This window comes from Coloeus monedula, assembly GCF_965178545.1.
Source record: "Coloeus monedula genome assembly, chromosome: 6".
Classification (NCBI taxonomy): Eukaryota; Metazoa; Chordata; class Aves; order Passeriformes; family Corvidae; genus Coloeus; species Coloeus monedula.
The window spans coordinates 46,026,242-46,170,420 of record NC_138786.1 but is presented as its reverse complement, the minus strand read 5'-3'; the positions used below and the strand labels follow the sequence as shown (position 1 = coordinate 46,170,420).

Below are 144,179 nucleotides of genomic sequence, written 5' to 3'. Positions count from 1 at the left end.
TCTACCACTTGGGGGTGAGAAGGTAGAGAATCAGAAGTGAAGTTGAACCTGGGAAGGAGAGAGATGTGGTGTGAAGGTGTTTTTAAGATTTGGGTTTGCTTCTCATTATTCCATTTTGATATGTTTGATAATAAATCAGACTAATTTCCCAAAGTTGAGGCCATTTTGCCTGTGATGGTAATTAGCTAGCTATCTCCATCTGTGCCTATCTCAACCCTTGAACCTTTCCTTATATTTTCTTTCCCCTATTCAGCTGTGAAGGGATTTGATAGAATGGCTTGGTGGGCACCTGGTGTCCAGCCAGGGTCAACCCACCATAGCAAGAGTGTTAAAAAATGTTGCACCAAGTATACAAATGTAACATCCAGTGCAGAAACAGGGAATATAGGTAGTAAGTTTTTCACTGTATCTAATATTGCTCTGGATTTAGCAAAGAAGAAATAGTGGCAGACAAAACAAAAAGTATGTTAATAATTTAAATAATTATTAAATTTCATATTTTCTGTTTGCAAATGAAAAATGGTTTACCTACTGCTGTTTTCTCCAAGATATTTGTCATACAGCTTTCAATATGAATAACCTCTTCTTATGCAGTGTTGTCTAGACATAAACTTTCTCATTTCTGCTTTTAGAACAAGTCTTCACCTCCTGTACATTCAAAAGCTATGACCCATATTCTGCATATCTTTTCATAAGGGTAACACTGCTAGCATTACAAGTAATACCATTCTGTTGGGCTGCTCTAGGGGCTGAACCTGCTGTGAGTCTGAAGCAGAATACCACAGGCAAGGGAAAACTGTGACCGACAGCAACTCTGGCTTCTACCTAAATGAGGTCAGCTCACACCCTTGGTACTTTTAGACAAAGCAAATCTAGTTTAATGAGGAACTATGAGCTGAATTAACCAAAGAGCAAGTCAATTTTATTTCTAAAAGCAATGATAATTGATGAATTTTTATATGGATAAATAGAGGTACTTTGTGTAAGTGGATAATATCATTTCTTGTGTCTGTATGAGTTCTATGAAATTGTTTTCACAGAAATAATATTAGTAAGGCTAATTTTAGACAAATTTTCCACTAGTTTTGCTTGCTTGAATAGATTTATGAAAAGGGTCCATCTGAGGGAAGAAGGTTATTCTTTTTAACAAGCAGTAAAAGTGCCATTCGTGGTTTTAAGGTGACTGATGAATGAGGGCTAGGAAAATAAAGACTGAAGTATGACACTTTGCATAGTAGTATGTTTGTGGTATAATTAACAACCTGAAAATGCCTTCTTCACAATAGAAACGAGGTGTACAAATTCCTAGCCAGGAAATTGTTGTGGTGCTGCCTGTTATTTTGACAGGACTCTGATATTCTTCTTAAACATTCTCTTTTGGTTCCTGGAACACAATGCATTTCACATTTCTTTTTACTTTCTTTGGGAAATAAATAAAAGCTAAAAACTAGGATTTGTGAAGGTTCAAAACACCAGAAAGAAAAAAAAGACAAAGGCTACCACGAGCTAAAATTGTGGAGACTTTGTTTGTTCCATGACCTTCTAAGGAATAATCCTTTTATTTCAGTCCTTCATGCTGGCAATATTTTTCTCTGCCAGAATAATTAGTAGCACATACTGTAATAAAAGCTCAGTTATTTCCCTCAGAAACAAGACAAGTTATTTGCCTTCATTAAATGTCACAAAATTTTATCACATTATCAAAGACAGTTACCATTAGTTCTATCACCTTATCTGACATAACAGAAAATTCTTCTTACAATAAACAAATGAAGTAAAATCAGAAGTCCATTAAAGTATTAATAATGTTATAAAGTGTTATTTAATTTGCATTTTTTTCCAACTCTGAATAATGAGATTTGTTGCTTGTGGATTAACAGGTTGGGCAAATAATCTATTATTTAGTGTAATTAATCCTTCCTATCCATCTGCCCCAAATCATAAAAGTTCCTTAAAATCTATTTCATTTCAGCAGATTTTTGTTTTCCCTCCTCTAGAAGCATGCTTTGAAGACTAGATTTGTGCTGCTTACTCACTCTCTGCTGTCCTCCTTGTGTCTCTGGGGAAGTAGGAGCACAAAGTGTGGAAGTAACTATGATTCTCATAAGGTCTTAGCTGCTAGCTGAGTTACCACTTTGAGGCTGTCACAGCATGTATCTGCTAAATATCCTTTCCTGAGTAACACAAGAGCCTCCTCCATGCTCTGTCCTAGTTCAAAGCATGATGCTGTCACAGTTGCTTCTGACCCTATCACCCAGTTTCACCAGTCTGTCTCATGGTTGTGGGTCTTCAGGACATTAACTGAATTTTCTGCCCAGCAGAAAATAAAGCAATTGTTATAGTGTGACCAGAGAACTGGTCTGCCATGGGAGGTATCACAACTCCCAGGACCTCCCAGGTTACATTGCAATTATTGTGTGATACTCCTGTCAGTGGCTGCAAACGCTGGCCCTGAGGAATTTTTTTTGCAAGGTATCCCTACTGAAATTGTTCTCACCATGATGGCATTTGGTCTCGCAGGTGCAGCCAGTCCACAGGTGGGGCCATGTAGACATCCTCCCTACTGAGTTTGTGAACTCTAAAACACTGGAAAAAATTCTCATCTTGAACTTCACCATCAGCAGACTTTTTTGAAATTGCTGAATTTACATGGGGAATATTTTCTCCTCCAATAACACTGCTCTTGGGTCTATAATAATGGATAAAATTGAATTATGCCTTTAAGATCACCTTTGGAGAGCCTTACTGAGCCAGAGCCACCCAAGGAGGCATCATCTCCTGACATCACCGTCACAACACCAACAGGGAGGTTGGGGCAGCCTGCCTCAGGGCTCCTGCATCGTAATTGGCACATTTGAAAATGCAGATATTCTGTCTGGCTTCAAATTATTTTCTGCATATAAGCTAGAAAAATTGTGGTTGTTTAGGAAGTTTAATCTATGAATTGTTTAAGACAACCTTCAGGCTCTTGCAAATACAAAACTTCTTTAAGTCATCAAAAATTTAAATAAATGAATGATTTAGAATCCCAGTCCTAATATATGAGAAGCTCTATGGAAAGTTTGAGAAAATTAATTAAAAATCTCATAACAGGTAGATAAGTTTGGGATAACTTTCCTTGCTACGTTTTCAATACTCAGCTCAAAAAAGAAACACTTGGAAACAGGACTACATCAAGTGACAGGATATAGCATCACCATTCCATATAAAATGGGATATAACACACATTAAAAAAAAAAAAAAAATTTGAAAGTAGAGAAAAAAGCACATGGGTAAGATGGGATTTTCAAAAGCACGAAGTGTAGGTCTCTGATTGCCCTGAAATCAATAGTGAAACATTCAGTGACTTCTACAGTAGTAGATCAAGTACAATGTTGTTCACATTTTTAACTCCTACTCATAGGTTACTTTTATATATCTGAGAATATAGAAACATACTATGGTAATGAATATTCAGTTACTCCAGAATATTCTTAGCTTTCATTTCAAAAGTATATGAGTACCTATGGCTATGAAATGTGTGCTGCTTCCAATCTATTTTCCTCATGCTTGATAGCACCAGTCTGTAATTGAGCTGGTGGGCAAACTGATGATTGAACCCATTCAAATACCTGAGGTGCTTTTTAATAAATTTCTCTTCTGCTTGAAAAATGCACTTTAAAAAAAAATGTTTCTAAGTTTAAAATCCTTCAAAATCTTTTAGGTGTAAATACCCTTGAATTACACAATGATTTTCTAGTGCAGACAGGCAGCCAGATATGCTTACATATCCCTTCCTGACAAAACTATAATGACTTTCCAAGTACAAAAAACTCATTTAAAGTAGTAATTATAAAAGAACTGCCACAAAACACATAATCAAACACTACAGATGAGTCCATGTAGATCTGTACATTTTCAACTGCATCGCCTGCAGCATGAAAAACTGTCTACAGGATGCTTATTGACATAGCTGCAGGTCAGCTTTAATAATAATAATACCTTCCACAGTGTAATTGTTCAAAATGTGTTAGTTAATTACATGTGTAGTGGTTTGGTTTTTGAATCAAACCACTACAACGTGGTATGGACATGATTCTAGATAGGGGCCTTGAGAATGTACTTTTAATTATATTGAATGGCAATCTGAGATTTAACAGAGAAAAATCAGACACTATGTAGTCTGGATATGATTTAAGGTAGTCACCTTAAAAGGGAAGTACCACCAGAAGAATGAAGATGCTTTTCAGGAAAAAAAGTGAATGATGGAGGGATATCTTCTGCCTCCATGCAACAGACATGATGTAAAAATATATTGCACATTCTATCCAACATGCCTGTGCAATAAACTTGCATTATACCAAGTCAATTAATCACATGTGAGAATAATTTATCTTATCATATGAAATACAGAAATAAATTAGCAGGAGGACAAACCATTGTAGTTCCAGCTTATAACTGTGGAATATGGGTCACAAAAGCAATCACATCCTGGGCAGAGAAAATTACAGTCATAAATAATAATCCGTTCAGTGCCCTTCAGCCAGGAAATACAGAAGTCTCAGAAAATGTCAATAAATTAATTGAGTTTGAACAAAAACAGGGTGAAATTTCAACAGAAAACTGGAGTCAAAATTAGACAGGATCTAATTATATGGTTTTAATGTGAATGTTATTCTGATTAATTACAGTGTAAGAAATGCTAAACACATAGTATCAACTATAATATCCTTCTGAAACTATATTTCTGATTGAGAAGTTAAAGAGAAAACAAGGAGAAATTTAATGAAAAGGAAAAAAGACTGACAGAAATCAAAATAGAACAAAAGAATTATTGCATTGGTCTAGACTGACACTGCACCTATACTATTATCCTGTCCCTAAAGAATTCATAGGCTAATCCTTTGTTTTTCTCAGATCCAATTTTGGAGTGTAGAAGGTTAACACTACACAGAAAACGAGGCCTTTATATGCCAATGAAAAGGTGCATAGGCAGAGCATTAGGACAAGCTAGACATGCGGTTTGGTCAATACCCAACAAAATAATCAGATTTTACTTTTTTGTCTCACTCATTCTTTTGTAATAAATAATAAGGTCCACTAGAAAAATTATTTTAAGACCTTTTTACTTTCCTGTAAAGGATTTTTTCTAAATGTGATAGCACACTGAAAAAGGTTTACACTCTTATAAATACACTAGAAATATATGAAAATCATAGATTTTATTTTACTATTAAATATGACATAAAGAAATTTTAAAAAGACCAAAACAAACCAGATACAAGCTCACTCTCTGTGGGTTTAATTGATCTTAATCGCATCAATGTAAAATTTGCAATATAATCACATGAATTTACTGTGCTATGCTATTTTCACAGATCTCTTTAATCAATGAAAATTTGCATTTATAAAATATTGACTATGAGAAGACTGAAAAGATCTATGTTCAGCTAAAAGCACATCAAATTATTTGATATTTAGAATCCAACTGATATCAATAGTTAACAAAGTATTTTAGTAATGTACTCTCTTGTTACTACGCTGTGTTGATAAGGCAAGAAAACATTTACTTCATGTATTATTTTTGCAAAATTAGGCAACATTTTTAAAAATTAAATCTGCTATTCATAGTAGTCGTTCTGGTTGTATCTTCCCCACACTTCAGATTGAATCACAATCACTTTTTTTTAATGTAAGAGATTACTTTTTAAAGTCTTGTTCAAAAATTATGTAGTGTAGTTTACCACTGTATGGTTGTTGTGTTTCACTGATAGATGAGGTACTTCCTGTTTATCAATTTGGTAAACGTTTTGAGAAAAAGGGTGTTGAAAAAAGATACTATTGATATACTTAGTTTTAAAGGCCATGTAATGCAGTGTCATAAAGTCATATATATTTGAGGTGAATAGCTATTAGGTCATCTGGTTTAGTTCAGCCACAAATAACTCAAATGAGTTTTGCATTATTTGTATTGGGCCCTCTGGGAAATTTTTCCACAGACATAAATTTCAATTATAGTAATTGTATCCTGATACTCAGACTAAATTTTCCTTCACTCAATTTCACCTCACTCTTGTCTCCTATGTTCTCGGATCTAACCAAGGTTGTTAATGTCATTTTGTAAAATAATAACCACTTAATTATCTTTTTCTTCTTTATTACCGAAAGACAAAGGTAAGACTGGAACCCTTCTTAGTAAGGAAAAATGAATTAAGAAAGGCATATAACCAATGCAACAAAGACCTCTGTAACTGTTTTGAAAAGAGGTGATAAACCTCATGAAACACTAAGCAAACAGAGTGCAATTAGGCAATATTAATAGGAAGGGGTTCTAGTTAAGTTTTGTTGAGTCAGTGACAGCCATCTGAAGGGCAAATATACTTCTACTTAATTTTTCTTCATTTGCATGTCACTGATTACTAGACCTTGATCTGTATTTCCAGAAGCCAGCTATGAAGACGTTAGAACATGAGGAATGAGAACGTATCCATATTTTTTCTATTTTCCAATCATTGTTTAATAAGACTGCTTGCAGCTAAAGCATTTTTCTGTGCATCTTAGGTAAACCATCATGATTTTCTAACTTAACTGTTGCTTAATTTGTTACTTAATTCAGTTAAGTAGTCCCTTTGAGGTTAATGACCATATTTTCAGAAAAGCTCAGGTCTCACAAGCATCAACATGAATTGTCTAGATTTTTCAAACTATTCAATGAGACAAAGTTTGCAATTATCTTCAGTGAAACTTGAAGCTTTTAATACCCATACTTTAACAACAATTTTTAAAATCATGCTGTTTTTTACACTAACGATTTAGATTATTTTCTGTTTCCTATTGTTTTCATATATCTGTGCAAAAGCACAAAAATTAGTCCTGAATTCTGAGTTTTGTTCCCTTTTTCAAGTATGATATAACTGTACTAAACAAAATCTAACTCTTTATTGAGTCTTTAGTTTTAACTTTATGCATTATTATATCTTTAATTTTGTTTGTGTTGTTATGGCTTGTATTCAATCAAGGCTAAAACAGCTCTGTCTAGTTGAATGTAAGCTCTTTTTAACTTCAATTCATCTAATACCAGCTACTACTGCAGTTTCCTAAATATGCTTCTTTCCGTAATGCTCAGCATGTATTAAATTAGTATTTATAACAGTGACCCAAAGGAAGCATCAAGAGCTGGCACAGACAAAAGTCCATCTCAGGATGCACCTGATCCTAATTATGTTATTTTATATCAAATAAAGGAATTTGATAAGACTGGATCCAAGTCCTGACACGGCTCATTTGTCTCACATGATTTTTTGCACAATGCTTCTTTTTAAAAATCAGTTGTGGCTAATTATAATTTAGGAAACAGAGACAATGGTTTTTAGATTTAAAGAAATAAAGCATTTGGCTGATAAATTTCAGTGTCTGCTCACTGTGAACTTTGTGCTGATCTGTCAATTTTTTATTCTACAGGCTTTTCTTTAAGCCAAATGATTTTAGGTAATAAAGCAACAAAAGATTAAACAACCCTGATCAAGATTGGGTAGTGAAAGGGCTTGGATTCAGATAGTTCATCGTCAGTGAAGCCGAAGTTTTACTGTGATGTAACACTGAAACAAAACACAACATCTTCATGACACAAATGTCACTAAGTAGTTACAAGAAATGTCATCTAAATCAAAATGCTCAGGGGTCTCACAGACATAGAATCTGGGATTTGTTTTTTACCAAATCCCCTGTGCAGCACAGATGTCAAAACAGGGGTTTGCTGGGGAACATGCACAGCAAAACATGTAAACTGTGTTTACAGATGCAGATCCTTCAGAACTGTGTTTGGCCAGGAGAGATTCTCCAAGTCACTGTAATTTCGGGGAGAAGGTGGGGGGGGGTGGGAGGGGCAGAAATTCGGTGTAATTTGTCATACTTCACCTGCTTAATTATTTTCTCTTTCTAAATGAGAAAAATACTTATCCTAGCATCTTGTATAACACTGTGATTTTATCTAAGTGTAGCGCAGCTCAGGTGACTTAGATTCCCAATTTACAACCTGACCATTGAAAAATCCTTTCACTTGAGTCTAAGCCTTGATCTAAGCCTGTACTATGTATGTATGTATGGTTTTCTTATCTACAAATAGATGCTGTATTATTTGAGCTGAGACACCAAAGATAGTCAGAAAATTAAGAAAGCCACATCATTCCCTTGGCTACTTTTTGTAAAAGAACCTAGGATGCTGTATGGCTTTCTAAACAAAGATGAACATTGAACATATATGTTCTTGCAGAAAGTATCTTCAAGGGACTGAAAGTATTCTATTATTTGGTATTATATGGTATTATAATACTATTCTGTAAACTAGCTAAATCCTTTAAACTAGTTGAATAACATTATTGTAAATTTTTTTAGGTGAGGAAGCTGAGAAAGTGATAAGCAGATTATAGGCTCATGTTTTCTTGTAAAAAAATCACAGACTTCAGATTGCAGAGAATGTGTATATTGTGGCCACACTCCCTTTATTAGATGGGGGATAGGTTTGAAATCCCCATGAAAGTTACATTTTTCCCATCATTCACAGATTCTCCCTAGTTTTCTGTACATTAATGCAAACAAGGTCTTAAAATCAGAATCAAAGTGCACATGAGAAGCAGAAGATATCTGACAAATTAAATCTACTGTGTATTTATTTGACCTTGGCAGTAACTCTGGCCATTAGAGTGACTTAAATTTCAAGGCAAAAGTAATATGCCTTGACTATTATAGCTATGGATGCATAAAGGGTTAACTTAGAAATGTAGGAAATTGTGTCAATCCTTCATTGTGATGTTAAATAATACAGCAGAATAGAATCAATAAATATCAATATATTATAATGCACTTTTATAGTGAAATCATTCATTTTTCTTCTAGCAGGGACAGTTTCATTTTGGCAAGACAGTCAAGAATCTGCAGAAGAATATATGAAAAAGATAACCACTCAAGGCAGTGACACTTTATTATTTTCCTCCCTCACCTAACTTAGTGTATTTGCACACAAGATTTGTCTGTATCTTTTGGCATTGCTCAAATCCCAGGATATTTTGTGTAGTGACTTTGAGCAGATGCCCTCTAGTGGTTACATTTTCAATACAAAATGGATATCATTTGCTCCTCAGAATGGAGTATTTACTTAAGAAATAAAGAGATGAAAAGAGCACTCTCTGTTTTAGTTTGCCCCTGTATCAGCAAAGGGAAATAACCTTGGGTTTCTCTGCTCTCTGACAAGTTAATTTCATTCCTTCTTTTATCGATTTAAGTATAACACTATGAGGCTTCATGGTCTCTTGGCCATATTTTGGACAGGCATGAAAAAATTTCATCTCCTGAAATAGATGTACAATCACCTTTTGGCCTATTTTCAATTAAAATATACTTTTGTCCTAATTTCCTGCAATGTCAATGCAGAATGGATTGAATATAAATTATTGCAGAAATATTTTCTGCAGCTGGAGCAAAGGACATTCAACCGGGATTTTGCTCCCAGGTCTTTAACTGAGCTTCAACTTTGACTAGACAGTTGCACATTGCATGCCCCAGTATGAAATAGGTATAATAATGATTGCTTCCCTTAAGCATTTAGCCAAGCATTAAATATGTATTTGCTAATTTTTTTAAGTTTGAGCAGCAAAAAGCACAGAGAGATCCACACCACTCCCTACAGTGCCTGTTCAGAAATTAGTCTTAATGAAGAAATATAATCAGGGACATTTTCGGGATACATATTTTCCTGAAATTCTCAGATGATCTTATCTATCTCTACTACATACATAGGCAACTGGTTCCTTTCTTACCAGGGCTGACAGAAATTATTTCGTCATTCAACAATGCCTAAGACATTGAGAGAGAAATTTTCTATCTTTGGCTAACATATTAAAAAAATTATGATGTTTAAACAAATATCCACAGGGCATTGGAATGACCAATGCTCCCCAAATCCTCAATGCCCTGCAGGTACTGAAGGGTAGCTTGATTAAAATAATTTTTCACTTACTGCAGGGAAAATGTTACACACGTTTTCACTTAGAGAAGTCTACATGTAACAAACAATTGCTTACCTTGGATATCTTGTTTCCATGTGAAAATAATGTGCAAACTCCAAATTCACAATTACGGATGGTCCAGAGATATTGTAAGTCAGAGATCAGTTATTTGTCTATTTATAAATTTTGAGGAGAAGAAATAAATATATGGGGGAATAGAAGGTAGGAATGAAATATTGTGATTGGAATGGAACCAAAAATGTCACTGAGACCTGGTTGTACAGGGAAAACAACAACAACAAAAAAAAGATGACTCAGCCTCTTTTCTGGGAAAGTAGCCTTGGTATAGGTTAAACAATAAAAAAAGCAACCAACCAACCAAAAAAAAACCAAAAAAACACCAAAAACCTCATGAAGCTATGCTTCTTTTAAAAATGCAATACCTATTTTTGGAATAATCATTTCTGAATTTTAATATTGGCCATCCTGTTGGTATGTTCATATGTTTGTTTGACCTGGAACTTCATGCATTCTGAATGAATTTTATTTGCCGGTTGATTGGCGAATAAATATGTTTATGTACCAAACTGAGGAACCAAAGGGAATTACTATTACTACAATGCTAAGTGATTCTTTGCTATCTGCTATTATGAGTAAAAAAACTTAGTCATTAAAGAGATAAACTCAATTCCACTTTGAAATCTCTTCTATTCTTCTGTTCTTCTGCACCAGAATTGTTTACAGCTGCAAGATTTCAGAAAAAAAGGAGAAGGCTAGCCATGGTGATGTCATGTGAGTCTATACACAAAGTATTCAGCAAATATATGAAGACAGATAATTTTGCACTAGCAAACACAAAGGACTAGGTATGAGCTGACATAAAGAACTTTGTATGTGGGCATTGTTAAACTATCTTCCCTGCACTTGTCCCAGATGTTAATACTATCTTAACATGTACCAGTGAGCAAATGGCCAATGTTAAGACTGGCCATTAGGTTAAGCTGTCTGTACTTTTTCTTCATCCATGAGGGATACAAAATTTTGGGGAATGTATCAGATATATTTTCAGTCAAGAAGGAGATGAACTCAAGAAACATCTAGGTGTGGGACAAGTTTTAGCCACCATAGGTAAATCTGTTTGATGTTGTAGTGGGTTAACCTTGGTTGGATGACAGGTACCCACCAAGCCACTCTATGAGTTCCCTTCTGTGAGAGACTGGAAGGCTCTTTTTTGCTGGCTCAAAACACTTCAGGTGTGTGTGTGAGGGAAGGGGCAGGTCAGGCCTTGCCCTGGTGAGGCCATGCCCTGCCCCACACACCCCAACTGGGCCTGTACCCCCGCCCCGCAGTGGCCACCAATCACACTGGAGGCAATGCTCCACACCCCATCACTGCAGACTCAGTTTAGCCCCTGAGTGGCCAGATGGCCAGAAGTCCCACCTCAGGGCAGGGCCCAAGAAAGCCAAAAGGTACTTAAACAAGGACAGAAGGCAAATATAGGTCTTGAGTCTACCTCCCCTTGAAGTTTCTATCAGCTGAATACTGCTGGAACCCCGGAGTGGTAGCTATATTTGTTTTCTATATCTCTTCTTCTAATTCCCTGTTCTCAGGGTTTTGTGTAACTTAAAATTGAATTGACTTGGAATTTGCTAAATTAATTCTTTGAGAAGTGTTGTATGTTGATTGAAAGCTTCTCTAAACTTTTGTCAAAGTTCTCTGATTTTCTGAAGTTGCCAGTAAAGTTTTCTGTTGTTTTGACCTCTTGAGAATATCTTGTTGGTATTTCTCCCTAACTCAGAGTACATAAAAAACCCCAGTAAGTTATTTAAGAGGCTTGTTGAGCCAGTTTTTGGGGACTTACACCTTCACAGCTGGACAGGGGACAGAAAATAAGATGGAAAACAACTCCTAGTTTGAGATAAGACAGTTTATTAAAGCAAAAGCAATTATATTGCCCTGAATGGTAGAAAGTACTCTTCCCTGTTTTATAGTTGTCTGAAGGGTATTCTGCAAATTTCTGTGTTCTGTAATCTTCAGATTTTTACAGTCTGAATTTTACAGTCTACATTTTATTCTTCATGTCCATCAGATTCCTGAAGAACATAAATCAGCATGAAAACTATTTCCATCATAGCAGACCTGCATTACAAAAGCTAGTTCACATTAATTGTGCAATAAAATGAGATTGTTCTTTATGTTTTTATGAAATGTTGGAGTTGACCTCTGCTTTATGAGGTAGTATAGAAGGTAAATAGAGAAGGATCAGAGAAAGCCATCATATGTCATCTCCATGAGCATTTAGGCAGCTGCTGTGAGCCAATACCAGTCCAGAAGCCATGTGAAATGAATATGTTGCTAAGCCTACTCTAATAAGGGTAAGAGGCTATAGAAATGACATGCAACCTATGCTCTTTCCACACATGAGTCAAGCCATTTCTATGATGGCTTAAAGGCCTCCAAACAGACAAGACTAACACATAGAACCTGTCACTTTGACAAACTTCTTCTTAGACCCATTCTATCCATGGGTTTTGTTCCCCCTCTTAATCCAACCCTAACATTTTTCTCTGGGAAAACATTGGTTCTGCCTCTCTTAGGTTTAGGGTTAGGGCTTGGGTGAGAGGCAGAAAGTCAATAGCTCCAATTGGAAGGAAGGCAGGGGCTTCCAAAGGTCATTTCCTTTTGCAGTCAATCCAACCTTTTGGCACTCTCCAGCTCTGATCCAGCTGGAGCTCTAGACTTTCTATTGTTTTCAACAGTAGCCCTACTTTTAACGTTAAGCCTAATCCGAGAACTAAAGGTAGAGCAGTTTTTATTGGCTGTTCCAGGCTCTTACCAAATTGACCTTTGTGTGGAGGAAGAAGATGAATGGGCAGGACAGGTCTCACTGAGGCTTGGTGACAGGTGTCTCTGCCCATGCTCTGCAAGGGAAGCCAAGGTCCAGCATTTGGGATCTTAATGCAGGTGCTTAACAATAGGATGCTTGACTGAGTAGTTTGGAGGTAGATAAGCCTGTTACTGGAATGCAGGTATACAGGGCCCTTGTGAATTTACTCCCTGATGAGACAACATTATTCATGTCACATAAGCCACCTGAATTATCTTTGTGCAACCACTGCTGCCATTCCTCACATTGAAAACCATGGCTAAGATTCAGAAGTGTGGCTTTAAAAATGAGATATTCACAGTTTCATTATGTACTCTGAAGTACCCCCTTTCTAACAGGTTCTTAATATATTAAGTCTTTAACTCTGTCAGGTATCCTTTTAAGCTACATTTCTTACTTTTTGGTTTTTTTTATTTTTGGTCTTTTTTTTAAATATAAAAGCACATTTCTTTTTAATCATAATTATTCCAAATTTATGACAAAATTATTCCTTGAAAAAGTAAATATGTTTTTATACCAGTCTTGTAAATATGGTTCATTTAAGAATTGTGGAATAAAGCTCTAACTGGGTAGATCAGTTTTGCTATTGCATGAGAAATGTACCAAGTCATTCTACTATGGAGATGCACCTGGAAAAATAAACCATAAACTAATTGCATACCTTACAGGTCAGCATACATAAAAATCAACATATGCGTTATTAAGCCCATAGAGAAAATAGTGATATTTTCAGGTGTTGTTAATATCAAATAAGCTAAAATGCATAAACATTGCATCTTATCAGAACGACCATTCTTGTCCCCCATTGATGCCTTTTCCTGGTCTTAAAATCAAGAGTCAAACACGGTTAGAAGGGGAAAAGGGATTTTACCTTGGTATTTATTTTAAGGATCCTTAGGTACACACGTCCAGGTCATGTGCATCAAAATGCACCCCAAAAGATTATAGGTTTTACTAATTAGCATATCTATCAAGGATTCCCCAATGAGAGGCTCGAGTGAGCCCCCCTCCCCAAGGAACCTTCCCCTGGATGGTTCTATCTTGGTTTACAGAATGTGTTCTGGAGAGGACCTTAGGGTCTGGGGCACACTGATCCCTAGCTACGAAGCTTCTAAAATGTTTAGTCTCTCAGCTTGACAAACAAGTCCAAGAATGTAGGCAAAAAAGCACTGAGAATACAGAAGTTGTAAAAAAGGTATAACAGGGGTATAAAAGAAAAGGCAAAAATCTTCATGGCATCATCACAACAGAAGAAGGACCTTCAGAACTTAATGAGGCTACCTTGCAATATGAATTATGAGGTGATAAAGAAAAGGTACTTCATAAATTTCACTAATTACAGTTGCTCACTGTGTGTCCTTCAATGTTTCATGAAAATAATACTTTTTTTTCCAGGGCTATTATGAAGTTTCTCTTATTCCCAAAAAGAGTTATGAGTTTTGGGAAAGTTTTCAGTTCTTTCCATTGGTCTTTTTTCTCACTTGTCATCATGAAAGTATTGATAGAAGACATTAATATGGCAGTAGTATGGGAAATGGCAGAAGCATTGTCAGTACCTGTGTGTTAAGAAACTCAAAATTGCTGATTATTACCTTTACTAAAATTAATCTCCTCCTTTTCCTACTGCCTTGAAAATTTCAGGTCTACTTGCCCATTTTTTTGCCATTTCTTTTAAACTGTAATGGAAATAAGCTGTTAGCCATAAATGGATGATTTCACTTATTGTTGATTCAGAGTAGGTGTCTTATACACTTAATCTGTGAGTAGTCTTAGATGTCAAAATATGAGGTCTTTAGATATAGAAAAGATTTCCAAAGAAACATAATCCTGAAACACATTGGCCCTGATTCTTGTTTACGTAAAGACCTCTTTATAAATTCTGGCAGCACAAAGGAACCCTAAACTGTATTTAAGTAAAATTTATGCCCACTCTAAGATTTTTTTATGCTGCCAGAAGTGTGTAAAAGAAAATCAGGTCCATTATATGTGAGGTAATTTTTTTTCTTTCAACTGTTGCATTGTACATATGAAAAGGCATTTCTTTGTTACTTCTACAATGCCAACAACACAAATTTAGAGGTAAAAAGGAAACTAATTGGTAGAGTTAAAGAGGAGAGAAAAGTTAGAATTATTCTGTTTTAAAAATAATTTTAAAATAGGTTAATTTTATGAAAAGCAATCAATTAAAAATTCTTTTCTTGATTTTTCTTTTATTCTGAGAAGCTGTGATGAGGCATGCTAAATATCAGAAAGGTTGGGTTTAGACCAGGTTTCAAAATAGATTGACTTAAACGTGGATTGCAGAAAATCAAGCCTGTGATCCTTCTTAACCATAGAGCAGTCATAGCTGTTTCACAATGATAAAATAAAAAACAGAGTCATCTTAAACACCATGTGTAGGATGGTTCTTCACTTCAGTTGAAGAAAATGTGTTATGGAGGCAAATTTTTAAGAGTTCTTTTAGATTGACCATGAAAAGGCATTCTTGAAACTATGTTGAAGGGACACATCCACTGAATTGTTTTAAAACTATAGTACCTCTGGCCTTAAGAGTTAATTGCAGGCAAAAAATGACATTTCTGTTTGATTACAGCCCAGTTCCTGGGCAAGTTGAATGCAGCCCAAGTTCAAGCATTCGTATTGTCTCCTTGAATGTCCTTTCTGTAGTCCGCTTACCTGCAGTTCTGGCCTTGGCCTTGCTCCATTTTAAATTTGTTTTTCCTTGCATTTATGCCAAGATTCCAATGGATTCCTGCCTTTCCCTGTGCAGTAAAACCCTCTTATTTTTGTTCCCAGTGGAACATGAAAGTAGAGAAAACAGAAGACAGCTTACACCTTTAAGGAGTTACTTTTTTTTTTCTGCATTAATTTGTCACTAAATGCATTATGTTCCAAGTCCCTATTGACATGAAATTTCCCTGTTTGAATTCTATAGGAACTGAAAATCTTCAGTACTTCTTGGCGGCATTCTCATATTTTGGGATTACTTCAGTGAACTCCACGAGCATTGGCAGTAAAACAATGCATACTGTTGGTAACCATGATTTGTACCCCTGTTGGAAAGAACTCAAAACCCTGACTCTGCCCTTTCTCCCTTTTTATCCACTCTTCCTGTCTTAATTTTTGCTTTCCCCTGATCACTCATTACTCCAAAGAACCCGTACATAGCTAACAGACAGTCTGCTCTAGCAAAAATTGTTTCAGGACAACTAGTTGCTCATGAACCTCAGCCCAATTTGAACAAAAATCAAAGTTTTCTCCAGTCTCTTAAGGGGACAACACAGTTTCCTGGATTCAGGTATAATGAAACAGTATCTGGGCCTTTTAACCTGTTGGTGGTTTTTGTTCATCTATTTCATCAATCAAGACACAGTAAAACTTAGATTCTTAAACATATTGTTCTTCTTGGATTTTTTTCTGATGCTCTTATTAAAGGTCTCACAACGCTGAGTGAAAAATAGGTGCTGCCTATTACCATGAAAGGAACATGGAAACTTTGCCTCGTAACATAAATTATCTTTATCTTCACAGACACACAGAGATAAAAATGCTGAAATATCTTGGAGGAAAGCCAAATGGCAGTGTGAGGTGGAACAAAATGATTAATAGTTAGACAAAGAGCAAAATATTCAGATATAGTTATAAAAATGAGGTAGCTTTATATGTACATGGAAATCAAATATCTAAAATTCAGAATCTTCTTCCTCTATGAGATTTTTCTATGCTTTTCTTAATAAGTCTATTTTGTTCCCATCTCTCTTTGATCATTTGTACAACATATGTCTTTACTCTGCTTGACTTCTGTATATGTCTCTAGTTTGTTGGACTTCATGCCATTTTAATTACCGATTTGATAATAACTTAAAAGACATATAACATGTAATTCACAGATGAGTGGATAGTTCTCAGATGCTGATTAAAAGTTTACAAGCCATATCCACTATTGCAATTCTCCCACTATCTGACAGAACTGATGAAAACCTAGGACTGAGTGGCTGGAACCTGGCTTCCCATGGCGCTTTAATATGGCTTGCAAAGTCTCTGAAACTTAGTGAAATGCTTTAGATAATCTGATACTGCTCTTATTATACCTTTTTCTAGAAGTGCAATGCCCTGATAAACTTCCTTATACTTTAGGTTTATTTTTTTGGAAATCATTCAGCAAAACATGTTTAGCTTATTAAATATTACATAAGCAGGATTTCTGTACATATGAATTATGGCTGATGGGTGGAAGTGGTATTTTTATAGTTGACCAGATGAAAACTTTTCCTTAGGATGCTTAACCCTTTTTTCCCCTGTGCATTTCACAATGCTTGTCTGAATGCTTTTCTATAATTCTCATTTTTGCATGGGCAAAACTGAGTCACATATTAATATAATCCACTGGTCTCTCAGTCCCTTGAGATCTTCAGAGATCTGCTCATTGGTACACTGTAGTGCTAAGCACATCTCAGGGCAGAAGTGAGACACAGCTGCAGAGAGAACTAATAGATTCATTCAGATTAAGAAGCACGAAGGAATGGTGACATGTTGATTACCAAAGTGGGTGGAACCACTGATAGTGTCAGCATGATTTTAAAGTTTCACCTTTCTTAGAGCAATAGGTGAACTCAGCCAAAATCACACCATAGTTTTGTCAGGTTACCTTGCCACAGGGTGTTTGTTCTGATACTAAAGCTGAATCATTGTCACTTTAAAGAAACAGTTTTTCTTCCTTGAAAATATGTATAGGGGAAAGTATAGCAAAATTTCTTCCTTGCAATTAGAGGACAATAAAGAGAGTATGAAATTACTTTATGGAACTACACAAGGCTTGACGTGTAAAGGTAAAATAATAAGGATGTTATCTGAATTAAATAGAACTGGATAGAGAGACCATATAGCAGTTTAGGCCCTAAGTCCCTCACTGTTTTTTGCACCTACATCTAGGCTAGCTCTCTGCCTGCCAGTCTTGCATACATAGGTAGCAGTTCCAGAAGGGAGGGCCTGGGAATTCAGGAAGGCAGGAGATGGATGAGGAGAGGTCTTCTGCATGTAGGATCAAGGTTGCTAATCTGGCTTGCTGTCCAAACTGCTGAAACTGTGATGGATTCAGAGCTCTTTCAGCATGCTTTTGAAGACCTGAATGCTAATTAGCTCCTTCTACAAATGCACAGTTTTACTGAGGTAAAGATCTTTTGTGATGTTGAGCAGAACCAGAAATCAGATCCCCTATGACAATGTTTATATATTTCCTACAAGGCTCGTTTCCCCTTTTAAAATGTACATCTCATATGCCTTGATGTATGACATCACAGACCTCCATAAACATCTTTTACTATAGTCCAGGTGTAGTCATTCACCTGAGTCAATAGATCTAAAACAATTAATTTAAATAAATCTATAAATCTTGAACAGCTGCAGCTTTTGGAGAAAAGAAATGCTTTATGAACACAGATCTATTGTCACCCCCCGCACAGTCACATTTTCACCTGCACACATAAACACTCAGACACTCATCGTATATGACTCTGTAGCCATTCTCAATAGCATTCATTCCACTTTAAACCACCTGTCAAAACAGCCATTTAATTAGGTTAAGCTGTCTGGCTTTGTGAAAAGGTTTTACTGTACTCTGTTGTCTTTGCAATAAAATTAATAGTTTGACCAACTTCTGAGGGGACAGGTTTTTGCACTTGTGAAAGTCAAATTAAAGCCACCTTTGCCAAACAGAATAATAATAATTAAAAAAAAATAAAATCTTGATGTCTGAAACTTTGAAAGCAACACTTCATTTATAATCTTTTTCTAGTGCCAAAGTACAAATTATGTAACGAAATGGAACTGCAGCTGCAAAGAAACCAAGACTGTAACATAGAGCGCATGCTACCTTTGCAGTTCTTGGGGCAGTTGCAAGACAATGAAGCTATCAAAGGACTTGTACTTTACTCTTCCCAACCTATTTGCTCTCCAGTTCACTGAGGAAGAGGGAGTCTCTTCACTTTACTGTCATTTCTCTTACACCTAAGTAAGTCTTATTCCTGTGACTATCAAGGTAACTTTGTGCTGGCCTTGAGAATCACAAGCTCCCTGAATACCTATTTAGCTGAGAACTGAAAATAGTCTCATGATACTGATCTGTCAGAATAGTCTTTTTTGTCAATGGACAACACTCAAACAAAGTGGATGTCTAAGCAAAAAGGAGCATTGTTAGGTGTTGTTAGAGATCTCGGTAATTTCTAAGGAACACAGGCTCCTGCCTACAGAGGCTGATTTCAGTGGGAGTAAAAAATGTCCAGATTCCCATCATTGCTTCTATTTTGATTTGCCTGGGGTTTTTTCAGGCTTTTGAGGCTCTAAAATATAATTCAAGAAAAGCTTCCATTATTATGGTAATTAATACTGGTGTCACTAGCTAATACAAATGACAGTACTATGTTGAAGGTCTATTGGTATGCAGGACAGGTTCTTTAAATTTATAAAAAAAATAATATCCCTGAGGCTCTTACAATATAATTAAGACACAGTTATGAAGGAGATGATCAATTAAAATTTACCTGACAAGGCATATGCAGGTTTTAAAATTTTATTTTAGCTTTGAAATAACTGGTTATTTATAAACCTTGGCTACTAAGATTTTGGCCAATTTGTTTATTTGTATTGTAACTGCAGGGTATGTAGTTTATTTTACCTATATGAAAGCTCCTTCAGTACACTAAAAATCAAAAAAAGGAAATGAGCAAGAAAAAATGTTTAACAATTATAATTATTAATTAACATTTTATCTTCTGCTAGTTATCCAGGGTTGGGATTTTTTACCTTTTCCTAAGAAAAAAATCTTGTTTTAACTCTTTATTTGGTTTTCCTGCTCACAGAAGAGTGGGCCACTTGGGATAAGATGAAATAACTAGGTTTTACCAATAACATTTCAAAAATACACTGCCCTCAAATAACCAAGTCTGTACACAGACTATCCTAAGGTGCACTTATCCTACAGTCACAACAATATATGACTCAGGTGAAATTTCAAATATGCCTAAAAAGCTTAATATATGAAAGTGTAACTTCTATTCCAGTTTCAGTAAGTATTGTCCATCTTCTATGCAGCTGTGAAATAAACTACTTCTGTTCATACTTCTCCTTATTCTCTAGATGCACTTTCTCAGGCTCACAGTATAAGCTGAATTGGAGCGGGACCCACAAGGATCATCAGGTCTAACTCCCAGCCCTGCACAGCACCATTGCCAAAAAGTCACAACATATGCAACATATGACAACAATTGTCCAAATGCTTCTTGAAAACCCTCAGGCTGGTGTCGTGACCATTTCCCTCACTGAGACTCTGTATTTATTTATTTTTTTTTTAATATAAGCCAGCCCCAATCAGCAGTCTGCAATCTACCTTCCAAAGTCAACAGAAACTGGTTTTGAACTAGCCACCAAGCCACCTATTTATTCTTTTTTTCTAAAACCTAACATGCAACATATTTTATTTCTGCTAGCTTTTCATCCAAGCTTCTTTCTCTTTATTTTTTCTCTGCTCTTGCTGTTTTCTGTAAATCTGCATGAGATCAGTGAAGTAGGTCTTTATTTTCCAGGCTCATGTTACACTTCCATGTGTGGCTTTCTTAAAGCCTTTCTGTCTCTCCGATGTTGCTCTAGTTTAGCAGAAGCTGTGGTTTACCAGGAATGTTCCCTGGAATGTGCAACCGGTAGCAACTACAGTTTCCATAAACCTAGTAGTTCTTTTTCCGATAACCAGAAAATTTCATGCAAATAATTATATATTTTTCTGCATAATTGTTCTTAGCCGATACCAATTCTCTGGATTCAAGTGGAGCTTTTCTGCACCAAGTAGATCTCATTGCTTTTAAGCCTTTACTTGCTTGCTTTCTTTGTTGTACAATGGCTGAACCATTTCTTCTTTGCAAAATATTTTTTGTAGATTGCTATAGTGAGGTTTTCTAGTTTGTTTCTAAGATTTTAACTTTATTCAGTTTGATACAGTACCTAATAAGTACATAAAAAAAAAAATTACACTCCCCCTCCTGCTGCTAAACATATACTGCTGCAGTTTTCCTTTGTGCCGGGTCTGTTGGTCATACAGCTACAGGGCAAGATGGTTTGGTCAGCTGATTTGACAGCAAGTACCAAAAATGTTCTGGCACTTCTGTGCAGAAACATGTTCTCAGTGGCTTTGGTTCCTGTAAGTCTTTCTAAATTTTCACAAAAATCTGCATACCTTTTGTGTCAAAGAGTTTTTTCAGTAGATTTCCTGCAGATTTTCCTGCAGCATCATTTCCTGACAGGACAATGAAGGTGTCAGCTGTGGTTCTGCTGGTCCTGACCTGTCAGCATGACATATACTGAAAATACTGGCCACAGTGGAGATGTCATTCAGCTGGTCACCCTTTCTGCCTTTTCTTTAGTATTACTGTGTGCAGCACCCAAGATTTCAGACCAAGACCCTCAAATTGTTAAATATATTTGCAAATAGCGTGGGTTCACAGAGAGTTTTTGGACTCACATTCGTAGGTCATATATCTCTTTTTTACTCACAAAGTCAGAAAAAACCAGCTAAACTTCTATTTATTTGCTACTCTTTTGGTGCACCCTGGTTTCAAAGGAAGCAATGTATTTCTAACATTGTCTTACATAAAAGGTTTAATAAGTCCATTTCGCATTTAGATAAATGTTGGCTTGTGGTTAGATTACTCTCAGAAACCGAGAGCTGTGCTGGAAAAATAAACAAGACATGGATTTGTTAGGATGCTTTTCTAATATACTCTGTTCTCAGCAGCTCAACTCATGGCACAGAGAATGTCCAAGAAGTCATGTCCTGGGGCATTTACTGTTCTGGGTTCTGATGGGGTCAATGCAATACTTACCTAACGGTGCATGAATCTAAGTTAGCAGTTAGATTTAATATAGCTGAATTTATGAGAGCAAGCAATTTAGCCTGTGCCTGAGCTACAGACTGAAGCTCATTTTCCTTGCATTCCCTCTTCGCTTGCCCAAACAATCAGCCCAGTGGTGCATAACTTCTTTCATTTTGTAAAAATTCTGTGCTGGGTGGTATGATAACTCAATATCTTATTCTCATGGTTTTCTTATATCTTGGCAGCTGTGACACTACTGCTGCTAAAGTTTTCATTTTGTACTGGATTGTGGTGTGATTGTTATGCTCGTTCTTCATCAAAAGCATAATGGATGGGAACTGTAATTGCACAGAGTTAAAAGGGGTTAATTTGACACGCAATCTTCTCTGCAGGTCATCTGCTTGGCTGTACAATCCAGTGACACTGCAAAAACACATCACCTCAGTAAAAATGTGATCTCTCTATATAACATACAAAGCACACTGGCATAATTTTGACAGTGCACTATGCTAAGCCATTATTAGTGTCACGCATAAATTTATATAAATATTTATGTAAGTCCTGAATACATTTTGTAAAATGTTGTATTACCCCCGTGAAACAAAAAAGGTTTGCTTTCAGAGCATATGTGTATTTTTTAATCCAGTAAATGCAATTAAAAAAAAATGTAACCTGCATATGTCTAAGTGTGCATATGAAAAAAATGGGCGAAGAAAGAGAGAGAGAGAGAATTCCTATTAATTTGTTTGATTATCTGCAGATTCCATTCTCTCTCACATTTCCTTCATGTCATTTTCTTTTTATAGCTTTGCAGGAAAACAATGATCAGTGTCTGAAAATCATAAGGCCCGGAGCAAGCACTAGGCACAATTCTATTTGCATTTATATATACACCCATGTAGCTGCTGCTGCTACTCCATTCAGCCTTTAAAGGCTCCGTGTATTGATGATTCTCAAGTGTTGTAACTGATGGCAGAGACAGATGCCAACAATTGTTATCTCAGGGCACTAAGTTTCACGCTGCAAAAGCAGCTGACATTAATCGACCTTTTGTGGCAACCCCGTGAGTGAACAGCTCTGCAGTGAGAGTCGAAAAACTCAGATTCTGACTGAAGTTATACACTAAAATAAACTTCCATCTTCAGTGTCTCTCAGAAAAAAAGATATCTAATGATGCTTAAGGGTTGGGGTGACTTTAAGAGAAAAAATAGTTCCTGTTTTTAGTTGTACAAGAATGTCTATTTATTAAGGTTAGAAACAATGCTACATATGTTTCCTTGGGAAAGGAGGGATGGGATAGATTTCTCTATGCGTAAGGGTAAGCAACTGAGTTGTTTGTTTCTTCACATATTCATTGTCCCACCTGACAGCCAACATGATGAAAAAGGTACAGATAATATCCACAATATCTGCACATACAACGTTGCTCAAGACAATGGATGTATACAGAGGACAAGACTATACCCTCTATTTATGTTAAAAAGGCTGTTAAATATAGTCACAAAAACTCTAGTTTTGCTCAATAATTTTACACTAGTGCAATTTAACTACTCACTGCACTCTTCTACTGTTTCATAATCTTCAGAGGGACAAAGTAAGCTGATGATCCTGTGTTTATCACATTTTCAACCATGTGTTCTCATGAAAGTGCCCATCTCTGTTTGGTAGCACATCTACAGAAAGGATTTGAACCAAAGTATTCACATTGACAAAGTTTTGTTGATGCAAATTTCATTGATACAAATAAAGTCTTAGTTACTTAAGACAGTTTGTTACATCTAAGGAAAAAATCGGTTAATGGGCATTTCACAATGCACTTTAAAATATTTTGAAATAAAAAATACTGAACACAGCATTACATATGCTGTATTTTTTTTTCTTGAATAAATAATGAAATAAACAATAATTCTTTTCAGGAAGCCCTGCTTGTTTCACCATGTGCTCGATTTTATGTTAGCAGGATTTAGTATATGCATTAACAGGGAGATACAACTCATAATAGCAGCCAGCGTGATTTTACACACTTCCTTTAAAGCTATACTTTCTCAATATTTTACAAATTATGATTAAAGCTCATGGCCTCATTGGGTTTATAATAAAGTACTGCCTATCTATCATAAAGATTAACAGAATTATGTTTTAGAGAAGAGTCTGCTTTCTCAGGCCCTGCTGTAAATAAGACATGCCAAGATAGCTTTGAAGAAATCTTTCAACAATCCTATTTTTTTCCTCTCCTGTTCTGCGCTTGGTGGCTATTGTATTAGAGATGCAACCAAAGGTTAATAAAGCAATTCCTAAATCTGCAGTCTATTATCTGGCTGTAGAAATGGTGCAGCTCCTTAAAAGTACATAGAAAGGGGTTGTGTTGAATGAAAGTAAAGGGACACAGTCAGCCTGATATCTAACCAGTTACTAAATGTGAGCTAAAAGTGGTTCTACAGTCATTTAAAAAAGCCTGCCTGCTTCCTAGAATTTGCAGGGGGATTATTTGTAGGTAAATCACGCATTTCTGGCTGATTTCTGTCAGGTCGTAATCCCAAGTTTTTTCTACTTTGATTGCTTTGAGTTTCAAAGATCTTAGATATGGAAGCTTTCCTTCCCTACAGAGAATAACCATTCTGTACAGACTCGCACAAGCTTTAATAGAGTAAAAAGATTCTTTGTGTGCTTCTCCCAAGCTGCAAACACACATAAAGAACTGCTACTATCTGGCTGCAGGTGAGTACTGTGCTTGGAAGAATAAGGAAAACATAAAAAGTGTGCAAAAGTGTTTCCTGTTCTGTTTACCTGTCAGAAAAACACTGCAGGGCTGGTCCCTGACAATACAAATATGATACTCTTCATTAGTGGTGTTGTGCATAAAGAGACACATTACACCTGTCTGAATAGGAAAGATGAGCTCCTAGATTAAGGGGAAAATTCCCAACTAATTTATGGGTTTTGGAGTGGTACTGTAAGGAAAGCAAAAGACCCTAAAAATATTCCATGGAAGTAAAGTTAGGGTTACAAAGAAAATCATTATTTAGCACAGTTTTCTAATGCTCAGGTGGGAGTGATGCAGAGAAAACGTAATTCTCACTGAAGTCTTCAATATGCTGGATCTCCTGGGAATTTCAAATTTTTTCAAGGTTTGTCTTATGTAACAACTGGAAAATGTGTAAAAAAGATAATTACTCAGTAAAAGACTGTTAAAGGTTAAAATGGGATTAAGACATTTGGGAGAGTAAATCTTAGAGATTATTTTTATTTTTCAGGTGCCAGGGCAAATTTACTTAGTACTCCTTTCAGTCCTGAGTCCACATGTCATTTATGAAGATGATGAAGCGAACTGGGCTGAGGATGGAGCCTTGCCCAGCCCCACTAGTGACTGGTTGCCAGCCTGATGTCACCCCATGTACTATAACTCTTTGTGCCCAACCTGTGAGCCACTGTATAATACAATTATCCAGCTGTGTGCTGGACATTTGGTCCAGAAGGATACTGTGAGAGACAGTATCAAGGTAGAAAAGGTCTAAAAAAGCAGAGGGTCAGAATAAAAGTAAAATTAAAGCTCTCATCACTTGTATATGAGAAGGATTACAAAACAATATTATGAAAATTCCTGGACTTTGTGTGCAATATGCAGAAATAATTGAGCCTCAGCAGTAGAATGTTGTCACGAATGCACAAAGGTCCATGTCATGTTCCTGGATGTCTGTCTATGGTGTGCATCATATCACAGTGCATCTTTCCACATCCTCCTGCAATGTAGAAATCCTGGTATTATGTATTAATGGAGAATAATAATAATATTTCTCACCTGGACTTAAAAGAGAGCATCTAGCTTTGTATTTGTGTGAGCCTTATTTCCAGGCTCCAGTAGAGTTGCAAAGCTCTTCAGAGCCAGGGATAATGGCACAGTGTGACATTTAAGAAAACTCTGTACCATGCTTACTTGTAGCCTGAATGGCCAGAGACTAGTCTTTATGCCATTTGCACTTTCTGAGTCACTTTTTTCTGCCTTTGAAACCAGTGTCCATAAAATGAAAGATTAATGAGGTCATCTACAGCCATCCCTCACACAAATAGCATACATCTCCTCATCACCCTGCCTCTACAGAAATCAACAAAATTCACAAATCACTGTGATATCACAGGTTGTGCAGGGTCACTCCCCCAAACCTGTCTATCCTAAAACTCATGTGCCGGCACAAACTAAGGTGTCCTGGTAAGTTTTTAGAACACATCTTTCACTGCAGCCACAACAGATTAACAAAATAATTACTTTAAGGAAACTAGGTTTCCAAAATTATTTTCTTACCTTTTTTTCCTGAAAAATGATACAAAAATTAATTTCTATATTGGGAATTAAAGGAGGTTTTGTAGAATAAATAGAGAGAAAGAGAGAAGAAGGGGGAGAGGGAAAAGGAAGGAAGGAGGAAGGAAGGAAGGAAGGAAAGGAAGGATAGAACAAAGAAGAAAGAAGGAATAGGAGCCATCTAACTTGCATCTGCACACAAAATACATTCTCTAGAGTGCAGGAAACTGAACACTACATACCTAGTGAACTCATGTATTAAGTGATTTATGTTAAAGAAAAAGTTTTATCCCACTCTATATTTTCATAAACTGTTTATTTTGGTTACACAGGAAACTACAAATCTGCGACTGATAACTGATATTGCGCCTTTTTCCATAATCAACTATTTAACTAAAAACCATCTGGTAACCTTCCATATGCAATCAGTCAGTTCATTTTTCAGATTTTCATTTCAAATTGTTTTTAATGATCTCCAAAAGGCCCTTGCTATAGCAGAAAGGAAATCCATGTCCCATTGTTTCTTGCTGCATAAAACTAAATCCTGTGCTTCTTCCTCCTTCCTTTGGGAATTCCTGTGGTGCAGTACAAAGCATGCATTAAAAGAGAGATGTTTTAATGGATCATTAACTCTCTTACTGGAGGCTTCAGCCAAGGAAATATTTTGCTGTGGTCACTGGTAAGCACAAAAGATATTAATGGATATGACACGCATACTTTTATATCCAAATTATTCTATGCTTCTACAAAGTCCAATGCAGAGAAGCTTAAACTGAGAAGCTTGAAAGGGACAAATATAAGAGGCTTGATATTTAGAGCTTTTGCTTTTGTCAAGGACAGCAGGAAGCTCAAGTTCCAGTCTTAATTCAGGCCATAAAAGAGACTTTGGATCCTCTCTGGTTACCAGGTGTTCTACAGTAACTGTTCTATGGTTTTTTGTGGGTGCTTGCCCTCTTTCTCCCCGTTCTTTAAAAACTGAGCAAATAAAAATTGTCCTAATGATTAATTTGCAATATTCCAAAACAGTTATTTCCATACAAGAGTAAAGCCTTATCTCATCAACTACTAACTATATGAATCTCTTCATTAGCGCCCACACTGGCTCATTGTCATCACTGAACTGAGGTAGAGAAAGGTAGAGAAATACCATATTTAGCATACCAGACATGAGGCTAGCTGGTGCAACTTGATTGAAAGTATTTAGGAAGGAACAGGAGTCAAAAACATCTGGAATCAATGTCCAGAGAGCTAATTATCAGGGATGTTCTTGACAAACGATAACTCTAGCTAAAACAAAGTAGGGGATTAAAATGATCCTGTTTGTTTGTTCATTTGTTTCTAAACAGAATTTTTAGGTATTTTGTATACTGAGTGCAGAAAGTGAACTCAGAAGTTCTTGGCAAGTCTGCGGTGTTTTGTCTTCTTTCTTCCTCACATATGCTTCTTTGCCCTGTTTGAAGGAATCACTTTGACATACTGAATCAAACAAAGGTCCATACATAGCATTTCTAGGCAAAACAGACAAGAGAAGGGAGGAGGGGAGACAATAATAAATAGAAAACCAGCCTAAATCTGAGAGTATTTGAAACCTTATTTCTCTCTCTGCATGTACATGAGACAAACAAAAAGCAAATATAAAGAAGGGAGAGTAGTGAGAAAACAGACTGCCAATTTGTAAGTTAGGAGACTTGATATTAGAGTAGAATGAAAGTAATGATAAAATTTTGGGTGGGGCAGTCTTACCATTACAGACTCACTTCTCTTTCATCTCAAGTCCTGCTATAAAACCGAGTTAAATGGATTTTGGAAATTGTAAAGCTGATTGGTAAAGTTGAATTGGTTTTGGGAAAATGAATACTGTGGCTATTGCTGCTCACTTTCATTCTCCCATATTCTGTCTTGATCATTCACTGAATCTGTATTTGGGATGCAATAAAAACATTTCTCAGCTAGCATGACATTATATTTTTTACCACTGTTTGACATTTTCATGGCCTGTGATCACAGTAGAACTTTCTCCCCAAAGTGATATCATCTCCACATGATTAAACTAGACTTGAAAATCAAGGTTAGGAAGAAAACAAGCTAAACATACATGACCATAGCCTTGTATCAGGAAGGAAGGTGACCTGAGACTGAGAAGCAAGGGGAACGGGTGGAAGAGGAAAAAGTTCCCAACTGGAGTATAAATGACCTCGTTCATGTTCTTTTAAATAGTTTGTGTGACCTCTAGTGGCCTTTGCTGCCTGCAGTGTCCCTGTGACTAATTTTTGGAAGCCATCTGGACCTACTGATGCAGCAGCATATTCACACGGATATTAGGTACTTCTAGATTTCTGTTGTGGAAGCACAAGTCAGACAGGGGTTAGGGATAGATATATCCACACTTTTTCCTTAAATAAACAAAGAGGAAAATATTTCTAATTGGAATAAACATGTCAACTTCCCTTTTCTCCCCAGAGAAACTCTCCCAAGATAGAATCACAGAATGGTTGAAGTTGGCTTACTCCCACCCCCTGTTCAAAACAGAGTCATCTAGGACAGGTTGTTCAGGTCTGTGCCCAGTCGGATTTTGAATTATCTCAAAGAATATCTCCACAACCTCTCTGGACAATCTCTTCCACTGTTCAGCCACACTCATAGGAAAAAAAAACTGTCTCTTTTTTTAAATTTTTTTTTTAATGCTTTTGTTTTAATGTTTTTTGTATTTTGGTTTATAACAGTTGCTTCTTGTTCTCTCACTGGATTCCACTGACAAGACCTAATGCATATTTTTGTTAAAGAATGTGAAGAACATGTGATACATACAGGAGAGACAGATTAAAATAAGACATTTAAAAACTACACACACACATATTTTTGCAGAGTGGATTTTTCTTCCTTTCTTTCTTTTACCCCAGAAATTTCCAGGGCCTCTGAGCTATAGCACACTCTACACAGTTCTCACTCTGTGCTTTGTTTGACTTGGCTATGTATTTGCTCCCTCCTCCTCTCTGCTCCTTCTGGATGTTCCCAGCTTGCCCTTTTTATTCGATCCCTGCTGACCTGTCACGTTCTCTGTGGCATCCCTCACTTCCACAAACATTCCAGCTCAGGAAAAGGCATAAACTCACCCTCAATCTCCAAAAGGGAGATAGAATTTTGCAGAAAAGATCATTCAAACAGGTGATATTCTCTGCTTTTTAGTCATATTTATTAATGGATCACAATATAAATAGCGTACTGTAGAAGAAGAACAAATAAACTGGATACCTTCCATCATTGCTGGATGTGCTGAATATTATGTATAGATGATAAACAGTACTGCTAGTTTTCCAGTATACTGGTGTGCTTAGATTAAGATGGGATTTTTCCCCAAACTCCCAGTGAAAAAGGTGCATTAATCCAAATGAGAACAGTTTCTTTTACAGGGTTAGTATTGCATTATGCTGTGAGCTGCAGATGGTGGGAGTACTTGTATAGTAAGATATAAACAGACAGATGAGGTAATGAAGGTATTCGCTGCTTGTCCTAGAATCATTTTATGTTATAATTTAGATGTTCATAGATTTATCTTTGTTGTTCTTTTTGCACGGCATATCACTGTCTTTTCCCTACTTTAGAGAAAAGGAATTGAGTCAAAGACAACAATAAGGATCATTAAACATTATCACATCAATACCTTATGCACACTAATTCTAGATTACATACTACAGTAATGGTTTGAATCGCTTGGCTAAACCAACATAAGAAATATGTAAGAGAAGCAGAATGATGTTCCAGCAATTTTAACTTATTGTTGTTTGTTCTGTGTTTTTTTAACCACAATGTCTGCCTCTGTTAATGAAAAAATTAGATATATCACCCCCCGATATATCACCATGTCACCAACCTTGATTAACTTTAAATAATGAGAATGACAGTGAGAATAGTATCACATTAAGACACCATCAGAAAAGCTTAGGTGAATTTGACTTTCTCATATGTATGAGCAGGAGAATTTTCTGATTCTAACAGCATATCTGAAAGTAGGAAGCCTTTTGCAATCAGAGAAACATTATATTAAAACAATCAAAGAAAGAAAGAAAAAAACAACCCAACATAACATTCATCCTAATCATCAAAATATATTTCAAGTCATCAGACTTTGATCTAGCCTGGACATTTTTCAACCTCAAGGAATATTTGTTTTGACCTTTTTGACCTTTTGATTTAATAATTTAACAGTACAATTGAATTCTAATACTCAGGTATGTCTAGAGAGATGGCAGGTGCTGAGCTGGTATTGCTCAGGCTGAGCAGATTTCATTTTTCTGGGAAGAAGAAGCTGATATTTCTTCCTAGTTATCTCTATACTGTGTTGCAATTAACTAAACATGGAAAATACACACACCTAGTTTTGTGGGTTTTAGGGATTCTTTCTTCCTAGAGAAAAAGCTGACTCCTCACCTCTTTGTGAGAGATAACATAAAACGTACTGCTAACACAGAGTTTTTATTTCTGCTCAGCTATAAAGATGGTTTATAAATGCTATCTTTGCCATAAGGTAAGCAAAGATAATAGACCTGATTTATACACAGCATATGGGCCTTTGTTTCCAATTTATTTCCTATTTTGTTTCTTGGATTTGCCTAAGGCCGATGTTCTGTTTGTATAGGACTTAATCCAAAAATGAATCCTAAAAACATCTCTTTGAAATGTGCATTGCCTTTTTTATTAACAAAGTGTAATTTAGACATCTGCTAAAGTGTCCCCCAATATAACAGTATGAAAGACAAAACTAATGCAGCTCTAGCCAGTTATCGTGTTAATTCTACATTGCGAAAGTTTAGCATCTGCATTTAATGGAAATATGTTATTAGTGAAAATACATGGTTTAAAAACAGCTTTTGAAATTTAATCATTTATCTAGAGCAAAATTCTGTTACTATATAAGCATTAAGCATGAGGTTTGGATCATGATGGGTGTTTTAAATTGTATTTTTTTCAGACAAAAGAATAAAGTTTTAATTACTATAGTTCAAAGAAAACAACAATATAGCTTAGTGGGTCTAATTCCAGCCTAATGTCTGTGAGGCTTGCCAACATCCAAACCTTTGATTCCAAAACCTTCATCGGGCTGTTTGTAGCCCTGGAAAAAAAAAAACAAACTCTCTCCACAAGGAGTCTGTGTTTTTGGAAGTTAGAGTATAATCTCCTATGAGACTGCTCTACTTTAAAGAACGGAATTAGATCTTATTTTCTGTATCAAAGAACTTTGGAATATGGATCAGCATTTTCAGATGGATTAATTTCTGTCTTGGGTTTAAGTCCTAACATGACCAGCAAAAACTCAGTAATAGCTCTTTTCTTACTGTTACTGTTTGCTACTGCACCTACAACAACAGTCTCAGATGCTACAATCATGGCCCATGTGGTTGTCTGATATTGCATCTCTAATAGAAGGTAAAACTGAGTGATGATAACAGATGATGCATCCACTTGAGTCTTCTCTCAGACTAAAAGAAAATGGGTTAGATTAAACTATTTTCAAGATTATTCTTTATTAAAGCAGCTTTATCTTTGAAATGGACAAAATAAATTAATGGAATCTGTCGGAGAGTTCAGTTCCAGAGTTTTGTTTTCTTTATGAAACTTTAGTTTTACTAAAGTCCATTAGTGCTTAATATAAAATTTCTTTGTGAGAAATTCTCATTGACTTCCAAGGGATGAGGACTTCAGCCTAACATTTTATAGTGTCATAATTTGCCAGAAAAATGAAAATTGCCTTTTTTTTTTTTTTCACTGCAAAATAAGCTAACTGCTTGCTTGCACACTTCCTATTTGGAACTGCTCCAGAAACTGAAGCCAGAATGCAGACTGTGATTTATAGTTCTTGCCACAAATGAGACAACACATCTCCAAAACTATACTTTTTCCCTCTTCTGATCAGGAGAGCTTGAATGACAACCCCATCTACCAAGACTATAGAAATATTAGAAAGTTCTTACCTCTTATAAATAAAGAGTCTGTTTATATACTTTGCCTGGGGTAAATTTTGCCCTTTTGTTTTTACGTGCTGGGTGACTAAATAAAATAAAATCCAGAGCTCGGTTCTGAAGGAAAAAAAAAATTCTCAGAATCTTTAAAACTTTCATTGTAACTACTTCTACAAAACAGTGAGTGAAAAACAGAATGTCATTTTCCATGCCCATTTCTAGTGAGTGCTATAAAGAAGCCGTATTCCATTAACTCATTAGGAGATTTAAAAAGAGACAGCTGAAGGTGCACAGGGTGCTCACATCCCATCTGGTCACTGTCTCCAGAGACAGGAGTGCCACTCTGGTACACATTTCTTGCAGGTAGCTCACAGAAAGGGGCTACAAAGTTTTGCTAAATGTGTAGTTGTAAATATTATCTGATTCTATGTGGTTCCAGTCCCCTCAGATGTAAAAGGTAGTGTTCGGGTAGAGTTCTCAATATTCAGGTAAGCCGTCAAAATACTCTGAGATATTTACAGTCATTTTAAAAGCCATGACCTCAGGTACCCATGAAAGGACATTAATGTAGAAAAAAAATTAATGAAGATTCCTCTTGTCATCATATGCATGCTGTAGGACCTGTAAGTCATATTAAAATAAGACTGGAAGCTGGGAGGGACTCACAAGGATCATAAAGTCCAACTCTTATGTAAATGACCCCTACAGGGATTAACGTCACAGCCTGCGTGTTTTTAGCACCATGCTCTAACCAACTGAGCTAATCTCACAGTCATTCTTACATGGATTCCATTTCACATACCTTGAAACTACAAAGTGGAAAAGAAGAATTTGAGGGTAGTAGAACAATCAATTTAATTTCATTTAGTTTGAATAGATCAGCAAGCAAATCAGATTTATAAGCACATGGGGAAAACCTGATGATGAATATTGGCCAACTTTGACATCAAGGACAAACAGTAACAAGTCAGTCTCATTTCTATGCTATGAAGCAGTATAGTTTGTTTTCTGAGAAACTCTTGTCTCACATGGCATTTTCATGAATAAATTAGGGACATATAATGGAACCATTCTACGTGAGGTGCAAAACTAGTTCCATGCTCAGAGTCATTGACAACTGAAAGACAGGATGCCATTCAGAGGGACCTGGACAGGCTCAAGAAGTGGATGCCTAGGAATCTCATGTAGTTTAATCAGACCAAGTGCAAGGTACTGCACCTGGATTGGGGCAACCCCCAGTATCAGCACAAACTGGGGGATGATGAGATTACAAACAGCCCTGCCAAAAAGGATTTGAGTGTGCTGGTGAATGAGAAGCTGGACATGATCCAGCAATGTATGCTCACAGCCCAGAAAGCCAATTGTGTGCTGGGCTGCATCCAAATCAACACAGCCAGCAGGGCAAGGGAGGGGATTCTGCCCCTCTATTCTGCCCACATGAGACTCCACCTCTAGTACTGCATCCTGAACACAGGAAGGATATTGACCTGTTCGACCAAGACCAGGGAAGGGTCATCAACTTGATCAGAGGGATGGAGCACTTCTGCTATGAGGAAAGGTTGAGAGAATTGGGATTGTTCAGCCTGGAAAAGAGAAGGCTTCAGGGTGACCTAACTGCGGCCTTCCAGTACCTGAAGAAAACTTGCAGAAAAGATGGGGCAAGACTATTTACAAGAGCATGTATTGATAGGACAAGGGGAAATTGGTTTAAATTGAAGGAGAGTGGGGCTAGATTTTAGGAAAATATTTTTTACTGTGAGGGTGGTGAGGCATTGAAATACATTGTCAAGAGAAGTGGTGGATGCCCCATCCCTGGAGGTGTTCAAGGCCAGGCTGAATGGGGCTCTGAGCAACCTGGGATAGTGGAAGGTGTCCCTGCCCACAGCAGGGGAGCTGGAATAGGATTACTTTTAAGGCCCCTCCAACCCAAACCATTCTGTGATTCTATGATTCTGTGAACTTACAAAGCACGAAGACAAGTGAAGTGACAGAATGGGATATATCCATATTCATTTTCAGGACACATAGACAAGAATATAGTTTAGAAGATTAAGAACATGTGAGCTCAGAATTACTTAAATATCACAGAACATTTTTGACCTGAGCATCAAACTGAGTTTTTAAAATAAACAGATAAAATTAACATTAATAAATAGCCAAGCCATGCAATATTAACTTATGAGTCCTACAGAGACTCAGAAATTAAATTTCTGAAAGGTAGTAGAAAATCTAATAATTTTGAAAGACACTTCACATAAGTAAATACAAATAATTTTAAAAGTGCTTCTAGGGACTAACACAGCTAAGGACAAACATGTCTGACTTTCATGCTGGAAAACAAAGTATAAAAATAAATAGAATTAATATAGAATATAATGTACATGGGAAGGTCAGTATAAATAAATGAAATTTTGTGTCTCACAGAGTCACCAGAAGTCTTTCAAGGACCACTTAACACATGGATAAAACATGAGGAGAGAATGCTATCACAAGCTGAGCAGCAATCAATTTTTTGATGCTGTGTTGTGAAAAGGACAATGCCAAACTTGAGCAACAACTGTAAGAGCAACATAACTCTGATTTCCTTAGCACTGGCTGCATCTCAATATCATACATAGTTTTGTTGTAATGCAATCCAAAGGAAAATAAATCAAACAAGCTGCTTGGACAGATTCATCAGGAAAGAAAAGATCTTAGAAGCATGAACAGCAATGATTGAAAAATCTGGCCTTGCTTAGTCAAGACATGACAGAGGTTAGAAAAAGTAGTAGTTCTTGCAGTCAAAGAGGTCATGTAGAAACAAGTAATAACTGTTATTTCATTGTTCATGTCCAGGGCTAGTAGGATAATTAATAATTAAGTTTCAGCAAGGGCTGGAACAAGGTGTTGGGGAATGCTAACCATGCCTCAGGACATGGTATTTATCACTAAATATAAAGCACTGGATGGATACCTCTCTGGAATGTCATCACATAGAAGAGAGGGAATGATTACACGACTTAGAATATACTTCCCAGACTAATTTTCTATGATTCAATAATTATATCCACACATTAAAATTATGTTTCAGGAATTTTAGTCTAAGAACTTAACCTCAATAATTTTAGAATAGTTCAGTTATGATTTTAAATCTTATATTTCCAACAAAATATGTCTGTTTTCTCACTGAAAAGTGCAGATCCAGCGCTTGTCGAGGGTTGCTACAGTATTCTTCAAAGATTAGTTTGGACAACCTTTATCCCAAGCCATCATCATTTCAAAGTGTTGATTAATGTCATGCCTGGTCTCAGTTAAGAGCTGGTAATGAATGACAGGCATTTTTTCCAACTATAACCTTGAATTAGGTATGTTTTTTAAATTGCAAGTTGGTTTCAAATTTAAGGCTTTTTATGTGGAGATGTTTTACATTGGAATGCACACATTTGGTAAGCAAATGGGGAAGAGAGCTTTACTTTACTATGAAAAGAATTCAAGACGTGTAAACAGTCAATTGTAGAACAGGTGACTTTTCATTTCCAAAGAAGCTAAAAAACCCCAAGCAATACTGCAGTTTAGTAGAAAAAATGTGAAAGATATCTCTAGATACTTACAGGTGAACAAGCTCTGGGGAAAGAAAATTATTTTGGAAGGAAAGATTTGTGGAATCCCAAAATATTATGTGCTTGAATAGTTCCTAGGAGAAGATTTACACTAACAAAATCAAAACAAAAAAGCGAAGTTCAGTGTGACTTAGAAATAACATAATATTTTCCAGGAAGAAGCCCTCAAAAAGTAATTATGCTCTAAAATAGAGACCCATCTTGATTGAGAGAGTCTTCAGTAGAATATTAGCAATAGATAGAAAAATCTGATGTTAGCATAATTCAATAGTGTTCATTTTCACCTGTCCTTTACAAGGGTCTATAACATTGTTGTATATTTAGAGGTGTAAGTAGTTTTTATTTGCATTTTACCTTAATCTGGCTCAGATTGTGGACATTAAAATACATAGAGTTAACAGAAAGCTATTTTAAATCAACAGATGTGATGATCCTTGAAATTGAATTTTTATCAAGTTCATATCTTCCCTAAATATTGATGCAAGAAATTCGAAAGCTAAAAATCTATTCTTTAAGCTGCATGGATAAGAGGCTATATCAGGAGATTAAGAAAGAAAAAAAGAAAGATTTTTTCAGTAGTAACAGTGTGTCACTATAGTGAGCAGGACAACTAAGACCTGAAGGTCCCAAAGGAATTGTTTGAGTGCTGCAGCCAAGGTGTTTTCTGTTCCTACTGCCCGATCACTTGAATCTTAGTCTATTAAACAAACATGAATAAGAGTTTTGAAGGTACTGTCAAGGAGAGATGCTCACATTGCTGAAAAGGCAAGAGAAAAAGCAGAAGGTTCACCCAGTGTGTTTTTGCAGGATAAGATAAAACAGGGAATTTGCAAAATAAAAAATCCTCTGAGTGACTAAGGTATCCTTTACCCAAGAGAATGGTCACACCCAGAGCCATAGCTGCACAGAGAGAAAAATCTGGTTGCTTTTGATGACAGCTAAACAAGACATAATATGTCTGTTGAGAATATAGATATAGACTATAGGGCTGTCAGGGACAATAAAAAGCTAGAACAGACAAAAGCTCTTATAGTCCAGGAATACATCATGAGGAATTGGAAGTGCTGTGAGGACAATCCAATTGGAGGAGTTGGCTGGGGAAAACCAAAAAAATTATCTTCGAGTAAAAAGTGTGAGGAGACTCTCACGAGTGGGAGATACTCCTTATTTGCACACACACTGACTGAAATTATGACCTTTCTTCCATCTTAAACACTGAACTGCTTAAACCAGAGAAATTGTGGATGACAACACAAATAGAGATGCTACTGCCAGCAAGCCAGGAATAGGTAGGGACTACGATCCACTCACTGACACAAATACTGGAAAGTCAGAGTAGTTATGCTATGGAGATCAAAGACCATAGCGCAGCCTTGAGGAGGGAGGTAATGCACCAGCACACACCACAAGAAGATTTTATGTGTCAGAAAAGAAAGTCTAGGTAGATCTTGTCTTAATGTGCCATTGCAGGCATAAAACAGAGATGGCTCATGGAAAATTGTTTCTGTACAGAGAGGTATTACAAAGATGAGAGGCTTTGTCAGAGACAGACCTATAGATTCTTAGACACACCAATTTATTTTACAGTTAGAACATTTTGATACTCATTTAAAAAATTATTATACTTCATGCTAGCAGGCATGGCGAAGTAAGCACTGCTGCAGCTTCTGTAACCAGACTCCAAATCTGAAAATAATATTTGCTTCCAGGAAAGCTCCACTAAGCTACTCTCTCAGATGGTTCAGCTGGCATTTTGATGGTCTCCATCATCATTATGAGTACCCTTATGAATCAGGCTAGATGGAGAAAAATACTGTCTCTAATCTTAGTAAGAAATTTTGCTACCTAATATCTTCAAGCAAGTTCTTTGCCCTTTCAGATAGCAATGGAAAAAACCAATTTTTATGGTCTATTAAAGAATTATAAAATGATGACATTTGTCTCTTATTTTATCCAGAAATAAATTATGTAATAGACATTTTCATTAAAAGTGCTTAAGGCTAAATTGAAATATATGCAACCAAAAAGATTGCAATGGCAGTATTTGCTCCTCGCTACTACAAGGTACTTCAGGAATCTGTGTGGTTCATGAGTTTATACACCCATACAGAGAGATAAAATATAAATCTTAAGATCTCAGTGGACACTTCTTGTGAAGCAGCACTAGATTAAATGAGGACCTTCACACACTGAGTGTTATGTGGTGATTTAAAATGCATGTTACATTTGACATAATAATATATGACCAAAGGCCAAAGGGCCTGGAAAATGTCATGCAGCCAGAATTGTTTCAAGAATTCTTTTGAAGTGGAGGTCTTAGTCCTACCTTACTTTAAGGTACTTACTTAAAACTACTTTAAGATGCAAAGTTCTTGAGAGAGAAGCCTTTGAGGAAATGAAGAGGTTAATGAATCTACTTACCATGACAGGAAGTGACACAGTCAGGCTTTCCAACAAGCAATGCACAACAATAATTTGAAAGTCTATTAGAGAAGTAAAGAGGTTATAAACATGGTTTGTAGGAAAGAAGAGGCATCCCAAAGCCCTCTTCTGTGAGATACTCACCAACAATGAAAAAAGGCTCTTTCAAGAACATAATTCTACTCTGGGAGGTGTCTCTTTCTACCAGGGCACATTTTGCATAATCAGTAGAAAAATGTTTCTAATAAAATTGCAGGCTATGATGAAGATTCTATCAGACGAAGTTGCTGCCAGTAATATGAAGTCAGGGAATTTAAACATTAAAAATAAAGACTGAGGCAAAATTATGTAGTCTTTGAGACACAGCAAGAATATTTTGAAAATGCATTTTCCATATGACTTGGCAATGGCTGAGAAGAATGGCAGCTTTTCATCTATTTTCTTTTTTCAAGACAAATAATCTGGTGGTAACTTTCAACTGATTCACCCATGTCAACTAAACTTTCATTGGGTTTGATAAGTTTACATTGTCAGCCTGTGCTCAAAATGTTCAAATCTTCATTCACCAAAGACAGTTTTGAAGATCAAGATATTGTCTCCTTGTCTGTCCAGTGCCAAATTTATGGTTCAGAATCCAGCTAGAGAGATGCTGTGTTTATCATTGTAGCAGTCATTTACAGAAGTAGCGACAAAGAATACATAGAACTGAATGCAGTCTTTGAAAAACTAGAACTTGGTTGTTAGAAGAACATCTGATGCATTCATAGTTAATCACTTGGGCCACCAGACCAAATGTCTTTCTAGTCCCCAGGCAAAAGGCACAGTGGATTGGGAAAAAATATGAAAAGCAAAAATCAACGACTAAGAAAATTCTTTGGACTGTGAAACCATGCTCAGGAGAGTGAATATTGGAGGCATGACATAGGAGCCTACTCTTGTTACTAATTGTCTTTTTAGAACTTTACTACAAAAATATTTTCTGTCAAAATAAATATGATATTCACCTTACTTAACTGTAGGAACCAATAAAGCTGTGAAAGTAGGACACTGAAGTAAGGCCAGAATCAAAAGATGTTGTTGTTGGATTGATTTTTTTAAAAAAAATATTTCTTAGATATTTCTGCGTATTGATATAAATTAAAAGTTTCAGCATTCCCTTTAATTTAAGATGCATCAAAGTGCTGAAATTCATATATGTCCTTTGAGATCAGAATTTACTTTTTCTCCACATTTCTAGGCTTTCCTTCAGTGAAATGAGTTTTGATTTAAAAGAAAACCAGTATTGTATTCTCTTCTGAAAATTGTTTGGGTTTATAATTCTTTTGATTTTATCATCAGTGGCATAACTGGCTATATTGTGTTTTGCCATCTTTTAAAATTAGAACCAAACAAAAGTATATAATTAATATAATTCTATTTTTTTCAAATTTAAAATTGTACAAAATGGCTTGAAAATCTGTCTAATTACCAAATATTCCACAACAAAAGAAAAAAAAGTTCAGACAAAATATATATTTTTAAAATTTTTATTATTTTTATAATAAAGCTTGATATTTGATGTCTTGATTCATAGCTTTTTTAATTTATAAAGTTGGTAATGTTTCACTGAATCAGCCCATTCCATCCCAGATCAAGGTGCTCCAAGCCTCCTAATGTGCTATGGCAAATATACAATTTTGTTCCTTAGAAATTCTAAAAATTTAACATAGTTATTTGTTTTTACTTCATTAAAAATGCTTCTATTATTTTCAAGTTTAACTGAATTAGAAAACAAAAAAGTAAACATATTCTGAAGTGCAGAAAATGGGCTTGCATTCAATGCTGTATTATACCATATAGTATAATAAACAAACTCAGAGTAAAGCCTCAAATCAAACCTCTATTGAGAGGCCCCTCAACACACAGGTTAATTAAAATCTATGTTTAAATCTTACCATTTGGGACACATCTGTTTAGCTTAACTTATGCCAAATTACAGGCTATAAAATTTCTTTGCAAAGACTTCTTTTTAAATGCAAAGAAGCTTTCACAAATGCTGTCCATTCACTAATGTTTTAACACAAGAACGAAGTGATGCACTGGGTTAATTACATCCTCTTTTCTGCTTTTATTCTTCTTATCCTTTCTGGTTTTAAAATTTTCAGACTCTGTCCCTAAGTGAGGCTTATGCAATCACCCTGATTTTTCTAATATGTGGCACTGCTGTAAACACAGCTCTAAATGTAATTTGTTTGATTTTCTAGCTCTTTTATCATAGCAATACCCTGTTATTCCCTACTCAGCTGGTCTAGTGTAATTTCTGAGATGATTTTCTTGCAGCATCACTTAACCATTTCTGATTGTTTTATGTAGAACACAAATATTTTATGTCCCCTGTCTGCATGTCAGATTGTCAGTCACACCTGTTTGTGTTGTTTTGTTTTGTTTGCCTGCTTTTAATGTTTTTGGTTGTTTTTAAGGAAGTAGTAAAATAAGAGGTATCACAATCAGCCAGATGCTTGAAAATGTGTGAAAAATGGTGGCAAGGTAGATTACAAAGACTGTAAATGCCCATTCTCAGGGAAAGCTGGATAAAACTCAACCAGTTGGTCAGTCCACAGACCTGCACTGGCTTATCACTACTTTTTCTCAGTCACTGATGGCAGCTTTTGGCTACTAACCAGCTAGACTCATATTTAAATGGTGGTAAATAACATGGAAAGACCTAGAAGAGCTGTTTAAGCACAACAGAGATATTACACTAGAGGTGACACTGAACTAAATGTAGGGACAAAGTGGAAGTGGACATGGAAAAAGAGGGGAGAAAAGAGTGGAGAAGAATATGGGACATAGTAAATAAATTCATACCACGTCGGTTTCATCATTTGTTCACGTAAGGATTTTATTGTGAAGGAAGAACCCTGTCTGGGAACTTGTGCTTTTCAGCAAGTCACGGTATGTTTTGGGGAAAAATTCTGTTATAGGTTCACTTAAAGATTCTACAGAATTAGATTTAATTAAAAGAAGTGACAAAACAAATGGGAAAGGGAATAAATAGGAGTAAGAAGAAAAACAGATACAGACTTGTAGTACTTCTCTATACTTGGAGTACTACGTGTTCTACTTATAAACTGTGTAAACAGTAAGCGTAGGGGAAATTTTGAAAGCATCAAAAAGAAAAAAACTGTTAATAAACAGACTTTTTCTTTAGGAAAAACAAAACAGCTAAAGTAGCTAACATTTAGACTCAGAAACATGGTTGAGGAATACTTAAGACCAAGCAAAGCTTAAGAAAATAAACCATGAAAAAATTTTGCCAGGTAAACTGACAAAGTTATCTAATGTTGTTTATAGCTGTATTTGGATGGATGGGAAAGGCACAGAAGTGTGACTGAAACACATTCTTCCACTAGCTAAAAACAAAATTCTGCCAGCTTAAATGAACTACTTTTGTGTCATATCTGGGATGGAAAAACATTGTGGCATTCAAGAATAAAAGAAAAAAGACATACGTAGGACATCCAGCTGAGCAATGATCAGAAGGAAAGAAGAGTATTCAGGAGTTTGTTTTTGCTATATTAAAAACCTGTTTTGAAAACAACTTCAAATTGTTTCATTTGATCATTTGAGGAATGTAAGCAACACCAGTAGGTTTTTCAATCAATTTATATTGGCTTTTCTTTTCTTTAGCTTTTTTTTTCAAAATTAAATATACAGATATTTACAGCTGAAGTACAGATATGCCTTCAGTTATATTAGCTCTAACAAAATTATAGAGGTTTATTCATTTCAGCACTATCTATGCAGCGATGTTTTATTTAACAGCCAAAAACTGACAATGCGTAGCAATAATGAAATCAAAATGTTTTCTTTTGAGACTGGGTTTTCCTCCTTTAAGAGAGGAAGTTTTTCTATTTTTCTAAAGGTAAGTTGATTTAACCATCTGATAACCTTTAATTAAATTAAAACAAAACCTATCATCCTATTACAAATTTAAAAATGCATCAAGTAGACACATTATTCTGTAAGACAGACAAGATATAATCAGATGTTCACAAAACAAGAAAGAGGTAATGGAAAGATTGTCTTTCAAAAAACAAGAAAAAAAGAAATCAGGACATTTCGGGAAGCCTAATAAGGATTCTATTTAAGTAATAAAAATATGGAAGGTACCCTATACAATAGACTAAAACATCTCTTTTGAATATGATGTTCCTTTAATATCTGTCTAGTAATGCATTTAACTTTAAACCAGATTTCTGATCCTTATCTCTTTAGATGAGCAAGCAATCGGCAGCTAACATACAACCACATAAATGTATGCTTCTTAGGGAAGTATTGAGTGATCTGGAATATACAACCACTTCAGATTAAACAACAATTCCCTACATTTTTAACTTAGAGAGCAATATCTCAATATGAGACTTAATTAATCAATTACTTTAAATGTTGGTAAGATTAATGATTCAGAATCTGTTCAGACAAGAAAAATAAGCCAGAGGAAGAGAATAAGACTTTAGGAAGGTCTTATAAGAAGTGTAATCTCATTAGAGAAGCCAACCATCACACCGAGAAGGATAGTGTCTTCTAAAGTGGAATTGACAGCTTGTAAAGACTTCTCAGAAACAGATTTTCACTACGTTAAGGTTGCAGAATCACTGCAGAAAATATTACTTACTTTGTCATGGGTTCCCAGAGCACATTGCCTTTCAAAAGGATTTGTTTAGACTAAATCATAAACCTTAAATTGTAATGCTGTAGTAGTGGAAAACAAAAACCAACTTTTTTAAACCACTTTTGTGTTTTTAAACACTTTAAGCAACTTTGTAGGTACTCCTACAGCTAAGATAATGCTTTCTAATCTTTAGTAGATTTCTTTCTTACTCTAAACTAGGGTACAGAGCATGTACAGGGACTTTATTACAGCATTTTTAACATGTGCACTATGTGTCCTAGGCTGTAGCTCAGCATTACAGTATTTTCATTGCTAGAAATAGGCCACAGGCTTTGTAGTGAGTTTATGAGGCCTCAGGACTATGGTTTGTCAAACTTACTTTGTACGACGTTTTCTTGATCTGCCTGCAACTTTGCTTTGACCTAGTTTAGCTGTAACAGTATTTTTCTCTCATAACTGGATAACCATATTTAATTGGTTTTAATATGTCTTGTCTTCTTGTGATATAACCATTTTAATATATGGTTGTAAAAAGTAGTTGTTCTATATAAAATGAGATCTTTCTGACTCTAATATAATGACAACATGTAGAGAGTTACAGGACTAGTGTGTTGGCAGAGTGCTTGAGAAGAGAAAGCAATGGAAGCAGTATAGAGGAATAGTGGTGTGGGATAAGAGCTGAGTCACAGCCTGCCATCAGAGATCCCATGTCTATTAACAACTCATCAACAGCTAGTTAAAGACATGCAGACCTGAACAAAATTGGGGTTTGGGAGTATGACAAGTGCATCACATGTAGTAAATTTGAATATACTGTGGACTTGCACAGCAATGAAGAAGAAACAGTGTGTAAAAGACCATTTAAAGAAGAAATAAATATTACCCCATCAGATCCTAAAGTGAAGAAGGAAACAAAAATTTCATCATAATCTTCCCTGTGAAATCATTTGGGTGCTAGTGATTTACCACATGGTACCATAACAGCTGTAAGGATACCAAAGGACAGTGAAAGGTACAACAAAACCTTTAGCAGCTAGGGAATGTGTGGTACACTTCTAACTGTATTGCTATTGAGGATTGTTCTGCTTTTTTAAAAATTTGGTTTGGTTTGGGTTTTTTTTAAATAATGGTGGTATCCTTTCTTTATGCTTCTTATTTTCTTAATTTTCTGTTATAGTCAGATGTTGTCTAGCTCTCTGATTAAACTTTTCAGAAATACTAATAATGAACTCCAGGCTTTACATACAATCATTGTTTCCTTTTTTACCTATAATGTTTTTAAGCAGAAGTGTGGATATCGTGATGATATAATTCTAGTGTATTTTGTATATTGTTATTGAATTCCTGTGGAGTCCATATATTAGGGAAAACTCTCAAAATAGTAAAGCAGTTTCTTATCTTATACTGAAATGCCTCTAGGTAAATCTACTGCTTTTCAGCACAGCTGCATATTGTGAAATAAAAATGCCTAGCTTTTACCCCGTGCTTATCTCCACGTTTGTAAAGGATGTATAATTTTTCCCATTATAGGCAAGAATCAACAGGTATGCGGACTCAGGATCATTAGCATTTTGGTGTCAGAATTTGTATTTTCTATGCACTAGATGACACTGAAGGTTAGAAATTTATATGTGGATCTACAGAAGAAATCATAACTGACATAGATGGCCTCCTACGTAAATTATTCTAATCTGACAGTGGTATTATAAGGTTTTTTGGTTAAAAATATATACTTCAGGATTCATTCCAAAACTTGAAACTGTTAGAATAATTCACTATGAAGAAGACTGTAGCAGGATCCACAGATTATTCCAGTCCTTTTAAATTCCCATACAATTTACATTTTGTTAATCTTTTTTATAAAAAGACACATCCAAATACTCTTTAAGGATGTGGATACCCTATTAAAAATATTAATATAAATTCTTATATAATATGCAAAACTAGAACCTTTAGCATTAACTTTGAATTTGCCATAAGTTACAAAAGCTTTCAGTTTTGTCAGTTTAATTTATGGTTCTAATACTTTTTCAAGAATGTAGCGCATGTAGCTGGTGAAAGGAAACTGGAAAATACGGAGCTAACACTCACAGAGCAGATCCCAGCCCCCTCTGTGCCATTCATGATCAACAGGCTCATAAAGATGCTAGAGGTCATTCAGCAGGGATCTATTTGCTGGTGCACGTGTGCTGGATTGAATGTTGCAGAAGCACATGGCAGGTAACGTGATGCTGAGGACAGGTGTCAGGCACGATGACTGTCCAGCACACTGCTGTCATCCTCCCCTTTGCAGCACCTGCTGAGGGCTCTGTGACAGCTGTGCAGGTGACACTGCGTGGCAAACTGCTTGTGGGTCACCATCAGAGAACTGAAAGGATCTGTCCTAATTTGTCTCCTCCCTCTTGCCCGGCTGCCCTGAGAAAAACCTGCACATGTCAAAATATGGCTTATACTTCAAGTGATTGGCTCCAGCCAGGGTGGTCAAGTAGGAAAAACAAAAGGAAAAAACGTGGAAGCAAATCCAACAGAGCATTACCAAAGAACTGTCAGGGCTGGAAGCAGTTAAAACACCAGAATATTTAGCATGGCTATTAGATCTTTCTGAAGGATAGCTTCTGAAACACAATTTTTGAATAATTATGAGAAATATCCTGATCATAAAGTTTTGAAGGTCACAGTGTTCATTAGAAAATACAACTGTATTTTACAGCAAGAGGAAATTCTAACCTGAGGAAGTTCAAAACTCTGCATTAAGCTAATGCTGTTAGTGTTTTACTCAACTTTGTTATTTGCTATAGTTATTTCCCTTGTCCTTCATCAGCTATCTAAATCTAAATTGAAATGAGTACATGTCATCTTTTAGAATTAATGCAGAGAAAGCATTCATCTGACAGTGAATTTCTTTACTACTTCAAATTAACATCAGTCTTTCAAACACTGATAAATTTTTTCTCCTGATCAAACTGTTTGCTGGATTATTGGGGCTTTCATATTTCTCTAAACAATTTGTCTTCTATAGCAAGGTGGAAGAATGTCTACTGTGATATTTTGTTTTAACTGACAAGCATGCAGCTTTCCAAATTTGCTGCAACTTAGCAGCAAATTAGTTCCTTTGGGTCAGAAAATGGAAAAAGTAAATTCAAAATTAAAAGAAATAAATAGTTGGAAAATGCATGAAACAAAGAATTTTTCTCAACCCAGGCAAAAATTTAATGGTGTACTAATTTAGTCACTTAAAATAAGCAGCAACCCTAACTGAATCCCACAAATTGAGAAAAAATAGAAGAAATTTTTGCATCTTTATATTTACCACAATATACCCTAGGTCTGAACCCTAGGTCTCTTATATTTTGGCCCATATTTATTTGAAAGACATTTTTTATCGGCAGAATTTCTATCTTTCAAATCCATCTCTCTGTCTCCACCCCTGCTCCAAACACTAAAACAGCTTTGAAGTTCACAGTAGCCTGTTCCTGGAACTTCGTAAACTAGAAAGAGCTTCAATACATGTATCAGTTCATTTACTATTGCTCCAAAATGAAACACTGAAAGAAAACACAGCAAATTTCTAAGTTTTCTTGTAATAGCACACTGGCTGTGTGGCTCATCTCAGATAATGACTTGAGGAGGATGAATGGCAATGAACACTGTCCATTTGGGCTGCTGCACACAAATGTTTTGGTCATGTATAACATGAGCTCATTTTGAGGCATTTCACAAAAATCCTGTATAAAAAAAATCAGGTTCTTCATGAAGCCGAAGGTGAAGAGTGAGTTAAAAGGCCGTTCCTATTGATGCCAGAAGATTGAGGATTCGAGTCCCTTCATGGTCGCCAGCAACTGATGCCTTTTTCTGGTCTTAAAATCAAGAGGCATACATGGTTAGAAGGGGAAAAGGGATTTTACCTTGGTATTTATTTTTAAGGATCCTTAGGTGCACACGTCCAGGTCATATGCATCGAGATGCACCCCGCCGAGTCTCTCTCTGTCCCCTCTGTCTCTGTGTCTCTCTCCCTCCCCCCAACACTGGGTATAACATTATAGGTTTTACTAATTAGCATATCTATCAAGGATTCCCCAATGAGAGGCTCAAGTGAGCCCCCCCCTGCCCAAGGAACCTTCCCCTGGATGGTTCTATCTTAGTTTATAGAATGTGTTCTGGAGAGGACCTTGGGGTCTGGGGCACACTGATCCCTAGCTACGAAGCTTCTAAAATGTTTAGTCTCTCAGCTTGACAAACAAGTCCAAGAATGTAGGCAAAAAGCACTAGGAATACAGAAGTTGTAAAAGGTATAACAGGGGTATAAAAGAAAAGGCAAAAATCTTCATGGCATCACTATGACAAGGAAAAACTGTCAAGTACAGGGAAAGAAATGTAGACCACAGAGAAAAAAATTACATAGAATGTCAACTGTAATGCAAATGATGTAGAAATATCTGAATTGTTCCCTTCTTGTTCATACTGGGTTTCAGCATCATACTGCCTTTTCCCTCATTGTCCTCTGTCTACACTTTATTTAGTGACCACACAGAACAGTCCTGCTGTAAACTGATTCCTCAAATGTGCTTTGTGCATTCCAAAGTGTATTCCAAAAGGCACACACTATCTACTTCCAGGAGATGTGATAATCTTCTCTGTAATTTTCAGATTTTAGTGCATAGGCTGTCAAAGCACATACATTATTGAAAACATACCCATTACCAATACTGACATTACAGTTCTTCAAAAAACATTCATGCTATTCTATATCTTTACCGTCTTGTACAAGCTCAGGTGGAACTGAATTGATGCATAAAACCAGAGCAAAAGATCCGTAATGGACTCAATGTAGATCAATCCATATTTATACTACAGATATGCATACTATATTTGTATATTTGAGTATTTTAATATACATAAACATAAACCATTTAAATACAGTATGATTGTGCATACTATTATGTGTGTGTGTGTCTTATATATGTGTAAAATGGTGATAAACCAATAGTGCAGTGGACAGATGTATTTTAATATACATAAACATAAACCATATAAATACAGTATGATTGTGCATACTATTATGTGTGTGTCTTATATATGTGTAAAATGGTGATAAAACAATAGTGCAGTGGACAGATACAGAGTAAATTACTACTAGAGCAGACCAAAAATGCAGGCAATGAGAAAAGAGCTTTGTTTTCCTTGTTTTAATCTTAAATGTAAACACTTAGATAACCATATGAGGCATCAAGCAGCAATCTGTCCTTTAAACCAGTCATTCTAGAGAAGGTTGATGTGACATAGAAGAAATGAGGCAAAAGCAATGGAAATTGTGAGATTGGTGTGTTTGGATTTTTCATAGACTGGATATAAACTGAATTGATATCACAGTAGAAGATCATTACTTCATGGCAAATGTTTCACTGAATTGGCAGTATTTCTGTAGCTTAGCTTTACTGGGTAATCATCACGGCTTGAAGGTATAATTGTTTTGTAGAAACCTTTTCCTTATGTTGTGACAAATAAGCAATAGTACAAACTGCTTAGTTTTAGTTTTTAAGAAAATTAATTTGACAAGAAATAAGGGAGAAAAGGAATAGACATCTAAACTAGTGTCTGATCTGATGGCTAACATAATGATCACATCTGCTGTGGATTGGAATTTTGCCTGCAAGGACCTTACTAATATTTGCCTTGATTAAAGGAGAGTTGTCGAAAATGTGACCTTTCAAATGCACCTTGTTGTGCTTCTTGAACATTGTCGTGTAGCTGGCACTCCCGAACTTACACAAAAGAGAAATTAAAGACTGGCAAAACAAAGTAAAACCCAGATCCTTCCTGGCTTTTATGGGCATGGGTTTTGCCTTTTGACACAAGCCCTCCAAGAGCATGAACCTCAGTGAAGATACCTTAGTAGGGTCCTGGACAAACCAAAGGTCCCATATAATGATGCAGAACACCTGTAATTTGCTGCATCCCTCATGGTATGATTCAGCTCTACTTCTGCCAGCTTCCATAGTCATCAATGCCATGACTGCAGGTATTTTCCTTCTGTTCTGGACAGCTTGTTTCTTGAGGGAGATCTCTGTGAAGTAGCTGTCTTTCCTCCTTGATCACTACAAAAAGGAATCTGATACCTAAGGAAGAAGAAACCTTTGTTCCCTTCTCTTTGTGCAGGTACTAATAATAATCTGTAAAACTGAGCCTATGAACCCAAAGTTCCTATAACCACAAACCTGAGTTTACTCAGTGTTTCCAGCTCAAATTCCCAGCATGACTATTGTAACTAAAGGTTGAAAAATAATTCAACTAAAAATTGATATCAAAATTCTTTAAGATAATTTTTGTTAACTCAGTATTCTTAAATTTTTTTTCTGTTAGAAAGAATACAGTCTTACCACTGCTGTAATTACAGCAGAAAATAGTTAATATTTGCTCTACTTCAAATTTGCTCCATTTTGTAAAGTTAAATTATAAAAAGGAAAGCCAAAACAAAATCAGAAAGCTCTACACATACACTTGCTACTTGTTTCTCATGAAAGCAAGTACTGCACATAAAGTAGACTATTCCTCAAAATCTTCATGGTTGATAAAATAAATCTGTGCGTGCAAAAGCTTCCAATAAACATCATGAAAAAAAAAAAGAAAACACTGGCTTCAAAACTGATCTGCAATGAAGATGTAAGTAAAAAGCCATCTAAACTCCTTTCTTGTGAACTGGAAATAGAATATATGCTCACTAGGGATGGGAAATATGAAAAGCTTCAATACTTTTATGAACTATTTTTTTTTAATTGCATAAAGTACTTAACTGCATACTATTGTAATAACTATTACGATATGGCATATCTCCCCTTACATTTCCACTTATTTTTCTAAGTAATATATCTTTGATAACTCATACGTGCTTTTTGTCAGGTGTAGTGTTTTCTTGAAAATTAAATAATTTTCGTGCCTTGCTTCTGCAGTCCTCACTTGCAAACACATGCCAGTGCCCTGCTTTCCTTTCTTTCCTTTCTTCTTTCCTTTCTCTTTCCTTTTTTTTTTACTACAGCTAAATCTTTGAGCTAACACTATGCACTTTCTGTAACTACTCATTTAAAGAGATTACAGACATTTATGAAGAGTTAAATATTTTGGAATATTGCACATGTGTTGGAAGTGGATTTCATCTGAAGAGTCTGAAAACTGTAAAGGAATTTTAAAATTATATCACAAATATATATGTGTATAGCATATGCATATGTATTTTATCATGTCCATAAAATGTCATTAAAAAGGAATATCTCTATGTTCTGTCCATCATTATTGCTGCATTTCATCTTCACAGAACAAAATCTGCCTTTCCATCATCACAAGCTGGTATTTTTGAAGTAGGAAAATTATATTATTCCATGTTTGGACACATTGTTCCAGTAATCATCAGAAAGAATTTGATTTATCTATGTGGTCACCTGTTCAAAGTTTATAGGAGTGGAACTATTGATTTCACTGAAGAAATACACCATTTTTTCACAGAATCTTTCTGGCAACTGTGCTTTACCAGAATTGTTTTGTCCCGCTTAGTGCTAGTAATTTAGCACGGAGGCTTCTTGCCTAGAGGGTGTTAAAGCTGTAAACACTCATGGATATCTGAGTTGGATTTTTGCATAATAATTTATATACTGTCTTAATTCTTCAGGGCATTCTATGCTTAGTAAAACAGGATAGTGTTATCAACATGACTTTTGTTCTTCAGCCAAATCCTTTCTATGTGGAGAAGGTAAATAATAGACACACTGAACAAAGTCAAGTCTCTCATTTGGTATAAGATGCCCCCACCAAAATGTAACTATTCTATAAACTCTTAATATTCATACATGCATTTTTTTTCAGTCACAACATAGCCATAATATGGAGTTATAAGCAAAAAAGCATGTGTTTATGTGAAAAAGAAGGTTCTTGCTATGCTCAGTGTCCCATTTGTGCTTTAAATGTCCTTATCTTCCATGGCTTTATATTGACCAGTGTTGCTCAGTACATACTTATCTCCCCCATCATTTTCTGTACAGTCTATTTCACAGCTTTCCCAGCTTTTCATAAGAGATGTAGGCCTACTGCCTTACTCAGTTGATGTACTTTATTTGGAGATACATCGTGTGACGTTACACCATGTGTCATATTGCATGCGTTTACTAATTGTTCTGTTATATATTATTGTGATTTATAGCTGAAATCAGTGGGGTCAGGATTTCACCATTAAAAATGTATTAATTTGTTTTAGAAATGAAAATTATTGCTAAAAATTCACCAAGTCTCTCTCTCTCTGTGTAATGGAAGTATTTTAGTGAATTTTAGTTTCTGCCTTTGTTGACAGCGGCATTTCAAGCAGAATTTTAATTTAAATATTTGTTTCATACTTTAATGGTGGAATGCAGTTTCTCCATGTGGTTCCATAACTCCACTTCAATGGAAGAACTCTTTTTAAAGTGAAATATTAAAAATTTTTGACTGAACAATAATGACAAATACTCCTCCATGTGCTTTCTTCGGGAGATCCTTGTAGCTAAATCCTCTGTACACCAGAAATTTATACACAATTGCACATGTGTATGAACAACTCCGGATAATTGAGCTTAAAAGTATTAAAAATAAAGTTTTATCTTTACTACAATAAATAACTTTGGGTTATTAAAAGATTACCTGATTAAGTCAGTCATTGTCAACTCTTTGTGACAGAAAATATTGTCAATTGAAAATGATCATGCCTTCATTGTCAGAAATACATAACTGATGGCAAGTATTTGTCATTTTCATTTTCTATATTGTCCACCTTCCTGTGGTAAGGCAAGTAGGTTCAGTTACCAGGGTCTCAGGTGGTTCAGTAGAAACATCAAATGAGGGGAAGCATATTACAGGGGGAAAAGGGCAGGACTAGGTGGACTAGGACCAGCCCCCAGTAATTTTACATTATTTTCGGGGGTTAAGAAAGAGAGTAAGATAATTTGTTGAGGAACTGTGACACTCAGCAATATTAAATTTCTATGCTTTGAAATAACATAAGTAGCAACATTCAATATCTCACTTTCTGGTAAAGCAAAAAATTAGTTCTTGTATATGGAAGTAGAAGAGGGTTAATTTCCATTTCTAAGTAGCCAAAGCATCTCTTTATATATAGAGTATATATTACCATATATGTTATGTATAAGATTTGCTTTATACAAAAATTTATTAAGGCTTATGTATGAATGTTGTGCATTCTGAAAATTCAAGAACAATTTTGAAGGGAGAATTGGAAAAAAAATCATATTTCATGTCAAGCAAACAGATTAAATAGATAATAATAGTTAAAAGACAGGTTCATTATTGTCATGGATGAATGTCAAATGCATTTATCAAATGGCTATGCATATAATGAGTCACAGCTTCCACATATATATATTTGTTATAGACATGTGTAGCTCCTTAAGTGTACCTATTGATTGCAAACACTGGAGTACAATCTGTTCTCATTTTACATTGATTTTCTATATGCATATCAGAAAGAGATAACCTTTTAAAGATAAGATTATATCTGAGAAACTGAGGTAACAAATTATTTAACTCTTCGAGAGACAGATGATACTTGTCTTTTAGAAACTGAAGAGAGGATTGAACAGACGGTAGAAATCTGAAAATATCTCCATGAATGAAAGTACAAAAGATTGATAATTTTTGTCCCTTTCAGATACCCACATCCTTATTTTAATTAACTTGCTCATATAAATACAGCAAGATTGTTGTATTTTTTTAAATAACTCTTTACTGAATATGTCAACAAGATAATATATAGTGTATAGTGAGGTTTTGAAGTTAACAATGCGTGCAACATGGCAGATTGCAGAAAACAGATAACGCAGACTTCAAACCATCTATTTTTCCATGTTAAAGATAGAAAGTATACCAAACACAGAACAGAATCAAGTGTGCATATCTCAGTTAAAATCAATTTTATGAAAGATCATCTTCAGATATTTGGGACCAACTCATGATAACAATTTTTTTAGTAGCTTATCTGTTTCTGAAAGGATCAGAATTCAGCTCTCATGAGGCACAATTCCACAGAGCCCCAGTGTAATAAAAGGTTGCCAAATCTCTTCTGTGCTAGTTTTCCATATGGACTACTAGCCAGTGTCCTTTTAAAGAGCAAAATATTCTCTACTGTACAAAAGTTTAATGCCAAATGCTTCAATATTGCCTGTAGTATCATCTGGAATACAAAGTGCCCTGTTCAATAGAGTTCAGGGAAGGAGTGACCATCAGCTTCCTAGGATTATCTCTGTGTTTAGAAGAGAGCATCAGGCAGGATTTGATGAGGTTCAGAGCCAGTAACTTTTGGTTTTGGCACTCACTTCTGTTTTGTTTTTCCACTGAGCTGTAAAGATAAGTCATGTGTAAAACCATTATTCTCATGTTCTAAAGAAAAACTTTAATCTCCATGTTAAATTTAAGGTGAGGAAGTACTATAAATGTAGAATTCAATGGGAATTAACCACTTTACTGTCAAAAGCTGAGACTGAACTTTCACTTCAATGTCATTAGTAAAGTGCCTTATGTAGACCCTTAAAACAATAATATCAATATGCATAAAGTTTTTTTGTTTGCAAAATTGAAATCAATAAATTTTTCAGACTCAGAAAATTTCTCTCATGAAAAAAGAAAATGATTGAGAGAAAAAAATATACTTTAGTAGCAAATAGCATATGTCATTTCATTTGTCTGTTTTACATGACATTCACTGTAGTCCTTTATTGGCTTACAGGGAAAACTGCTAATATCTTTTCAGTTCAAAGTAGATTATTCCCTAAATATTCTTATAAAGAAATTCAGTAATAATGTTCCAATAAGAACCTGTTAACACAAAGTCCATGCATTAATCGGGTGTTCGTTTCTGCCAGCAAGCCACATGCAAGGAACACTTGTTAAAGTGACAGAATCCATGAAAGTAAGGACCTGTTTGTAAATAAATACATCTTCAGAAGGAAAGCAAGCACTGGGAACAGCAGTGTCGTGATATTTCTTTAATGCAATTTCGCTTAAACTCTTGTTTTATTCTATTCACCAATCTTTCTGCACATCTATGGTAACTATTAGCTGTATACAATGGAAGATGGGTGAGATTTTGTCTGAAAACAAATAATTTCTCCCTGGATCCAATGAACTTGATCAAATCAGGACTTAAAAGCGAACATTTTGGGTGAGTTGTATATACACATATTTGGCATTTCTGCTCTATAGCCTTTACTTATTATATGTGGTCAGACATTTGTCCTATGTGAAGATCACCCAGTTTTTACAAAGCCCAAGGAAAAAGCTACTAATCTTAAACTTTACACTGTCAAAAGATCATTGTCCATTTTTAACTCTGACTTTTTCTTAATACTTTACCTAGTGAAATTTGCTCATTATGTATTTATCTAGGAGGGACCTGAAATGAAATCTCAGATGTTTGTGTGACTGGCACTTTGAGAAGTCCCAAATTCTGTTGTAGGTTGAAATACATTAACTGTTTTGGAGCTAAGGAACAATTAGAATTTGGAGAAACATTCTTCAAATGAAACATATTCAGTCGACTACACCTCTGAATTTTTTAGGTAATATTCCCAGCTCTATCCACAAATTTTTGTATAAGGGACTTGCTGTGCTTTTTTTCAGAAGAGTCTTTATAGTAAAGAAACTTTTGACAGTATCCCATAAAAATAGATATATTTTTCTTCATACTGAAAACAAACATAAACTATGCCATCTTTAATATCATGGTGGTTTTTAGGTAAGTGAGCAATAGTCTACATATTATATATATATATATATATATATATATAATATATATATATATATATGTATATGTATATTTCACCATTCAAGATCAAAATGAACAGTTTGTGAATGCCTTCTGTTTTGACCCTATTAGATAAGCAATCAGATTTGTTGTCATCAGGTTGGACTTGTGGATCACTCACCTGTAGTACAGGCCAAACTCCCTGAATAAGTCAATTGCTACAAATAAGGTGCCTATGGTATACTGAGGTCTAGAACAGAAGATTCCTCCTGCATCAGTCATTGAATTAAAAAATACTAGTACACATGTAGTTTCAAAGGAGGCCTTTTGAAATTAAACGTACAACCAGCTATTTCCTTGAAATTAAATACTATGTCCACACCCAATGGGAATCTCTGGCTCTGCTTAACTTCAAGAAAACTCCAGCATGCAATAGAAGCATGCAGAAGCACAACTATTTGCTGATTGTCTTTTGAGCTGTGACACCTACAATATGTTAAGCAAAACAAAACAAAACAAAGCAACAAAAAACCATCAAAACTAAAAGCCAAAGCCCAAAAGTATTGATCTCATCATCATCTTCAGTAAATAGATCACAGAAAAAAACCCTCACTTTGGCATAGACATTTCTACCTAGAATTATGCCATTTGAAATCATATGATAAACTTTTAATCAGCAAAATTTTAGTGACTTAACTATTCTAGTAGTCAAACAGGTTGCTTAGAATACCTGCTATAGCTGAAGAAAATAGCACATACGTAGGATATAGAGCGGAATTTAAAAACATGATTTTAAAAGATGTTGGTGGGAGGATGTGGTTCCTTATAAAATGGTTGTACTTTGCCATCAATCATAACTGGGTTCATTTTGTCGTTGCAGAAAATGAGTGCTATCATGTGATCTGAATTGAAGGAATACATGCTTATAGACTGCTGAGTTTCAAGAATGGGCTGAGTGAAATGAGCAAAAGAAAGGACTAAAACACTCTCTTGCAGCATAAGGAGCTTCATAAAGTGAAAAGTCTAAGCATTCCACCGTGAAAGTGCTTCGGCCTTTACTTCAAATCCACATGCAGCAACTTCCTGTCTATCCCTAAGTGGTCACTGTAAAATGTTCTCCCTTCAGTTCCCTACTACCTCAGGGAAGTTTTGTCTCTATTTTTTTTTTCTGTTGTTTTTTTTTTTTTTTTCCAATGTGATGTGAACTTTAGTTTGTTCCCAAGCGCAGGAGAAAATTAGCTACATTAAAAAGCAAACTGAAAAAACCCAAAGAATTAGACTCCACCACTGAGCTGGCAAGAATGCCACCATTCTTGACAGTCATTGAGTTCAGGCTGGCTGAACCATTACATAATTTTGAGAGCTGCATTATGGTTTTAATGCAAGCATGATGTTTTGTGTCGTGCATGTAAAGCTCAAGGACTGAGAAGGTATTGCAGCTAAAGATTCTGAGGGTATAAAAAAGCAAATTCTAAACCCACCTACTGCTTGTGAAGCAGAAATCATTATGGAAAACTTGAAAATGCTTTAGGTAAAAGAAGGGTAATTCAGAGGGACACAATGTACTTGTGTTCTCAAAATTTCTCAGTCAATCAAATGCTTAACTAATGTTAGTCTCTGTATGCTTTAATTGGGGAGGAAAAAAAGCAAAACAAACAAACAAAACCCACCAGAATCTGTACATGATGTTCACCACTTAAAATATTTCAGTTCATAATAGCTCTGGTGATCTTTTCAGGACTAAATAAATTTTTATAATATGTTTCTTGTTTGTTTTCTCTTTTTTTCTTTTTTTTTCCTATTTCTCCACGCTGAACAGAACTCAGACCCTTAAGTCAAACAAAGCTTGAACCATACAAACTAATAGTAAAACCTTTCCATTGTCATTATATGTTGCACCATGTTTTCAGCAATACACACTTTTAGATTTGAAATTGTACTTGAATACTGCAGAGCTGGGAGCACTCAGAATTTCCCTCATTCTGGCTTTACCAGAACACGCTGTGTCAACAAATGCTTCTCTATTAAAAAGAGGTGCAACTTAATGACAGCTCTCTGTCACATTATGTTACATAACGTTCACCTCCCACTGAGAAGATAGAATGGTCAGAGAATGCCCAAAGCTTCTTAATTATAAGTAAAAGCAGGAACAGTTTCTAAGATAAAGTATCTAGTATTGGGGGACATTTTCAGAGCAACTTTTTCAAATAGAAATCAAGGTCACTTTGAGTTTGACACTGAGCTCCTTCTATGTTTCCTGTTCCAAGTAGATTGAGAGAAAACTGATCAAAAAAGAAAGTAGCGTTTTTGGCAGCACTCAGAACTCCAGCTTTCAGTTGGAGGTGAGAAATGCAGAACTGACAAATAGGAATGGATGTATTTCCAATTGTTTGAAGCTCAACAGCAGTTGCTGGGTTCAAGTCACAAGGGTTGTACCCATTTTATCTGAATTGCTTTTGTCTGTTCCTAGTGACCCTGTTTTAATATGCACTTATTTTCCTGTATTCCAGGACACGTAGAAACTTAACATCCCTCAGACAGCTTCGACAGCAAAGTGGTTAATGTTTGAAGAATGAGTCATTCTTTCCTTTGCCATGACATTGGGTTCTTATTGTACAACCCTGTACAGTACTCAGCAATATTTTTTAAAGATTTAAAAAGCAAAGAGTTACAAAACCATTTGCAATTAACTTGAAATAGAAAAGATAGCACTTTTTTTAAATCCCATTATATAGTACACCGTATAAATTACAGAGTATTCAAATGCATAAATGCATCTGTTTAACATTTATCAAATGTAATTTTTTTCATTGTTGTTGGGGGGCTTATTTTTTCTAGAGTTTTTTTCTCCTTGTCCTGGAAACCCCCATCTTCCCTCACTATCACGTATGACAGTGCTCCAGGTCTGAGACATTGCTGTTGCAGTATCGCATGTTGTTGGGGATGTGGCAGTCTGTGTAGTTAATGCCCCCGTTTGGGGTATAAATGGGCTGCAGTCTGAAATCTCCTTTAAGGAGCTGATCATTATTTAAGGAGACAATCTGGAAGCTGGTTTCCGTCATCTCCAGGATGGAGTTGTCCTTCTTGGTCCCTGCCTCACAGTAGTCATCTTTCCGACGGCCGCGGTTGTATTTCCACTTCTGGGAGGTGTAACGACCTTTTTTGTGCATATGCCAGCAAAAAATGCTGAGCAAGACCACAAGGACAAATATCACTGCACCCCCAATCAACCCTGCCAGCAGAAATGGGGAGCCTAGGTTCTGAGAAGTTGTCTGCTCATGGCTGGAAGGGATGTTGCTGCCATTCAAAAAGGAAGCCTTGGTTGTGGCTTCTGAACAGACAGTGTCTTCTCCAGTTTGGTAATTGTTATAAGTATCCAGTGGAACCAAACAAATCCGATAAGTGGATTTGGGCTCCAGATTTACCAAGCTTGATTGCTGCTTCTCACCACTGATTATTCGTTCATGAACAATTCCTCCCACCAGACTATGGCCCATTTTAACCCATGTGAGTTTATATGCCATCACGCTAAAAAGTGACATCCAGTTGACTTGGATGCAAGTGTCATTGACGAAATGGATGGAGAGCTGAATCCATTCAGACAAAGGAGGTGTCACCCTTTCTCTGTCCTCTCTGACAGGCACAGTGGGGAGTGTGGCTATGATGGGAGTGAGAGGATTATATTTATTACTTGAGGGGGGAAATGATGAGCTGGGAACTAATGTAGTTGGCATGGTTGTAGCTGGGACTGGGGTGATGATTAGTGGCAGACCAGGGGTGGTGGTGGGGCATGACAACATATTCATGTTGAGCTCCCTGACTGCCATACCTCGGACCTGCTCTGGTCCCTGGCACATAAAACCCCGTACATTGATGGAAGCAGGAATAAATTTGAGCCATTCAGTGACCCACTTAATGCTGCAGTCACATAACCAAGGATTATTCCTTACAGTGAGTTGTCTCAGATTATGGAGATTATCAAATACTCCCTTTGCCAACATCCGAAGTTGATTGTTGGAAATATCAAGACGTTCCAGTTTGTGGAGGTTTGAAAAGGCTGTAAGTGGTATATGGGTTATCTGGTTGTCCTGCAAATAAAGTCTTAGCAGATGTGTACCTGGAAGATCGGGAGGAGGGTAAGTCAGTGAATTCCGAACTATTGAGAATTCCTTGAGCTTGGAGAGGTGGCTAAAGGTGCCTTCAGCTATGCCTTTATTAGTAAGGAGATTGCCATCCACGATCAGGCGCTCCAGACTTGTAAGATTCTGGAAGGCCAGGTCTGAAATGACAGCAATTCGGTTTTCATCTACTCGAAGTTCTTGTAAGTCCAGCGGAAGGCCTACTGGCACACTGCTTAAGTGATTCTTGGACAAGAACAGAAGCTTGAGGCTGATGGCTTCCTGGAACGCCCCATCCTCAACGCCAACAGTGGAGATGGAGTTGTCATCCAGGTGCAGTTCTTCCAGCTTCAAAAGCTGAGCAAGAGCAGCACGTGAAATGGTCTGAATGTTGTTTTCCTGCAGGTGGAGAACCCTGACATTCTTGGGCAGGTTCATGGGGAATTCATCCAATTGGTTGCCATACAGGTAGACTGTGTGCACAGACTGGACATTGTGCAACTCTGCAGGAAATCCAGCATTATTAATTTGGTTATTATGGAGGTAGAGGACGGTTACACCCTCTGGTATCCCAAGAGGCACTGAGGTCAAGCTTCGTTCATTACAGTAGACAAAGTTTCGGTCACAGCGGCACACTTTTGGGCAGGCCAAAATTTTGGAGACCTGTATGTAGAGCCCCAGGGAAACAATAAGCCATGATTTCATGAGAAGAGCCCAATCTGTGGGCCACATTTTAGTCCACGAACCCATTTCTAATTTAAAGAAATAAAGTACCAAATTGTTTAACAACTGATTACAATAATAAAGCACAGGTAACAAAATCTCAGGTCGTTAAATTGGCTTCTATTTATGTCCAGTGTTCAGGCCAGAGTTAAAGTCCTGGAGGCTAAGCATAAACCAATCCTTTTCTAATTGGCCTACCTCCTACTTTTGAAAAGGAAAACACAGTCTTATTAGCCTGGGTTACAAAGTTTGTCGCCTTCCTCCATGTGTGCTGAAGGAATCAGTAGCCATGTCTTTGCAGATGAATAACAGGTTACTTTACAGCTACCAAAAGTCTCTGTGCCTGGAGGGATATTTCACTGAAGTCTGTTGGTGTCTGTCAGCTTTCTGAAGTCAGCAAAGTCCTCATATCAGCTATCTGCCAGTTCTGGCCTGCCTGTAAAAGGAAAGAGAAAAGAAAATCTGAATAGCATGGAAAGTTTAATAGGGAAGAACAAGCCCATCAGAAGACTATTCTAAGGCTGATGGATTTCTGGGGGAAAAAGGGACAAAAAAGCATTAATATTAAATATTATCTTAATATTACTGTTAAATAATCTTGAAATAGATTTGATGCAAAGTCGTTGCAATGACTGAAGGACTTGCAGTGACTTCACTGAAGGTCAGATCTATCACTTTCATTTGCATACTCTACCTTCTCTTTGTCCTCTCACAGTCTGTTTAAAATTCTAAAACTAAAAACAGCCCAAAACCTAAACTATTTAACTGAAATTTTTTGCTCAGGTAATTATTTTTCTTTTTCAGAGCCACTAACTTCAATGAGTGCTATTCCCTGATACCTGACAGAGTAGACTCTGGGCTGTATTATTTAATCACACTCTATGGTTTTTTTCATTTCCTACCAGACTCTGGTATATTCTGCTTCTATTTCTGTAATACCATTTCATATATTGTCCAAATTAATGCACACTGCCAGATTATTGTACCTCAGTTTAGTGAATTAGAGGCTTATGAGGAGAGTCTTTTATGGTATGCATGGTAGTCCACAAATGTAAGATATCCTGCTGTAAGACATTTATTTGCTAAACCTATCATCTTGTTATTGGTTCTGATGTGAACTGTGCTGTCAATAGATTTCAGAACTTGCTTTACACTAAATGAAACAGGCTCGCATCTGCTACATTATTGTTTTAGGAGATCAGCTCAAACTATGACAGTTTTTCAGAACATTTCCTTTGAAACCATAAAGGTTAGATACGTCTTTTAATTTTGCTGCACAGTTATCTGTGAATGGCTACAGAAACAATTCAGTCTGTAAGCATGCTTTTTATGCTCCCAGCTACTATTTATTATTCAGATCTATAACCAAATATTCCCGCTCTCTAAAGCATGCAATGAAAGGTACTGTGTTGTTTGATGTTTTCTTGTCTTACGCTGTTTCCAATGATTAAAAAAAAAACAACCCTGCATTATACATAGTTGGACCTAATGAAGGACATAAACCTTGGCAAGTACAAAGCATGTGCAGATCTTAGGGTTTTCAACTGCAGTGACATAAGCACAGTAATTTTCCAGGTTTTGTTTATTCAGATCGTAACTCATTGGCTGGGATTTCAAGAAAATACAGTTTTAGTGAACAAAAGTATTCTGTTTCAAAATGGTGCTCACTTATCTATTTATGTATTTATTATTATTATTATATTTATATTTATTTTTATTTAAGCAATTTAAAACCATCCAGGTCATTAAGAAAGAAATTTGCTTTGGTTGTACACAGAACCTTGTTCTTCTGATATTTTGTGCAGTTTATAACATGTCCCAAATGCTACTTTTGGGAATCCCATGGACTGGCAGTATAGAAAGCATCCTTAGGAGTCAAACTCTTATAACCCTTCAACCTTGCACTTTCAGATTACTGTATTTATTTAGAGCATCATCAGGTATCAGCCACAAGGTTCAAACAGCTGGAGATAAAAAGTCAGACCCTGAAAAATCCTGTTAATCATTATGACTTCAAATCTTAAAGATATGTCATACTGTAATACAGTACAAATGCAAATGTAATACTGTAATACAGCCTATGCAGTGTATTGTCCTTTTATAGAAGCAGTTAGATTAAGTACCCGGCTGTTCATGGTTTTCTCTCTCACAGGCATATTTCAGTCAAGAGTGATTTCTTTTCAATTATGGCAGATGACGTGATACTGTAGAGAAACTCTTAACAGGATTACATTCTAACATGAGCCTAAGTGTGACAGTTTATCCGCCTTTAATATGGCCTGGCTCCCATCTAGATCATAGTGCTCTGATCCATCATGACACTCTCCTTTTAAAATGAGAATGGATATGCAGAGCCTCCTCTGAGATGCTTGGGACCACACAGGGTAATAACAGTTGTTCTGTCACTTTTCCATCATCATCAGAGAGAGACAGCCTGTACCTCCTAACAGAGCCAATACCCTGCACTAAGCTCGCTTCCGATTGTAAGTCCAGTTACTGATTCCGTTTTATTTCACTCCTGGGTGTAATAGAAAGCCCAGCTGAGAACATGCAGCCACAGGCAGCTGCAGTTCCTGGTTTGCAGGGAATCTCCTAAGAAGGGACTGTCATATTAAAACTGATTTATGCATTCACCTCATTCTAGTACTCTGGCCAGTGCACCTCTCACCTAAGTAAATGTGGCACCCAAATTAAAGATTTCAGTACCAATTCAAACAAATTGAGTCAAGCACACAGCACTTCTCATTAGATACTATAGGAAAAAGAGCTTTGATTGCATAGTCACTTAACTAGATTCTGGAGCTTCTCTCCTTTTCTTGTTACATGGATTTTACTATTAGAAATCTGTTAAAATTTTCCTAATGATTTCTTCCCTTGTAATGGTAAGAAAGGCAGTCCTTTTACTGGTGCAAATATCCTAAACTCTAGATATCAGTCCTTAATACACTGATACAATAAAAATCAGTACAGTTTATATGTACAACGGACTACTTTTGATTGTACTAAGCAAGAGCACGAGGACATATCTAACTAGATATTTATGACTTCAGGGTTGACTGTGGTGTGGCAGAAGTAAAGAAGGAGGAAGCAAAGATAAAACTGAATGTACTTAAATAACTTATTTGGGAAAGGTTTTACTTCAGTAGTCTTTTACTACTGCTTAATAATAACTTTTAGTAGGACTCACAGTTGGTGTATTTTTCAGCAAATCTCAGGGACCCTAATGCAAAAGTGAGTTCTGTCTCTGTGTCAGAAATCTCTACCCCAAAGACATTAAAAAGATTGAAGAGTTGGAAACCTGCTTGATTAAAAAAAAGAAACTATGTGAAGGAAAACCATCATCTCTACATTCCAAAAGGCTGGAAAAGCATAAGCAGCTTTTCCTTTAGCAAACTGCCAAAACTGAAGGCAGGTAAAGTCACTTAGCTTCCCCCCCCAACTCCTGTCATGCTGGCTTCCTAAAGCAAGTTCTCTGCTTTCAGTATGTCTGCAAGTAATGAACTGAGTGTCTCCGCAAATTTACTGGTTGTTTGCAGAAGTAGAAATTTGGAAGTGAAGGAATTAAGGGCAGTCCTTTGCTATTGTGATTGTAAATTTTGGCAGTAGACTCACAAGCTATTGGTGTCAGTAACTTTCCTTATTTGAAGTCAGAAATAAACCAATCTAGGAAGAGAAAAAGGCAAGTGTCACAATTAACTTAAAATTAAAGAAATCAACAAGCAAATACCTCAATAATAACACATCTGTCCATGACCAATTTGGTTATTTTTTCTCTTTCCTCCCCTGTACACTTGATTGCTATTATTTCTCACTATATCCTCCTTAGACACAAGTTATATCTTCCAAGTGTGTAAGACATTTCCTGCCTTACTGCAGCCAGGGTATTAAATCCCATTAGGATTTAAGGAATGATAAAATGAGGTTGAGAAAAGCACTTTGAAGATGAGAAAATATCATGTGTTTTAGGTGGTCAGGTCTGAAAATTTGGCTTAGTAGTTCCTGCAATCAATGGAAATATTTCTTTTCATAACTTAGGAGGCATTTCTGATCAACATTTTTGTCCCACTGTCTTTTTTCAAACCTGCCTTCTTTAAATTCCCTTTTGGCATAACTGATGCTAGCTGGATAAGAAAAATTCTGGCTTTGTGCACTGGATAAAAGATAAGGTGTTTTGATTAAAGATATTTAAAAGCTAAAACATATGTCTACAATTTGGGAATGTTGAAGGTTTTTTGTTAGTCGCACCTTTACAGGTCAGAATCACCCATTCAACTGCCAGCTCTTGTCACTCTGCTGTGCATAGTCATGAAATAAATATATTACTGAAAATGTTGTTCAATTATAAATTTGTGATATTTAGGGGAAAAAAAATTAATTCACTAGCAGTCTACTTATGGAACTTTTTTCCACCTCACTGACTGGTATACTGTCTCAGTGGTTCTGCCTATGGTGTCTAAAGAATCTCCAAAGCTGCCCTCAGAACCATCCTTCCCAATTTCCATTCTGCAGCCTTCCAAACATGCAGTCAAAGTCCCTGTGGCTACCTGAGAACCTAGCAATATTCAGGGAAGATAATAGAGAATAAAGGGAAAAGATAGCACATGGAGCCAATCCTGCATATGAATACTTACAGACCTGTGTTAGAATCACAGAGTTTTGAAGTGCTCCTAAAGCTAGGTTGTCTCTCTTCATTAGTCTAACCATGGTTAACATTAAGGCTATAAATTTTTTCAGAGAGAATAACATTAAGAATATTTGGCTATTCTTTCCTTCAAGGAATACTGAAAATAATAAAAAATAGGTCATAGTAATCCAAGGCTTTTTTTTTTTTTCTCTGATAGTTTAACCACTCACCACCACTTTTCCTAGCAGTTCATCCATTTATCTGGACCTGAGTGTCATGCAACTTAAATTGAAAGGCAAGAAAAACCAGAACCAAATGATCATACCTATTCTTTTCACTATTACTAGTCAGTGACTCTTATTTATCACTAAACCATTTGGCATAAATTTTCTTGGCTTAACTGCAGACCAAGGTTATAATCAAGTCATAATCTTACTCTACATAATTATAACATACAGTAAGTACAAGGCTATTATGTCTGGAATTGAATGACAAACAGAAAACAAATCTAATTCCATTCCTATGAAATCCAGAATAGAGTTCCTTGTGCTTAAGAAAAATGTCCTTGTATTTCTATCAACTGGTAACAAGAAAAATTACAGAATAATACCTGACAAATCCCTTTTTTCCATATACATAGAGTTCATATCTACACATAAATGAAAATCCTAGTGCTTCGGTTTTGGTTTTTTTTGTTTTGTTTTGGTTTGGTTTGGGTTGGGTTGGGTTTTTTTAAGTGATTAGGAGCCTTGGGTGATAGTTTACTGTATATATTTCTCTGTGAGTTACTTGGGTTTGAACTTTGTGTTCAAATTTTAATATGAGCCTATAATCTCTGCATCAAAGTCACAGGGAAAATGACCCAAAGGAATCAAAATGCTTTTATAGGAAGCCCTTTTGCATGCCTTCTATACTGGTTCCTTCATAGTTGTGGGTGTGTATTATGTAAGAAGAAGAGGCAAGGAGGAAGAAAAACAGGTGAAGTAAAAGAGATAAAGAGGAAGAAACCATCCTTGGCACCCTCTTGTAAAGTGAGTAGTGATGGCAGGATAATGATCAGTAGCTAGTATAGGAAGGAAACTTTAAGTGTCTCTGTACACTCTTACAGACACAGTGAAGTCTATATGAGCCTATTTTGGCAGAGAAGGGCATTAAAGTCTTTGCAATATTGTTAGCAAAATGATTCAGCAAATGTATACAACTGAACTCTTGTGCTTTTTTCCACTCTGATCAGGATATCTCTGGTTTTACCTCTCAATTTGAATTTATAATTATTCTCAAAACCTCAGATCAGGCTGCCTGAGGATGCAAGTGAAATTGATTTGTATCTGCCTTGGTGGAGACAGGAGAAAATTTAGAGAGTGGTACATCTTGCAACAATGGATGTAAAGACATAATATGCCATCCTTCTCCTTCTTGTTCTTTTGTAATCTTCTGGTCCTCTGAGCCTTTTCTCTCTTTCTAGCTACATTCCTGCAAATTATTATGTGGACACATTGCCCAGAAGGACACAGGCTTCAGGAAATCCCCTTTTAAAAGGCATGCTATTATAATGAACAAGAGCTTTGTCTTTGGCAATTTGGGTAGTGTACAGGTTCTATTGGACTCTCATACAGCCCAATTCCTGACTGCCAGGAGGGGGAGCTAAGCCAGCAGGAAACTTTCTCTCCCCCGAATAAACAAATAAACAGATAAATAAACGGGGGACTTCTTTTCTTCCCACTTTGTCTGTCCACATACACATGCACACACTTCTTCCTTGAAGCTGTCTGTGACTGCTGACTTGTTCAATGGCGTCTCTGTTACCTACCTGACAAACTGAGTTGTATAGGACTTTGTTACTGGGAAAATCAATGTTCATGAATTCTTATAAAAACATTATTCCCAGCTTCATGGTTCAAGATTTTTTAACTTGTAGGTTGCTACAGATGTGAAATTACTTCATAGGCATGAGGAGACATGGAAGAAGAAGGGAGAGAAAAGAGAAAAAAGAATGGAAAAAAGTTTTTGGGGAAAAAAAACTCAGAACAGATTTTTTTTCTTGTGCAGATTAACAGGAACCAGTAACAGGTCAGGAGAGAGAACCTACTACAAGACATAAACACTAGAGCACTTTTGTACTCCAGGAAGCAGGGCTGAAATAGCTACAAGATCAATAGCATTAATGTCTCAGGTGGGGCCATGAATTCAAGGCTGCCAGTCATCCTGTCAGGCACCATGCTGTGCCACACAACCTGCTCAGCTCCTCAGACTCCTCCATAAAGGCGTATTGAAGTGCCAAAGTTCAGGTGTGGAGACTACCTAGACTAATGTTATCTTCATTCCTGTGTTTAACAGTTACTGATTTGTAACAGAAGGAAGTTATTCTCAAAATTTGATGTTGCAACTCCACCAGACTGTGAAAATTAACAAACCTCAGCACCTAGAAACATCTGCATTTCCAGTTTGTGGCAAAAAAAAAAAATGTCCTTGCTCGTGCACACATCGGTAAATATAAATTTTGTCATTAAATATTCTTAAGAATAAGACTACTTTCTAACAATAAAACCCATAAATGAAATACTGTAGAACATCTATTAGAAAATATATCCATCCAAATTCATCTTTTGATTTTTCATGCCATCCAGTCTGATCTGAATGACTGTCTGAATTAATTAATCTTGCATGGACCCATTTTCATTCATAATTTCATCTTAGGAGTTCTAGAAATGGAAAACTGCCACTAAGAATGTCCTGCCTGTGGAGTCCTGAATACTAATGTAGGAAACAGCCTAACCTAGTATTTCAACTAATTGTAGCTGAGTAAAAGTTAATGAGTATGCACACAGCAAATTAAAAAGCAAAATCTTTAATTGCTTGTGCATGAGCAGACAGGACTCCCTCACAGAACACAAGGGAGAAGAAAAGGTGCAGATCTTCAGGTTTTTAGCCAATGTGAACTTCTGAGTTGGGTAGTACTTCAAGGCAGCCCAAAGTCATTGATAGCCCAAGCATCTTTTTATAAGGAAATATCCCTGCTTTCGTTATAAAATTGCTGATTATTGAAAGTTTACTCCAGATGGTGACCATCATGATATTTTCACTCCAGTGGGCAAAGAGGAACAGATGATCACCTCCAGGACTCATATTAAATGGAGTATTGCACCCACTAGCAAAGGGATATTGGTGTCTTTATTAACCTTGCCCCAAGGCCTACTCTAATTTTTCACCAGTCTAATGCTGCAGTGTTCAAAACTTAACAAATTTCTCAAACAGTGAGAATGGTCTGTTTAGTATGGCAGTAAATTAATTTCCTGGTCTTTCATCCCCGAAAGCTGTTCTCATATCTTAGGTGAAATAATTTTGATGGATCTCTTCTAGGACTCCATAAATTCATCAATGTACCATGTGATGATGCGAAGCTGGATTGAGAAAGTTGGAAATGGCAGATGAAAAGAATCTCACATGAGAGGCTATCTGGAACATTTCAACAAAATACATTTTCATTAAAATATATTATTTCACTGAAGCCAAAAACTTGCATGTAGATTTGTCAGTTTTGATAATGTTTTCAATAGGAAATGTGCCTGAGGTCCAATGTTTTCTTATCCTTTGTGACCAGAGACAAAGAGAGAAAAATGGATAGGGGAAGAATAAAAAATTGACTTTTTTACCCAAAAAATGTAAGTTTTGACACATTTCCATTTCATAAAAGTGTTTGTAAAATAGTGTTTACATTCCACAATTTAAAACCATGAAAATTGTTTTGGAATTATGTGCCTCAGGACAGCTGCACTTAACACAGTGAAAGAAATAGAAAGACAATCTTCCTTTGCCTTCTTGACCGTTTTCCAGAGGACTTACAGATTTCCTTGACAGAAGTGGACATAACTGTTTGAGAAAAACTAATAATAATAAATTAATTTCAAATAATTCCCCTTTTGGAACACATACATTTTGTACTGTGGTTAGCATAATGCATTTTGTGTTAAGAAAAAATGATGGCAACCTGCTGTTTCTTTGCAAGCAAATTGGTCCCTACCTATAAATTATTCTACAATGTGAAGCAAACAGTTTGCTTTTATCTAGAGATATGTGGGCAGCCTGGCAAAACGTCTGTGGAGAATTTGAAAAAGCTGCTTTTAGTGACCTAAGTGGCTAAACACTGCTTCTTTGGAGACAACATTTTGACACATTTTAAATGTGTTGCATGCTGCTACATCATTGATGAGATCCTGTACGGCGTCACATTACCTTGTGGGGTATCGTTCATTTAGGATCTTAGGGAAATGAGCGTAGGCTGTCATATTCTTGTCTTCCATATTTGTAGCATATGGCTTGGAGAGAAAATATGGCACGAGCTGCCCCTCAATTTCTTAGGCACCTCGATATAAATAAAGTTGAAAGTGTCATCATACATTCCTCTTTCCAACAAAGGCAGATGGAGATCTCTCCTTCCTATTTTAATATTACTTAGCATGCTCCTCCTTCACAGCTCTAAGAACTACTCCATAAACACTGCTAAAGAGCTATCAAGAAAGATTAATAAAGTTGCTTTCACTCCTAACTGCTTCAGAGAACCTGTCACGTATGGTGTAGTCACTTATGGGGCCAGTGAACAAAAGCTTTGCCCCAGATACAGAACAAATCTTGCTTATATGACACATTCTGTTATGGGCAAAAAGAAGGTTATCAAACAAAATTCTTACATCATCAGATAGCCAGTTAACAGAAAAGGGGAAAGTTATTAAAATAATAGATGAAGAATGTATGGCTGAGCCTCTGAAATCCCTATTCAGCTAAATAGCTGAATTATTTATCAGCTGTACAATATCTCAGCATCAACAGTGCCTGAAAAGAACCTGGGGATCTGGATTTGTTATCTTTTCCCAGGGATCCAATTACACTTTTCTGTATGCACAGGTGGAGAAAGTGCAATAATCTCACTGCTCCAGATACGACACAGAGCACTTCATACAGGAAACAACTTATGTTCCCACATATCATCAGAATAAAAAAAAAAAAAAGAAAGAAAATCAGTAATATGAAACACTAAAGATATAGCTACAACTGTAGCTATCTTATAGCAGTAGAAAAACATTCATACACTATTTAACTGGACACCAGTAAAACCAGTGTTTTTTCTGAGTACAGAGAGGAGAGAAACACCAGAGGCAGTAGGAGAGAAGAGTTTACCAATGATACAGACCATTAACAGGTTTTTTTACCTCACTTACTTTTGTTTGGTTCTGCCATTTGTTTTTTGTTAATTGTCATTCAAGATTCCAGTAACTCTATAATAATAACTATTTTCAGTGAGGGAGTCCTGTTGTCTCTTTTTAGTATTGCTGGTCAAGCACATATCCTAAGAATGTATACATATGAGGATTAAAAGGATTGAAGAAAATATGATAAGTTTAAAGAATTTCTTTGCAGCAATGGGGATGTGAATCCTCCCCAGGTCTTGATTCTGACAGAGAGAAAACTTTTTGGCATTTTGCTCTGGTTTGATTCTTCTTTAGTGAAAGGGTACACTACTACTTTTCTCCAAGAGCCGTTCAGATCTCCCATTTAACCTTAAAAGTTCTTTGAGAAAAGAAGGCTGCATGGTATAGAATTTAACATGGGGCAGCTTCAGTTTTAGATACAAATAGAAATAAGAGCAAGCTAGAAATAGTAAATAGACATTTCTAACCCAGTTATTCTCAGCTGTGGAATTAAAACCACAAGAATCTCATGAGAACTCTTAAGAGATCACAAAATAATACATACAGGTAGTGTTAGCCAGCAAGAGGACTGTTCCTGCAGGATGAAGGAGTACCATTTATGTTTAAACACTGACTGCAACAGTTCACATCAACCAAGAAACTACTATCTGCCTTTAATTTCTGACAGCAGCTCAGTTCCCTGGGGGACAAGAGACAGAGCAGAAGATTAAATGGTGTTTACATCTGCAGTTATAATTCAAGTCACTTTTCAGTCTTCCTTGTTTCCTTGAAGGAGCAGAGATGCTGCCAAGACAGAAGGTGCTCAAAGACAAAGCAGAGCCAAATAGACATCATTTCCAGAAGCTGGAAATGTGTTGCTCCAGCCAATTTTTCTTTTGCCCCATCATGATGACTGTAGGACTGAATATTCTGTGAAGAGTTTCCCCTGATATACCGAATCACAAGCCCTCTGACCATGAACAGGGAAAAGAGGATACAGTAATGGCTATAGGTCTAATTTTCTCCACAGAGTACATACGCAAGAGAGAGCCTGCCATCTTTGTGCATTTATGAAGAAGCAGCTCAGAGCAGAATAAAGCCCTGGTATTCTGTCCTGAATTTTCTGTCATTATATTTTCTCAATAAATGCTCTAAAACATTTTTGAAAGAGCTTGCCTAAGCTTATTTCAACTGTGAAGTTCAAAGCCTTTATGTTGAACAAATCCTAACAAAGATGGAAAAGAACACAGAATGCAATTCTACTTTGTTTTTCCACTTCTCCCCTTTACCTTTGAGGTCTGTGTGTGGTTGCATCAGTCAATCAAAATTGCCAGGAGGCCCACAAATGACACCTACCAATAGTAAAGCAAAAACCATAGTCCTCTGCCATTAATGCTTCATGGTGGGTGATCTTTAGTCATGTGCAGACAGCCAACAAGAGACTCGCAAACCACTTAAAGCCTCTCAGTAGTTTTTAAGTGAGTCCTAAGAGGTGCAGAAGCCTGGAGTTGCCTTCAGCTCAAATGCAGATTCCATCTGACATATGCCAAATCATTCCAGGCAGCAGAGTCTTTATCAATATGTGTCCTTGTGCTACTTTTCAGCACAGTTGTTATTGCAAGGAATCACAAAAGTATTATCAGCATTTTGAGCTTATACAAAACTAGACATCTCAAGTGAGTTCAGGAAGGCAGAGAGGCAGTGCACAACAAAACCTGAGAGAGGGCCAGAGGGAGAAATATATAAAGAAAAAGTGAGATGGAGTTTTAAGCTGTTCTACAGGCAACAAAATATGCCTGCTCAAAAATGCAATTATTGTTTTCTTCTGTTTGTGAGCACTCTATTTATTCAGGTCACTGCGTGAATCAAATAAGAAGACACTCATGTTTTCTATGCAGACCTCTGGGTACTTTAAATGATCTTCATATAAATGTCTGCTATGGGATTTGGGGGCTTGCTGATGGGTTTTTCTATGGACTAAAGACTGAGGTAGGTCCCTTAATACAAGTATCTCTGTAAGTATGGGAAATCTTGGATTTTGATTTATGTCTACACCAAAATTTTACATACTAAATGCACAGATTCTTTACTTAGACTTCTGCTAATAAGGCATATAGTCAGTGTAACCCATTGACGTAGGGTATAAAGGCAGTGTTAGCTTTACATGCAATCCATGGTATTTTCAGAAATTTTACCTCTGGTCATCCATTCTGACCTCTACATGTTCCTTTTTTTTAGGGTGTTATAAAACAAGGAAACTAAAAAGCAAATCAACTTTGATGGCCATGGAAATACTGCTATTGCTACATGCATAACAGCAGGCATGGGCTTGCACCTTCCTGTTTCATTGCATACATTGGATGTGCACATGCATATGTGGAAACAGAGCAGATGAGGAAAAATATCAAAATCCTCTGCTTTATGGAGAGATGGACAGCAGCCTGGAAAAAGGATTTTTAGAACTTGAGTAACTGCAGATGTTGCTTTGACTACACAAAGAAAATTTTTTTACAGTGCAAATCCCTTTTTACTCCACCTCTGGCTTTGGGCTACTGCGTCTGTGTTTTGTTATGCAGAATACACAGCTTAGACAACAAAGTGGCACTGAGGATTAGAATAAATATGAAGGGGGGAAGTCATCTGAGGCTTCACCCATCATCACCACCACTCCCATATGCCTTCAGTTTGGATTTGGCAAGAATTTATCAGACATTTCACTCCAAATCTATCTAGACATCTCTGACCGTTTCAGCAAATAGCTGACCTTAACTCAAAAAGTGCTGTGAAGCAGTAAAGGACAAAAAAGAAAAGTTACAGTTATTCCAATGGATAAGACTTATTGACTCATATGAGTTCAGACCACAGCAGTTGAATTTGTTTACTGTAAAGTATTATTTTAGAAATTCATTCCTTCCTGTTTGAATCAAAATAAACTGCATTTCCTAATACCATACATCCTGAGAGATGCTGCTACATGCTCTATCCAAACATATGCTCAAACTAACCTACCCTGGCAGCAACTACCTTCAAGGCTTTTGAGTCTCTTGGGAGATATTGCCCTCCTCTGTTCCAGTGAAGCAGAAAACCATCCTGTATTCAAGAGAAAAAAAAAAATCTGTTTCTATATTCACTGAAAATATTTCAAGCATTAGCCCTCTTTAAAAAAATAATTATTCAAATTTTCTGCTTAGGGCATATACGAAGGAGGAAATCTTGTCAAAGCAATAGCATTCTTTATTATTCCTAATAACCAACTACTTTTAAAGCACAGAGTACAGATAAGGACTGACTAAGCACTGAATGTTTAAACACATTCACTGTGGCTGTTCTGGTCACTTTCTGAGTTCACTTCCCACAAATCACTGAGTTGCACTGGAACAAAAGAAAATGTAAGGTGATTTGAATAGGTACCTGTAGCAAATTAACTGCAAATACCAGTCGTCACCTGGGCAGCTTCTGACACACACTGCCTAACAAGAAGCATTGAATTAGGAAAATTATTGCATGAAAATCATATTTTGAATACCAAGAGACACAGAGATTCATTGAAATTAGTAAGGTGTCTGTAAAACAGGTAACAAAAAATATTCCTTTACAAAGCAGATAGTGAAAATTTCTGTGGAAAGGGTTTCGCAATTTACGAGTCTCTAAACAGGCTCCCTTTAAAAGAAGAGAAAGGGATGCACCCCATAATATGTCCAGTTACACTGTTTCAGGCACTTCTGGATGTGTACAAGATGAAACTGGATAGCAAAAAGCAACTCCAACAATTTCTTGTCTTTGCTGGAGACAAAACACTGAGATAGATGGACTGTTGGTCTGTCTCAGCTGAGAATTGCTTGTTTTAGTCAGTCATATCTTATGGTCTGAACTAGGGACTGAGCACAACAACAGAAATGCAGCTTGCATGGACCTGTCCATTACATTTGCAGAGTATTTGAGATGGAAATTAGATATGGTGCCATCCAGTAATGCATCTGATCACTAAAAAGTATTGAAACAGCTCAAATTCTGCATTTTGAAATTCTGAATAGTTGCTAATCACCATAAATATAATGTTAAACCTAAACTGACCAAGTAATGTATTCTCAAGCAATTGTTTTTTCCTCCTGAGCATTCCAAATGTAACAAAAAGTTCTTTTCCAGGCTATTCTGCTTTTAAAGCCATGAGGTTTTAAGGCAAGTACGAAAATAAAATGGTAAAATGATGATGCAAAAATGTGCTTCCAGGGCTAAGTTCTGGTTCCCTAAATAGCAATGTTCTGCTTTAGCTTTAGAGGACTGGAAACTTTGTAGAGTGAAGTAGTGACTGCAGAAAGAACTGCAATATATAATCATGTTTTGGATTCTTTTCTTCAATGACCTCTGCACCTTTCCTATAGAGAAAAACCCAAGCTGCAGTGTCTGTATACAGAATTGTATTGCCTTGAAACTCAGACTGTTTTGAATCTAGTGTTTGAGTTAGAACACACCTGTAATTTTTATTTCTCTAATTTTTGTATAAGTGTATTCCTTTTTTCTATTCCATTTGTATTCTTTGAATGATATAAACAGGATCTTTGTTCTCAGCGAAACTTTGGTGAAAGAGGTCATCCAATCAGCTGCTATATAAAGTCTATATGAAGTCTGTGAACTTTCTAGGTTATGTCATTTTCTTTTTGACTGCTGGGAAGGTCGTCAAACCCAATCCTTTGAAGAAAGACTGGCTCACCATCCACTTTACCTCCTTTGAGGTAAGATATTTAGAAAGATCCTCATCTTCCACTAACATATAGAATCCATAACTTTGCTTGTGTTTCAGTGTAAGGAGAGTTTAGAAAAAATATCTCCCTTTCTAAATTAGACACCACAAAAAAAATTCAGAATAAATATAGTGATAAAAAGAAGCAAAAGCAGAGGATAACTGTATCTTTTCTTCTTCTGATCCTGCGTCTGATTTCCTTCTATCACCACCCATAACACATCGACACCCATTCTGATCAATCCCTTTCCCCTGTCTATGAATGAACACTCGAAAAGCTTTCACTCCTCTCTGCCTTTGTTAATCTGAGTAATAACAATCACAATTTTTAAAGCCTATTTTCTAAGCAATCTATTTTTTAAATTTATTTATCTAAAGATAAATAAATAAAATCCAGAGATGGTCTCTTGACAGCTGTGGTACTGGCACTTAGTAAATTCTTGGTAACAGCAAACAAGGATTGTTTATTTTCTTCTCTAAAAAAAAATGAAGTTACAAATTTGTGGTCCCAGAAGATTATTTTCTTTCCATGTTGTATTTGCTAAGCCTCTCTCTCAGGGAGTCAGGTCATCTTTTGCATCAGTTACTGCAGGACATAGTAAACATCATCTCAGAGTGTTAACAAAGCCATGAGAGTTCAAACACTGCTTTATTCCTACAACATAATTATACCCCGGGATCTGTTTGGCACAGTCATACATGTCATTGTACACATCATTATTCACCTTCTCATCATCCTTTCTAATCCAGACTAGGACAGTAGTGTCCAACCATCAGTCATCAGAATGGGCTATGAGTATGGTGAAAAATGAGGTGGCAATGTAAAGCTATTCCTTAAGAGCAGTAGAGTCCAAAACAGCGTGAAGATGAGGCAATGTGCGTGTGATGACTTCTCTTTCCTGATGCCAAGTCTTTGACTAAATACTGAGCCAGGAGCAGTCAGGCATGCTTCTAAAAGGGGAGATTGGCAAGACTAGTGTCACTCCACTGACAGAAGAAAACTCCACTCTTCATTCTCTCTTCTTGGTGGACACTGATTTTTTCTGTGGCAAGCTCTTAGAATGAAAACTACCTTACAGTTAGAAGCAGTAGATAATGACAGGATGGAAAATGACAACATCCTTCTAATTTATGGCAAGTAGAATACCCCTGCACCTCTAAATGGTGCTGTTTAATTGATGAAGTAATTAATTTTTCTTGGAAATGCTGTGGTGGCCTGGACAGCCCTTAGCATTTACATTTGCAATCCTTATCCTCATACCTATAATCACAAAGTCTTGCATCTCAGGGAAGACAAGCTTAAGTACTTCTAGATCCACTGGTTCAAGGAGATGATGCCATAAAAGACATGCTATATGTCTTAAGATTCACAGTAAAATCAGGTTGCAAGTCAGAACCTATAATCAGACATAGCACCAGTGTATGTGCTTCTTAAACTCAATATGAGCATTAAGTAAATATGACTGATTAATTCAATTATCCTACCTGGCTTCCCACTTAAATATTTATGACAACTCTATCTCTCCTGAGCATAATAAAAGGTAAAATGAAGCTAAGCACCTAAAACCAGCATTCTCCATCAAGTTGCGCGGGTAGGATGTCCCAGATATCTCACAACAAAGGTAACAAAAATTAACAAGATGAAGTGTTCTCTGCTGCTTGTGTTCAACAGGCAAAGAAACAGGGTTTGGAGCAGTACCACAGACTTCATTTAGCCAGTATCCTCATAGAAATAGGGGACATTTTCCTTTCCTGACACTTTTTTTTGAAATTTTTAAGGTTTTAGATTTTCCTTCTCAAAATAAAGAATCAGAAAGTTGGGCCTCATATGGTCATGTGCTAGCTTTTTGAAGGCTTTTTTTTTTTTTTTTTTGCTTATACCAGCTACAGTCAGTTATATTCACCCTAGCACTCATTTTCTCATGCCAGTTTGGGGTTTGGAAGCTCTGTCCTGGACCAACAGCACTTACTGTGCTTCTGACCAGATGGCTGTCAGCAGGAGTCAAGCTAGTTCCCTGGTTCATTTGTGTTATGGCAAGGTGGGCCTGGAACTGACCTCCTGGGTCACAGAGCCCAGACTCCTGCTCTCGCAGGCAAACCTGTCCCTGGAAGGCCATACCTTGGCTAGGACCTGATATACGGTTTGTTCTTCCTGCTGCGAATCCCTCCCTGTTTTCTCTGGGGAGATAAGAGTCTGTGCTTCAGCTGCTTTTGTTCCCAGGGTTAGCTAATGATCCCTTGCAAAGTCACGGCATGACAAGCATCATTAGCCTCCTCCTGAATTCCAAAAAGCTTTTTTATTTTTTAGTTTAGATTGAGAAATTGAGACGCTGGGCTGCTGTTTTGGGTTCAGCTGTGAATGGCATACAGACCTGTGGTAAACATACATACTGAGGAAACTGCTCTGGCACAGCTTTTGAGCAGCTCAGACTTTTCCAAGAAATGCAGGATAAGACCCAATATATGGGATATAAGAGTAAGGCCAAGGGCTTTAGGATCACACATAAGTGTGTGATTTAATACACATAATTGTACTAGTTTGGGCAGTTGTTCTGAGCTTCCTTCAGGATGCCTTCTTGCCCCCTTGAAGCAGACCAGAATGAGTACAACTCAAAGTGTGTCCTCAATCTGCCTTCGCCTTTGGGGCTGGTGTTGTGACTCTACAAAAGACAATGTTAGATCTTCTGCTGAGTTAAATAAGTTTGCTTAAGGGTTGCAAAGAGAGACTGGAGCACAAGTAAAATTAAAAGTTAAAGTTCCTCTCAGTCTCTCAGTCTGCATTCAATCAATGAAACCACATGTCCTCTCTGCTCTGTCACACGGCTTTGAAGACATGGCCCTTAATGGCCTGAGGTTTGACTGTTCCACCTTTGTTATTTTGGTTTGTTTTTTTCCTTTTAGCCTTTACTCCCAACCTCAGACAGTCATTCAAAGCAAGTAGAGGGAAGAAGACTGGTGTCCCAGTGGGGAACTCAATTTAATGAAAGCACTTGCAGAAATTATTTTGTTTCTTGAAAGCATGTAAATGGACAGTATGATTTACAAGGATATAGGGAAACAAGCACACAACTTCCCCTGATGCTGTGGTTAAGACAGCTTGGAAACTATAGCGCTGTGTGACAGAACAGCACAAACATACACTGCAGAAAGACAAGGCAACTATTCAAATCCATCTTTGTTTTAAGCGCCAGCTATTAAAATGACCATGCTGGTTTTACCTTGTTCTCTGACAGTGGGTGACAAAAAGTTTTTTAAATGCTGAAAAGTTGCAAGTCTGTCTTTTTTCTGAATTGCAGAGGGAATTTGTCTTCTTGGGTTTTGAATGAAAAATGCATAGTGAAAGGAGTGAAGGAATAGTTGCACATACTATGTCAAATATGCACAGAAGAAAGAAAAAGAAATATAAACCTGGAATATTGAGACTCATATGGATTAATTACAGCATGATTATACAGCATGCAGGTTTTAATGTGGCCTGAATGAGACATGATAGAATTCGTGGCAGTTATTTTACTACGTGAGCAAAAAAAGTTAACCTCATGTTGCTAATGCTGGAGATTACCCCAATCCCTTGATTCAACAATATCATGTGGACACCTCTGTGCCAAAGTTAAATAACCTTTCTGTCTTTCACCACTTCTTGCAACTCTTTTTACTATTCATAGGATTGAATGAGCCATCTTAGTCCTCGCATGGAGACAAAAAATTGCAATAGCAAAAAAATCACCTCTTTTTCTGTTCCTGGTGTGCTCTTGATTCAAATATTATGATTTTCTAAAATACATTTATTATTTGGGATTTTACAATAAAGTCTTCTGCAAATTACAGCTATGAGAAGGCTTATTATTGCAAGTGTCATTAATTGTTGTTGCTCACATTAGTCACTTGGAGAGCTTTTGAGTTCATGCTCAATGCTCAGAATTCCTAGGATTGATTTTCTGGTGGAAATGATCATAGAAAGCTATGTAAGACAAACTCAAGGCGATAACTCACTGTTAAAGTCCTTCTCAAGACTCATGTAAATGTGCTCAAAAAGCAAGGAAAAAAGGAATGCAAATGTATCTCTCCCATTTTCAGGAATTTCTGCTTCCAGGGCCAAATTCTCCTTTGATGAAAATCACCATTTTTAGTGGCTTGTCTGGCTGTGAACATACTGTATAATACTTTCACACTTTAAACTGAAGTCTGACTGAGGTTGACATGGACATTTGAAGAAATCAATAAAAAGGGGATGTATAATTCTTAGCACCTGAAAAAGGTTCTTTTTTTTTCTTTTCTTTTTAGGTTTGTTTCTAAATGTATCTAAGATTTGTGGAGAAATATTTATTTTTTAAAACCGATGCCACAATGTGATAATGAAGTTTGAGAATGTGAATGCCCTTCATCTTTAAAAAAAAAAAAACCCAAATAAAAAATCCCTTCACTGTAACTTTTTTCCCCATGTCAAATGCTAATATGTCATCATAACATCTATCATCTGTATGCTTTCTCAACAAAATTAATATTGATGTTGTTAGTAGAGTGCTAAAAAGTCTTTACTGTGAGTTATTTTATGGCTTAGTTTTGAATATTCAAATTCTATAATGCTCTATTTCCTATATTCTATATTTTTGAGGTAGGTTTATTTGCACTAGGCTGCAAGACTATGTTCTTTATTTCAAGAGAAGCCAGAAATTAATAAAATTGGTAAAAGAAGGTGGTCTATAGGAAATGTATAATTTTGAGAAACTACTACAAAATCATAGTCACGGATTCCCTTCCCATGTATGAAGTTTCATGGCTCTGATTCTATTCTACTGCCTTTGAAGTCAATGGAAAATTTCCCATTAGTTTCAGTAGACCCTTTGTTTTATTTTCAGAGGTATTTTTTAAAGTTTCCCATTTCGAAGTTCCCGTGATTTAACCTTGGTTGTGACCTTGAGAGAATTTTTATGCCCATGAACAGAGAGAATTGCCAAAGTCAATGAGCTTGGAGGGCTGGACCAAATATCATCCCTCCTAGTGCTATATTCTGTTAACTGCCTAGAATGCCAACCACTTGACTTGATTTCTCCATCCCACTTTATAATTCCAAATATGTAGCCACGCAGCTTATGCAATAGTTGTACAGCTAAGAATGGCAGCTCAGTAGAAAACCACAGCTAATACTTTGTGAAATGACAAGGACATAAAACTGCAAGAGAGTAGTTGCAGTATGTTAGGGAAAAAAAACAAAAAGGCAATTTTCTCCAAGTTTCTTGGGACTATTCTGAATGACATTTAGTGTAATAGGCTTGAGAGAAATATTTTCAAGAAAGTAGCTGAAAATTTGTTTTACGTAAATTCAGTTGATTCAGGCAAGCAATTATTGCTGCATCAAGGGATTTTTTAAAGGCCTGAATAATAAACAAGATAATGGGCTCTATCAGTTTCTTGGGATATTTAAGGGTCTAATTCACTTTTCAAAATGAAAATTTATCCTAAAGTTTCATCTGGTGATGCAGTGCACCATCATGCACTGTGTAAAATCTCACAGTCATGGTTTGATTTAATCAGAAGCAGAGATAAAAACACCACTGCATATTAACGACAGTCTTGCTAATGAATGTCAGCCAAAACATTAACTCATTCCAGGCATTGCTGTATTTTACTTTTATCCTCACATATTTCTAAAAAAATCGATATCCCCTCCACCTCCTCCATCTTGATGAAGCTCTCATTGCTACCAGTGTAATGCCAAGGAAGAACCATGTACTGGATGCTCTTTTCCCTATTCCGTAACAATGACCTAGGTTCACACACACACATCTATATTTCCACCTTCTCATTCCCTTTTTCTCCACTGCACATTTGTTCTACATTCTTCCTCCCTCATCTCTGCACTCCCCAGCGTGAAGCATAATCTACTCCAGGAGGTTTCTGTGGATTTCAGCAAGCGTGGACGGGCTTCTGACTGATATTCTCTCCCTCCTGTGACTTACATAAATTAAATGGCATTTGGATTTCTGAAAGAACTGTATTTGGTTGGAAAGTGAATACTTGCTTTATTCTTAATTTTTCAAAACAGGATTTCTAAGGGTTTTTTTATCCCTCTTAAATACCAAAGTAATTGTGTCTCAGCAGCTCCAAGTTCCCCTTAGATTTGTGAGCTGAACATTTTGTTTCCTTTAGTGTGCTGATATCTTTCCAAAACAGCATCAATGAAAAAAGCATAGGAAATAAATCCATATCTCTTGAAAGAGGTCTTATTTGCTAAATACATGGATTTAAGGATGTCCAGGCTCTACCCACAGGAGATAGCAAGAGCATTTAACACTTACAGTAAATGTACTTCTGAGCTAAATTACTTTTCACCTCTCAAGTATAGTAGAAACATTAAGTAATGATGCTCCAGTACAAATGAAAACCAGCAAATACATAATCAAGAAGAAATAAAATTAGAAAACCTATAAAACCCCTGACATGCAACTAGGCCAGTTCAACACATTTGCTCTGACTTGATTTTGTCTGTAAGTACAATAATATTAGCAGATACCTCCCTACTGAAGGCCAAATGTGCAAAGGTTCTCTTGATGTACTGTTTTTAATGAAAGATGTATTTAAATGTTTCTTTAAAATTAAATGTATAGGTTTGGGGAGGCTACGTATCAAAGGAGGACTGGATACCCGGGAAGTAAGCATCGCACAACTCAATGTATTTGTTTGTAATGAGTTGAACAAAGACATCACTAAATTTACTATTAAACATTGCTAAGTGATAATTTACTGGAAAAGGATTGCAGATAGTGAGTTCAGGAATCAGGAATGAAAAAGTAGTGAAGGACTCAAAAAAGTATGGAAAGAGCAGCGTATCATGAAATATCTATTATGGTTACAAGTAAAATATCTGCAGATAGACTTCCCTTCCATAATTAGGACCAATGTAAAAATGCATAAAACAGAGAAAAATTGTACATCAATAAGGTCTCAAAAAAGAAAAGACAAATTCTACAGAAAAGCAGGATAAACTTGTGATAAGAGTCCTGATTATCTAGTATGTTACTACCTACACAGGTTTGAAGAGATTAAATTTCTTGATTGCATTATATTTGTTTCATAGGCTTTGATTATCTCCTATTGTATATATTTGCCCTTCTGTTGAAGTGAAAAATTCAGGGTTTGGGACATTTTCTACTGCTGGACAAGAGTTGTGAAGGGGAGAAGGAATGGATACACCTTGTCCTCTTTTTCTTAGCACTCTTCTGTGTTCCTTGGAGCAGCACAGTCTCCCAAGTGCACACTCAACAAGAACGAAAGAAATGCTTTCAGTTAAATCTATTGTCAGGTTTGGGTTTTAACCCATTTTTTCACTCCCACTTACATTTGTAGAGAAGGCATTATTATCCTTCCAGCGTGGGTAGTATTCTACTTCCTATGCTCACGTGGGGGACCACATGGGGAGTTTCCTTTAATAAATTCACAAGTAAGAAGTTGCTCTGACTTGTGGATCCCATATTACTTGTGTTGCCAGACTGTTTTGACTTTTCATCTTAAAATGGGCTTTAAAACTTATTTTCTGTCCTGTAACTTATAATAGTAAGCAAAACATCAATATGAATAGTTGCAAGGCTCCTTCTGGTATTTTTCTACCAATATTAAGATACCAGTGCAGAATCAATACTCTCCTCACACCTCTACTAATGCTGCCACAAAGGCTTTGTAAATCCCTGGATCTCACATGACCTATGCCCTGATATCTCTGCTCTACTATACCTGTTGCTTTAAGGTAACTCTGGTCCTTGCAAAATTTAGAGTCACTTGATATTTCCCTAATCCCTTCTGGCTGGTAGCAGCCTCTGCACAGCTGCTTGCCATCTGAGTGCAATCATAAGCAGATGCCCAGTGATTGTCTCTGGTAAATGCTTGGCTCTGGCCCATCTGACCCCCAGGGTAACCCACTTTTTTTGTGGCCAGGCTAGTGACAGGGTTGTCAAGTGTGACTAAACAGCACTACTTATTCTACTTTGTTCTGCCCGAGAAAAGCTGGACTGCAAGACAAGTTCAGAACATACGTCTACAGGGGAAACAATAAGTGCATGGAAAATCATTGGAGCATTGCTAGAACCATGCAGGAACTCCTACCTCACTTGCTTCACCGACAGTGTGAGCAGAACAGGATATGGACATAGGTCGGATGGTGGAGTTTATAGGGAGGGCTCCAGTGTGTCCCCAGTCTCAGTGGTGGGTGCTCAGCACACCTGCCTCCTCTTGGACTAATGGGGAGGAAAGCACGTATGTCTGTGGAGGCTCTGGCCTTTATCCCCACCTCAACTGTCATAATCACTGTTAAAAGTGAAGAATGTTCTCAGAACGTTACCAGCAGCTTCAGACAGATTAGAAGAGATGTGTATTTTGTCTGATAACACTGATTATACAAAAAAAGAGAACAGAAATTACAATGCTTAACACTTTGTATTACAACCAAATCAGAAATTGAAATGTTTGGGAAAAAATCACAGGGCTATCTCTTGACTAAAATCAGATGTCTGCTGTAAATAAAACAGATATGAAAGTTTCTGAAAGAAGAGCTCACTCTAATCCTTCGTAAAGGAATTGCTAGCCAACTTAAATATAGAATTTGCAATTAGCTACAACTATAATTATTGAGTCAAAACCCAGATGGGAATACTAGACGCGAAAAATCAAATTCTGTAGTTACATTGATTGAAAATATAGAGATAACTAATGTTAAGACTACATTTAAATACTTGCTTGAATATTTTAATAACATTCCCCATTTTCAAGCATATAATCCTAATAATGTTCACATGTAAGTGTTTTCTAAATGGCAAATTACTATACCTACCATTTAGAGACCATGATTACACAAAGAAAAAGAGATCTTAACGCAGGAAGAGCTGTCAGAAGTTAATGAAGCTTAGAGGTATGGCAGGCAAGCTCTGAGTGAGATCAGGAAGCTTTTCATACTAAGCGCTGTTAGCAGTGTGTGCATCACAGAGACACTTGATTTACATGCTCTTTTACATTTAAAAGCATGTTATAAACATGAACAATTCACCAAAATTTTTGTAGGGTAGATAAATACTATAGAAAAACTAGCTGAAGCAGAAAAATGGAGAGCTGTATTTTGCAGATTTTGAGCAACCACAGGATTTCTAATAGGATTTTAGACCTTTACTTGACTGGTATATACTTTTCATCAGTGCATATTTTCTCGTGAAAAGTCCTGAATTGATGACATTAAAAAGCTTTGTACTGCATTGCTGTAATTAAATTTTTAATTGTAATTTGGATTTGAGTACTATTCAGACATGGCTGATATTTTCAGTGCTCATGCAAACCAACTACTGCTACTGATCTGGGACGAGGGAACTCTGAGGGCTGACTTCAATCAGTCTCACAATTTTTCACGGAGAGGACAGATAATCAACCATTGCACCTCCACTTGGCCAAGTTCCCACCAACCACTCGGGCTCCCTGGAGCCAGAAAGGTAGTGAAGGTGCATCTGGATTTACACACATGTGGACTAATAAATATTCTTCTGAGCATGTGTTCTGACAAAAACGTGACACAGTCGTATTCATGTGGCCTAGGTCAAGTCTCATAGTTACCAATAGTTTTAACTATCTGGTAAATCTGGAAAAAATTACTAAGGCTGAGGTAAGATGCTTTGGAAAATATCAAGAGTTCCATTTGTCATTACTATTAGAGAAAAAAATGTATTTTAAAATTATAAAAGTCAACATAATTCTCATTTTCACATGAGTTTTTCGAGGTACAAACAGAAAATAATCAGGATTTAGAGCTAGGATAGTTCAGATTTGCCCCAAAGCAGTAAGGGTCAAATGCAATTAGCCCTAGGTTCCACATCAAAGTCAGACACATCTATAAGAGTTTCTGCATGACCTGTTCCTACCTTCAGCCTGTAGAAGTTTAGATTGGAAAGAATGTCCTGAAAATAACACAGATTATAGACATGGTATTAGATTAATATAATTATGAGGAATTATTTAGTTGAAAACTTTGAAAATAGACTACAATATCCCTCAAACTTTGGCATATTATTTCAAATTAATCTCAGCTGGACCCAGCAACTGTTACCAGCTGATGGCAGTTCTGTGTGAAATAAGGAATTAGATTCCAGTGCAGTTACCACTGGGTACAGCCAAAACCACAATTCCCATTTGGAGTAACTGGGCCCTTGTGAGGCAAAAAAAACCCCGAATAATAATAGAGATGAAACTCTCCAGTTATTCACTAGAAGGTCCCTCTGAGCTAAGGTGAGGGACAGAATGAGATGATGTGTATGTGTGAAAGGAAGATGAAAGCACTGCTCATACTTCCGTAGCACCTGTGCTGTATTTCTCCTTTGAATGGAGACATTCACTGTTTGAGACTTTCAGTCTGATAAACCAACAACCACAACAACTAATAATTGAAAAAGTTGAGACTAAATCTTTTTTACTCACTGAAATGACAAGGTGGCACAACATGTAGGCATCTTAGTATTATCTAAGAGTATATCTACTCTGTATTTAAATGAGAAGTAATTTAAATGACATTATTCTTAACCTTCTTAGTATGGTATCAAAAAAAGTTGATCACACTCATATACCCTTCACCATAAAAAGAAGGGAAAAAATTTCTCTATGCTGAACACTGATTTATGCATGACCACCATTAATATTAATGAGAGACTCTTGCTAAATCCCCAAGCCCTGCAACAAACACCTACACTTAATAATTTAGGAAAGAACTGAAAAGATGGTGGAATAAGACCTAACAAATAGGAAAAAACCGCAGCATAAATCAAACAGTAACAGGAATTGCAACAGGGGACAGCAAAAACTGCAGAAATTTGTAGTTTGCAGAGGAATGGGGTTGCTGGATTCTAACAGGGTCCTGAACAGGTAAAAGTAGAGCTGGTGTGAAGAGGAGTGACAGAAGTCCAAGAAGCTTAGGAAGCTCAGTAGCCTATCATCACCTCCAGAAATAGTGACGTATGCCTCCATGATGGTGCAGGTTGGAAGATATGGTATTATTTTCCAGGGATGAATCAAAGTGATACTTTCTGTTTGTGTATTGTTTTGTTAGTTGGTAATTAGCTTCATGGGAAGAAATTTATCTGTCCTTGCTTCAGGAAAGGCAACAAGGAGGAAGATATATATGAACTCTATGCTTTTCCAAGCAAACAAAACTCAAAATAATGCTTTAAACCAGATGAGCTCTTGTACAGCTGGCTGTATATTAAACACAATCTTGCAGCATGGAAGTTCATTCTTTCAGTTTTCCTCTGTCTCATCACACTGAAAGTACACTGAAAGAAAATGAGACACATTCAAGGGTGAATGTGTCAGTTTTGGCAATCTAAGCTGTTGTACCTTTTAACAACCTCTGTTCTCTTATCCCACATCTTGTAAGTTAAATCCCATATCAAATCAGACCCCATACACACAAGTAGAATTTGATGTAAACAGAAAGCTAGATTTGATGGAATTATACCAAGAATACTTTTGGGCCCAACTGCATGTAATAGAATTTCTGCCAGTGAAGGTGGTCACAGGAGAAGAAAATCTAATAAACTTTTTTATTATGTTATCACCTTTGGATTTAACTATAGACAAACAAATGTCAGGAGGTATCATTTCTATGCCATGAGGGCCTGCAAAAATATAGATTTTAAATTAAATAGCTGTTTGAAAGGCAGAAAAAAAGCTGAATTTAAAGCAGACTGACCCAGTGTAGCTGAGGATCTCTTGTATGTGGTGTGAGAAAATATCCTTTATACCTGGAAGACCTTTGCTGCAGAACAGGGTACTTAGGCAGGGCAGGCAAAATGACTAAAGATTTCATCTACCATGTGTTCTAGGAAAAGGCCAACTACTTAAGGAGTTGAACAGGAAGAATTAAATGCAAGTATTAATTTAACATGTAAGAGACTTCTCCCAGTTGTAATTCTCACTGTGATTCTATGTTAAGGTACTCAGATTTGGTTAATATTTGTGTGATTTGGTGAGCTTTTGCGTGATGCCTGTTTCCAAATATGTTCAAAACTCTTTTGCACTCATTCATATCACTAATCACAGTTTGTTTCTACTTCACTTCCTCTGTAGTGAAGTTCAGAAATTTATCTACACCTTGTAAATTGAGACTGCAAACCCTTTTTCCCTCTTGCAAATCAAGAAGCCTTTGTTAACTGGGTGTCCATTCTGTCTTCTTATTTTGCATTCAGTCATATCTATGGTTAGATTGTCTCTTTATGAACAAAGAAAATATCTTAAAAAAATTAAAAAGGCCATGTTTCACAGTAACAGATGTACTCTAAAAGTTGCATAGCATTAAAGAGAGAAGAATTGTGATTTATGATTGGTATAGTGAAAGGCGTTACAGTCACCAAAACAAAGCAAGGACACCATTGGAACAGCTGAGTGCTTCTCCCTCTCCCCCTTTTCCCACCTTCTCACTCTTCTATTATTGAAATTAATACATTGATGTGGTCAGAGTTTTTGAGGAATTTCTGAAGGTCAACATTTTAAATATACAGAATCTAGTTTTTCTTTCACTTATAGATTAAAAGTAAAGAGCTGCCATCATTCTTGTCATCACTTTGAAATAGCAGTGAGAGTTCTAAGGAAAATCTGAAGTCTGTGTTCTGAAATTTGTCTGTAAGAGATACACTGTATGGGTGTATGTATGTATATGTGTACCTTTTCCTGTGAAGTTTTTTCTCTTCCTTCTAAATAAGATACAGAATTACCCAGAGAAATGATATCAAAAGGGTTAAAGGCACAATCTTAATGCTGTTCTACACTGATGTCAGCAATTTACGACAGGATGGTGGATTCCAGTGCCAGAAGCTGTGACACAGGAGAGAATGTTATTTTAACAGCATGATTCTCTATGAAAACCTGTCATCCTCTGTTCCTGAACCTTTGTTAATGTACTGAGGTGACATGCCCAGATAGAAAAGGAATGTTTTTCAGCTGTTATGTGGTGGCTATTAATATAGATACTGCTATACAATAAATATGATGCCACTGCTTGCCATCATTTTAAATTGACAAAGACGTAGGAATCTCTTGGGACACTGTGTTTCTAAAGGGCCACAACCTTCATTCCTTATTCAGATGAAACTCTTAATAACCTAGCTCACAAGAAACTTTCCTTTTAAGAATTTTAAGCCCTTGAGACCATCTGGGCACAAATACCATGCTGTGTCAGGCCACATTCACTGTGATTGACAGGGCATAATGCAACACAAGTTTGAATTTTTCTGCATTGCTGCTCTCATACTCCTTAATATTTGCTTAGCACGCCTGACAATATCACAGTCAGATCCAGCACATGCTCAGTAGCAGGAAAGAGCTGAAATTCTGAACATTATGACTGATTAACAATTTTGTCTGATTAACAGCCCTCACAATTCACAGTGGATGAATAAAAAATTTAGTTTTTAAGTCTTCCCAAAATTTCCTTTCTTTCTGTTATCACTTTCCCAAATCACCCAGCTGTACTACAAAGTTATATGTACATATTTTTCAAAACAAAATAAGTTTTTATTAATAATAAGAGAATAAAATATTAGAATAAATAAGACAAACGTTCAGTCTACTAAGGAATGTTTTATATATGGCATTTTACCAGTTGCTCACCATTTTCTTTTGGCTAACAAGTTCTTGCAACATCATAGCCAATGACTATAGAGATAATTCTTCAAGACCTACCCACATGCCCTTCTAGGCAAATTATCAACAATGCATGTTCTTGAAAAGATAATTCTGTGTACCCGACTCATCAAGAAAAGAATGTGAGTCACCAAGATGAGCAGATGCACCTAAGTTACCTGAGCCAATTAGGTCACCTAAGCAAATGTGGCACTTCAAGGCATCAGGTCACACACAAAATCAGCTTGGTGATCTGAGAGAGCAAGAAATTTCTGCGGAACCAGTGGAATTTACAAAAATAATCTACAGGGAAGTAAATCTCTATATTTGAATTTCCTGTATGTCTGTAAAAATAAGACACTTCTTTAATGTTAAATCAAAGTAACTGTTAATACTTTTTATACCAACATTAAAATGTAACATGCATGTATATATTAGTGCTCATATTTGAAATACAGTGGCACAAAACTGGTTGTTTTACCTGTTCATACCTACTCGTACATAATTCCTGCTCAGAAAGTTTACCACCTACCTTTCATGTACCTTTTTGCCTCCACTTACCCTGATCTGTTTTTCTGCCAAAAATACTGGAAAATGCAGAAGCATAGCATTATTTCTGTTATACATTTAAAAAAGAGAAAATGCAAAGGGAGAGGGTGGAATCTCACCCCAAATTTCTAACTGCATTACTGCTGGAAACAAAAATCAAAGATTTACAAGATCTCAGCAGAGGAAGTAGCTAATTACAGAAATAGGTGATCTACTAGTCAGAGAACAGAACTGTGATTTGTACAAGCACATGCTGTAGAACTAGAGGAGGCATCCTGGGTCAGTGAATCCAATTCCCTGCTATCATAAATAATCATGTCATACAATCCCATTCATCTCATTTGAGCTCCATCTTAAAACCCTTTATATGAATTTGCAGAATAAATGCATTCATAGCTAGTTTATATTCATTTGTTCTTGGGTAACCTTGTCCTTTAGCAAAAATAACTCATCTTCCTCTTGCCCCCCATTTATTTATAGAAGGCAATCATACTTTTCTCAGCTATTATTTTGCTAGGCTAAATCCAGCTCTTTCAGTCCCCTCTTGTAAAACAACTTCTTCATTCCTTTAGTTATCAAAGAAGCTGGTCTATGTACCTGCTCCAGTTCATTCTTGGTTTTTTTTTAATACTCTCCACAATGCTCCAAATAGTTTTAACCCTTCCTATTACCAGTGATCAAAATTTCATTACCTACTGGAGATACTTTCTTTTCCTTCCTTCCTTCCTTCCTTCCTTCCTTCCTTCCTTCCTTCCTTCCTTCCTTCCTGAATTCCTGAATTCCTGAATTCCTTCCTGAATTCCTTCCTGAATTCCTTCCTGAATTCCTTCCTTCCTAAATTCCTTCCTTCCTTCCTTCCTTCCTTTGCAAGTTCTTCTGGATGAAAAAATCTCACTTTGGGTATTTTCAAGGAGTCCATCTAGATTAAATCATTGCAGTCTATATTTTCGCTGTTGTGCCATGATAATAAGTTATTATAATATTACTATTGTTTCAGACTTATCCTACATTGTCAAAAATTGCTAGTTTTATTACAATAACTTCATTATTCATTAAAGCAAATGAGAAGCCAAAAATGCTGCATAGGCTGAAAAATATAAACAGAAATTTATGCTGCATAGATAATATCATGTGCAAAAAATCTTTGTAAAATGTAGCTCAGTAACATAGCCTGGTATCTTAGATCTAAGCAGATTAATCAGAACTAACCTGGCAATTAAATGCTGGAAAGGCACAGGGTATTAGAAAAAATGAGAAGATTAATGTTAAAAAACACATGAAACAGAAGATAGTACAGCTTCTTCAACAATATTATATATGGAAAGATTCTGAGTAGAAAAAGAATTGTTTGATATGACAAATACATGCCATACACCCCAAAAGAGAAAAAGGGCCAGACTAGTCAAAAGACAGATTAGACAAAAGCATCACCAGAGGCTTCAGAAACTCCTGAAGACTAAAACATTAGAGAGCCTAAATACTTGATTGTTCACATTTGTAAACAGGTTTCTGAGCTTCTGCCTAGCTCCTGAATGATTAACTGCTGTCCTGTTCACTCCCATACAAAGGCACATGGAATCATACTTTTTTTCCTACTTAAGAATGTCTTGTTATCTATATAAATAGCTTGTACTTATTCTGACCATATATTCTGCAGCACTTAGTTCAGCAGGATAGCTCCTAACTATAGAGAATACAATCCCTTTAGTAAGTAGTTGAGTTCCAGACCCTTGATCTGATCTAAGGAAAAAGATACTTAAGAATATTTTCCTTATCTACCTAATAGCTTTTCCCTTCTGAGCTAAATATTTCTATTTTGTGAATATCTCCTTACAATAGCAACAAATTATATTGTGAAAAATTCATGTTTCCTTCTAGTGGAAAAATAAATAAAAGCGATAAAACCAGAAAAATCTCTCTCTTGCTGTTTACTTAAATTTTGAAGAATTTGAGATACCTAGATTATTATGGAAAATTTTATAAAAAGACCATCTTTCACTACATCATCTTTAAGTGTTTTAGAGACAAAAGATGATTCACTGACACAGCTTTGAACGAAATTTCTGGGATTGGTCAGAATTTTTAACCAGCTAGGACCAAAGGTTAAATTACTTGACCAAGTAAGCTCAGTGAGTCAGCAGCGGAATCAGAAGGAATAAGCCCCAGGAGTGAAATTTCATCTTTTTGAAGCCAATATAATTTTCCTAACATTTTCTGCTTAGCCAGGATTTCACTTCAGTTTCTATAATATGCTTCTGCCTCCTCTAATCACTAAAGCACTATGGCTCTAAGTGGCTCTACAGTTACTAAATTTTGAAACTCTTCAGTTACTAAATTTTTAAAGGCTGTTTTGTTGGTGGTGCTGGTGATATTTTTTGCCCTCTCGTGTACTTGATTTCACATGATTTAACAAAAGTGCACATCAATCATTATTTCAGTAATATAAGCTTAGGCAAGTAGCTTGATTTAAAATTTACTGACACAATAATCCCTTTAAATAGTTACAGCATAGCATTAACTTATTATAGAGAATGACTGTGTAATACAAAAATTGAATAAAGTAAACCATAAATAAAATTTCTGAAGAAAGACAGATCTCATGTCAGGCTATTTGCACCAAAAACATGATGGTAATATACAATATTTATGGACTTGATCTAGAAACACTTTAGCAGCTTTTGTTTATATGTATGGGACTAACAATGGTAACATTTTCTGTCATAAATATTTGGAAACTGTGAAACAAAGAAGATAAAATAAAACTTTGGTTATTTTGATCAGTCTGGAGAACTTCGAATAGCATAGCAAATTAAATATTTCTTCTTTCAGCAGCCAAAAAGCTATTGAGACATTTTCTTAAAATAAGTATATATCTATTTTTTAGATCATTACTATACTTGATAAGCTTATCACAAAAATTTGTAAATACCAAATTGCTTATAGTCTTTTTTCAGCAACACTCAAAAATTAGTGAAAGCTTAGCTTTGACACCTTCAATACTTTCTTGAAAATCCTAATTTTCTGATGATAGTGATTGTCCAGCATTTTCCTCAATATGTTTGAGAAATATTTGAAATTCAAGAAGGGATGCTTTGATTTAATACTTGTATTTTTAACCAATTCAGATGGGCATATTTTCCAAGGCAATTTTACCAATAACATTCAATCTGGACAGCTACTGTTCTCACATTACTGAGATAATGTTACTGCTATTAATAATCTCAAAGAGCCTCAGAGTTTGGAGGCATTGCGTAGAGCCTCAGATGACTGCATAAAGGTCATTATTTTAATAGTCATAACATTAAAAATACTGGAAACTCCATACACTTGGCTTAGTTCTCCAGTGTGTTTACCTTCAAAAAGCCAGAAATTATTGTGACAGGAAGAACATTTGCAGGGAACATAACACTATAAAAATGACACTCTAGTGCAAGCTAAGCTTATAATAATATAAATATTGGTGTTATTAATGCCACCTAAAGTATCCACTTAAAATATCCAAATACAAAATATACCTATCTTGTGTGCAATGCCAACAAGGTATTGCTTCTATTGCAAAATTTCATTTTAAACTGATTTATTGCACTGATGTCCATCAGAAAGGGAAAGGAGATTGAGGAGATGCACAACGGGAGTAAGAGAGGGCCAGGAAAATAAAGACCCAAATACACTCAGAGTTAATAACATAAGTTACATAGTATCTTTCTACAGATTTCCACTGTGTGTGATTTCAACTACCAGCTGCACTGTAGGTACTTCTACATGACTGTGTTTTCCTGACGTGAACAGAAATTTAGACATTATTAAGGGTTTAGCAACTAAGGTCTAAGGATATAATATCTGTAATATATACATAACAGATCTTATGAACAGGTGCCTGGATAAAAACTCCTCCAGTGTTCAACTGATTCTTACTATTATTTCAGTGCCTTGTCTTCTCAATTACTAACCCATGGCTCCAATTGAAGACAAGGCATAGTCAGTGCATTCTCTGTCAAAGGAGAAGATACGAACCCTATGCTATGGCCCAACTCTGATCAATCATTTTTTGCTATTCCATATCACCAAACTTGGTTAATTAATTTATCTTGAGTAACGAGAAGGTTTCCTTATGCCAGCTGTGCCTGCTCCATCACTGCAGACATATTTTCAACACTGATACATCAGTGCTGTGTCAAAGCTAATTCCATTTGTGCCTAGAAATGAGACTTACATAATTTCTTGGAGACTAAGTATTAATTTCTGCTTCTAGAAAAATATCCCAGTATTCTGCTTATTGAGACAAAGGCTAAAAGAGTAAAGACAGCATTCCAGCTAGTGGGACAAGTACAATGACTTTCAGTTTGTCAAAAAATGCTCAGCATTTCTCACTATTTTTTTGATTGACCTGGAAACAAACATGTTTCAGAAAGGCAGTTCATTAGGTCTGTGAAGAATTCAAGCCTGAATGTTGCAAGTATACATGGAAAACACATATAGATGTATTGGATCCTGGTTTTACAAACTTTCTTTAGATCATTTAGGTACAAACTAATTTTTACACAGTTTTGATAAAAAATGCTAAGATGCAGTACTGAACCTGAATCATACTCAGAAATTCTATGCATTAGCTTAGTTCTAGGTACCCATATAATAACTTTTTCTCTCCCTTTGGGATGCATTCTTGTCTCAGTGCCCATGTTCCACTAAGACAAGAAGAAAAGGAATACATCCTTTTCCGGGTGGCTTGTAGGACTTTACAGTAGAGTTAAACCTAGCAATCACATCACAAGCTATGTGGCCATTTCTTGGATGGATGCTCCTTTGCATGACAGGGAAAGCATAAAAATGTCATACACTTAATAAAAGTTTTAACAACTACTCAGAAAAGTGCTTGATTAACCATAAGAGACATGGAAAGGGTAGTCAGAAGAAGTTACCCCATTCCTCTGAAGTCAGGGGGAATTATTTCTATTGATTTTGCCAAAGGCCTAACCATCACCTAAGTCTTTGACTCCAGGAACTTTAGTCACTTGTATTAAAGCAGAGAATCTTAGCTATTTCGGTGTTACTAAGCCACACAAATACCTAAAAAAGGGTTACATCCAAATTATTCAATTACCTGCCACAATGGGATGATATTAAATTTCAGAGGTTTATGCAGCTCAAAGTTGTGTTTAGGACACCAAATAAGTAATTCTGAATCACTTGAGATACGTTGTTCCACCAAATCAAAAAGTTTTATTTGAAATTTATTTACATATTTCTAAAATTCTCAGCCAATTCTGAACATAGTATGGGAAAAAAAACTTATGACTGTGTTAAATTTAGGAGGAATGGATTCTTCATTAATATTTTACATTCTCTTTAATTTTTGTTACTCTGGAAAGGTAATCAGATCAGATCATCTAGTTGACTGTTCATTCTTCTGTTGAAGTCCTGAACTAGCATAACTAATTTTAGAAAATTACATCAGTACAGACCAGCTGAGGAGTAGAGCTGCATGTTCAGATCACAGAGTATATATTCTATATACTGAATATTGAATCGGTAACTGGATGCAACATTTCTGCCCACTGAAGCTCACCCAGTATGATATTGCAGTATTTTCTCTTCAGGAAACACTTGAGAACAAAAATTTCATATACATATATATGAGAAATTGCTAGGATAAACTGCATATTACAAAAATTATTCCCACATTCTTTATTAGGGAAATTAGTTTAGGAAGTTTTAGCACAGAGACAAGTTGTGCAAACCAAGATGTTGGGGACATGCATAAAAGATTTCCCTTGAAATAAATCCTAATTCTTCCCACGTCTCTAGAAGGAAACTGGTTTTGACAGACTGTATTTTGCCCCTATTTCATTTAAATATTCATATCAACATTTACCAAGGGAGAATGGTCTTTGTTTTAATTCTCATTGCATGCCAGACAACCTGCTGCCTATTCTCATTACTTATTTTTACTTTTTGATGTTGTTTTGTGGATTTTGCAGGCAATATTGCTACAATTTAATTTTTTTTTTTTTTTTAAAGTCACCATGAGAAAAATTGATCTCCAGAAAGAGCTTTTACTTCAAACTGTCTCAGATTTATATTTTAGGCCATACTACGTTGTGAAATTAAATTTTTCTCACTCAGAAACATAAAAATATGTTGGTGGTTCTTCTTGGTCCTTCCAATGGAGATAATTGAAAGAAACTTCCACTGAAAAAAATATATTTAAGTATATTGGAGACCTTGCAAAATGGTCATCATGTTCAAAAGCTATTGACTTTGACTGGAATTGAAAGAATGCAGAATTCTGAAGGACGGTGGAAAGGAGACTGCTTCACAAATTTATTTTTGATCAAACTGGAACTAGAAGGAGCCAATGTCATGTGTAGCATGACATAGAGGCCTGTACTTAACAGGAATAATATCTTAGTCACTTTTGGGAGAGAGTGGGAAGGTAGGGGAGAAAGCTAAAAAACTTCAATTGTTTTAGCATGGAATGAGTGCAGTACAGCTGCATGATTCTTAAGCTTTGGGGGAAAATAAAGCAATCATAGATACTGTGGAGTAAATAGTGGTTTTAAGTAAGTAATTTTTAATCAAGTAATGTGGAGTCAATTGTCCCAGGAGCAATACTCGTTATGCACTGAGATACTAGTGAGAAAGTATTCCTGACTTACATGGCTACAATGGAGAGCAAAGCTGCCAGAAGTCAGCCACTGCTGCCTGGAGATATCTGTAAAAACTGATATATACATAAGTTGCAGTCATGGTCTCTATGGTACAGTGTTCTTCAGATATTTGCTGTACTTTATGGAGAGCATTAAAATGTCCTTCCCCTATTTGTTCCAAATTCACTTCTTTGTGTAGAAAATCCAGGTATTTCGAAGCTGCAGCTTCATTAGGAGTAATCTGATTATAGTAGCATTTTTAATGCTTGTACTTGGGATAGAAGCAGACAATTGTTTTGCTGGGTTTATTTTTATTATTCTCCCAGGCCCCACACATTTATGTAGCAAACTGGCAATATATACTAAGCACATGTACGACTTTCTCTACAGGATGGCATGCTAATCCTCAAAATAAAGCAAGTAGCTCTGTTCAAACAGTGTGAAAATTTTGCTGTTTGTGGAATGCCCTTTTTTTTGAAGTTTATATTAAAAAGTAGAGGATTCTTTAACATTTCCCTATACTTAGTATTTTAAAAAAAATCTAACACACTTTTAAAAACTAATTTTTTAAAACATACCCTTTGGACTAAATACAGTGCTTTTGATTCTGTTTTCAAAAGTGTTGTGGATTTTTGCAATTGCTTTTTAAACTACTATGGATATAGGCAGCATGCACAAAAAGGCAGATCACTCTAGTTTCCCAATTGATTTATCAATGTACTGATATCTACACATAGACTCATAAACAACCAGCACTCTCTACTTTACTTCAGTCATTTCACAAAAGTCTGCACACGCACCGTGTTTCTGACTATTTACAGCCCTAAATATGTTTTGCCGTGACACTGCCAATTGGTCTGATATAAGGATGCTCATCTGCTTTCTGCTTTATCCTATAGGTGAAGATTTGAAAAAAGGAGTAAGTCTCTTCATTTTCATTTATGTAAATGTAAAGTAATTCCAGATTTTAGAAGAATAAACCTATATTTATACTGAAGAAAAATCTCTGGTGAAAGTATGACCAGTCACATTTTAATTTTTCCTATTTCAGGTTTTACAGTTCCTTTTCCCTTACTGGTAATGATACATCATGGGAAGACAAACACTGGAAAATTATCAGAAATATTCCCCTCTATTTAAGACCAGTAATATGAGATATGGTATAATTTATTTCACATTATTTTATATGCAATATTGCAATGCATATAAGGGAAAGGTTCCCCAAATGACTGTCAGCAATTATAGAACACAGATACTTATTTATAATAAGGAGAATCTTCCTCCTGTAAATTGCCTGAAAAGCAAGAAATACACTGAGATCATGAATTCAACTTGTGTAATTACCTGGGAGAAAGGAAGAAGAGATTTGTTTCTTGTCATATGGGTTCTAATCTCATTTTCCCACAGCCTAAAATGACAGCTTTGTACTGATGTCTATTAGCGAACCTGTGGGCTCCTTCCCCTCTGATAGGAGATGTTAAAATAGATGGAATCATAGTACCATGAAAATACAACCCTTTAATCTTGGTAGGAAGACCTATGTTTCAGCACATCTAAGGCTTTAAACATTAGAGGTTACAATAGAAGGGCAAAGTGAGGGAGAGGGAGAGAGCGAGAGAGCAAGGGTGAGAGAGGGATGCTGGATATAACGTTTCTAGAAGAACAATCCATTGGGAGTAACTTTTGCAACGCTGTTATTTGCAGTTGGAATATGCAGGCAATTGGCGTCATTTTGCTAATTACTTATCTAGATTGTGCATACGTATCAAGTCAGTGGAGTTATAAACATAATCGATGCACCCATAAATAATTGTGTGCATAAACCAGTGCCTTCAATTTCATGATCAGAAGGGAATGTAAAGATTTTCAGTTCTGACTGACCAAGTCTCATGTTGAGTATTAATATTTCTCTGTATGATATAAAGACCTGTGATACTATTGAACATTGCAGAATATTTTTGTAAAGGCAGCCTTCACTAGAGTTTTACATATTGGCATTAGGTTAATACAGTGATGAGCAGAATGAGATCACATAGAACAGAACGCAGTGTGGCTCATTATTATTCACTTTTGTTTATATCTAGTTGCAAAACATTGTACTAGTTTCTATAAAGGAAACAATGACTAATGAAAGGACACATTTATTCTTAGACATTAACAGCCTCTGAGGTACTACTGAAATTTTTACTGGAAAAAGGTCACTAAATCCTGAATGAAAAACATCACTGGTTACCAGCTAGCAAAGTCTTATTGTAAATTCTGGAGATAAATATTCACTGCAACACAGCAATAGTGAATTTTCTCTAGTAACGTTACAGCAATTGTCTCATGCTGTTCATATCTTTCTTAGACAGCACCACCAGAATATGCACAATTAAAAGCATAAATGAAACTTAAAAATGTCAAATTGATAGAGGCCTCTCATTATTCTCCCTACTCCTGCAACAGAGAGTTCCTGCAGCAGGAGAAATTATTTAATTTGTTAAAACTGATAATTTTGAAATTTACTGCACGTGGCAAAAGTCCACAGTTGCATTGATAAAGCCATTATGTCTGTAGTCCTCTAGCAGAAGGAGATGAGGGTTAGGCCAGTAAATTTTTTAGAGCTATATTACATGCCCACAATGGTCATGTGCCTGTGAAAATCAAGCTTCATTAGTTATAGCAGTGGTGGAATGCGTGAAAAATGTCATGGAAAACACGTCAGTCGCAATGGGCATAGCAATTGCTATGAGACAGAACTGCAGTATGAAATAGATGCCTCAATAAATTACTTCACAGATGACTCTGAAACTCCAAACTCTGTGGCAAATAACTACAGCAGTGCTGTAAACCTGACCTTAGGCAATTGCATGCCCAAGCATTTCCAGTTAAATCAAGAAAAAAAATATTTACTTTGTCTGAGAGATTTGAAGAGCAGGGTCCTCTGTTGATTCTGAGGCAGCCAGGGCACAAACAGCATTGTCAGCTCCCAGACTGCAATCTCTTTCCCCTATTGCTAAAGAAGGAAGGGTGGCCTACAGTCATGGCTCTAACAAGGAGTTTAACAGAGAAGTTTTCTGTTTTATGGTGTGGATATTCAGCTGCTTTAAATTGGTCGAGCCATGATTTACGCAAGTGCTACACATCCAATATCAAGAAGCTTTCTGAATCTACTGGTGCATCAGAATTCTTTGATCAATGCTGTTCTTAACACTTCCTTCTATCTTATATTTACTTTCCCTCTATGTCAGGAAAAATAGTGCAGAGTTTGTTTCTGATAATGTGCTTTTACAAGGACTTGTACAGTGTGACTGAGGCTCAAGTCTGCTTTGTGAGAACAGAGGAAGAAGAGCATGTGGAGGTGAAAGAACAGTTTATCTTCCTTACCTAACAAATCTTTTCACTTCTGAAAGGGACTGGAAAAATAAGGCTCTGTTAATAGTGGTGGGTCTACCTGAGTCCACCTTTCATTTCATATAGATCACCAAAGACTATGTCTGGATTTCAGATAGTAAGAAAAAGATTTTGTATTCAGCAAGAGAAACTCTGTGTCATTTTCTCCCATCGTAAGCTTTTAAAATATTGCACTTTTTTTTTTACTTGTTTTACACTGTCAGGAAAGACAAATCAGAAACCACAACATTGTTTCTGTTGTCAGGAATGACATGTTGACTAGTTTCTTACCCTGGTAAGGGTATTTTAATTTCTACTTGTACTTGATTTGTCTGAACTTTTTAATAAAATATTTGCTAATCTGACAAAATTTGAGTTTTCTCCAATTTCCTAAAATCAATTTTAAAAAACATGTTTGGCTGAATTTTAGTGCTCATGAAAAGGGAAGGCAGATACCACCAAGCGAATCATCACACACAAGTTCCCCAGCACAGTTCTGCCAAAGCAGTTCAGTCCCACACCTGTCCTGGAACTATTCACAGAGCTAATCTATGCAGTAGTTATTCCCGTGTGGGCAACTATCCATGAGAGGCTTGACTGAGACCAGCCAAATTCATCTGCCTTGTGTTTTATTACTCACAGGAAGCTTGATCTGAAAGAATGAAGGGCTAACATGTTAACTCATACAGTGCCATTTTTCCACTGAGCTTTTTCTTCTCTTTTACAGTTACAGTAACTGAATTCTAGTCAGATTCTTTACTGGACTTTCTGCAAGATTAGAGGTAAGCAAATAACTAGAATTACATGTTGTTCCAAATATTACTGCTGCCACAACACTCATGGAGAAGGCTGACACTGTAAAAAAAATGCACACCCTCACTAAAAAAGCAAGGACATATATCTTTAGAATAGCCTTCACCATGAATTATCTCCTTCCTTCATATTAAGGGCTCAGACTTGGTGCTGATGCTGATTGTGGGCATTTGGTGTGCCTGGGGGAAGAGAAATGCCAACCCTGCCATATGTACATGCACAGGGAGTTTCTGCAGCCATTGCTGGCTTAGTCCTCAGTCTGTACCACTTCCTGTCCTGTCCCCTGACTGCAAAATCCAGTGCTGAATTCTGCCCTGCCTTCAGCCGCAAGAGGCACACCATAGTATAGAGTTTGATCAATGTTTGACCTAGCCAGTGATTTAATGAACAAGACAGCATGAATGCACTGATGATGCAGAAAAAACCTCACAATTCTGAATGTTACAGTGTACAATGAACATTTCCTTCATCAGGTTTCTTAAAAGCAGCAGTAATAAAGACCCACTTTGGTGTCATTTGCTCCCATAGCACTGTCCCCATTGCTCCCCTAATTCATTCTTCTTTTGTCACATAAGGGATCTCTAATCTCTTTCAGATGAGAGGTCTAACAAAAAAAGCCACCAGGATCTATATTATATACTTTAAATAACAAATAATATTAATTATTCCCCTTTGATTTATCCATGTAAAGCAGATTTCCTGTGTATAAACCCATTCCTGAGAGGAAAATTTAAGACTAGTTTCTCACTAATTGCTTTTTCCATCCCATCTTTTCTCTGTTTTTCCTTATGGTTAGAATGCACAGTTTCTAAAGACACACAAATGAGAACCTAGAATAATATTAATAGGGAATAGACTAAAGAGCACCAGACTTACAAAACCAAAAAGGGTCCTGTTCCAGAGGTAACACACTCTGAGCTAACATTAACTGTGTGATAATTCAAATGTGCTACACCCACCACAGAAACAATTAGGAAAATGCAACAGATCCTTTTCTCCTCTCCTAGAAGGTGTACTGTCCTACCTCTCCCTCTCATGGCAGTCATTTTCTTCTCAGATAAATAACAGCTTAGGTGGTTAAAACTGTGATGACTAGGAAAATCTGATTTTCTGTTGCACATAAACTTGTTTATCTCTGGACTTAATTTGGTCTGGACAATTTTGATTACTCACTTACATCCTGTTTTTCAGTTATTTTCTAATCACTTTCCCTTTCCTGCTTTTATCTTCCCTTGGCACAATACTTAACTTTCAAAAATGAAATCAGAAATATTTAAATGAAAATAAAAGTGTATGTGAGCATTATTATTTCAGTTTCAATAATATCTTTAGGATACTTGTCCTCCATGCACCTGACATGACAGACATAAGAGGATGAACTCCAGCTTAAAAGAAAGATCCTTCTTAGCTGAAGAGCTAACTAAAAATTCTGATTCAGCCTATGGTGCCACATGTATTTAAAATATAGAGACAGTGAGAGAGAGAAATAGGAGAATGGTATGCTGCTACCAGAATATAAAACATATGTCAATAAAAGTACTCCAGACAGCGGGAAGGCAAATTTCATAGCAAGGCTCCAGGTCTCTTTTTATTTCCTATTGTATTAAGGAGGAGATAATCTTTTAGCATTGCACTGAAAGAGTTAAAAGAATGCCTTTCAACAAGCATTGGCTATCAATCAACACAAGACAATATACAGGGCTATATTTAAACACCCCTTCCCAAGACTGCCAAATATTTCTTCACAAGGCTTAAGCAGCCTGTGAACTGACACTGATGTTATCTGAAATTTAAAGGTGTTTATTCTCCTGGTGCTCAAAAAGGATCATCTTTCTGCAGCTGGTTGGCTGTACTAGAGGATGCCTTCTCTGGGTCAGCACATGAATAACCAGACAATCATTTGGCAGCTTGTAAAATATGATTGCATATGAGATATTGATGGCCTAAGGGAAGTTCTGAATATCAGAGATTTATAATTAGAATACCTATGCATTTGATTCAATAGAGTTTCCATCAATGTCACAGAGATGAGTGGTTATGAATTTCAGAGTCATCTCTGCTCATATGGACTGATTTATGTACTTTCAACTTTGGACAAATGAAGGGTGAAGACTTAAAACTCCTCTACCTAGAGACCTCTTTATCCTTTGAAGGGCTCTGAAATTTATAATTGCCTCTCCTGGTGCTCAGGATCAAGCTCCACAGTTGGTAACTCATGACCTATTTATGATCATGCCATCCATCCACTTTCAGTTATTCTGTCCTCTTATCTGTAAATTCACAGTCTCACCATGTAGGGTGTGTGGATCTGCTGATAAGACATTTTTGCAGGAAAGAGAATCTGGGCAGATCAACAATTCTGTTGCCAGAGCTGCTGGCAGCAACTCTAACATCTCATTTATTCCAGATTTATAAAGATCCGCTGTACTGATCTGAGAATAGAGCTGTGTGTTTGACTTCAGTGATAATAGACTAACCTGTATTTGGTACTAGATATAAAGTTAAATAGATACTGATAAGATTATCCAGTGTGGGACAGAAAACAAACTTCTTGTTAGCATTGAGATACCCACATCTCCTGGACTGTGGGCTTGGGTTTCCTTCGGTTTTGCTTTCGGGTTTTTTTTAGTGGGTTTTGGTTCTTTTTAAATCTTTATTTCATTTTCAAAGACTGCATTTTACTGGAATTATACACAACTAAAATCTAAGATTCTAGTGTATCACACAAGATGGGATACAGAACCCTGTATCCAGAATTTAAAATGAAATCAAATTTCATCAACCCTTCTTAAGAATGTATTGAATGGAGTACTACTTGTGAAAACTGTTCTCAGTTAACTGTGGGGGGAAAGAATTACAGGAGAAAACCAAACAAACTAGAAAAACTTATGTACAGTTTCCATTTCGAAGTTCTGCAGTATCACTGTTTCCCCCACTAACTAGTTAAATCATAAAAAAGGAATATGCTAACTAAGCTTCAGAGGAAAATAGATTTTGTTAAATGCTCTTTTACTGCTTTAATTCTCTTGGAAATCTTTTTTTTTTTGTTGTTTTTTTTCTACATTTTTTTGTGTGTGTGTCCCCACATGTACACATGTACATTTTTAACATTTTAAATATATAATACCATATGAATAAATAAGAGATTTTAAAAAAGAGATTTTTATAGGGCTCAACATGGATAAAGGAACTACAGTAACCTTACTGTCAGATGTTCTGCCACAGATGCTTAGGCATCTCTGAGCAATTACAAAGGACTTGGCTCTGTCTGTGGCATTCAAAGTGCACATTCTTAAAAAAATGAGAGGTGTCCATTATGCTTTTATCTTTCAAGTATTTTCAAAGCTGTAGTGGTAGACACTTCTCTCCATGAGTAAAGACTGTAATTCTACTGCACAACTGCTAAACAATAAGGTTTCGAAATTAGTTTTGTGAAACAGTGAAAGTAATTTCTCAAATAATAGAAAAAACTACTTCTAATGGCAAAATGCATTTTACAATTTACTGTTGAACTGTTCAAGTAGCAGCTCTTCACTGAGCAGCATGGCACAGGGCCAGAACGAGCTATTTCAAACATCACTGTTAGGCATACACCAATTTGATACACAGGATTTAGCAATACAGAATGAGAATGACTCTGCCTGTATGTGATCATGTTCTGTTAAATTTTAGCAGTATCTAACTGTATACTCATCTTCAACGTGAGAAAATTTGTCCTTAGACAACTAAATTTGTTTTAAAGGAGAAGAAATTTATCAGGCTGGATAATAGCACTTTTTAGTTGCTTAGTTTACTTACATTGTTTTGGAAATTAATTTTCAATGGGCAGTTCAAAGCATAAAATGATGAAATATTGAAAAAGTTTAAATCAAGAAAGAAAATGTTATGAGCATACTAGAGACAGAAGTGTGAGCTGCTGGTTAGACTTGCTTGTCTTTTCTGCCTCCACTTCCTCTTCTTCAAAGAATAATGTGGGGGCTAACAGTAATGGATCTATACAACATGATGAAATATGCATATAGAACAGCAATATATTTAATTGGAGTCCTACAACCACCCGATCTAAGACAACAGCAATTCAAGTATCAAAGTGTTTTGGTTTTGGTTTTTTTTTCCATAACAAACGATGAAACTTTACAGCAAGTTATCAACTGATATGGCTCAAGAAATAATGTGTAGTCTTGGAGCATTTGTGACTGACTCCAAAGCTAAGTGGTTAAAGATAAGAATAAGGTTAAACCTGGATGAGCCAATGAGATGGCCTGTGAAACCAGACAAACAAGACTACTAAATAGGGTACATTTAGTTGGATGCAAATCTCTCAATGACACAAGAAGCACCACCTCGGAAAAACTTCCTAGATCACAAATGAAATTATAAGGTACTGCTAACAAATACCTCATTTAGAGACACCTGACATGGTTTCAGTTAGCATTTAAGGCATGAAACAGGCTTACTAAAACCCCCTCACTTACCAAAATCACAGTTCATTAAATGATATGGGCACACAATGCCTTGTCTACAGATAGTTTTTACAGAAGTATACCTAAGCACACTGTAGCTGTGACAAACACCTGCACTGCTACAATCCTAATAAAGACACAATTCTAGTAACTCTAATTACTTTTACCTACATAGCTTGTTTTCCTGTACATACACGAAGAAACTACTAATGAAAGCATATATACATTAGTATAACCAGAGACACGCTGTTGGGGTTGTATCATCCTCAATTACAGCTAAATTACATCACTTTGGGGTATTTAAATCATTACTCACATGAGTAATACCTAATCATGAGAAGAGTGTCTGTGAAATTAACTTGCCAGTGAAAGAGAGAAGGATTGAGTCTGGAATCAAGTACATTAATTTAAAATACAGTTCTTCAGCTGTGAAGTTGTATTTCATAAGCGCAGGTAAGTTTGCTGCAGACTCTTTCCATTGACCTCGGGAGCAATGCCTCTTGGGAGCACCTCAGCTTTTTTATCCAGTATAGAAACTTCCAACACACTGGCGGAAAAGTATGAGTTTTTCTTATTGTTTAATTTAATTTGCAGTTCACCAACAGAATTAATTTTGAATTAATGTTAATTATATATGCTTTGAAAAGTCTGAGGGAGACCTCTATGATTAGACAAAGTCACAGGCACCTATATATGTAACACATACAAAAACTGTATATATATGCAAGTACATATAGATATAACCAACATTTCTTTTCCAATATTGCACATTAACTATCTTGTTCTCAGTATGATACTGATATAAAATAATATTTTTTTGCTTTAGTTTCCAATGACATTGTAAATGTAATCTTTTTTTCTGTAGGAAAAATATAGAGGAAATCTTAAGAGAAAGAAATATTTGTACTCTGAAACTTCTAGTCTGCAGTTGATGATTCTGTGACTGCAGTTTGACCATGTTTTGGTCCTCTGCAACCTGTGTGAAGATTGAAGACTGTGCATGAACATCACCAAAGCCCTCCAGCAGTCCTAGGACATGATGCTGGAGCACTGTGTCCCCTCCCCACGCAGACAACCCTTTTGAAAATCATGTCTCTTGGCTAATTCTTACGGAACAGCTTGGCCAGGTATGAGCTGCTAGTGCAGCTCTGTGGTGCAGGACTGCCAAGTACTGTCAGAAAAAGCTCTGCTCTTTGGTTTAATTTGACCTGTTGGTTTTGAGAAGCAATGACAAAATCAGCCAGTGAGAACTGGGAGTAACAGAGCAGAGCACTGATTTCTGTTCTCAGGAGCTGCTGATGAGGCTTTTCATTCAGAGCTCTCACCTTCCCTGCTCTCAAGAGGTCATGTAGCACTTTCGTAGAGTTTACAGTATTTACTACAAGAGAAGAGTGTAGCATCAACCTGCCTGGGCCTTTCTGAACACAGACGTACAAAACAATGAATATCTAATAAATCAGATATGGAATATCAAAATCTTTTGCTTGTAATGCTCCCACAAGATCTCGGACATTAAAAAATCTCTACAATTTTGTCTGAAGAGAGTTTTTGGAATAGCTTTAGATTAATTTAGTCATCTAGAATGTTTTATGAATGAACTAGCTTGATATTTATATGATATTTTTAAGATAATTAGATTACCAATGACAACTTGGACACAATAAAGAACTTTGGCCAAAGAGTAGAATTTCTGTCACTTCATCCAAACATTTTCACTGTGATATATTCAAAAATAAATGATGATAAAAGGAAGTAAATACTGAATTCTGTGGCCCAAGGTATGCCTCTGCCTGGGCCAGGATTTGCAAAAACACACTGCAGACCATCACAGTAACCTACAGATTATTGCCTGAACTACCTTCCAAAATTTTTCTTTTTCTCCAAAATGTTTTGACTGCAGCCTTTACTCCACAACTGTTGCATAAAACTACAATGATAATTTATACTGTGAATAGTTTGCTGGTGTTTAAGAGTTATGATGTTGCCTGTTGACTTGAAGGCCAGGCCAGAATATTATCTGTGACATCTAACATTCTTCTTAGTAAGGGGCAGATCCTGTAAAATACTGACCAGGGCCTGTTATAAGCAAGGCACCTCACACCTGGGCCTGAAGTAAAGCCATCACTCCGCAGGACCAAATATGGCAATGATCTGATCCTGTATATGAAAATAAGTTTTTATGTGAATGGACTTAAGCAGTTTCAAAGACAGTACCTTTGAATGATAAACAATTTTCTGTGTCATATGGCTTTGTAAATACAGCCTTGCATTAAAATAGGCTAGAAAAGGCTTATGAAAAAAAACCCAGACTAAATAAAGCAGTCATAGCTTGAAGTAAAATATACAGGAGACTGCTTCGAGAGTTGAAACACAAGATTTCTTTTAAAAAGGGAAATTTTACAGACCTTAAGTTTTCAGGAATGCTGAATAGGGCATGATGGATTTGTTTTAAGTTGTTGCTAGTATTTAATTTTGATAGAGTTCAAAGAGGCCATGTCAGAAGAAGGAGTGAAAGACAGGAAAAAAAAACAAATAACCAACCTGTACTCTGGGCAAATCATCATTAAAAAAAGAAAAAGAAAAAGAAAAGGTATAAGAAGGTCCCAACACCTTTCACCAGTGGCTGAAAATATCAGATTAAATTGTAGTATTCCTAGGGCATATCGTTTGATGTGATTAGAATATAATTTGTTAAACAGAGAAGAGCTTTTATTTCAAACACTTCTTTCCTGAGTACCATCTATGGATTAAGGTTTGGGTTTATTTAAAATAAATGAATAAAACATGACATCATTTTAATGATGATCTTTTTGTGATTGCTTTTCTTTAAAGTAAGTCAATTACTTGAAAGGTGTGGGTTACACATAGCTGTAGGGAAACTGAAGCTCATATCTTCAGTGTATGTTAAGTTAGCCTTCTTTAAAAAAATAACACCTGCATATTATTCTTTTCTACTGTTTTTTTATAAGAGAAAAAAATACAAATAATTGTTAAAAAAAAAAGAGAAGAAAAAACAATTTTTATGCCTCTGGGGCAAGTTCCAACTCTTTTGGTTTCTGAGGAAATAAATAACAAGCATTGGCAGAAAGACTCCTAAAAAAGACTGCCCAAGGGGGAGGGAAGGAAACACCTAAAAACATCATATTACCAAGTGCTGAGGTAATCAGCTACAGTCTGAGAAATGTCAAACAGTGGTATTCATCTACCCAAAGATTTTGCTGATCAAGTCCTTGACTGCCATTTACAATCACTAACTAAAATATGGAATATAGCTGTGGATATAAACAAGACACAAATTAGTATTGGGAAGCTGGGTTTAATAATCTGCTGAAAGAGTCCATCTGTTTTATAAAGATCCCCTTTCCCTCATCTCTGATATGTATTCCTAATATAGAGAGCACTGTAATTCTATATTTTTTTAATATTTTTTAAACACCCTGCTACTATAAGTTCTACTCACAGTATATCTGGTCTGAGTGTTTCTCTCAAGTTTCAACTATGTAAGCACTGAGGGGCAATAAAATTTCCCACAGGTTCAGCCTGCTTTAGAGTAAGTATTATAACATCAGACAAATATAAATGCAATTCCTTTAGTACTGATGTTAAATAGCACCGGTGGCTTCTTACTTTTCTGATTTTTGCAAATATTCATCATATTATCACTGGAATAGCTGAAATTGAAAGCTCTTTCAGAGTTCTGGATTCATGTTTGGAACTGGAGTTCGGTTTTGTTTTCCTGCTTAAAACACTAGAAAATCGCATTGTTTGCAACGAATATAAAACTGGTAACCTAAAAACTAGGTGATTTGCGGGTATAAAAGACTAAAACAATGTATAGTCTGTGTTTCCAATCCACTATGGTGAAGGGAAAAAACACCATTGACTACACCCTTCTCACAGATAGAGGTCACTAATGGACTGGATTTGAATCTGCCTAGTGAAAGCCTGAAAGTTACATGAAAGTATCCTAGACAAAAATGAGCTCATTTGGAGATTAAAGAGGTAACAGAACTTATTAAGAAATAAAGCTCTCACCTTCCTGGAAACAATATTATCTTAACTGTGCCTTCTTTTCTAGTCCTTTAAATAGAAAGTTCAGTACTGGAAAATCCTGATAGTTGTACTTGTTTCAAGTCCTTTTTGTTTTCTTCACTTGGTAAAACTGTGTGTCTCCTTCTTTGCTGTGGGAAGGGTAGGGAAGCCAGCCCCAGTGACATCCCACATTTTAGATACTGCTATTTTAAGCAGTTGAATGCAAGCACATTCTTGAATCTTGAAGGAAAGCATAACCTATGTAATGCAGATTCCAACTGGGAGGGTGTAGGGTTGCGCAAAGGAGATAAGTCTACCTCCTAAATCAAACTATCCAGCAGGCCAGGATATAAATGTGACTTGTAACAGTGGCTCAAATTAGATCCAGACTTCCCCAAGTCAAACACCGATAACATCACCTTATACAAAATATAGGGTGTACGTGTGTGTAGAGAGACTCTTAAGGACTCTGGGTGCATTCCAGCACCACTGCTTGCTAAAGCCTTGGACTTTGGAAAACACTGATTGTTCTAGTCACAGGTAGTTTTATAGACCCTGTATTTACACAGTGCTCTGACTTGTTTCACCTACAGTACTCCAGGCCTGCACTCTCTTAACTGCCTCACTACCATATCAGGATACAGAACAAGCATTGAAATAGCTTCTTGAAATCTCTCTTCCCATAATTTTCAGAAAAAAGATCAACACTAACATTCTAACATTACTTTTGCCACATAGAAATAGTGACTTTAAAATCACATCAGTTATGTCTTTTTAATTATGCAACGTTTATATCTTTTCCATTATGCAAAGTTATGTCTCAGTGATAACCTTGCATATACTGACTCTTTCAAAAGAAGAAAAGAAAGAAAGGTGGATAGAGGTGTAGGTACAGTACCTTTTAATTGTTTTTAGAAAAAATGCCAGGATGAACTTTTCTCCTTCCAAAAATATATATATCGAAAATCAGTTCATCAGTTGCCTCTTAAACTACAAATATATAAAGGTCTTCCTTTGGAGAAAGACCATGTCAGTGAATGAAGCAAGGAAATAAGTCCATGGAAATTTATGGGGGTTTTTGTATGGTTAGTTGAGTTTATTAAACCCAAGCACTGATCAATCTCAACCTCTAAATTGGTTTAATTTTCCTGCAAGCACTGTAAAGTTAGTTACAGTAAATAAACCTCTCTTTAACATACACCCTGACTTTCAGAGAGGGAGAGAGGGGGAGAGGGAGAGGGAAGGAATGAGAGAGGGAGAGGGAGGGAGAGGGAGAGGTCTGACTAGCTTTAGTATTTTTTCCTGCTCCTTGTGCAAGGAACCTCTCCCATTCTATTTGGCTGAGCTGTGCACTGCAAAAGGCAGCATCTGAAGAAATCTAATCAGTACCTTCCACACACAGTACAGGAATTTACACGGATTTGTGCCTTGGATTTATTAGCTTATTGTAAGCCTTAAAACAGATTTCCTCCATTAAAATTAATTAAAAGCTCCTGTTGACTGCTTCCAACTCTGAAAAGAAGGAGGAGAATCTTATTCTCTTAACTTTTTTGATTGTTTATTTATCTTTTATGGGGTTTTATATCATGTTCAAGAGAGGTCTTTTCAGCTACTTGACTTCCTTTTGCGATCTGCTATTTTTTGTTCACACACCATCCCTACGTACCCAGCCCCCCGCAGTATTTGTTCTTATTTTGTCAGACCCCCATCTAACTCGCCAGTTCTCTGAGCGGCTCCTTTGTATTCCCAAGTCCTGATCCGATTCTCTTAACCTCGCCCCCACCCACTCACCGCCAGCCCCGCTTCGGAGGCTGCTGATGGGGATCTGATGGATCCTCCTGCCGAGTGCAGCTCCTGACTCTCCTCGTAGATTCCTTAACACTTGGCAGCGCCGAACTAAGCCGACTGACTACCTCTTCCAAGCAAGGCTCACCTCTAAAGGTCCCGTTTCTCCGAACCACCTCCCAAATAGAGCCACTGGTGGTGCTCACACAGGCGCTCTGCCGGTGCCCCTGCCGCAGGGGTAGTCCTCGGCTCTCCCCTCCCCACGGGGTGGGGGCCAGGCTCGGCACCCTCCCGCTCGGCAGTGAAACGCGACCGGGGACAGGCACCTCGCTGCAGCTGCCAGCTCCGAGTCCCGCTCCTGAGCCCCACGCTGGCGCAAAATAGCCCGGGGACCCTGCTAGCACTTGCCGCCGGCCATTCATAAATCCATACTTGTGTGCCCGGCGCCGCGGACATGGGGCTGTAACGTGGCGAAGGCGGTGTTTCTGACACAGCCTGATCCCGGCTCCTCAACTTTGCCATCTGGGACAAGGCAAAGGGCACCGCGGCTTTAGATCGCCCGGGGCTAGCATTACCAGAAAGGAAAAGAGTGAGAAATGAAATCCCAACTGTACCTGGCGGCGTCTGGGAATCCCTCGCCGGCACCGATCGTAATCCCCCTCCGCGCCTCTGGCCCCCCACACCAAAACTTTGCCGCCGCCGCTCCTCGGTGGTGGCCGCCGCCGCCCTCCGCCCGGCGCCGCTCCCGGCCGGCCCCGCGGGCCCGTTCCCCGCCGGCCGCCGCCGCTCCGAGCGACCCCCGCGCCTCCCGCGCCTTCCTCCGCCCTTACGAGGCGGCGGCATGGTCCTACCCCCTGCTCCGCCACCTCCTCCTCCGGCGCGCAGCCCGCGGCTCTGGCATTCCCAACGCACTTTCTCTCCTCGATTCGCTCTCTCTTTCCCCCGCCGATCCTCCTTCTCCGGTGAAAAAATAAACGAGAGGGGACCGCGGCTACGCGGGGTCTTGGGGTTTCTGTCTTTGAGATTGTTTTTTTGTTGTTGTTGTTGTTGGGTTTTTTTGTCTCTTTCCTCTGGAAATGATGAAAGGATCACATGAGGAGCAGGCACGGCGACCCAGGACCCTCCTAAGTCGGAGAAGGCATCGGACACATGTATGTGAGTATGTGTGAGTGTGTGTATCTGGCTCTCTCTAAGTCCTGCGCCTGCCTCCAGCCGGGATTGCAGGCTGATCTTAGCAGTAATGATGCCTCACATCTCACTATTCTCTGCTAATGTAAGTCGTGCCTTTTTTTTCCTCCCTGCCTGACACCCCAGGGAGATGTTTACAGTAATGAATTCAGTTGATAGCCATCTCTCTCTCTCTCTCCTGGAGTCCCTCCCACATTTCTAGTTTAAAGAATGCTTGGAAGGCAGGGCTGCAACCTAAAGCTTTCCAAGAGGCAAAGTCAGGCTAGATTTTCTCTTTTTCTTATTTCCTTATTTCCCTCCCCGTCCCCCCCTTCTCCCCCTCCCCGACCGCTTTTAACCCCTAGGTTGCTGAGGACAATTTAGCGAGCTTCATCCGTTTAGACTGGCCCTCTCCCCCGCTTTCAGCAATGGGAACCAAGCGGGCGGCGCTGCCTGGGGGGATGTACGGGCTGCGCAGCCCCCGATCCCCACCCTGCCTCACCGCCGAGCCCGCCGGGCCGGCGCTGCGGGAGAGGGAGGTGCGGGTATCGCCACCCTTCGCGGCAGGACTGCCCCGGCACCGCTGCTCCGGGGACTCTCGGAGCGTATCGGAGCGTATCGGAAGGGAAGCCGGGAAGTGAGCTGAAAAACTCCCCGAGCTGCCGTTCTGGGAGATGCCCTCTCTAGCAATAATTACAGCCGTGCTCTCCACCAACATGGCGATATTTCATGTGCAGCCGCCGCCAAGCTCGCCTCCCCCACCCCCTTATTTTCCTTTCCGTCCTCTCTTGCTAACTTTTAGATAGGCAGTACCATTATACAACAAATACAACACAGAATAAAAGAATCTCCAACCCTCAGGGAAGAGACGGACCTCCTCTAGTATTATGTCTGATTCTCATAATCAGTCATAAAGACTTAAAAACCGCTGGAGAAACCGCCTTTTGCCCTAAAGCGGTAACAACACCCACTCCTCCCACCTCCCTATTTCTCCTGTGCACATTCAGTGCGTGTGTATACGAGTGTGTGTGTGTGTGTGTGTGTGTGTGTGTGTGTGTGTGTGTGTGTGTGTGTGCCGGGCTGTCTGCGCTTGTTTTGGAGTAACCCTTCCCCCGCCGTCCAGCTCCCTAGTAGGCTACCGCCTTGTCCTGGCAAGTCCACTTAGAGACAAGGCTATTTAATACCGAGAAGCACTTGAGCTATAGGATACAGCCGTCAAGGTAGGACGTGGGGTGTGCGAAGAGAATTTGCCTCAAACTCCTCCATTAGTAAAAAAAAAGCACAGCTTTAGCTGCAAGCTACTTTAAGAAATGGGCTGGGGAGGGATGGAGGAGAGGGAGCTGATCAATGCCATGTGTCGAGGAAACAGAAAAGGGAACCGAAATGCCTCGGGGTTGGCTTCCCCCTCACCCCTGGCTGCTCAGTGGCTTCTATTTGCTCGGCCGTACCTCAAAAGCTGACTCACTCGCCATTAGCTCGGCGCCTCCTGCGCCCTTCGCTTGGGGGGGCTAAACTACTCACGACTTCAAAGGCTCGATAAAGCCGTACCGAGGAGCCCCGGCGAGCGTCAGCCCAGCCGCGGCGTGCTCGGCGCAGCTCCTACCCCAGCACTCGCCCTGCCCTCCACGGGGGCTTCGGAGAGTCCCGGCTCATGGACAGCCCGGAGCCGAGCCGAGCCGCGCCGCGCCGCCTGCTCGCTCGGAGAAGGACTTGTGCCTTCACCTACGCGGAGTGATGGGGGTGGGGAGCGAGCACGGAAGGGGGAGAGCAGGTAGCCCGGCATTTCTCACCGGACTCAGCAAGAGGAAGGGAGTTAAGGACGGGACCCCACTCCTCTCCCTGCTCTACCCCCCCAGGATGGAGGGGAGGTAGGCCGGGGTCCTCCACAGGTCCCAGCCGGCCGGGAAGAAGAGGGTGTGACACGGGTCAGTCCCGCGGTCAGAGCCTTCATCCCAGCCTCGGAGCAGGGGCTGCTCTGTAGTTGAGTCTGCTCGCAGCTGCCAGCTGGCCCCGAGGGATGAAAGGATCAGGAGCCCCGTAGAGTACAAAGGCTAATGAACAACCTTTTTCAAAGGCAGTTCTAGGTATTTTTTGACTTTTTAAGATAGATCTTTTCTTTCTTTCTTTCTTTCTTTCTTTCTTTCTTTCTTTCTTTCTTTCTTTCATTTTATTTTATTTTATTTTCAAGCCTCTGCATACTTTTCAGAACTCTTATTTGAGAATGATTTATATCTCCTTCATGAAGCTGATGGAGAACCAGTGCATTTTCTGGCGAAAAAAAATACTCAAACCTTTTTCTCATATTAAGTCCACCTGTCCCTCTGTTTTCCACGTCCCCGATACTAGCAACTTGTCGTCAGCACAGAAGGCAGAGCTGGCCATTGTCGATCACAGGTGTTACTGCCCTCTGTGCCCTCAATCACAGAGGAAAGTGGGAATGTTGAAAACTTCTGCAAGGCTGCAGGCAGTTGCCCTGCTCCACAGTCTCAGAGGGACTAGGCGGAATTATTCCTGTTCCTCTCCCTGTCCCCGGACCCTCAACCAGCTCATACTTCAAATCAGTGAATGATACTCAGTACACGTTTTGGTCAAATCAAGATCATGTCAATGCAGAAAGTGAGTTAATCAGGCGTTACCTGCTCCTGCGGAAGTGGGTTCCTTCTCGGTAGGTCACCCAAAGCCCACCGGGTCCGGCAGGTTGAAAGGGGAGAAAGTGGCAGAACAGCTGGGCTCCGGCATGATACTGTTTTAAGGATCACCACCGAGGTCTCTGTTTTCCATAGCTGCCAACGGTCACCAACAGCCAAGGTTTCTCTCAAGGAAGGGGAGAAAGAAATTATCTTCCCAAATTGCTCTCCAGTCGGTCATTTGACCCTGACACCCACCGATGACACTGAAGAACACCCCGTTGAAGCGGCTAAATGCCTCGTAATTTCCTGTCTTCTCTTCCCCCGGGCGGCCCCGGCGCACCGCCGCCGAGCGATCTTATCGCCGTGCGATCATTATTCACCGGTGACAACCAGAGATGCAGCGCTCCTAAGTGAGGGTGACAGATTTCAAACGCGGGGCTGCAGCGTATCCAGCCTCAGACATATTCTTCCTCAAACTTTGCCTAGCAAGCAAGTCAGCGGCTTAACCCTTTGCAGCTCCTTCTCTCGCCCGGAGACCGAGACCCCAGCAGCGGGGAGTGCTGGTTTGGGGGGAATGCAGGACAACGCGGCTACTTGGCTGGGGATTCTTTATTACGTGCCGTTTTCTATTCTTGGTTATTTTCACTTGAAACAGATGAGAACCGCCAACTCTAGGGAGCAGATGGAGGGCTGGATACTTTTCTGTGATTAGGGGCTGGAAAAATCCTCTTGGCAAAGTAGATCGCTGGGGACTCACCTGTGGTCCCCTTTGTCACCGAGTCTGCAAACTCATCTGCATGGCATGAATTCCTCTCATACACATATACAGAGCTTTTGCACTTTCCTCAGCGTGGTGAGGTTAAAAGTACAACTCCAAAAGTGCCATTTCACTCAGATCTCCAGATTCAGCTCTTTTACAGGTTATTAACTACAACAAAGAAAGGAGCAAGTGAGAAAGAAACATATTTTCAGGAAAGAAAGAAAAAAAAGAAAAGCCTTTTTCACACATGCACTTTGTAGTCAAAGGAAATATTTACCACCACCAAACTCTAGCATGTCAGAACATGCTTCCTCCTAAGCACAAGAAAGCCTTAAAACTAAGAGAAAAGCATGTGCAATTCAAAGATTAAGTGAAGTGCTTGAAAGCCTTTCCAAGTGTGTACCACCAGCCCAGAGCCCGATGTCAAGACAACATCAAGACAACAGGGAAACAAGATTTAACAAACTCCATTGGTTGCCTCATATTCATTTAGATATATTTTCAGTACATTACGATGTTTCTGTCACCCTTTTCTGCCCCCACCCCACCCCCCCCCCCCCAAAAAAAAAAAAAAAGAAAAAAAAAAGAAAAGGGGGACACGACCTCTGACTGCAGCTGGTGTTCCGGGAGCTCCTTCCAGAGCCCCCGTGGTCATGCTGCAGGAAGGATGCAGAGGGTAGATGTGTATGAATGGGAATTTCACTGCTTTCTTCATTAAATGTATAAGATAAGGCTGGACAAAGGAGAAGAAGAATCCTACAGTAAGCAAAAGGACAGAAAAAGAAATTCTCCTCCCACCCACATTTCTAGGTTCCGATTTTAAGCACAAAAGGCAAATAAACCTCCTTTGAAGAACAACCCCCAGCCTCACTCAGAAAAAAACCCCAAAACTCCCCAAAACCTGACCCTTTAGACATCACGTATATCCTTGTCCAGTTTGTAACAGCGGGTGAAGTGAGTGGAGACCGTGAATAGCCCTGTCCGAGGGAGGTTTCACAAGCAGGAGGAGAAGCGCTGCCGCAGGTGCGCAGCGGGAGCTCCGCGGGTGCGGAGCGGGGCCGCCTGCACGTCCCGCGGCGCGGCCAAGGTGGCAGCAGAGCACAGCGGTAGGAGGGATGCTCGGCGGCCACCGGGGGACACTTCCCCCCCTCGCTCCTTCCATCACGCTCTGTTTAAACTGCTGCACACCCCTTCCCTCTCTTCCCCCACTCAACGTAATCTCGGTAATAGTCTGATTACTTGGACTTTAAATAATTTTTCCCCTCACCATCACCACACTATAAATGTGTCAAGGATGTATTTATTTATTTATTTGCTAGCAAACCGCTTTGCACGGTTGGAAAGCTGTAAACTGAAAGGAGACTATAGAAATATATTCTCTTTAAATTATCTGTGATCATACAAGATGGCTAGCCTGGAGTGATGGTCCACTGATCCATAATACAACCTCACTTATTTTATAGAAAGTGTAAGATGGGGTAACATTAAGAAATATAAAAATGAAAGTGTCTTTTTAATATTTTTTTTTCCAGCTATAGTCTTAGATTGATTTCTGTTGCTTGCAAGAGAGAGGGTAAAAGAAAATGGAAACAATTTTGTAACTGCGAGGTTGGTCTAAATACTGAATAATCTCAATTTTTTGTCAGTAATGTAAAATTTTACTTCAGGCCTTCATGCAGCTGACAGAAGGGAAAAAAATCACTAAGTATATTCTTCATCACATTTTGGAAAATCAGCTTATTAAAAAAGGTTTGGAGGTGGGAAAGGAAAGGAAAGGAAAGGAAAGGAAAGGAAAGGAAAGGAAAGGAAAGGAAAGGAAAGGAAAGGAAAGGAAAGGAAAGGAAAGGAAAGGAAAGGAAAGGAAAGGAAAGGAAAGGAAAGGAAAGGAAAGGAAAGGAAAGGAAAGGAAAGGAAAGGAAAGGAAAGGAAAGGAAAGGAAAGGAAAGGAAAGGAAAGGAAAGGAAAGGAAAGGAAAGGAAAGGAAAGGAAAGGAAAGGAAAGGAAAGGAAAGGAAAGGAAAGGAAAGGAAAGGAAAGGAAAGGAAAGGAAAGGAAAGGAAAGGAAAGGAAAGGAAAGGGGATGGGATGGGATGGGATGGGATGGGATGGGATGGGATGGGATGGGATGGGATGGGGAAGGAAAGAAAGAAAGGAAAGGCATGAAAAGAGAAGGAAAGGGGAAGAAAGGGAGAGGAAAGGGAAGGGGAAGGGGAAAGGGAAGGGGAAGGGGAAGGGGAAGGGGAAGGGGAAGGGGAAGGGGAAGGGGAAGGGAAGGGAAGGGAAGGGAAGGGAAGGGAAGGGAAGGGAAGGGAAGGGAAGGGAAGGGAAGGGAAGGGAAGGAAGGGAAGGGAAGGGAAGGGAAGGGAAGGGAAGGAAGGGAAGGGAAGGGAAGGGAAGGGAAGGGAAGGGAAGGGAAGGGAAGGACATTTAGAATAGCAGACAATGAGCTATTAATATATTGTTATATTTTATTGAATTCTAAACAAAATGAAGTTACAAATATGTTCCTTTCCACTTCAATAAAACAAATGAAGCACTTAACTAGAACTCCATTAGGCTGGGAAGCACACATACCTAATATGCCCTTTCCCTGAGCTCTCACCTCTATGGTGAGCTTAACATGAAATACCATACTTGTTCTGAAACAAAGTTTGGCAGAGTTTGTCATATGACTCAAATAGTAAACTTCTACCATTTTAGAGTTTTGGGATTGGATTTTATTTCCAAATAAAATGAATTAGAAAACTTAGCTATGCCATTAGACTGTTCTTGTTTGTCATGTTTCTCATCAGTGCTTTCTTTCCTCCCCCTTTCCATTCAGCCCATTGTTACTTCCTTTTTTTAAGGTTGTATATTCTGTTAGGTATCACCTTGTCATTGTATGCATAAGGCTTTGGGTTGTTGCATGTCGTAGCCTTAACCTAATAGAGGTTCTCTCTTCTTTACCCAAAGGGATTTTTGCATTTAGCATTTGACAGTTTTATGATAAACTATTTCTATGGGTTGCCTTTGGCATTCGGCCATCCTTCACTGCCTGATCCCAAAACACATGGAAATCTGTGAATCTTATAGATCTTTTTTGTTTTGTTTTTGTTTTGGGTTTTTTTTTGTTTGTTTGTTTTTTTGTTTTCAGAACTGAGGAGGAAGTTCCAAAGTTTTCTGTTTGGGACTACTTGCCAAGCTGATTTCCAATGAAACCAGGCTATAAGCTGCTTAAAATATTTTGATTTTTTTTCCCCTTTCCTTCCGAACACCTGAGAGATTCATGTTAAATTTTCTTAAAATTAAAACAGATCTACCCAGATGCCAGCCAATAGACATGTGGGAAATGGATAAATAGGTAAGACAGGAACACTGGACTGCAACACTTTTTTTATATTTCAAACAATAAAAAGTAAACTTTTCTGACCAAGTTTTTTGACCAAAATAAATTATGAAAAATTGCATTAGATATTATGCTATCTTATTTTAAGCAAAAAGTCTATAAGGAAGATAAGATTCTGTGTATATATTGATGTTTCTCACCTTAGTTTTCATACTGACAACAGTTGCACAAATAGAGATCAATCCAATCAACAGTTAGTTGAATTTGATAAAATTAAGATAATTAAAGTGGTTAAATCATGACATAAGAATCCAGCAGTCATTAAATATTGTTATGCATTGTTTCTTTGTGGGTTTGTTTGGTTTTTTCATGTATAGACAATGCAAGGGAAAAGGGAATAATGAGAAAAATTAAAATCAACACATATATGAAAAAAAATCATGATTGATCTAACTGCCTATCATGGCTAGAGTGGAAGGCATAAGTAAAACCTTCTAAGTAACACACAAATAGCCAACATAATTTTTTTCTTTTGCATTTTCTAAGCATAATCATTAAGGTCCTTTCCATTATCACAGCCAGCTTTTAAAATAAAGGCGCAACTTCCGTCTCTGGTTCTCTCACTGCACCTTTATGTTTCTGGAAAAAATAATCCACATCCTTCTATCAGACAAACTCTTGCTTCACTATATAGAGCTGAAACACCTCAGTGAAAGTCACACAGCATTCATTAAGTTGCCCCTTATGCATTCAATGCTCTTCTTTTTTTCTAAGTGGAGAAGCCTAGAAGGCAGACTATTAATCTACTGTAGAGAAAGCATCCCTTTCTGATTTCAAGGCTATCTACCCAGTCTCCCATGGGAGCTCAAGAGCTCACACATTCCAATTTCCTACTGATTAAAAATCAGATTTATTTATACTTTCTTATCCACAGGTTTGGCAAACTCAAATCATTCTTTCACTTTTGTCTCTGTCAAGTCCATTTCTGTAACTTTTTGTATTTTCAAGGGTATGGTTACAATTTTGACAGAGTGCCTCTAAATGATCAAAGAGGAGCAAATTTTCTTTCAGCTCGATAAACATGAATGAACATTAGAATTATGAGAAAATATAAAAGTTGGACAGGAGAACATTATTTTTAAAAAATTAGCCTGGTCCAAATCTCTAAATATTATTTAAAGAGAGAACATTAAAAAATGATACAATTTATAATATAGACCCCCAAGGCTCATGGCACAGCTTTAGCTTTATATTTTCTTGATTTCCATCCATGGCTTTACACAAGGTCAGCAAACTTTGTTCTACAGTATTTCAAAATACTTCAAGTTCTATCTGACAACTGTTAACCCTCTTTCAATTCCAGTATCAGTTAATTATGTGTAATAGGATACAAGGGAGAATGCAAATTTTCTATTGAAATGTATTGACTTTTGCCTTTTCTGGATTAATCCCTAGATTCTGATAAACTGGTAACATCATTTGGTAAAGCCTTTTCTAGTCTTTCTTGTTTATTTATTTTAAAACATATTGTTGTAAGAAGGATAGGTAAAAAGGAAAACTGGTTTCAATTACCTGAAGAAAAAGTTATAAAGATGTTACCCTGACCTTCAGGGTCAAGAAGGAGAGGCTACATGATTACACCTCCAAACTCAGAAATAAATGAGCAATAATCTTTGCATGCTGGTGCACCAAGAGGTCCCCTTCCCAGGGGCTATTACTAGAGGGCAGAAAAACATTTCACCATGGTACAGACCGACTACCTGAAAGGAAAGAAAAAAAAGTCTAGGCAGATGGTATATGTTTTGAATCCTTATAAATTGGCAGCAAGCTTTCAGGTCTTCAAGAGGATTTTGAGGCAGTGAAAATATCTTGTGAAACCATTTGTCTTGCTCTTTAGCAGTGCAAAGCACCCACATCACAGATTTGTGGACTGAGGGGGATAGGAAGGTTGTCACAGCAGTCAACAACTTCAACTCTTTCAAAGCATAGGGCACCAGATTAATCTTGTTCAGACCTAAAACTTTTTCTTAGGATTTAGTAAAAGAGATTTTATGCCACTTCAATAATCTCTTTATGAACAGGAAGGCACTGCCTTTTAGACTTAAGGGAAATGTTGTCAGGAGGAACAAAGATCTCTGATTAGATCTACTGAACCAGTGAAAGGTGCCCATCCAGGTAACCGTGGCCAGAAAGAGAAGGGACATGCATTTATGAGGGACATGTGCTAAGTTGAAATAGAAATGCAGTGCTAAAAGTTATGAGGCTGCTTACTAATTGATGCTATGAAGAATAAGGTGCCTAGTGCCAGTAGATTTTTTTATATCATTCCCATAGTATAGCAGAACTGGGAAAGTCTAAATTTGTTTCACCAATGGGATGCTGAAGGAACCTTCTGGTGAGAAAACTCATCTGCCAAATTGCACCAGGATTGCAAATTTAGGGTGAACTTAATTCAGCTAGGAGTCATTGTTAGGAAATTCCATTCCTCTTGTGGAATTCTTGCTTTCCATTCAGCAGTCTTTGCAATTCTCAAGACCTTGAACAATGCTTGAGGAAAGACCAATTTTGCCTTTTATATATACTGTATACAATTCAGCTTCTGAGGGAGCACTGACCAGCTATATGCAAAGATAACAGCACATGGGAAAGTCTTTTCTGGATCATATACAGACATATATATATATATATATAATTGTCTTGCAGAATTGGTCTGCTTCTTCTTTGCTTTTAACTCAAACAGACCCTTCCTCAGTTCATGATGAATTTTCTATTCAGTTAATTCTGCTTACTTGGTGGTGACAAATTGCGCTGGAAATCTACCATGAGCTTATTTAGTTAAACACACCACACTGAAAATGTCCTAGGTGGAGTAGTTTTGAAGAAGAGCCAGGAATATACCCCCAGGATAAACTGAACTTTTTACTTGCATCATAAAATGATCCTCCTTTCTGTGCCTCAGGCAGAAAGAATGCTAAGAAGTTAAGCTATTCTGTTTGCTCGGGTTAGAGAAGACAGTGCCATCCTCCCTGAAGAGAATGAAGCAGCTTGAGTGTGTAATCATTTATTGGTGAATTTTACTAAGTCCAAATAATGAGTTGGAGAGAGGAGAGTTTTCAGGTTTTGGCTCATTCATTTTCATTTTGAAGCATATGCATATTCGTCAGCATTTGTTCATCACAGAGGCAGATTTCTGCATGCTCAGAGAAGCTGGGGCTTCACTATAGGAACATCTTTGGAATTTGTTTCCTGCATTTGTCAAACACAATTTTTATCAACCACTATTGAACAAAATAGGCTAACTATACACTTTTGTTGTCATTGTCCTTGGATTTCTCTGGTTTCAAAGGTCATTGTTGGCTATTGATCACTCCTATGGCCAGTCTTAGCATTCTTACAATTTTCAGCTTATTGCTGGACTTGTTGTAGGGAGCAGCAAGAAAAAGGGAGGATGAGCTGCAAGTCAAGGGTGATCCCAGAAAAAGGCAGCACCCTCGGCCAGTCCTGCAGATGGGAGGCAGGGTGGACAAAAAAGGGGGCTTGGTTCATTAATATTCCCAGACATGCCAGGATGGAGAGTCAGGCTCAGGGTTCACAGAGGACTGGAGACAAGGCTGTAAAGAAGGCTATCATGCCTGTCCAATGTCCATCCAGAAGACAGGACTGGAGACCTGCACACCTCCAGCAAGTGAGTGCCACTGGTGCCACCCCCAAGGTGACACAAAGCCCCTGCACCAGAGCAGAGTTGGAGAGAAGGAGTGGGGAGGGGGGGCTGCCAGGGAAGGATGGACTGCATCAAGGCCCATGGATCCCCCCAGGACTCTGGTTTTATGACACTAGCCACCAGTAACTGCACACATGACTTACTAAAAATGTGTAATACTTGCTGAATACATAACATCAGCTCTCTGAAGGGCCATTTCATAAACTCACAAACAAGCTCCAGCTCTTTCCTCTGACAATAGTTAGTTTTACCAATCCATACTATCCATACTGCATAGCCTATTGCATTACATATTTGAAAGACAGAATTTTTCATCTATATATGTGCTAAGCTCTTTTCAGATGCTATCAGTGCTTCTCTTTCCTTAGTCGTTTCACTGTTGTGTATGAGATTGGACAGCCTCAGAGAGGAGATACACCATTACCATTTTGAACAATTGTCTTATAATTTTTCTTATAGTTGATGATAATTTGACAGAGATAATTTCTAGAGTAAGGCTATTGTTTGAGACATGCAGACTTTTGCAGTCATCGAAACTGAGGAAGTTTAAGCAATTATTGACCAAAGCTTTTTGCTGTGCTTCTGCAGGTACATTTTCTGCAGCAGTTATTACTGAGATATATTCTTGAACCTCTGCAGATGACAGCAAAATATGTACTAGCACTGACCAGGGTCAATTTCCAGCTTCCTTTTTTTTTCTAGCCTGTAAACTGATAACTGTCATTGGTTTCTGCCAGTCTAAAAAAGCTCCTCCTGTTGAGGGAAAATGAGGAAAGGGATGGGTGGACAACTGGGGGAGGTAATAACTTTAACCAGTGCTGCTTGATCCCCCACTGCAAATGAGTCAATAGTCACAGCTCTAATTTAAAGTTAAAAAAAAAAAAAAAGTCTCTAACTTTCAAGAATGCAAATTCTCAAACTAGGAAAAAGTCAAAAAACCTAAAGAAACCCATTAAAGAACCAATACAAAGTAAGCGAACAAGATAATTATTGGAAGAAAGGAACTCCTAGTGAATATTGGGTTAGATTGCCACATCATGTCATAGATTCATGTAATGATTTCCATTAGAAATGCAGGTTTTGAATCTCATGGTTTTCAATTTTGTGACTAAGAGAAGATTGGAGTTAACAGTTCCAGTTTTATTTCACGTTTTGTTACTGTTAAGATTGCATTTATTGGATTGTTTGTTTTAATTTCCCCTCCTTTTTTTTTTTTTATATATGTTTTAAACTGTCCAGAAGTGCTGAATAATATTTGTGCCATGTGATACCTGAGCTAAGGAGCATGTTGCAGTCAGTACCTGTGAACTCTTCACTGCCTGTAGCCTCAGGGCATTGTCTACTGGAGCTTACCTTATCCTCTGATAGAATTATTTGACTTATCTATGCTTATTTCAGGTTTGCAGGTGATGGTATTAAATTCATCATTTCCTAGGAAATTTGCTCTTGGAGGCACGTGAGTAGATCCTTTGGGAATATCTCTTCTGTTGTGGTGTAGTGGTTGTACTAAAAGAGAGACCATTTAATTGCTTTCTATGTATTTGGTTACTACCACAAATCTGGAATTCTATACTTGGATATAAATGGACAAAAATGTCTCCTGCTTTTGCAGGGCAAACTCTATTGAGTCAGCTGAGTCAGATCACACTGACTGCACAACTTTTGATGCAATGAATCAGAGAATTGGTATAGCTGTGCCAACACCCTGTTACTTCTGGCCATGTCATATTGTTTGACACTTTAGAGAAATGTGCAAAAAAATCCATAAAACCACCTGGCCAGTTGTTCAAGTTACATATCTTGATTAAAAAAGTCATGGATGAAGAAGCAGAAGTCAGGGAAACTGATGATCTTTTTCTAGTTGAGTGCTCAGTTAGACACCTTGTATTTAACAGAACATGAAGAAGCTCCCTTTTGTTTCTCTGTTTTTTTTCTAAATGATCATATTTTATGAAGCATGTGCGTACTAATCCACAGACATAGACAATTGGACTATTAAGATTCATTAAATTCATTGATTTGTCTTTTTCTTTCTGTTTCTTATCAGTCATTAATGATGCACAATGACTTGTCTCCCATTTTATTCATGTTTTCATCTATATTCCTCATATTTTATCTTGAACAAAGAGTAGTCTTGTGTCACGAAAGCTCATCAAAGTCATAATTGCACTTCATTTATCTGCATTGAACTGTCTGTCATCCGTTAGCATTTTGAACGCTCTATACATCTTTCTGCACTTGTCTGCATTCTTCCTCATTTATGTCTCCTGGACCATCCATTACTTCTTGCTAGCTGCTTTTTGCTTTTAATTTGTTTTAATTACCGGGTGTGTTTGTAACCTTCTAGCAGTTTCAACGCAGAAATATTGGTAAAGCTTTTTTTCCCACATGTACCAACAGTTTATACTCAACACTACTATTTATCTAAAAAATGAATGTGCCAGCAAGGCAGAATAAATCTCAGTATTGAGGATCTGTTATACACCACAACAGTCTATACACATTTTCCTAATCTACCTTTTATGCTCTGGACATTATCTTTGACATAGACTAAAACTCAAAAGCACTCCAAATTCTTTATTGTAAGTAATTTCTGTAAAATTGTCAACTGATAATTATTAGACTGGTGGCCAGAAGGGGATAAGGACTGTTACTGATGATTTTCATTCCTTCTTGGTTTTATCATGCATCATGTTTTAGTTAATGAAAATATTGCCTTATTTTTTTCTTATTATACAACTGCTTATGCTTGTCTTTTTCCTCCTAGGTACCTGTCTCATCATCTTTACTACATCTTATTTTAAAAGACCTGGCAAAACTGGGTTACAGAGGGTGCCTTACAAATTAGATAAACAAAATTTTAAGAGGGCTGCTTTGGAAGAAGTAAATGTGGAAACATTAATTTTAGGCTGTACAGATACTGTGTTCCTTATCTGTGAAATGGGACAAATGAGCATCCTTTCCTTCACTAGGAAATCCTTCTTATGAGTAGGTGACGGTTATCAGGCAGAAGGTTACTGTAGAAGGATAAAATAGCATATACCTTATGTTTCAGATTGTTAACTGATATACATTGGTATAATGCAATTAATGAAACTGTGGTGGTTTATATGAAAGGAAAACAAACGTGGATGGGTTTGTTTATTTGTTTTTGCATTTAGCAGAGCGTTAGGCAGATTAACAGTGGTATCATTACCTCACGTAGGTGAGTTTCAGAGGTCTAGGAACTTTATTTGCTTGAGCTCAGGTGAACAAAACACTATTAAGTGTTTGGTAATTCTCTAGACTAGAAATAATATCAGGTCACAAGAAATTTGCTGAAACTCAGTTTACGTTTATATCTCTCTGTAATTAGTTTTTCTGCTTTCACTAAAATTGAAATTCTTGATAGCATATGAAAAGTATTAAATAGCACTAAAAAGAGCAGAAGCCAGGTCAAAAGGAAGAAATACTTCACCAGTCTTACCTTTTCATATGTTGTTTTAATTTCAATTTATTTTTAAAATACTAGAAATACTTTATATCTTTATACACACAGTATTATAAAATTAAACAAATCAATCTTTAGCAGGTGCTATATTTTTAAGTAGCAATGGAATCATCTAAGGGGTCTATGAAGCATTGCTAGAGTATGCCTAATTTGATTTTCAAATGTTTTTATTAAGCTAGTAAGTTTTAACTGAGAAAGAACATATAGCTTGGAAACATAACCAGATAATACATCATGATGGCTAATTATCTTCAATGCCAATTATACATTTGAGTTTGTCTATCTTGAATTTTCAGCTATTGTATCCTACTACAGACTATGACGTAGGAACCTTCTCATCATACACAAAATGGATTTGTCTCCGTAACTTCCTTAAGTAACAAAATCTTTTTTTCTCTTTTCCACTCTTTTGTTGGTTACCAGTTCCTTGTCAACTACAGCATCACACACCCACACATCCCAGCTGCCACTCTCTTATTTTCCATCCAAAACAGCAGAATACATCACCTGTTATCAATGCTGCCACTCGTTCTCAAGAAACAATCAAGAAATAGGTACTTATCCAAGGCTCCTGGCAGCCACCCATGTTTGAAAGACTGAGGAATTATATTTCTAGTTTATTTCCTGATCTTCATCAACATAGAGTATAACATGGCTCTGGAAAAAACTTCTGAACTTCAACTAGAAACAGTTAGTAACACAATGTGAACAGAACAAGTTTTGTAGTTTTTTTCACCAGCCCAGGCAGCTGATGAAAAACCAAATTCCAACTGCAGCAGCTAGAAGGAACTCCATTTTTCTGGCCCTCAGGGCCACAGATGAGACTTTATCTCTGGCTTCCCATGTTCTCTGCTTCTCTGGTGTTCTATGGAATATTCTGTCTTTTTTTTGTTCAGCTTGCCTTTTCCTGCCATATAATTGGTCCTGCTAAATGCTATAGCACACTCAGGCCTACTGACTGTCTCCTCTTTGTTGCTATTTAATCCCCTTTGCCACCTTACACCTCCTTTCTGCCAATAGATTGGCTGCGCCACTGCTGCCACTTGTGTCATTGAGGTAGTTGTTTTATACATCTATGCTGAAGTATGCTGTGGATTAACTATTTCTTAGCATTACTTCATAGCTTTGACTTATTTATTGCTTCAAAGGACATAACTCTTCTCGTGTTGCCTGCTTTTTCTCTTCTTGTACTCCTCTTCCCTCCTTCCTTCCCCAACCCTTTCATTTCTTAACCTCCTTTTATCTTAGCACAGAATCTCAAGCCCTAAATCACAAAGTGCAATGTAATAAGCACAAGTGGCTGTGCTGTTATAACTTACAAAAGAAAATGAAAAAGGGTCAGGGAAAATGCCCCCATTAATCTCTGCTCTTGCAATTTATACAGTTGTTTCTGCCCCTGCAGGACAGATAGCAAAAGATGCCAACTTTCAACTTCATCCCAACCTGCTTATAGGCAAAGACAATATGAAGTGGAAGATGAAATGGCCATACCCCACAGACATCACCTAGAAATGACATATTCATGCTTTATTTTTGTCTTCCCTTTTTCCTCCTCACAAGCTGTATCTCATAAAATTTTGTCCTCCTGTGTTATCACCAGCAGTTTTTTTCATACCTAAACACAGCACGTGGTATACCAGGGACAACTGCAGTCTTCATTCTCAGGTCTGCTTAGTACCGGCAGGTGAAAGCAAAAACCCTGTTCCAGTTTGAATATCTGACAGCATCATTTAGAGCTACTGTCTGCTCTAAATTATTATTGCTAATGGTTATTGCTACTGCCTTTCCCCCTAACAGCAACTGCTCAAATTCAGTGGTTTCTGGCTTTCCTACTCCTGCCACAAAACTGCCAGGGAAGTTCACGAGAGTAACAGGTCTGAGAGAGCTGTAAGCTAAGGAGGTATAGGGGCAGAGGGTGACTGGCTATATTTGGGACCTTGTGGCACAATTCCTGATCAAGAAGAGGGTCTACTGCTCTATGTAGTGGCCACCGAAACTCTTCTTCATGAGTCAAATTGAGGTGAAAGAATTTTTAACTGGAATGGGTCCAGCAGTGTTTTATGCCACATATCCCAAGTCCTTTCCTATCTTTTGATACAATAGGTTTCTGCTGTTTCTGAAACTCAGTAGATACATTCTGGTCATCCTCCAGAGCACAAAAGCATTTTGGGAAAAAAGAAGGCTGTGACTAGTTTTACATTTTGGGAATGCAGTGGCTGTGTTTTGATCATGTGTTGAGGAAGGATTATGACGGCCCTCTAAAATTAATCGACTCCCACTGCTTTCAACCAAATAATTAATCTGTCTTATATTGTATTTTCTACATGTCTGTGACCTCTCAGTTGTCATTGGTTCTTCCTTCCAGAGTGAAAGAGTGACAAGATGGCTCATAGCATCATACATGATTTGAAAGATATTTACAAAAAGAACTCCCTAAAGAAAAAGATAGGAGGAACACTATAATTTACACTATTTGTGCAGCCTTCAGTGGAAGTGTGAGAAGAAGGCTGCAGGGGAAAATAAAAGTTATGAAAACTGAAAATGTGAGGTAAGGATGAAGGAAAGTTTGGGAGCAGTGGGTTTCTGAATGCTCTTTCCTATTAATTTAGATTCAGTGTATTGTTAACCAGCAGCCTGCCACTTTATTTTTTTTATTTTCACTTGGATGTATTTCTCAAACCATGAAAATTTAGGGCAAACCACTTTTCAGTGTTAAACGTAAATTAAGATTTTTCCTTTATTACCTTTTCCAATGCAGTATTTTGTGAAAATAATTTTTCTCTAGTTCTTTCTAACATAGGCAGAGATCTATATATACAGAGACGCATATAACAGTGCATAGTGTACAAATGCAATGTATATACAAATAAATATATTTACATAGCCAGGGATCTGCCTGTACTGATACAGTCTTTAAGCCAAATTCAACATTTATACAACTTGTCTCTCTGTATTATCCTAGTGTGTTTGGATTAAACAAGTCTGCAGCTTTCTAATTGTCATGGTTTAACCCCAGCTGCCAACTAAGAGAAACTGGCACACTAATAAAAGAGCTAATTCTTCCTTCCAACTCTGCACAGACCGTACATCTGGGAGATGATTTTGGAAGTGTGAAGAAGTCAAAATATCACTTCCTGGCACATGTTCTACTCCAGATGAACATGTCAGCACGCTCTTTTTGATTGCTTACCTGGTGCTAGTTCTCTGTGAAGGGATCCCGTCACCACAGGACTGATTCCCACTCAGGTTAGTGGAAATTGTCAAATTGTATGTCAGCCTTTTACAAACCCCAAATCCAGCAGGGCAATAATGAAAGAGAAATGCCCTTTTTAAGCCAGTGTGAATCACAGAGCATCTACTCCACATCACATCTTGTTCAGTGGCCAATCACTGTATGCTGGGTGGGGAAGGAGTCTTCTGGTATTATCAGGACAGAAATTCTTCCTCTCCTGTCTTCTCAGGAGAGTATGATTAGCTGAAGCCAAATCTTCATGGACTCCAGGTTTTCAAAAGAATCCATACAAATCACAAGTCATCATGGCTGGCAGCAGGTATCTTGCTGTGTTGAAACCTCAAAAACTTTGTTTTCTTACAGGGTCTGAACTCGCGAGTCATAAAAATGACATCAGTCTGACTGCCTGCTTGCTTTTGCCATGTTTTGCTTCTAACTTAAGAGCAGTAGTTATTTTCAGAACAACTGATCATAACATCTCTTAAAAGTTGGAAAAGCCTCACAACTGATGTTGCAAAGGTTTGATGTTTTCTCAGGAATGGTCCTTCACCCTTCTGTTCTGGATTTCCATAAAGGAATCAGTTGTTCTCACTGATGTAGTCCTTAGTTTCAGTTATACCTGTTGCAAAGTAGATGGCAGATGTTCTGCATCCTCCACATCTCACTAAAGGGTTTACACTGATAACAACTGTATTAGTTTTAAGATCTCATAAAAACAGGCAGATGAGTTTTGTCACTGGTAAGAGAAAAGTTGAATTATGAGCAAGTTGCTGTAGGGATCTCAGCAGATCCAGTGATTAATTGTGTGCCTGCTGGAATTTCTGGGGTTTTGTAGCAATATCCAGGTTTACCATTGCTTTTCATAGGTATGATGGACTTGTAGCTGAAAAGTAAACAGAATTCAAAAAACTGTTAAATATATAATGAAGAAATAGAAGATAAATAATTATGTGACTGGATATATATTTACACAATGTAGAATAATGGTTCCAGAGAAAGTTTTCTGGCCTATTGGGTGAATAAAATGCATTTCTTAAAGGATTCCAATAATACTTTCATAGTTTTAAGGGGTAAACGGGCTAATTACTATTAAGGACATTTAAATGAGTTTCTTGTGTATATTTATGTGTGAGACCATGCTGCTAGATATGAATTTTCAGCAATTACTGCAATTACTACCTTACCTCTTAAATAGTGTCCCCTTTAATTCTAATGGAAAAGAAACAGGCTGAAGAGTCCTAAATAAGGCTTTAATTTAATTTGCTTACTTATCTGAACAAAATTTTAAAATAACTCACACTTAAAATGCAACAAAACCAGAGAGAAAGAGATATTTTTATTACGAATTCACTGAACCAGATCTCTTGAGACCAGAGATCACAAATATTTGTGAAATATGTTTCTGATGGACATATTAAGAAGTGTATGGCCAATATGTACAGATTGGCTGGCACAAATACCTTTGACATGGTCATTCCAAAATGTGCTGTGACTGGAGTAGTTTGTTTTCCTTGGTGGCAAATAAGCATGAAAAAGAAGATTTTATTCAGAATGGTGTGGATCAACTCTAGTAGTATCTTGTGCAAGTGCTAGAGAGAGATATGGGCATTCAGAACAAAATCCTCAACAAGAAAACTTGACACCTAGAATATCTCTTCCAGGGTTTTTCTTCTAACTGTTACTACAGTACTTCCTTACTCTAGTTCAACATATTGCTGAAATTAGGGTCAACTCATTGTCAGATGAAATTTATTCTGTCAGAACTTGAAAACTTCCAAGGATGCAGACTGTACTCTTGGCAATCTATTTAATCTTGACTTCTTTCACTGGGAAAAAGTTTTTCCCTGTATTATGAGAAGTCAAGGCGGTCGGGTGAAGCCCGTGGTGACTGGAAAAAGAGAACCATCACTATAATTTTTAATAAAATGTAGAAGGGAAGACCCAGGGAACTACAAACTGGTGAGCCTCACCTCTCTGCCTGGGAGGCTGGTGATGAGTCATGTCCCTCAGGGCTCCTCTTTCGATCAGTGCTCTGGAATATCTTTATGAATGGCACAGACAGTGAGATTGAGAGCACCCTCAGCAAGTTTCAAGATGACAAGAGGGAGAATGGTGTGGGTGACAGAACAGAAGGATGGAAAGCCATCCGCAGGGATCTGGACAAAACTTGAGATGTGGGACTGCAAGAACATATTGGGGTTCAACAAGTTCAAATGCAGGGTGCTGCACCCAAGTCGGGGCAATCCCAGACACGAGCACAGACTGGGAGAAGTAGTTATGGAGAGCAGCCTGAGGAGAAGGACTTGGGGTTTCTGGTGAATATGAGCCCACAGTGTGCACTCACAGCCCCAAAAGGCAAACATATCCTGGGCTGCATCAAAATAGGAGTGGCTAGCATGTTGAAGGAGGTAATTCTTTTCCTCTGCTCTCACGAGACTCCACCTGTGGTGCTGCATCCATCTCTAGGGTCCTCAGCACAGAAAATACATGGACCTGCTGGAGCAGGTCCAGACGAGTGCCACAGAGTTGGTCAGAGGGGTGGAGCATCCCTCCTATGAAGACAGGCTGAGACAGCTGGGGTGGTTCTCCCTGGAGAAAAGAAGGCTCTGGGGAGAATGTGATGTGGCCTATAGGTACTTAAAGGGTGCTTATAAAATAGAGGGGATAGTAATAGGACAAGGGGAAATGGTTTTAAACAAAGAGAGGATAGATTTAGGTTAGATGTTTAGAAGAAATTCTTTACCATGAGGATGGTGAGGTACTGGAGCAGGCTGTGTTGAGAAGTGGATGCCCCATACCTGGCAGTGTTCAAGGACAGATTGGACGAGGCCCTGTGCAACCTGATACAGTGGGTGGCTTCCCTGCTCGCATCAGCAGGGCTTGGAACTAGATTATATTCAGGGTCTCTTCCAAACCAAGCCACTCTGTGATTTGATGACTCTATGATGCTCTTTATCAATGTCTTTGCTGGATGGAGTTGGCTAAAACTGGACAAAGTAGCTTTATAGTGTTCCAAAGAGTGGCATGTAAATGGGAATGAGAAATTGTCTTGATTCCTTGAATGTGCCCTCCTCTTGTTCCTACAGCTCAGAATGCAGTTAGCCCTTTCCATTGCAGGTATGTACGGATGGCTCATGCTCAGTTTTTTAACTACTGCAAACTCTGAAATTTTCCTGCAGAACTGCCTGGAACCAACCAATTCCAGTCTGTAACACTGCAAGAGGCTCTGCTTCCCATGTACAGGCCTTTACATTTGTCTTTGCTGAATTTGATAAGGTTCCTGTTGGCCCCATTCCTTCAGCAGTCTGGGTCCCTCCACCCTCAACTGTACGGACGGTTCCTCCCCTCCTTGTCACCTGCAAACTTGAAGAAAGGGCCTCATCACCTCCTTCAGGTTATTGTTAGAGACACTGAACAAGGCAGATATGTAATGCAATATTAGTGTTTAAAGAATTCAAGTAGCTCTTTGTGCCTTTCTGGTTCTGACACTCAAAAGTCTCCCTCCTAACTGTTCTTAACTCTGACCAGCTGAACCAGGGGCAAATTGCTGGCCTCTACACCAGAAAATGTCTTTTATTTCACTGAAAATGTTGTCTGAATGAAGACCAAAAGATTTTGTCATTCATAATACTGGGCATTCTTTCAACAAAGGGATTTCAAGAAAATCTCTGGTTCAGCAAATGCATAAAAGAGAGTCTTTTGATTTTCATAGCTGTACAGCGCAGTACTAGCAGGGTAAGCTTGGTGTATAATTATCATTTCTGAGAATGAATTGAAATAAAAGATCTTTGTGATGAAATATGTGTTCTAAAATGTGAGTGCTATATTCTATGGATTGTCATTACTTTGAAGTCTTAAAATAAATAAATGTTTCCAGAAGCAAACAGGCTATTTAGATGCCAAATTCTTTTGTTTTTATAAGTGTCCCTTTGAATGCATAGAATCCAGCATTTAGCACTTGGCATCTAATTAACTTGTTATCAGGGAGGAAGTCACGGAGCAATGCCATTCCCCATTCTCATAAGTAGCAGAATCTGTTTTTAAACTGTGGAGGAAGAGCACTAATAATAACAGCTTTCGCTGCTTAACTACTGTTTCCCTTCCAGCTCCACACCATACCTTAAAAGAAACCCTCCCCCTAACTCAGGGGGAAAAAAAAGGCAACAAAAAACAAATCTAAAAAAACCCCTCCTTAGCAAGATATAACCCTCAGGATTTTTCCCATTATTTAAGTGTATTGTTCTTTTATTCTGCTTTGAGAAACCTTGTTCTTAGTACATTTTTAAGCTAATGGAGATGAGATTCTGGGGAAGATGAACCAGGGAGTTTGCGTATTTTCTATAACTAGACTTCCAGGAGACCAATTAATTTTAGCTGGAATGATGGAGGGGCAGTTCTGTTATTCACCTTTTCAAAGTGCAAAGCAGGCTTTGCTTGTATTGAGTAGGCTCATCAAATTTACATCACCATTTAATTAAATGTTTGTAGCAATAATTGACCTCAGGAGTAAGTAATTTGGTAATAAATAGATTCCACTGTTTCTAAATACTATTTTACTGACTCTGAGATGCTATTCATAGGCTCATAGCTTTGCCACAAATCTCATTAGCAATTTACTTAAGTGAATATTCCATTGTAGAATTGACAGTGGATCAGAATGAAGTTTGACAGAGATTTCAGAGCATGGTCCAAAAGAAAAAATAACATGCCTTTCTCTGAAATTTTTCAGGGACAGCTCAAAACTGAGATATGAAAAAAAAAAATAAAAAGAGAAACAAGCCAAACCCTGATTTATTTAGTGTCTTCATGTTTTTCTATTTTTTTTTTTTTTTTACCTGCTTAAATAATTGCTTAAAGAATTTGGAGCATATCTCAGTTTGAGTTCAATAGTGTTAAAAATAAAAATGCAGGACCTTTTTATTAGTTTTGATGAAATACGGTGATAACCTCGAGAAACCAAAATGGACACACATTTCACGTCCTCCCTCTTCCAAACTATCGATTTATTACTCTGCTTTTGTTTAAAACCTATGAGCTAGGTTCAGAGGTGATGCATAAAATGTGTAATTTAGAGTCCTTTATGCTCAGTTAGACACCTTAAGACCTACTTACACTCACTTACTAGAGTATAAGTCAGTGAAACGGAGTGTAAATTGATGTGATTTACGTGTGGAGGAGCTGGCAGAGTGAGAAGGTATTAGCTATAGGAGGGAATAGACTTTATGTGAGTACTTTCTAATGCTCAGCTGGTTCTCTTGCTACTCCTCTACACCCCTGAATAAAGATGTCTGCTTTTGACTGCTTAAGCTCCTGTGCATTCAGTGAGAATTTCTGGGACAAAGGCACTGATGAAATATAAGAAGCCTGATAAAAGTTGTGTGCTGAGGAGTGAGTATGGGGTTTATGAATAAGCAACTAGAGGCTATGCTTCCCATTCCTCTTTGCAGTTAGCTGTAAACCCAGCAGTTCTGTAGTTACTTGTAATGACTCTTCTCATCTGTGGTTCTTGCTCAGCTTTCTATCAGGAAGATTTTTACATCCAGTGCACACTGCATGTTTTGCCCTGATGCCTTGTTTGACAAGCTGGCAGGTAAGAGGAAAGCTCCACCGTATTTTCTGTGGGATAAGAACATGCACCTGGCAGTTACCACGTTGCTGTAATTTCACACTCATACCCTGCGGTAAGCTGCTCTTTTGCCAAGTGAGCTATGTAAAACCTTGTCAGCTTCCAGAATTGTACCACTTGAAACATGTCAGTTGAAACACTACCAGTACAGAGGCAATTCCTGCAGGATAAAGAACCAGAAATCTATTAATCTCAGTTTCTACTGCCTAAAAAAAATCTTCTGATAGTAAACCAATTTAATAATTAAAAAACCTCCCAAAACCTGACCAAAATACTTAGCCCTAGATCATAGTTATAACATAAGCAAGACTCAAGTTTCAAGTTAATCTGAAGTACAAAGAAAATAGGGGGATAAAGCATAAAGAACAAAGGAAGAAGAGTAATGGAAATATGAGCTATCCTAGTAAAGATCCTGGGAAGACTTTGGTCTTGGCTCCTCTGGAAAGTTTTGGAGCATATATACGTAAAGTGTGAAAAAAACCATAACAAAAATATGTATCCAGCTTTTGTTTTGCTGGCAAAACCAGATGCAATTGTTCTGGCCAAAAAATATTTCAGCAAGTGTTCTTCATTTTGCACAAAGATCTAACACTGGTTTTTCTTTTTTTTCTTTTTTAATTTATCTTCTGTTTTGTTTTGGTTTTGTTTTTCTTTAATTCTACATTTTGATAGAAAGCCTTTATCAAATCATTATTGTGATGTGGTTATATATTTTATTACACAAGATGATAAAGGTATTCATATGGGTATGAGCTATATGTAAGCTTTTTGCTAAGTATATTAGTATAATATATTGGTAAAGTTAAATTTTATAGACAGACAAAATTAAGCCATTATATGAACTATAACTTTTACGTACAATATATTTTTTTTAAATTCTATTTTGTTTTTCCCCCAGCTAAACTGTAAATAGGCAGCTAACCACAATAAGTAAACCTACTCTAGGATTAAACTGCTATTTCAGTTTGCATTCAAATCTCAATTTATACTAAGAAGATTCTGCAGTGCTGCCAAAAGCTTTTTTGGTGCAGGAATGAATCCAGCTAATGCTTGCTGAAACTGTAGTCAAGACAAAGAAAGTAATTTTTTTGTTACACATTAGAATGATCACATGTTCCAATATAAATTCAACTCACTTTCTATACAACTATCTTAATCTTGATTAGAATTATAATTTTTATCCTTTTCTTTTACTTGTTTCTAAACGAAATCTTGCAATCTACCTTGAATTTACACATGTACATTTCCCAGATAGTAATATTCATTCTAAAATGATGAACATTAATGTTACCCAACTCATCTATTAAGTCCTTCTTTAAATAATAAAGACATGAAGCCATCAAAACTTTTGCACAATTGGTGGCTACAGTTACGGTCCATTTTCATCTCATTGTTACATCATACCCCACAAATAAACAAATATTTACCTCATTAATAATTAAAGAAGTATCCTATATGTTTCTATTTCAAAATAGTTAACATTATATCTTAAAACAATTGTTTTAAAAGAAGTAAATATAATTGAAACTAAATACGACACCAAGTCTGATTTTATAAATAAAAAGAAGAGTTTGGGAGATCTTGTAACTTAAGAGAAAATAAGGGTTTATCACATTGCTCTTTGTTAAAAAAGAAATATGAAGTGAAAGGAATAAATTTAGAAGAAAGAAAATATGCAAGCTAGCTTACATAGTATATGCCCAAAGAGGATAACGGATATGAGGCCGCTTGGACTTACTGCTGATGTTCATGTGAACAAATCTTTATTTTAAGGGAGACTGACTCAGCAAAGCAAAAAGCTACAGCAAATGTCAGCGAAACAATTTTCTATGAACCAGCGAGGCATTAAAAAGAGTTTGTGTGTGTACGTGCAGCTAAAGGAACCAGCACTCCACCCCCACGGGTGCTCTTTCACTGGCTGTGGTCAGCAGGATCACTTGGGTGAGACTGGGACCAGGCACATAGCCCCGGCTGACCTGAGAGCTTGTCATAGCACAGTCAAATGCATGGAAGTGTTGATTTGCCAGCACCACTGTGACATTTGAAAAGTATGGCTGTGGTGTTGGAATTAACTAAAGGGAATATAATTATCTATGATATTTGTGTGTCTCCAGTTACTGTGCTATTTTGGTGTCAGCCGTAGAGCTGGGATAATGGCAGTGGCCCAAGCAGATACCATCTTGAGATGGTTCTTCTGAATATAGAAGGAGAAGTTTTTATATTTCTTTGTCTTCCTGCGCTTTCACTTTTTATAACCTGGGGATACCAAATTGTGTCCCTAAGATTCACACTTAACATGAAAAAAGACAGAAAATAAATAAGAATGATGGAATTTATTTCATAGAGTCATTGGAGATATAGATCCACCTTGGCACATATTAACATAGGAGTTCAGGAAGTAGATTCAGACTATGAACTCCTGTAAGATGAAGCCCTAGAGATAATTTGTAAAGAATTCACTACCTAGATTTAGTACTTTTTCTTTCTCCTGCTTCATTTAATCAATTTTCTGGGGAAGCTTTGACTAAAATTCTATCTGAATTGTAGAGTGAGGCTTTCATTCATTTGCATTTGAGAGCCTTTGACCAGTTAAATTTGGAGATACCAGAATTCACCAAACAAAATTAAAAGCAATTTGTGAACACCTTCATTTCCTCACAGTTTTAGTAAACAACTTCAACAGTTTTTCCACTAAATTCAACAGCACTGGTATCAGTCATGGGAAGAATTGTAAACCTGAATAACGGCCTTTAAGCTGTTAGCAATGCTATGTAATTTAAGAACAACAAGGTTTTGAGTGCATTAACTAATTTTCTGCTTTGTAGAAGCCTTAATAGACCTTGCATGGGTAAATTAGGCATTTTCTTCAAACATTACCCTTCTATTTAAGAAGTTCCTATATATGAATAAAATGTGCAACAGTAGCCAAATCCATCTGCTTGTTGAAGCTAGGATTCTTTTTTATAAAGAGAGTGCTTAGTCATTTGTAGCTGTTTATTGCATAGTTGCTTATTGACTATGATCCTGACTTACTTGAGAACTGTTTTTAAAAAGCAGATTCATTGCTAGAGTGTTTTCAAAGATACCTCACCTTTCTAAGGTAGTTCTGCACCTTTAGGATTTGAAATATTTAAAAGTCTGATGCCTGAGGTTTATAAATTGATGTAATCCTGACTTTTTGTTCTTGTTCTTTTGTTTTCAAGGGCAGACTGTTGTATAAATTTTTTGTTCAGGGGTGCATATTTTTAGGATGAAGAAAAATACACCTTCAAAGGTACAAAGCCGTACTAAAACCTAGGACCCACATTCTCTTATGATTCAACTACTGTATCTTCACTGAAGTAAAAAGAGGTGCTCCAGATTGTCAGAAGTGTGAAATGAGAACAGGATCCTTCCCTAACATGCATCACTGTGAATTTTAACACCATACATATGTCTAAAATCCAAAGAAATTCGTATCTATATTTGGCTTTGGAAGCACATGAAATTTGAGTGAGCAGTTTTCTTAACCAAGAATAAAAATAGCAGATAAAGATTTCTAATGCTGACCAAAATCAAATAAAAATGGCATATGAATCAGTGAACAACTCACACTACGACCTCGTTGATTGATTCATGAATAGTTTATGTTTACTCTCAAACTTTATATTAAGCAGAACTATTCCTGATTTTATGACGTTGCCTGCATTGAAAACGGTATATTCCCTGAGAGGTCTCTTTTGGGTCAAGTTTTTGCTATTGTGTTCATCAAATAAATTCACATTTGATACTATAGAATGAGATAAGGTAATCCACTCTAGCAGTATTAATGTTGCACCTCACCACCTGTAATTTGACTTCAGCTCTAAAGGTCACTACTGGTATTATTAAAAGAAAAGTGTGTTGAAGTGCATTGACTTAGGAAATGCCTAGACCAGTGTCACGGTAAGCCAGGAAGAGAGAAGCCTTTCTAAGTTCTAGTCTAATTGATTGGAAGTTATCAACTGTCCCACACAAAGGGAGAGCTCATGAACATTTCTCAGAGCAGAAATACTCATTGAGATCTTTAACAAAAAGCAGAAAAAGTCTGTGTTTCAAAGGAAATGAAATAGTCAATGGGTCTCTCATATCCTGAGTTTCCTACTCTCCATCTTTTTCCCTGTCTAAGATTGTGATGGGTATATTTTAGGTTTGGGTCCATGCCACTCATGATCTTGCTGATCCTTTCTTCTTTTATCTGATATCTCAAGCAATGAAGGACAACCACACACTAGTAAGAAGAATATGACTCTCTCCAGCTCCCTTTTCCTTGTGCCTGTAATATCTGCTTGAAAGATATGACATGGTTCTCAGGAAAGATCCATTTTCTATATGTATTAGCTAATCCCATTAAAAACTCCATGGAGTATTTTTCACTTAGGCACACAGAAGAGCAATTTTTCATTGTTTGGAGAGCTCCATCTGTATTGTTTTATTAAACAGAATGAAAAGGAACAATCAAGCTCATTTAAAGCACTTTCAACAAAAGATCTCACACATATGGAACCACAGACAAATCTCCCATATGTCAGTCACTAAGTCCCTACAGGAACACTGATTTCACAGAAAGAATAGTGGTGGACTCTGGATGTCCCTTCTATCGCAGATTACTGCATGATTCTGAGATTGTGTTTTGGTTTTCTTTGGTCCAGGCTATGGTGCTTAAGACTGAACTTGGACCTCTCTGTTACTACAGGAAAAAAAAATGTAGCCTCAAGAACAACTTCCTTAAATGAATCTAGTAACTTGCATGCTCAGGAATCACTGAGTAAATGAAAAGAGTAGGTGACATGAATCTATAAAACATAAGAAAAAAAGTGCATTTCATTTCACCATTAAAACTCACCTTCTTATCCTTGGAATTCCATGTAAAGACAATTAGTGGGCTAGTCAAGTAAATCAGATCTCAAGTCATGGTTTAGAATCTCAGAAGTCACAGTGTGCCGCCTGACTGTTGATGCAGCCTGGTGTCCCACCCTGACAGCACTGCATGGAAGCCATCCATTGGGTACGCTCTCACTGTTTTCAGGGTCTACCCTGGTCATCTAGGTTAAGAAAGTAAAAAAATAGAATATAAGGAGGTCTTTCTTTTCTTCTCTTCCTTCTTGACTATTTGGATAAGATTAGATGGGGCAATGTGAATGTCAGTGGTGACATCTTTCCTTGTTTGTCTACTTTGGATAATCATTAGTCCAGAGTTTGGCTTGACTTGGATTTGAACTCTGATTTTTGCCTCTTGGTATGTTTTCAGCTGCCTCAGAAAGATGACAGGATAAGCGTAAAACTCTCCTACCAAGGACACAAGCAGACTACAGCTAGCACAAGGCATACACTGTGGCAGGAACAACCCCAGCTGTTTCAGGAGCACTGAAAGCTCTCTTTCTTTGGGGTGGAGCTAACGAGAATTAACTTGGAGAGGGAGGAAAAAAAAATCTAAAGAGATACTACACTGTTGCAGCAATGATTTTTCCAGTTATGTTTTATAGACCAAACTACATTAGCCATTTCACCAGTATTTGCATCTGTGAAAAATGAAGAAATAATTCATGAGTTCCAGGAAGAAGTTAGAAATGCATTTACAAATTTATTCATTAGAATTTTTCCACAGAGAACTTGTAACTCCATTTTGAAGACTTGACACATTAATAAAATTGCTGAAAGGTTAATCTCTGTGCCCAGTGTATTTCTCATATCATTATTTATGCCTTCTTAGTACAGTATCTTTGTAATCTTCCTAATTAAACTGTGGCTATGAATGCAAATTTTTATTTTGCTATTGTGTATTTTAACAATGCTTAGCATCACTACATGTGTTAATTATGAGCAGAGCAACTTCATTTTCTGGGTCTAGGGACAACTAAAAAGGGTATCAGTTGTAAGGGACACCACAGATGGAAATAGTGATTCTAGTCACTGTTCCCTACTGAGACAATGGCTTTGCTCTCATGTCACGTTCTTGTGACAGTGAGTAAGTACTGAAAGAATGAAATAAGCTCCAAATTTCTGTATAGCAAAAGCTGTATCTTGAACTTTGCTCTGAACTTCTGATCCCATAGAGATAATTTTCTTCCTAGTGCTGCTGAACTCCTAAGCTATAAGTAATGTCCAAAGAGCCATCTCTGCACTGTCTTTTCTCAAGAGAAAACTTTCTATTTTTTGTCCATGAGTAAAAAGATAGCATCTGAATACAACTTTTAAACAAAGCTTAGGAATCAGCTGCTCTACTTCTCTACATATCTCTGACTATATTCTGAAGTACAAAGGAGAAGAAAATTGCCTTAGTACCTTTGAGGATATTGCCATTAGACACTAATGTTGCTCCTTTTGGCACAGTGCCATAGATAAAGAGAGACGGGCAGAAAATATCAACTTATCAAGGACCTCAGCAGAGTGAGATAATTATATACAACATATTTACATAAATTATTTCACCTTGTTGCTTCATTTCCTATTAAATAGCTCTGGTTACTCTTATCTCCTGGGGAGGGTCTTCTAGGGATTCCCCTCAAGAACTGTGATAGCATGCATTCAACATTAGCTCAGCATTAGCTCAACATTTAGCAACTAATAACACTGTAATTTCTGAATTGGGATTGAGAAAATGTGAGTTATGGCTCACAAAAAGTACAGTGTAGAAAGATTTTATGATAATTTAAAGGTATGACTTCTGAAAGTTGCCTGCTTTTTCACTGCTGTTCTATCTTTGCATAGTCACAGATTTCATAGGAAGATACCTGTTGCTCAGAGAGAGGGTCATGGGATCTTATGCTACAAATATTCTTTCTCCTCCGAGCCAAGAAATTTTAACCAATTTACAGCTCAGGGCTGTTGCTTCACTGGACAGCTGGTTGTAGGTATTTATTTCAAGTCAGTGTCCTCTTTAATTTCCCTTTAAGTTCTCTCCCTTGGAGTAGCTCATTAATGGAGTAGTGGACAAAACCTGTTAGGTTTTACCCCCAGTGGCCCTAATTCTTAACTAAATATTGTCAGAAATAAGGATTGACTTGCGTGAAATAAACTGCAGCACAAAACTGGTGGTACAGAACGATAAGCTTACAGGTGCTTTACGGCATACTTGTAGTCCAGTGGACTATTTACTTTAATGACAGCAAGGGCAAGATCAGTGTTTTTGTATTTTCTGAAGTGAAATTATCTTAATATGCATAATCTTTACACAATTTTAGGAAATCTGTGTTTGCTTATTTATTTTTATTTTGCCTTTTTTTCCTTGATTTTTTTTGCAAGGCTTGAGTAAAATATATGTCAGGATCTTTTAAATCAAGACTGGAGGAGCAGAACTCCTGCAAAGTGTTAAATAGGTCTGCCACTGGTACAGAATTTTAAATGCTGAAACAATATGAAATGCATGAAGCAACAACAAGTTCCAGTAGTGATTAATAAGAATTCATGACTGATTTTTAGCTGGGATATCAGGGCTATAAGTACAGTCTTAGTACCTTAGTGACTCAGTAAATTAAGACACTTCAGCTTCCTCTTTATAATTTTTTTTTTTTTTTGGTGGCCTTTCTAACAATTTGTGGGCAGGTAATCTTCTGGATGCTACATATCCTTGTTCATGAAACTAAAAATAAGTTTGGTTGAACATAAAGTGTGAACCATTGCACTATGGTGTTTCAGCCACCCTTGCTTCCTATTTCCAACATCCAGATATACAGCCCTCCTTGGCAGAGTTATCAAGGTTCTTTTCTCTTAAGAGAGTTAATTTATACATATCAGATTTCCTCTAAGGGTGAGGCTTCTAAGCAGCACCCTGCTTTTTACATAACTAGGACTCTGGGAGTGGCTTTCTTCTGTACTCTTTGATACTGGCGTACTGGCTTTCCTGGGCTGCCCTCTAATTTGGAGTGATTTTGGCGAGAAGAGATTAAGGTCTGTCATGCCAGGGATTTGCATGAGCACTTCTTCATTCCATAAGCGACACTTTGGTTTAACTTTTGATGGGAAAGTAGAACTCAGGGTGTCTGACCTATTTATCCCTTTTCTGTTCCTTTTTTTGAGATAAAATTGTCATATAGATTAATTGCATACAACAGAGTATGTGTGTTTGGTTACTGTGTCACTTTTGGTAAATCAAAGAGAAAAATCTTTTGTAATCAGCTAGCCTTTAACTTAATAACACTTTTGATAAATTGCTTTTATACAATAGGTTAACAAACTCAAACATTAAAGATTTCAGTTCGACACTGCTGGAATGAATCATACAGATGCAAAAGGCCAAATTTACAATTCTTTATCTGGAGTAAAGAAAAAAAACCATATCAGTTTCAGAACCTGCACTGACTGAATAAAGAATTTCAAATCTGGCCTAAGGAAGTTAGAGATATGCTTGAAGCATAACTGTTCATTACACCATTTACAATTCCTTTACCAGAGAGTTTTAGCACACTGTGGATCATTGTTTATTGTATACTACCATTAAGAAAGACCTCTTTATATTCCTTTTTTTTCCCTTTCTTTTCCTAATTTATGCCCTCTTCTTGTAAATTTTCAGCTTCCCACATACACAACCCCCTTGCTGGATCTGCCACACTCCAAAACATGAGTGACAACAGGCTTGACAACCTTTGGGGTGGTGAAAGATCTGGCGAGAGCAAGCCTCCCCAGCATGCTCATCAGGTTAGTAAGGATACTGTCATGCATGGCAGTGCCATATATTCTTGTCAGCCATAAGTGTAAAGTGATTGCAGCCAAACCTTTCCTCACAACAAAAGGAGGAAAGGCTGAAAAAACCTTCCTGAGATAGTGAGTTGAAAGATTATGATGCTTTCCAATTTATAAGAGAAGGCTCCCTACAAAGTACTTTTCAGGCATACCTGCTTCTTGTTTCTATCATTTGCACACTGTAAAGAGGCCTTACTGTGGCTGTAAATATAACCTATTTGAATTTTATAGTCTTTTACGCTGCTGGAACAGTGTGCTGAGGCTTTAGGGCAAACATGAAATAAAGCCAGCTCGTTCCATTAAGACCTTCATTCACCTATTTTAGGGATTTCCCTCTCAGAAAGATCATGGAGGTAAAACATCTTTACTGGGTAACCCTGACTGCACAAGGGAAATATCTACTTCAGTCTCCCCAGTGCTCAAGCACACCCTGTCTTCAGCAACTCTGCGTGTGTGTGTGGGTGTGTGGACACCTATGTCCCTCCTCTACCTTTAGGTGGCCAGCAAAAACAGAGACTGTCTCCAAGGGGATGATAGCAAAGTAAGTGTATCTGGCTCATTCATTGGAAAAAGGTGTGTGAATGCCAGCTGTGATATGGTGGAAGGAACAGGGAAACAGCTGTCAAGCTCAAGGTCAGCACCTCAGGAGCCGGAATCTACCAGCAGTTTCAGTTTATGCTGCTTTGTTAAAACAAAAACGCAGTCAGTCCCATTTCAGTTTGCATTAAAACATGCTCTTTACTTGCTGCAGAGGTAATAATCGTAATAACTATTGCAGATGAACATTTGTCATATTTGCTGTCCCTGTCATATCACACCACCTTACATGACTAAACATCCTGAGGCTGAGGGAAAATGATAGTACCTCTCCACTTCCTTTGCACACCCTCATATTAGCCAGGTAAAACATGATTTCCACAGCTCCTTTTGATAGAAGTAACAGTAATCGTTGCCTATTTAAATCTGGTAGGAGAAGAACTCAAAGTTAAGTGACATTTTCTAGGTCAGAAAGAGATTCAGCACCTGTATTTTCAATGGCAAGCCAGAGCCCTGACTTCTGCCTTGTGCTCCCACAGCTAAATTTTATCTCCTGGAGCTGAACAGTGGTGATGAATGTGCTGTGGAATTTGCTTTGAAAAACAAATATTTAACTTTCTACAGATCACTGAAGACCTGATAAAACTCTTGAGTGTCACCTAACCAATTTCCCTTTATTTTTAATTGAAAAATCTTTTTATTCTTTTAATCTAAAAGTGTGGTTCAAAAAAAAATGGAAAGGCCATTTACAATTCTTTTCAAATATCATTCACGCAAATAGGATTCACAAAGTCAGAGTGTTCAGACTGAGACTTTGAAGGAAAAAACATCCTTTTAAAAGTATTAATTATTTCAAAAATAGGAGTCACATTTATGATTAGTCAAGAGGGCCAATGCTTCCTTCTTGCTTTTGGGTGTGGAGAGGCAAATGGCCAGGAAAGCAGGGCTGGGCTGTGTGTGGGGGTGATGTGAGCAGCCTTGATATCCTGGGTGATGCTCCCCTGTGCACAGGCTGGTGGTGCAAATTCCATGGTGGGGAAGGGCAGAACAGGAGCCAAGTAAGCACTCCAGAGAGCAAGGTAGTGATATAGAGAGTTTGTTCCCAGGAAAGGCATGGGAATGCTACATGAGCTAATTCATCTAGCTCCATTCTCCAAAATGGGAGATTTGAGTCCACAAAAGGCATTTTAAAAATCATTTGAGTGCTAGGAAGTATTAGGAAAGGGGCTGAGTATGAAAAGGAAAACATAATTGTACTACCATATATGTTGTTCAAGTGCCCATAGATTCAACATTTAATTAATTTCTGATTGTGTTAACCTAAAATGGGATATAGTAAAAAAGACAAAGTGCATTGAAAGGAGAGAAGGCTGATTAAGGAAACAAATTGTTTCTATATTAAGTATATACAAATAGATTAAGATTATACAATACAGAAAAGACACAAACAAGGAGGGAATTACAGATATCTAAAGCAGCATTATTTGCCTGGGGAAGGCATGTTTATATGCAATGACTATTCACTGCTTCCCTAAATACAGGAAGCAATGGAAATCAAATTCAGTCATATAGCAGGCTCAAACAGAGCAACATGTTTGGTTTTTTCCTACATTAAAAAAGTATTAATTTGTGCAACTTGTTGCTAAAATATTTGACAATGCCAAAAATTTGCATGAATTTAAAAACTCATTAAGCAGACTCAAAGAAGAACAATCTACGAAAGACTAATAAACATAAGTTAAAACCTGGTACTCAGGAAGATCTTGAACTTCAGATCAGAGGAAGCTGTTAGTTTGCACTAAGAAAGCAGGTTTTTAATAAATTTTCCTGTGTTTCTATACTGTTCTGTAAAGGAAC

The 144,179-nt window shown here is 37.3% G+C and overlaps 1 protein-coding gene across 3 annotated transcripts; it reads right to left on the bottom strand.

Moving 5' to 3' along the window:
- Positions 1-52,211: 52,211 nt before the first annotated feature.
- Positions 52,212-113,248, bottom strand: FLRT2 (fibronectin leucine rich transmembrane protein 2). 3 transcript variants are annotated; one of them, XM_082283992.1, is made up of 2 exons: positions 112,939-113,248; positions 52,212-59,712 (listed from the first exon to the last, which is right to left on the bottom strand). In XM_082283992.1, exon 2 carries the CDS (start codon positions 59,301-59,303, stop codon positions 57,318-57,320), a length of 1,986 nt encoding a protein of 661 aa, XP_082140118.1. In that variant the 5' UTR covers positions 59,304-59,712; positions 112,939-113,248; the 3' UTR covers positions 52,212-57,317. The 3 variants fall into 3 exon arrangements, with proteins under 3 accessions (XP_082140118.1, XP_082140116.1, XP_082140117.1); XM_082283990.1 differs by lacking the exon at positions 112,939-113,248 and adding an exon at positions 109,750-110,187; XM_082283991.1 differs by lacking the exon at positions 112,939-113,248 and adding an exon at positions 109,284-109,316.
- Positions 113,249-144,179: the final 30,931 nt, after the last annotated feature.

Bases quoted from the DNA above. Each gene is read 5' to 3' on its own strand.
- FLRT2 (XM_082283992.1), bottom strand. From the start codon at position 59,303: ATGGGTTCGTGGACTAAAATGTGGCCCACAGATTGGGCTCTTCTCATG.